Source organism: Phoxinus phoxinus (genome assembly GCF_949152265.1).
Source record: "Phoxinus phoxinus genome assembly, chromosome: 6".
In the NCBI taxonomy this organism is placed as follows: domain Eukaryota; kingdom Metazoa; phylum Chordata; class Actinopteri; order Cypriniformes; family Leuciscidae; genus Phoxinus; species Phoxinus phoxinus.
Window position 1 is genome coordinate 6,912,484 of NC_136881.1, and position 123,675 is coordinate 7,036,158.

Consider the following 123,675-nt stretch of genomic DNA (forward strand, 5'->3'; position numbering starts at 1 on the left):
TCTTCCTGGAAGGTGCAGGTGGCGTCGGAGCGGGCTGGGCCGCCCTCTTACGGCCCGACCTCCGTCCCCCAGGCTGAGGCTGCTGGCCTGGAGGGGGAGCGGCCGCAGGAGGACGACCTCGGCGACGAGCGGCCGGAGGCTGTGCGGCAACAGGAGTTGGGCCAGCAGCGGCCTTTCTCCTGTGCAGGACATGCCGCATAGCTTCCGACTGCTTCTGGGCGGCGGAAAACTCTTGGGCCAAGTTATCCACCGCCTCGCCGAAGAGGCCCCCTTGGGACACGGGGAAGTCGAGAAGTTTGTTCCTCTCGGCTTCCCGCATATCCGCAAGGGTAAGCCATAGGTGGCGCTCCTGGACCACAAGCGTGGACATCGCCCGACCCAGCGAACGTGCGGTAACCTTCGTCGCCCGTAGAGCGAAGTTGGTCGCCGCACGCAGCTCCTGCAGCAAGGCTGGGTCGGGACCACCCCCCTGCAGGTCATGGAGTGCTTTGGCCTGGTGGACCTGAAGCAGAGCCATGGCATGCAGGGCGGAGGCGGCGTCTCCACACGCCTTATAGGCCTCCCCGGTTAGACCCGAGGAGAACCTACAGGCGCGGGAGGGGAGTGAAGGGGCACCCCGCCAGGTGGAAGCGGTCTTCGGACACAGCTGCATCGCGATAGACCGCTCCACTGTGGGGATTCCCTCGTACCCGTGCGCCGCCCCGCCGTCAAGGGTGGTGAAGAGGGAAGGGCGAGGAGGCCCCCGCCGGTACGCCAGAGGCGCCGACCAGGACTTCCTCAACTCCTCATGCACTTCAGGGAAGAAAGGCACTGGAGCGGTACGCGGGGCATCCGCACGTACCGCAGCAGGCCAATCATCAAGCCGCGAATGCGAGGGCCCGGGCGGAGGGTTCCACTCGAGTCCCACATTCGCGGCCGCCCTTTCGAGCATAGCAACCACCTCGGGATCAGCGTCAGCTGCAGCCACCGCACCCGAAGGGGGTGGAGCCGCTGACTCCTCACCCGAAGATGATTGCACCTCTTCCGATGCCGCGATAGACATCTGGTCCTCCGGGGGCGCTCCAAAGGAAACAACCGGAACCGTGCGGGACGGCCCCGGAAGTTCCGCCGGAAGCGCCGCTGGCAGCGAGCTGCTAGAGGAGTGGGAAGCTCGCGAGGATGTTTCACCACACGAGACATTCCGCACTGTAACCCTCATACGCTCACCAACGGGAATGACCGAAGTAGCCGCCTGTCGAACTGAACCGACAGACGAACTAGATCGAGCATTATCCGAAGGGACTCCCCCATATTTCAGGGATCTCAGTCTCGAGCGGAGCGTCGCGATGGCCATGCTCCCACAGAGAGAGCATGACTCATCCAACAACGCTGCCTCAGCATGCCTTAAGCCCAAACATGCGAGACAGTGTTGATGGCCATCATCCGGAGGGAGAAGTCTACCGCATCCAGAAACGCACGGGTGAGTCGACATCCTGAAAAGGACGCGAAACACCCGCCAGCTCTTTTAGATAGAAAAGAGAGAGAGAAAACAAGAGAGAGAGAGAGAGAGAGAGAAAACGCCGAAGCGCCGAGGGACCACCGCAGCAGACAGACGGGGGAAAACTGCAACCCTTTGCTGCCGAAGGCGAAGATCGCTGCACCGCGCCGTCACACCAGCGATTCTGCTCTCCAGGTATTTCTTTATTTTCGTTCTCCAGAAGGCTTGCTTTGAAGTCAACAGGAACTGAGGCTCCGAAGCGAAAGGCGATGATGCAATGTTTACTTCCGGCTTTTATACCCGCGCTGACGGGCGGGTCCGCGGAATGCAAATGTTGCATGCCAATGTTCATTGGCTTTTTGTTTAGTTTCTCGAAGGTAATAGGCTCCCTAGCGTGATCCCAATTCGTCAGGGTAACCCGACGTACGTCGGAGTTCCCTGGACGAAAGGGAACCTTAGCTTGTAAAGCGGGAACTTCCAACTTGTAAAATGTCATAAATTTGGACGGTGAGGCCCAGCCTGCAGCCGCACAAATATCTTCAACGGAGACTCCACTAGACCATGCCCAAGAAGAGGCCATGCCTTTCGTGGAGTTCGCTCTAACCCCCAAAGGGCACTGCATGCCCTTTGATTCGTAAACCAGCATGATAGTGTCTACTATACAACGCGACAGACTATGCTTAGAGACAGCTAGCCCTTTTGAGCGGCCGCCAAAGCACACAAAGAGCTGTTCCGATCGTCTGAATGACGCGGAACGTTCCAGATAAGTTCTGAGTGCTCTGACAGGACAGAGCAGACTCACATCACTCTCTCCGTCCGGCGAAGGAAGGGCCGTTAAGGAAAAAATCTGTGCTCTGAACGGAGTGGAGAGCACTTTGGGAACATAGCCATGCCTCGGTCTAAGGACGACCCTGGAGTCATTAGGTCCGAACTCAAGGCAGGAAGCATTGGTAGATAATGATCGTAGGTCACCCACACGCTTCACTGACGCGATTGCCATAAGCAAAGCGGTTTTGATCGAAAGCGACTTTAAATCCACAGACTGAAGTGGCTCAAATAGAGGGCCTTTCAGGGCCTCTAGTACCAATGACAGGTCCCAACTAGGGACGGAGGAGTGCTGTGGAGGGTTCAATCTCCTAGCGCCCTTTAGAAATCGAACTACCAGGTCGTTCCTTCCCAGTGATTTACCACCTACCGCAGCATGAAAAGCCGTATACCGTATACACCTTGATTGTGGACGGGGTGCGACCCGCGTCCAGCAGCTCTTGTAGGAAGGCGAGCACCGATGGTACCTTGCATTACTGTGGGTCTAGCTCCCGTGCTGTGCACCAGCGAGAGAACGTAGCCCATTTCTGGGCATGTAGGTGACTGGTCGACGGCGCTCTCGCCTCAGTTAAGGTTCTCAACAAAAAAGAACCTTTCTCAACCTTCTTGGAAAGGTCCCCTGATATCAGTTCAGTGGCCATGCGTGCAGGGCCCACAAATCGGGACGAGGGTGCCAAATCGTGCCGTTCGCCTGAGAGAGGAGGTCCCTCCTCAGCGGAATCGGCCGGGGGTCTGAGGCCGCCATCTGGATCAGCTCGGGAAACCATGACTGATTTTTCCAGAGCGGAGCTATGAACAGCACCATACTCTGGTGTTCCCTGATTCGCTCGATGGCCTGTGGTATCATAGACAACGGCGGAAAAGCATAGAGCGGGCGTTCTGGCCATATGTGGGCGAACGCATCCTTGCCTTTCGTGAAGTACACTGGGCACTGAGCGTTGTCTTCTGAGGCGAAGAGGTCGACCTCCGCCCTGCCGAAGACGCTCCACAGCTGCTGAACCGTCTGCTGGGTAAGAGACCACTCCCCTGGGAGTACTTTGTCTCTGGACAGCATGTCCACGCCCTGGTTCAGGATGCCTGGTACGTGAGCAGGTTGCGCTGGGCCCAAAGGATGATGCTCTCCGCCACCGTGTGCAGGTTTCTGGACCTGACCCCACCTGGCGATTCAAGTACGACACCACAGCTCTGTTGTCCGTGCGGACCAATACGTGATGGTTCCGTAGGTATGGGAGAAAGGCGTCCAGTGCTAGAGCGACTGCCTTCATCTCCAAACAGTTTATGTGAAGGCTCCTTTCCGAATCTGACCAAAGACCGGATGCCGACTTGCCCTCGAAGAGAGCCCCCCAACCTAGGTTGGAGGCATCTGTCGAGATGGTCTGTCTGACTGACACGATACCCAGACTCACACCGGACCTTTTCCAGGGAGCCAGAGCTCTGACACAGCTGAGACTCGCTCTGATTCGTAAATGGCCAGATCGCCATGCATGAGTTGGAACGCGTTTTTTTAGCCAGTGTTGCAGTGGGCGCATGCGTAGCAAACCCAGCTGCAGGACCGGGGATGCAGAGGCCATCATGCCCAGCATCATCTGTAACCTCTTGAGAGGTGTCAATGCGCCCACGCTGAAAGAGGTGGCCAGGCGTTGTATAGAGAGAGCGCGCGCTGACGTCAGGCGCGCTTTCATGTCCAAAGAGTCCAACATTATGCCCAGGAAGGAAATTCTCTGTCTGGGCGATAATTCGCTCTTGGCAGCGTTGATCCTGAGGCCCAAAGAGACCAGGTGACTGAGAAGCCAGGATCTGTGAGTTAATTATATTATAACTCCTCCGATTGCGCTATGACTAGCCAATCGTCGAGGTAATTCAACAAGCGCACGCCCCGTTGTCTCAAAGGGGTAAGTGCCGCGTCCATACACTTCGTAAATGTACGAGGAGCCAGTGACAGGCCGAACGGGAGTACTGCGTACTGGTAAGCCTGATCCTCGAAGGCAAATCTTAGGAATGGCCTGTGACGGGGCGATATCTGGATGTAAAAATAAGCATCTTTCAGATCCACTGAGAAAAAACAATCTCCCAGGCGAATTTGCGCGAGAATCTGCTTGGTCGGCAGCATTCTGAATGGCCGTCTCATGAGCGACTCAGTCAGTTTTCTGAGATCCAGAATGGGTCTGAGATCGCCGTCCTTTTTGAAGACGAGGAAGTAACGGCTGTAAAAGCCTGACTTGCTCTGTGAGATGTAAACCGGCTGGATCGCTCCCTTTTCTAACAGTTTCAACACTTCTGTGCGTAGAATGTGTCTCTCTCACTGTTGTCTCGACCTTGGCTCGAAAGCGCGGCGGTCTGCAAGCAAATTGAAGCGAATAGCCTTGTTCTACTGTTCTCAGTACCCACTGTGAAATGCCTGGGATGGCCCGCCATGCACTGGTGTGCAGAATCAGGGGTTGAATGAGCTTTGAGCTTTGAGCTTGCTCTGCCCACTGTTTCGTGAACCCTGTCTGCTTCAGGCGGCGCGTGCTCCCTTTGCAGCATGTATGTGAAAAATCTGACCCGGGGCTGATATCATATGTAGGGGAGCGTGCGGTGACGCTGGCACCGAACCGACATTCATGTTTTCTATCAAACCTGATGGGCGACGCTGTGATAGTGTATTGACAGCACTTATTAGTGAGAGCACAGCGCCTCACTCGTGCAACACTCAGAGCCCGGCGCTGTACGGGCTAATAGCTTACCCCGTTGACAGCGCTTATGTGGGCATGTGCGGTGTTTGTAGCTGGCAGATGAACCTCTGCTGTATGTACAGCGTGGGCTAGTGATTTGGGACAAGTACTCATGTGTAGCTGTGCAGACTTTGTACTGGACAGTGGGACTACATCTACAACACTCACAGCGAGAGCTGGCGAGTTTATGAGAGTGGGGGGAGTGCTTGTGTGTAGATGTGCAGACTCTATGGTGGGCACTATATCAAAATTTTTCATGCTTGCAGCGTGGGATGGCAGGCTGCTTACAGTGGAAACAGTGTTTGTGAGTGAGGACTTGCGCTTTATGGTGGGCACGTGACCTAGACATGACACAGGCAGAAAATAGCTATTTTCTGGGTTTATTTGGGTCGCCGTGAAAACGGCGTTTGGGTGCAGGTGAGCGTGTATTGTGACTTCCAGCCACCAGTGCGAGGGGGACTGGAGAGAGCTTCGGCCTTTTTGGGGAGATTAACCCGTCCGCGGCGGGGTTTGAACTCACCCTTTTCGTCACGGCTAGGACGGCTTGTGAGGCTCGGGGTTCGACGTAGGCTTAGGTCGAGGACCCCTATTCTCTGGAAATGGCTGCCGCCTTGAGGAACGTGAGCGGCGGCGGACCTCAGTCGCAGGACGGGGCTTAGCCGTCGGCGGTGCTGGCTTCTCACGCTGGGAAAACGACGCTCTTCTCCTGCCGCTCGAGGTGAACTGGAGCATTTCGGGAGAAAATGGTGCATGGCCTGCGCGTCGGTTGGTCGGGCGAGGACCACTCGAGCCCGTGGTCTTGCACAGCCTTAGTGAGCATGCAGATTAGTTCGGCGTCGACACTAGTCTTTGTACAATCCTGTGTAGACGGGGCGTAAGCGGCCCACTCTTCACAGTCGGCAATAGAAAGGCTGTCTTTGTCGTCCTCCTCTTCCTCGTCCAAAGCTCCAAATGAGAGAAGACCCGCTGCGCATGAGGAGGGGGCGAGGACTCAGATGACGGAGAAGCACGCGGGGACTGGGCCGGCGTGGGTTCTCTGTCGACCGCAGGCTCAAGCTCTCTCTGCGAGCGGCGTTTCTTCTTACATGGCTCGAGCAAGAGAGGCGGAAGAGCAGGCTTGTCGTCGAAGGCCGCTAACTTCTGATGTAGCAAGGTTAGGTCCAGGACCTCACATTCAGGGCCGCCGCCCTTGGTCAGCGCAGCCTCCGCGTGGTCGCAACCCAGGCAAGAGGAGCACAGGATGTGACGATCCTCGGCAACAAGCGGGCCTCTATACGAGGCGCAGGTGGAGCAATTTGAAACAACACTTCAAATTTGCTCTTTTAGACAAAAAACAAATGTGAATGCGACAGTGAACACGCTTGTTGTGCGTTTCGAAAGGATATTTTAGCACGCCGGATGGCGCAGCTGCACTGCGTTTTAAAAGTTAGCTTTCAATATTCTCAAGAAAAGGATTTTTCCCATAGCGTATGCTACGCAAAAGGAGAGACCTCATTGAAAGGGAACTGTCCTAATTAGCACATCCAGGTGATTGGAACAAAATACTGAGGAGGACTTTTACTTTCTGAACCTGAACTTTACAGCACTGAGCACAACCTTATGATTTGTTTTAGTCTTTTTAAGTGGAATTTTCCCAAACCGAAGAAAATTCTGCATTAAATAAAAGTACTTGAAATATTCTCAATACTTCCATTAATATCATCACAGGTGTCTGTGTTTCAACACACAACAAGCCTGTGAATATGCGTGCATATGTCATGCTGCTCCGCAGGATGGGAGTGTTTTAAGATAATGCAAAAATAAATAAACTGAATTAATTTAGCAACAAAACTCACCTAATTCTGTTTCTGTTGATTTTTTATCTTCCTGTTTTTCCCTTGTATTCTCTTCGAATACCAAGAGGCAGGAATTACTAAAGAACTGCTCTGTGAGACTGAGTACAGGCGGCCCAGAGCTATTGGAAGACAGGGACAAAGCATTTCTGATGAGAAGATAACCCCATCACAGTTGACGACATTCAGTTCATTTAATTAATGTCGATCTATTAGTTAACTTTCCAAAGTGTACAGTTGTGGAGGTGACCATAAAAAAGTATATTTTAACTTTAACAGTGACAGTAGTTAAACACCTTACACTTAAATAGTGGCCGTAATGTGCCCAAAAGGAGGTTAAAAGAGGAATGTATGTCCCTTTCTTTTGAAACCCATCCAGAAAATTAGACATTGATAAAACAACTAGGTTGTAATACAATAAAGAAATGTTAGCATTATTATGCATGCAAAAACTGACCAGCTATAATAGCAACATTGGCTCAACCAATGGGATGTGTTTGGGGTGGGGCTATGTTTTTCCAACCAATGAAAGATGGGGCAGTGCCGAAATAGCACACTGCATGCAGCCACTTTTTGTGGTATATGGATCCACAGAGTCTAAAGTTTTAAGCAAGAGTAAAAAGTCTAAAAACTGATTCCAATAATTTTGAATATGAATTTTGGAAGACAATTGCATATTATTATGCATATTTTAAACTACCTCAAATAAAACCATAAAAAGTTTAATAACATTCCTTAATATGATTCAAACCAAAATATAATGTGATATAATATGCCCAATTATAAAATGCTTGACAAAACTCTCAGATGCCACTATGGTTATATTCATAACAATTTATTTATATTAATTCCACATATTCTCAATGCTTTTTACATGGAAGAGGTCTTTGATGATTTTTTTCACCAGGGTCAGACAAACACATTAGCCATCTGAAGGTTTACACAAAATAACAACTGATTATTACGCAGTTTTACACTGTAAAAGATTTTATACTCCAACATTTATTCCATTGACTTTGCAGGGTCATAATCAAAGACAAAATTGTCATGATTGTCGGAAAATACTCAGTTATGTTGTATCTCAGATGGCTGGTTTTAAAGTATTACTTATAAAGCTAAATTAATAACATGGTGCATGGATCAAAAATATTGCTCTGTAGTCTTATACATCTTGCAATGACAGTATTAAATTATCTAATTTTTGCCACTTGTATGGAATATGTAACTTCTTCTGTCAGCAAGTCTTTTTTGTTTGCATGACAAAACAGGAATAATTGCACTGTCCAAGAGATCAACACTCTCAGCCCTTACAAAAAGTACTGTGGTGGTACTGTGGTATCAGGTGGTAATACAACATTACTTGGTAATGTACCATGGTACTGTATGATCACCATATTCATGTAATGTAGAATATACAATACATGGTCATCCAAGATACTTCAAAAATACCATGGTACCATGTCCAAAAACATGGTACAGTTTTGTAAGAGAAGACAAACATACTGTCTCTTTCCTAGAACTATAAACACACACTTCCTTATTATCTCACTCTCAAACAGACCTCCCCTCCAAACACACAAACAAACACACACATAAACACGTATTAGAGCACATTAGGAATGAGCAGGTGTCTGTATCATTCCATATTGATGCATTCCATACTCTAGAATATCAATGATAACTATAATCACCTATATGACATATATACACTACTCTTTTCCAGCGTCTTATTCTGAATTCTGTCTATATCTATGTATTACACCTTGGGCAGGGTGGGATTTGTCAATGCAAAAACTACACTACACAGTCAAACATTCACACACACTGACAACAACAACAATAACAGCAACAACAATAATAACATACGTAAAGATTACAATATACCTCTTTAAGTCCAAAGCTTTTCTTCATTATACTTCAAGGGATCAAAGAAATAGTCCAAAAAAGACATAATATTTTCAGGGTCATAAATGGGACTGTGCTCTTCAAATTTTTTGTCCAAACTAAGTGTTTTTCAGTAACTTGTCCAGCTGAAGACCACAAGGTGAAATTCAAAGCTCCCCTTTACTTGTGGACAAGCTCTCAGCAGAGATTTGGAAAAGAGCAATACAGCTTCCTAACATCATCAAAGAGAATATGATGTACATTTACTGCTCTTAGCACTGCCTTAAAAATAAATATTCATCAAACTCTCACCCCACATGTTGTACACACATATACACACACTCACACATATTAGCATTTCTCTGCTTAATGATATTTAGAAAGCTTGTCACATAGTCTCTCTTAAAATTGTGCTTATCTCTGGAAGCATCAAGACAGCAGGCCGTATTTGCAGGTCAGGATATGTACTTGCAGTACCTATTCTGGCCACTAGAGTAAGACGAAAGGCTGGTGGAGAATGAAAAGGTGGAGAATGATGTTAGTCAAAATTTTGATCCTAGGCTTTTCTCAGAGATGCTCAATTGTAGACTTTTACACACGTTAGAATGGAAGAGCTTAATTTGCCCTATCGAGATTCCAATACTGCTGAGGCATCAAAGTTGGTTTCGGTTGTCCACACTGAGAAAGTGAAGCTTGAGTGTTTAATACTTCCTAAGGAATCTAATATATTTTTTCATTTTTAATCTAACATGGCATCCAACTGGTCCGCAAGGTCATCAAACATGCTGCCAATGTCATCGAGAATGTTAACTGTGCTCTTGTTGTCCACAATGGAGCTGAAGAGGAAAACAAACAGAAAGTAGAAGAAAAAGAATGGTGAGTTACAACAAGTAACATCATCATCATGCAATGAAGAGACTACTAAGTGCCAAGGAGGTAGAACATAATTTGTTTTAGTGTCTAGAAACATCTTATACCTGTCATCCTTCTTAATCTTCTCCTCCACTACCTCCAGAGCAGCAGCCAGGGACGCACTGGTCTCCTCCAGTCTGAGTTGCACCATGTTCCCTGAACCAGCTGTCAATAACCCTTGGCTTTCGACCTCTGTTTTTCCACCTCCATCTTGTGGTTCACCCTCTACTTGTGTCTGTCTGGCTACGCCTACCTTCCTTCTTCTCATTACCACCGGTTCTGCTCCCTCCCCTGTCTCTTTTAAATGACTCCCTGCTGAGGAACCTGAAATCAGGCCTTGTTCACCTTGAAATGTTGGATCAACCTGGATCAGACCTGTCCTTTCCATTCTAGCAATTCCGACTTCCTCTACTCTTTCTTGCTTACTCGAGTCATCTTCCTCTCTCTGCTTTTCTACTTCTCTAAGCCTCTTTTGCATGTCCACTCCAGGTAAATCCACTTCCAGAGGGCTTGGGATGTCCACTGAGAGACCAGCCATGGAGGACCTCGGGGGCTTCACTGGAGCTGAACCTGGTGTAGAGGGGGTTTGTGGGGTTTGGGGTGTCTGTGGGCTCTGAGCTGGAGAAGTTGCTGGACGTGGAGACAGAGTGCTTCCCTCCATTGGTTTTGGGGTGACCGGACTCAGTAGATTTTCCAGTTGTTCAATTGAAGCAGGGCTGAAGGAGGCACTGGATGGGCTGAGGACATCTGCCTGAGGAGAGCCAGGAGTTCCAGTGGTATGGATTGGCTTGATTTTTACAGGTTTGGGCAGTGTAGGAGGTGGACTTGGCTTGGGAGATACTGGAGGGGGGATTTTCTTAATCTCCACTATAAAGAGACAAAGAAACCATGTAATGTAAAACTTACTCAAATCCATTCAGAAAATATATTTTACTACATCAACCAGATATCAGGAAGGTCTCTGTGGATATCAAGCTAAGCAGAGGTCCTGGTTTCCTAGAACTGCTGTCTAAAAATACCCATGAATTTCATGCATGCATGAATTTCTATGTTGGCTTGCTAGGCTGATTTATGCTTGTTTGCCAGTTTGCAGGACAAAGGGTGAGATAATATGAGGAACACAATGACCTCATAGGTAAAATTCTTACCTGGGCTATGTTGACCTTCTGGTCCAGGTAATTGAACCCTCCTTGAAGGAGTTGGGGGATCGAATTTGCGAAGTGCCATTGCTGGTTTAGGTGAAACTGGGGGTTTCAGTATTTGTCTGGGAAGAGAGCCAAAGCTGTCGTGTTGCAGTTCTTCCTCCCTACCACCATCTCCAATGCAAGCTTCTGATACAGGTCTTCTCCGAAAGTTCTCTAGCCCATCTCCATCAGTGCCGTTACTCTGTGGTGGAGCCAATGCTTTGGGCCTTCGCTTTATCGTACTCGTTTCTGTCAGGTTAAAATGTTCACTATCTGAATAATGTGGTGGTCGTGGTCTTCTCAAAGTTGCAGTGGCATCCATCCGTGACCACTCCTCTTGTGGCAGAGAAGAAACAACTCCTTCCAGATGAGTGATCATAGAACGTGGACGTGGCTCAGGGGCCTGTTTATTTGGGTGGGATTCACAAGGTACTGGTTCATGATGTGCGAGGTCCTGCATGGCTCGGCTCATCTCAGCCTCTTGTACATCATTGTCAGGCTGCTTTTGAGAGTCGTAAAATTCACTGATTGTGCGGCGGCGACTATCTGCGTCAGAATTCAGAACTTCTCGGTTCTGCCGAAGGAGGTTTTGGCTTGCCTGAAGAACAGGTAAAACATCAAAACTCATTTAGGCATCAATACGTACCTAAGCATGTGTAAAACATTGGTATTTAACTAATGCAAATGAGTCCAGGAGCTTTTTAAGAAAGTAATTAGGGACAACTCTAATGTCAGGTAGATTGAAATATTTTGTTACAATATTTTATCAGCAATAATTGCTCTGAATCTTAAAGTTAATCACAGAATGATTGTTTTATTTTGAGAGTAACTGTTTAATTACCTGCAAATAACCACTTCCTTTACCACTGCTTCCAAGATTGGACATTTCAAGCATGGCAGCAATGTCTCTAACGCTGCCCCCAGATGAAGTTTTTTCAGAGGCAATTCCACAATCGCTACGTCTGCGCTCCCTGTATGTCACATTGAGTAGCAAATTGTTAGCCCTTCTTTCGCCAGATATTACATCATCAGCCACAGCCTCATCAGCCAGGTTACCAGTGGAAATGGAAGAGGACGAGCGTTTTGGTGGAGTTGGAGGACGAGTTCGTCTGCGAGGCCGAGCTGTGGCGAATGACTGACTGCGATTGACACTGTTGATGTCAAGGGTTTCACCAGAGGCTTTCGCTGAACTGCAAGCAGTGACCCTATGTCCACCTAGTGTTGCGTATTTAACAGAGGAGTCTGGCAAAGGTAAGTCATGCTCAGCATCAGTAACAATATACTGTCCACTTCTTGGCTGGGATGGAGTTTGACCGTTGCCCTCTTCGGTTTCTCCTTCAGGTGGTAGGCAAAGTAATGGAACGTTACGAGCGTGAGCATGCGAACGGGGAGAGTCACAAGGCCCTCTGGCCCTGCTCTGTGTTTTTAACGGGGAGGAGGGGATGTGTGAAGGAGAATTTGAAGCAGAAGATGAGGTTCTGCCTTTAGTAGGGGTGTGTGGAGGTGTTGGGGTGGGACTCTCAATTGAGTTAGGTTTTCTCAGAGGAGGAGGGGCATTAGCTCTTTGTATGCCTCGCCCATGGGTGCTGTGCCGGGGAGAGCCACGGCCTTCTGTTCTTTTGCGTATTCGAACAGAGGGGGTGGAGTTCACATCTGGTTCTGTGCTGGTTTCTGATGATTGTTTTGAGTCTGTGCTTTCTTCTATCTGGCTCTCCTGGGTGGGAATGTCTGATTCTGGAGATTCACTCAGTCGTTTGACAGCTAACATCAACTTCTTCTGGTGTCCTTAGTGGGAAAGAAAAAAAGAGGTGGACAGTAATTATTTTTGTTTGAGAAGTTAAACCTGTAATCTTTTCCCTGATGAAACCATCATAAATACTAATGGTGGATCAGTGTAGTCATATTGTTTATTTTGACCAAAAAACTTATTTTCATTGTTATTTTACCAGCATTAATGGCACATAATGACATTGGCATTGGGCACAAATGCATCATAAACATTAAAACAGATATATTTAAAATTAGACAAAAACAAAATGCAGAAAAGAAGACTCAAAGAAACCATATCCCTATTAACATTCAGCAGACACTATTATCATCCTTCTCACAAGTAAGAAACATTAACAGATTTAAAAAAAAAAAAAACTTTATGGCTAAAACCTGCATATGATATACATATAATATCCCGCTTGTTCCATTTCTGTGCTCCTGAGTGTTTAAATGTCCTCTCATGCTATTCAATATGGCCATGCTTGGCCTTACCAGCACATGCATCCCCCACTAGAGAACATCATCCAAAACACAATATAGTAGTGACCAAATATGCCAGTCTTTTTAGCAAGGATATCAAGAAAAAACTATTATTATAAATATAAACCTAATTATTTGTTGTATACATGCCTAGTTTAGTGATGCCGATCTCCTTTAGGTCCTCCAGAGTAATATCACTAATGAAGTCCATATTGTCGTAGCCGTTCTGAACCAGAGTCTGGTAATATTGATTCAGACCAATTGCAGACAGCCACTCAGCCAGACTGGCCTACAAAGTTACACAGATATTTATTAACGGATTTGAACAGCAAGTTTGTACATGTTTATATGTACAGTACATACAGTGGGGTCCAAAAGTAATGAAATAATAATTTTGCTTTTCAAAGAAAAAAATAATATTAGCAGCAATACACTTTTACTCATATTTGGTTTATCCTTCTATTGCTTAAATGACTTCACAAAACCTGAAAATCATGTTCTACAATAAACATTACAAATGTGCTTATTTGATATGAAACAAAAATAGTATACAGATACATATTTTATATTCATTTATTTTTAAAGAATAAAGCTTTATTTTTTTTATTATATGCTTAAATTATATTATGAGTTCCAGACTTCTGGAACCCGACTTTATTACTCTTACTGGTTTCTCTTGAGGTATCCAGTCTGGGATGTACATTTTGCTGATCTCTGAAAGCATTTTCTTCCTGTGCCCTGGTTTTGTCACCCCAATAGCAGTGAGGTCCTGTGGGGTACACGCACGCACGCACGCACGCACGCACACAAACCGAATTTAAATTTAAGTTAACTAGGCTATTCATTTAAGTTGAAGAACTATTTGCAAAAATGTGTAAAGTATCTGACTATTCTGACTATCATTATAATGTACAGTGACTCCAAAAACAATCTGGATATTTAAGTCACTCCAAAATATAATGATATAATTTAAGCGTTAAAATACTTTTTGAGGCCACTGTATTTTGAAAGATGGCAGCTGTTTATGGTGGTAAAGAGAAAGAAAGAAAGAAAGAAAGAAAGAAAGAAAGAAAGAAAGAAAGAAAGAAAGAAAGAAAGAAAGAAAGAAAGAAAGAAAGAAAGAAAGAAAGAAAGAAAGAAAGAAATGGATAACTAAATATAGAATGAAATGTTTATTCCATCTTTAATACAATAAAGAATTGATCACTTTGTTTATTTATGGAATGATGATTGACAGTGTTTATCTTAGCGTTGTGTTTGTTACCTCTGGTGTCATTCTGCTAATGGTCTGCAGGTCATAACCAGCAGTGATAAAGTTTGCTGTGTAGAACTGCAGCTGTGCACTAGTGAGCCATTCAACAACAGCCTCTGAGCTCTACAACACACACACACACACACACACACACACACACACATGCACACACAAACACAGTATGGCAGGGAAAGACGGAAACGCATCAATAATTCAGACATTGCTTTAACAGTATCATGATTCCAAGTCCTAGTATGAAAGTGTGTTATGTAGTACACACTACAACCACTGTGTGGCAGCAAAAAAATAGTATTGCTTCAAAATCATATATCACTAACCATAGTAATATTGTGGTTTTTGGATTCTTTGAAACACCTTAACGTAAACCCTGATATATCTGAATATAGTGACCCTTAAACAGGGACGTCATGCACAAGTGACCATAAAGACATGTATAATCATATAATTATGTATATTTCAAATAAGTGATGTTCTTTTGAACTTTCTATTCATCAAAGAACCCTAAAAAATGTATCACGGTTTCAGCAAAAAAAAAGTAGCATAACTTTTTTTTAACATTGATAATAATAAGAAATGTTGCTTGAGCAACATATCAGAATAGAATGATTTCTGAAGGATCATGTGACACTGAAGACAGGAGTAATGATGCTGTGCATCACATGAATATACAATAAGAATATATCCAATTAGAAAAAAGTTATTTTAAACTATTATAATAATTTGCAATATTACTGTATTGTGAACAAATAAATGCAGCCTGGTGAGAATAAAATATTTATTTGATATATATATAAAAAGAAATATAGTAGCCTATTTGTTTATAAGTGAATAATCAATTTTACTTTCATACTTGGACTTATTAGTATATATTTTGTTATTCGAAATAAAAATAAATAAATAATATTTATTCTCATTAAAACACTAACAAATATAGACACATTACGATTGACATAAACAAATCTGTGCCACCACACACACACTTGCCTTGCTCTCAGCCGAAACTTCATCTTTCCTCTGCAGCAATGGATCCACAAAGGGTTTCTTCTTTTGCTGGCGTGGGGCAGCAGATGCACTCTGAGTGCGCTGAGAAGACACTACAGCAGAAAAGTAAATAAAATGAAAACCAAATAACGTTTTATATATTTTTACTTACCAGGACTTTGAATATACGTATGGGCTTATTAAAACATTTGGAGGCATAGAACAATGGATATATGAGATGTGTACAAATGAGACATAATGAGACAAACCTGTATTCTAAGATCAGTCTAGTATTTGAATGTAAATAGGGGTTTTAAATGCAATGGCTCCCAAAAGTATTTACACACACTGAAAATTGATTGTATGGCATTTTATAGCAAAATATCGAAACCAGGCAAACAAAGCACAAACACACTCTTCAAAAAATGATTAATCATTAGATTGTTTTGCTATTTTACTGACTTCAAACATCCCCTAAAATTCACCTGGACACCAGTAATTGTACAAGAGAAGTGAAGTTAGGTCTGAGAATGTTGGTATACATATCGTAGTACCTGAATTAGGATCTAAAGACTGTGATTGGTCCATAAGATGCTCTTTTGCTTTGGCTGACTGGGACAGCACCGTGGCCAACAGCTAAAACACACACGCAAATGCACACATACATGATCAGTAATGTGAGAAATAGAGAGAAAGACAGACAAAAAGAGAATTTACACATCGGTCCCTGTGTGCATCTGTGGTCTTTGTGTGCGCCGCACCTTCACGCCCTCGGCCTGAGCATGCAGTCCCGGCACATTGAGGCCATGTGTGTTAACTCCGGGTGAGTGTGTGGGGGTGGTCGGCGCGGGCACTGGTGAGTTGGTGAGGTGAGCGTTGGCATTACTGCTTTGTCCGCTAGTAGATGAACGTCCACTGGTCAGACTGCCTGTGCTGCCCATGCTGCCAACACTGCCCCCTGCTGGCAGGTACAAGTTATCATGCAAGAAACCAGAAATAAAAAAAAACGTTGAGTATGTCCATGTTTGTGCATATGCTTTATTTCGATAGGCATTCTACTAACTGTAAGTAACCTTGCAACTACATGTCAACCAGCAGTCTTTACAGTATTAGTTGACTGTCACTCTGCAAGTACATGTCAACTTATTCTACTTACCCTAACCCTGACCTAACAGTCTTCTAATACTCTAAAAAGAGTTAGTTGACATGTAGTTGCAAAGTTACTTATAGTCAGTAGAATGTCTAAAGTGGAACATTGAAATAAAGTGTAACCGTATTTAGGTTGTTGGCAGATAACTTAAAACAAAATTCTTTGAATTTATATGACTGTATAAGGTAAAGTTTTTGGATCTTCTGTAATTTCAAAACATTTAAGCGTATTATGTCCCGACATGCATAAGAGCCACAAATAACATCACTGATGTCTGTTGAGACGGCTCTTGATGAGATTAGATGATAATTTCAGTGAATAACCACTTAAATGTCTTTTCATCGTACTATGGCATTGTATTGCTTCAGAAGACTTGGAATATTGTGCATTGTACTTAATGTGCTTTCTTCCTTTTAAGAGCTTGACCATGTGAATCACCGTTTTTTTTATTGTATGAAAAAGAGCAGGTCAATCATTCTGCAATATATTTCCTTTTATTTTCCATGGAAAAAATAAAATCTTAAAGTCCCCCTGTAGTCAATCACAGTATTCCTTAAAACTCACCTTTGATAACCAAAATGACATATTTACAATATTTTTCCTAGAAAAAAATGTCTTCATAGCTTGAATGTAACTCTACACCTATGGGGTTCTATGAATATGCAAATTAGCCCCGCCTCCACACACTCACACCAGCTCAGAGATCCACTCGTAAACGATCGCACTTTGACGTGATTGGTTACAAGGTAGTTTGTGAAGTCAGAAACACCCGCGATTTCAAACCACATTTTTGAGTCTGTCTTTGGTTCACTGCAGTTTTAAGGAGAAAATACTAGTGCTGTTGACTTATGAATTTGCACATGGTTTGTTATTAATAACACCACATAAACATATAAACAAAATTTTGATTTTCACCACAGGGGGACTTTAAAGGTTTGGAATCCAATTAAATAGTCGTTTTTATGTATATTTATTATTGACTACCGTTCAAAAGTTTGGGGTCAAATTTTAAAATGTATTCAAATACATAACAGTTATTTATAATTGTATTAATATTTCACAATATAACTGTATTACTGTTTATATAATCAAATAAATACTTTCTGGGTGACCATAAGAGACTTCTTTCCAAAACATTGAAAACATTTTACTGACTCCAAATGTTTGAACGGTAGTGTATATTTTTAAACGTGTAAATATCCCATGTATTTTCCCAATTAATATGAGACCATAAAAGCAGCAGACATAATAAACATAAATAAATATAAATAGTTTTAGATAGAGTATAGCATATCACGCTACAGGTCACTGTTTACGTCACATCAACTGTCCATTGAAAAACTGTATTTACCAGCTAAAGGTTTTCTCAGAACCCAAATCTCCTCATTTGCGCTGCTTTGCTGGCCGCTGAGGGTTGGAGAACCATGAGGGCTGGAAACGGATCCCCTTGAGCCTGAAAGATATCACACACACACACACACACATAAACACACAATCATAGTGAGGTAAGAATGAAATACTATGCTCTGCAAGCTCCTAATGTGCAAAACCAGATACACACCGAGGAAGCAGATAGTAAAGGGATCATTTGGGGGCAGTTCAAATGGACTGTGGCATATCCAACAGTAATCTGGGATCCTTGCTGATGAACATGATATATTTGTAAATACAGTACAAAACAAATATTCAGACCCCTTAATGAATTACAAAACTTTAGTTAGCTGTGAAATGTAATGTCTAGCACTGAAATTCTTGCACTTTATTTTACAGTAGCTATGTGTACTTACAGTGTACTTAAGAAAGTACTGGGTAATATAAGGTACAGTAACTACATGGGTTAAGGTCAGGTTTAAGTGGGTTCATGGTTATTACCCAGTTTTTGTAATTATAATAAGTACATATGTGAAACATGACTGTAAAATAAAGTGCTACCAAGATTTCTAATGACTGTAATATAGTCATTTCTGCAGTATTACAGAAAAAAAAGTACCGTAATACAATTTGTTTTATTTAAATATCCATAAAAAGGCAAATAATACACTACTGATTATACATGATCATCACTTGTCAAATATGCAGGTTAGGTGCTCAAGAAACATTTCTTATTATTAATGCTGAAAATGCTTAATATTTTTGTGGATAAAAATAATAAATATTTTTAACAATACTGTCACGTTTAATCAATTTAATTCATCATTGCTGAATAAATAAAAAAATATATAATATAGGCTATAATTATATCCTTTTTCAAACTATGATCATTTTTTTTTTGCACTACATGGTAAAGAGGATTGGGAGATAATATGCAAAATATACATTTAAAAAAGTCACAGCAGTAAAAAAAAAAAAAAAAAAAAGGATTTCTACCAGAAAACTTGGAAAACATTTTTTTTTTTTTTGTATGGCCAGGACATGTTCTTCACACAAATATCTCTGATACTGCTAATTTTGTATGTTACACATCCAACTTTCTCAAAGACATTCAGATTCACATCCTGTTTACTCCATATGGTCATGAAGTTAAAAAAAAAAGCCAGGTGAATGACATGATATGCTTATGACGGGTAAATGTGTATTTTTCTGACTGTATGTGTGTTTATACCTGTCTCTTTTTGCGGCTCCTCTGAGCAGGAGGAGGCTGGTTCATACCCAATTGTGCTGCAGGTAGGCATATTATAGCCAAATGAGGTGAAGAGGGGCTGATGGGTAAGGGGCTGGGTAGGAGGGGGTGGGGGAGTGAGGGGCAGAGAAAAAATGTGGGAGCAGTCACCGTTCACCATGACAACTGAACCAATTGCTGGCGGACGGATCTGTATCTTAAGATACTGTTGGGTTGAGGGACCTGGGTACAACAGAACAACAGGCGACACCAAAAAAACACAAACAACAACAACAAGAACAACAAAAAAACAGGAAAGGAAACACAAAACAAAACATGTTCAAGCAAAAATATCTAACTCTATAACTTACCCTGTAAGTTAACATGCAAGGTGAAAATTAACACTTTAGAAAACTAAAAAAAAAAAAGAACTATACTCATGCATACTATTTTCACAAAACATACTTGAAATGCATTCCCAAAAACACCAAATTTATAACTGATCTATGTGTTATGCATGCAGACTACATCTATGCACGAAAAGGGAGAAAATGGGGATTTGAAGTGTGTTGGAATGTGTACATCAATCAGTATATGTTACGTTTCACTATTGGCGCATTTCATTATTGCAGTGGTGTGAAGTATTTGAGTAAATGTAATTGTGTGCTTCAGTATCTTTTTGGCTACTTTGTACTTTGAGTATCAAATATATGAAAGCTTTAGCGTATAGGTTATACCAGAAAGACTCTAATGCCACGTCATTCATTCATAACTATGAGGTCTGGCCAATCACTGCTTGACACTTGAACTTTCTCTTTTCCGTTGGCAGTTGATGAGGCTGACGTTCCTCTCCATCCCTGTCCATCCGTCTGGGGCGGGCCTTCATCTTTCGGCAGGATTAGCTTCCCCTCAGGATCTGGATTAAGGACGGGGCCTAAGCCAAATAACTTTTTTATTATAATAATAACTATATATGAATCATTGTACCTCGCTACCATCTGTTAATACTTTATGGAATACATATTATGTAAACGTTCACTTGCCCTCTCAGTCTTTCTGGTAGAAATTAGCAACTTTTACTCTCTACTTGACTACATTTTTGAATAAGTATTCTAATGTGATGAGTAATGCAATTCCAAGCACCTGACTTTTTCTGCAGGAGTTTATTTATTTTACAAAATAAGCAATATCGTCATCTACAGGGCATTGAAGGTATTATATCTTGTGTGTTTTTCCCTTACTCGCAGCAACTTGTCAAAAAGGCTACTTTACGCAAATGCGAGTGCATTAGCAGGTAGTTACTGAATCATAGGTGTTTCATATGATGAGGATGAGGCTTTGACTATTTAATTTATTTATCCACTATATATCCTTTTTTAAGGATATTGGTTTTCTTATGCCCTTGTTAAGCACTTGAGCTGGGTTGAGTGTCTGTCGATGTTTAAGAGGCTGTTGCGTCCACCTTGATTTATTGCAATATTGAGGTGTTCAATTTAATTTCGATATTAGACAATAAACGTGATTCCTCTCCTCACATTTCAGCTGCTTCTTGTTTTTCACTGGACTAGTGCATCTTTAAGCCTACATTCAGTATGAATAAAATACTTGATACTCTTAAGACTTTTACACAGATGGTATTGGATGTGGGGACTTGTGTAACTTCTACTTTAAAGGGTAACTGTCTTTGTATGAGCCATATTCATTTCGTATTATTTGATGTAATTTTGTCCTGTGCCACTAGGGGGCTGTATGTGCTTTGTGTGCTCAGCTGATCTCGGGTCAGCCCGGGTAGATCATTTAACTTCGAGGAAACACAGACACAGGTGTTGCTGATTAAGGAAGCAAATAGTTTTCGACCTTATTGTACTGACTAAGTCCTAAACTAAGTCTAGTACTGGTTGCTAATACAGCGGATTAAGTTTAGACGTGTGCCCGTGCCGCCTCACATAAAACAAACGGAGAGTTCAGTAATGTTACTATTATCTAGTCAGTTTATTTTCCTCCATAAATCATACAGCGGCAATATCTTAACTCATAATACATAACCAGGACAACAAACCCTATTGCTCACTACAAAGGCAAGACACAAAGCACAGTCGAAAACTGTTTGCTTCCTGTTCAGCAACACCTGTCTGGGTTTCCTCTGATCTACCCGGGCTGACCCGAGATCAGCTGAGCCACAAAGCACATACAGCCCCCTAGTGGCACAGGACAAAATTACATCAAATAATACGAAATGAATATGGCTCATACAGTCACCAAAATTGATCCTAGGCTATTTTTGTTAATCTACCCGAGTCAAACATTCGTGTAAAAGCATAATTAGAATGGAAACTCCACTTTTAAGTTTGAAAAATGCCTCTTGAATGGGAGTGCATGGGGCACTACAATGAGAGCATCAAAATCGCTATTTTTAAAACACTAAAGTGGCTCGACACAACATGAAACTGTGCTCGAAGTATCACCAGGGGCTCTACACATGAACTCGAGCATTGACTACATGGTTTGTGTAGAAAATTAACAAAAATGACCTAGGATCAATTTTGGCGAGAGTTACCCTTTAACTTTGAGGTATGGGTTTCAGGTACTCTTTACACCAATGCAATATTAAAGTAAACATTCTTTTTTATTATAAAGTAATAATGTATTTCATGGACACATGGTCCATAGAGTCCCAATTATTACTGATTTTAAATTATGCGAATATTGATGTTCATCCAGCAAGAGGCTCTAAACACACTATTTTGGGTCTCAGACTTCAATGCAAGTTTATGAGAGAAGTTATGTGTGATTATATATAAATATAACTACAAAATAAAAATAATAATACAAATAACTGTTAAACAAATTAAGAAATAATATTATTACATTTATTATACACTAATATCTCACCGTAAAAATAGGGGTATTCAAGAAAAAGAAAGTAATTTCTGGCAGAAAACCTCAGGAACCCTTAAAGCTTCACTTTTGTTGGCATACGCTGGTTTATAAGCACTTCTAAAGTTTGAGAAGATTGTTGGCATATGCTGCGTTCCCAAACCCACATTAAGCGACCCAAACTCAGAGCAGACGTGGAGAAGAGTTCATGAGCAGCTTTCACTGTGAACTGAGCCACTCCGAGACACAAAAAACCCTGGATCATGAACTCCTTCCGTGTAACGCACTGCCGAACTTCACTCTGAAACATGCAGCCCATAACAAATCCCAAAATTTGTGATTTAATTATGTAAATATATAAGCATGCTATGCCACATCATAATTTAGTTTTTATTTCAATTAATCACGCAGCCCTAGTTTTAAATCACTGTCATTTTTGTCTTGACTAGAAGCTCGGCTTCTCTTGAATATCTTTTAAAAATAGCAAACTACAAGCACCAGAACAAAGTAAATCTGAGTACACATTCTGACATTGATAAGTGATGTTGTTTCTTCACTCTTGAGAAGCAGCAGTCGCCACTGATCTGCATGTATAAATGTGTGAAAGCCTGTTTGCATGTGTGCGAATGTGCAGAAGTGTGAATCCACTGATGTGAGTTGAAAGGAAATGAAGGGGGGGATGGAAACGATGGTACAGGTGGACGCAGAGATGACCGAACAGTGACAGATAGATGAGCCACTCTCATCTGCCCTCTTTCTCACTCCCTCTTCTTTCATGTCTTCGAGCTGACGCCTCTAATTAGAATCACTTGACTGGTGATAAAGGGCAGGGCAGTTGGATAGAGAGCAGTGTTGCCAAGTCCGTGGTTTTACACTGTTGCCGCGGGTTGTTTTTGTAGTCCGCGGGTTGAAGCGTCCCCCTCCCCGGAATGCAATTTTTACCCCCCGAAACGTGATATTTACTGGGAAATGCGATCGGGATAGTTTTGATTTAGCAGTTGTGCTAGTTGTTGTGCAGACCTGGCAACCCTGATATAGAGCGAATGAACAGCCACCCACACAACCACACACATACATTATTTACATACTCATGTATTTAAATACACAGAAGACACAGAAGACAGCCGCTCCATCAAACTTTATCTACTTCTAGGGAAACAATCATCTGATCACTTTGTTCAGCAAGCTTCATAATTTGAGGCATCATTTATGTATGTGGCACAAACAGTAGAGTGCAACAGCCGGTTTTCCGGAAGTAAAAGCTCCATTCTTTTTCTCCATAGGGAAATAGGGATAACTTATAAACTCTTAAAGACAGACCTACAGTGAGCTACGAGGTTATTCATCAATAGCATATGCTTCTACTGAAGATGTCAGCCTGCATTATTTCAGCCTATTTTTAAAATAATCGTGTTTAATAGAGGAATCCCAGGGGAAAAAGCAACATTACCCATGATGCTGTACAGAAAATTACACCAATCAAAAAAGCAATACGCACCAAAAGATCTTGTTAGTTCCGCCCACTCCCATGAAGCACTGCGAATGGCGTAATCGAGTCAATATATATACGCTCTCAAAATACTTTTTAATAAACTTAAAATATATTGTTTATATATATGATCAACAATTGTAAATTAGTAGTTTTATGTTTCTCCATAATTTTTAATTCGATTATGCTGTTCACAATGCTTGGAAAAGTACACAGTCTTATACCTTTGTATTTTTCCCCGATTTTCAAACACTTGTTTGCTTTAAATCAAAGTTTGTAGTGTTGTGATTCACCTCGTAGCTGATTGTCTTGGTTCATGGTTTATAATTCTTTTTTTTAAATCCCTATGGGAAAAATGAATGGAAAAAAGGTTGTGGGTGCTAATGCACTCTATACTTAAACTTAGAGGTTTGTTCCAATAGTAACAGTGATGTGTATTCCCTACGCGGTTGATGTATCAATTGAGTACTCAAGAAGACGAAATGAACAAAATGCTCATCCCTAATCTACACACACAACAATAAATACACAAACACTCATATAAATGCAGAAATGCATGCACTAAATACGAACTCACCAGAACCCACACACACATGAACATTTAAATGCCAGGTAGATGAGCTTCAGATTGACCTTGATTATAAAGTGGATTAAAATGTGCATATGTGTCACATGACATCCTAGAAGGCTCATGTGACGATGCGATGGCACACCTGCCCTTTTGATGACTTCCACCATGTTGGACGGAAAGTAACCCACGCGGTCATTTCCTGTGCGGTTATCATGGATACAGCCCTTCCATCGTCCGTCAGAATGCTGCTCCAAAACCTGAGGAGCAAACAGACATGTTGCAGAATGTGCCTGAAGTTGAAAACAAGCAATACATTGCACTGCACCATGCAAAAAAAACGAAAATAGTTTTGGTTTAAAAATGTTCTTTTGCCCATTATTATTGCATTAACTTATGTTGATATATACAGTAAAACCTTATTGTATAGTCTTACGAAAAGGATAAAGTTATGAAGACTATTAGATCGAACCCAGGTTTCCAAAAAGTATACTACTTATGTCTTACACACTACTGTACAAAAGTTTAGGGTTAGTACAATTTATTTAAAAATATTATTATATGCCCACAAAGGCTGCATTTATTTGGGGGGGGGGGGGGGGGGGGGACAGTAATATTATTACGATTGTTGCAACTATTTTATATTATTGTCACAAACACTTATAGTTTATCTTCTGACGTCCATGAAAAAGAATCAAAAATCAAAAATAACTGAGTGTTCGTGACAATTATAATATCATTTTAGAATGTAATTTATTCCTGTGATGTAAGGCTGAATTTTCAGCATCATTTTTCAGTCTTCACTTACTTGCTGGTATGCTGCTCAAGAAACATATTAATATCAATATCAGGATTCTTTGATGAATATAAAGTTGAAAAGAACAGGATTTATTTGAAATAGAGATCTTTTGTTACTTTAGAAATAGGGGTGTGCCAAAAAAAATCGATTCACAGAAGAATCTAGATTCTCATTTGCAACGATTCAGAATCGATCTGAAATGTCCAAGAATCGATTTAATAAATAAATAAAATCAGCTGGCTGTTCGCCTCCATTTTTGTAACCTATACGGGACGTGAGCGGCAAATCACTAAAACAAAAAGGAAGCAAATGGATGAGAGGGAGATCTTTCGTTCCTACCATTTGCATGTGTTTTAAGTCCTGTCAGTTTAACAGGGCGCGCTTGACAGGGCATAAGAACGAGCAGAGAGAGAGAGCCGGCCGCGCGCGCGCACTCACCCGAGCGCTGTCTGCTCTCTCTCTCGCTCTCTCTCTCTCTCTCTCTCTCTCTCTCTCTCTCTCTCTCCCTCGCGCATATTAATCAAAATCAATTAATACGATGGTGTCGGGAAAAAAAACTCTCCAGTGATGAAACGTTTTCTGTGTTGACAAATCTTGTGCGATATCCTAAACTGCCGAATGCATTGCTTGTTTTTTCTGTTTACATTTCATTGTGAATGCTGCTACGTCAGAGCGGCCAAAGCGTCAACAAGATTCCCCGTACTTTTTGACAAGCGTCCTTGACAGGGCGGCCATAGCTTTTTTGCAGATCAAGTCGGCGGCGGTGTGAACGTACAGTCAGCCGCCAGCTGCAGACCAACGCACACTGCTTCACGAAACTCCCTGCCAACTCCGAGAGGGCAAAAAAAAAAAAAAAAAAAAAACTCGGTCTATCGCTGCTTCATCGCCAGGTAGCTTAGGGATAGGACTATTATTCATTTTGAAAGAAGCACTTTATTTTCATAACTTGTTATTCTTTAAGTTACTGTGTCTGACTGAGAAATATAGATGTTTTTTTGTCTTCACCGGTTGTGTTCTACATGATAATCGAATCGAATCGTTTTGAATCGAAAATCTTTTTGAATCGAAAATCGATTTTGAATCGAATCGTGGCCTCAAGAATCGGAATCGAATTGAATCGTGAGATGGTAAAAGATTCCCACCCCTATTTAGAAATGTCTTCACTGTCACGTTTGATAAATTTAATGAATCCTTAAAAGTATAGATAAAAGTATTAATTTCTTTCAAAATAAATCATACTGACCCATACTTTTGAAAAGCATTGTATATAAAGAACCACTACTCCTGCATAAAAAAAACATGTGCATGACATGTGCATGTGCATAAAGTTTAGGGTGTAAAGTTTATTTTTTTTTAAATGCACAACTTGCTACTTTGTTAGAGTAAAATAATGGCTTCTTTACCGTGATGATGTCGCCTGTTTTAATGTTGAGGCTTGTAAGGTCATAGTTGTTGCAGTAATCCTTCAGAGCCCTCACTTGCATAGCAGCCGATGCATCTGTATGCAGGAACACACACACACACACACACACACACACACACACACACACACACACACACACACACACACACACACACACACACACACACACACACACACACACACAGAGAGAGAGAGATACCAGTGATTTCAGAAAGCCTTTGACTCAACGTTTCTGTGTGAATTTATGTTTTCTCCCATTGTACCTCTCAGCATCTGTTTGATCTCCTTGCCGGCTTGGGTAGTGGTGAACTGGTTAACAATATCCAGCGCTGTCTGACAGAATGTGTTCCTCACCCCAGCACTGATACCACTCTGAAGAGAAAAGTACATTGTGATTGCACTGACAATACAGACATGCACACATTCACAGACATGACGTTTATTAACATACCAGCAAACTCCCGAACACAACCAGTGTTCATATCAAACACACACAAGTCTAGAAGACATCGGTTTCAACTCTTCTATTCTTATAACACTTTTACCTCAGTGGAACAGTAAGATTAAAGGCTCATATTGCTGAAGTTTGCCTAACTCCATGTGACAACAGATTTGGAATATTTATCACAATAAGGTTCACAGAGAAATGGAGACTGACTTGTACAATGCATGATGATCTGAGTGACCTGCACTTTTTGTCACTACTATGCAAAGAGGAAAAGATCCATTGTGACAGTGACAGAATACACCACTGTTCAGAAGTTGGGGCTCAGAAAGATTTTTTTAAATTAATATTTTATTCAGCAAGGATGTATTAAAGGGGGCAGTGGAAAACATTTAGAATGTTACAAAAGATTTATATTTAAACTTTTTGTTTATCAAAAAATCCTGCGTGAATCAAGGTTCCCACAAAAATATTAAGCAGCTGTTTTCAGCATTGATTATATATATATATATATAAATATATATATTTCATATATATATATATATATATATACAGTGCTATGCATAAGTTTAGACACCCATGCTAAAGTTGCCTAAAAAGAGGAATAAAAAATCATCTTTTGGAAATTTATCTTAATGCCTTAATTTAAAAAATGAGGAAAACTCCAACCTTTAAGGACACCAATTTTCTTTGTGAATGAATAATGTATCGTTAAAAAATAAATGTTCTTCCTTAAAATACAGGGTGCATAAGTTTGGACACCCCTATGTTAAATTCCCATAGAGGCAGGCAGATTTTTATTTTTAAAGGCCAGTTACTTCATGGATCCAGGATACTCTGCATCCTGATAAAGTTCCCTTGGCCTTTGGGATTAAAATAGCCCCACATCATCACACACCCTTCACCATACCTGGACATTGACATGGTTTTATTTCAGTTAGCCTAACAGCTGGTTTGATTTGCATTGAAAGATGATCTTATGGAAAGTACCCCATGTCAATGTCCAGGTATGGTGAAGGGTGTGTGATGATGTGGGGCTATTTTAATCCCAAAGGCCAAGGGAACTTTATCAGGATGCAGAGTATCCTGGATCCATGAAGTAACTGGCCTTTAAAAATAAAAATCTGCCTGCCTCTATGGGAATTTAACATAGGGGTGTCCAAACTTATGCACCCTGTATTTTAAGGAAGAACATTTATTTTTTAACGATACATTATTCATTCACAAAGAAAATTGGTGTCCTTAAAGGTTGGAGTTTTCCTCATTTTTTAAATTAAGGCATTAAGATAAATTTCCAAAAGATGATTTTTTATTCCTCTTTTTAGGCAACTTTAGCATGGGTGTCTAAACTTATGCATAGCACTGTATATATAGTGCAACAAATCAGCATATATGAATGATTTCATCAGCTTTACCATCACCTGAATAAATAATTAAAAATATGACAAATAAAATAGTTATTTTAAATTGTAATAATATTAGAATAGTACTGTTTTTATTGTATTTTTGATCAAATAAGTGATCTGTGGTCTGTGGAAGAGGGAGTGCTTTGCAAGCGGTTGCAGGTGGAGAGCGAGAGCGAGTGCTGGGAACTGATGGTTAGGGAAACGCCTCTGGTTAATGAGAACTAACAGGTGTTTGCACTTTGCAGTGAGCCGAGAGATGGGTGAAAAGGAGTGGCGTGAGTGCAGAGAGTCCCTGCCTGGGAAGTGGGCTGTGCACATGAAAGCTGCGCTAAAGTGTTGTAAACAGAAGTCTGAGTTTCAGCTGAAAAGCTCTCCTGACAAATTTTTGTTTTTGAAGTGTCTGAATAAATTCCGTGCGCTCCACAGTCACTCTCCGTCCCCTGTCTCCTTCATCTCCACCTCAACAAGCTTTAGCTTTCCCACACAATCTTACTGACCCCCAAAAATTTGGATGGTAATATTTTATATATTGAGTATTTTTGCGTATATATTTTATATACAAGCATATTTAAAATAAAAATATGTCATTGGTGGCAAAAAGTAATTGTGGACACGACACCACACATAATATAATGCATATATATATAATGAAATACTCACATCCAGCAGCAGTCGTACAGCCTCGATTTTCCCGCAGAGAGCAGCTTCATGCAACGCTGTGCCTGATTTAGTCTGTCGGTTTATATCTATACCAGCCTGGATCAGTAACCTGAACACATACACACACACAAAACGCTTTATAAAAGCTTCTCTTTTTTTTTGTTAAACACATAACAAGGCTCTCTTTCACAACATCATTCTAACTAGTACAAAGTTTATCAATATGAACATAAAAAAGTAAGTCAGAGCCTAAGATAGACTTTTTGCACTCTTATTCCCAGGGAAAGATTATTAAAATAAAAAAATGTAAGGGGTCCAAACTCATCAAATGTAAGTATTAGTAAGTAAATGTAAGTATTAAAGGAGACCTATTCATTTTGTTTTTGGGGTCTACTAGAATAGGTTTTCATGCTTGAATGTTAAAAAAAGATTTTTGTGCATATTTGACATTGTTGCAGCACCTCCCTTCCCAGTCTGTCTGCCATTCTCTGTTTAGTTCCCGTCTCTACGAAGCCCCTCCTTCCAAAAGCGCAATGTGCTCTGATTGGTCGGCTGGATCAGTGTGTTGTGATTGATCAACCGCTTCAAGCCTGTTTTGGAAATGTTACGCCCCTTACTAACTGCGCACACTACACACTACTAACACCCAGGCTTTGTCCTTTTTTTTCCATATCCCTTAGGAGGGAATTATTTAAATGAGGAATATTGTGATGTGTTCGTTCCCGGAAGACTACAATCGGGGCATTTCAGGGAGTTCAGAAACAGTGCACACTGATAGAGAATAACTACTTTAGGAGAGACTTTGAGCTGTGTAACTTTGCAGACCTTTTTCAAGTTAAAACAGCAACATTACACACCAAATAAATTTGAAAATGTAAAAAAGCATAATAGGACATCTTGAAAATATAATAATTCCTGTATACAACTGTGGCCAGGACAAGTGCTTGCTTGCTTCAGATTTGTGCAGCGATTCAATCAATTGGAGGGCTGTACAAAAGTGATTTACGGGTCAGATTTGGCCTTTTAGTTGAGAAGCCGTGGTGTAGGAACTGATGTCAGGATGGGCATTTAAAATGTGTCTTTCATATCCGTCAAACCAAACACACATTCATACTGATCCACAAGCAGCCTAAAATGTGTGATGAATGATGAAATCACTAATTAACGATGTGCGTCACTAGGCAGTGACGGCACTGTCCATCAAAAGGAAAAACGAGGACACTCGGTTTGAATGTGTGTGTGTGTGCGAATCTAATGAATGAAGCCTCCAGGGACTGATCGGACAGCCCACAGTGCCTTTCATTTCTCCCATCATCCCCGATCCCTTTGCTCCTGACCTGTCTTGCCACATCAGTCGTGCAACAGAGACAGTTTTGTGTCACTGAGCTAAATGCTGTGTCAGGACTTTGCGCCGTCAATGTCTGTCCCCTTGTACAGAATTTATTACTGCTAAATGAAAGCAATATAAAACAATTTCTCGTAAACATCCTCACATAACCTCTTCATTTGCCAGAGTTCCGCAGACTTTGCATATATTCTAAGACGTATTCTTAAAATAAAGATTTTAACCTAATATATTAATGATATTCAAAAATATTGATGACAATGGTGTTCTCATCAACAAATCTAATCAGTGGATAGTTTGAGAAAGTTGTAATATAATCATGCCAAAGCCTTGATCTGACTATAGGACATGTGCAACATGTGAGCACTTTTATAATAATGCCCTCACTTGAATGATGTGGAAGTTATAAGCCATGCAAAGATAGGTTGACTACGACCTTTACAGCTGTTTTTACTTCAGCATACATGCTAAAATAAAGTGGTAAGAACCAAATAATCGTAGTTGCAAAGCCAGGAAGTCCAGTGAGCACCTACTTGATGATTTCGATATGTCCATTCTTGGCAGCCAAATGCAGCGGGCTGATGCCATTGGGATCGGAGGGCTTCGGTTCTAACATAGCAGCACACATGTTACTGCTCAGGAGCAATTGCACCACCTGTAGAACACACAGAAAACACGCATGCATTCACACACATCAGCTTAATAATAATAATAGATTTTATTTGTAATGCACTTTACATTTGGAGCAAATCTCAAAGTGCTACAGTTAAGAAGGATGGTAAAAAAAATCTATATAAAATACAAATAGACATGGTAGTTAAAAGTCATAAGTTCTCCTAAAAAGAAATGTTTAAACCGGTGTGTAGGCCTTATCCCAGAACAAGAAGCAGACTGTGGTAATACCGTGGTAAAGTTGTTATGTGTTTGAAAGACACTTTGATATATACCATGGTTACTGGATGATGCCACACTATACAGGTTTTTTTTTATTTTAAAGAAAGAAAGAAATTAATACTTTTATTCAGCAATAACACATTAAATCGATTAAAATGAGTGACAGTAAAGACATTTATAATGTTGCAAAATATTTCTACTTCAAATAAATGCTGTTCTTTTGAACTCTCTATTCATCAAAGAATCCAGATTTTTTTTATTGTGTCCACAAATATATTAAGCAGCACAACTGTTTTTAACATTGATAATAATAAGTAATGTTTTACAATATTACTGTAAATACTAGTAATACAATTTACAACAATTTACAACTAGTAATACAATATTGCTGTATGTACTGTATTTAAATCAAATTAATGAAGTCTTGGTGAACATTAGAAACTTATTTCAAAAATATAAAAAAATCGTACTGACCTCATACATTTGAACGGTAGAGTAAATAGTACTTCAGTGAATGAATCGCTTCAACTATAAAAGTGCATAAGGCGTTTAAGTGTTTTATTGTTTTATTGTATTAATAGCCTATGTATAACTAATAATAATGATTATTTTTACACTGTAAAAAAATACATCAGTTAAAAGTGCGGTAGATTGTTTTTTATAGAATAGCATGCAGTATATCACAGAAATAGGTATCATGAGACATGACACTTGTCTCTGTGACGGCTTTAAGCTCTGTGAACAGCGAAAGCGAATTTGATCGCTATTGTTTAGCCAATCAGAGAACTGTGAGGCGCTCACCGCCTGTCAGTCACTTTGAGCGTTCGGGTAAGCTGACAGGTTTGCTGACATGTTTTAGGAGCAAGATATTTTGGAGAGAGGGAGTGATCCAATTCAGATTCTGAGTCTGGCTGGAAGTTAGCGAAACAGAACATCACTTACAGCAACTCTAACATAAAATAAAATGTGATCCATGGCCTAAGAAATGATCTATTCCGACAAGTAAAACAACAGGTTAGCAAAACAATATGTAATGTGTCAAATAAAACAAAGATGAAAAGTAAAGAATAATTCTCTCAATGACTCACAATCATGTCGTTCTAAACCCATATCAATTTAAGTTCTTCCATAGAACACAAAAGAAGGATTTTAAACTTCAAAGGGATGCCAAATACCATAAAAGTATCAAACTCATAAATTCACCTATGAACTCATGTATAGTGCAAGACGGTTTAGGTTTATGTGAGGAACAGATAAGTCATTTTTCAATGGATCTACACAAGCTTTCCTTGGAGTGTTTATGAGCAAAGCAGTGATTCATGTGTGAATGAATCATTCTTTTGAGTGGAATCTCCTGAGTGAATTGGCTGCTCCACTTCCCAAATGTGGGTTGCGTCGGAAAACTTAGACAGCAGACCTGTTTCCTCGCTGCCTTTTTAGGTAGTGACTTTGTAGGCACACCACACGAAGACACCTCATGACTGTTTAATGATCTACAACAAAATAGAACAAGCTTTGGAAATAACTAAGCAAATATTTAATTACTACAATGAAGGTATCTCAGGAGACAGGAAGTGAAGCTGACATTGTATTTGGACGTGCCTTGATGCCTTCCTACCTTGAAATGCAGTCTCAGAAGGCAGCATTTTTAAGTTTTCGGACGCAGCCGTGGACTGAATGAGTCGTTGACCAATCAGACTGATTTAGTTCACTGAAGGATCTCAATGAACTGAATAACTCAGTTGCAATGGTTAACGTGAAGATTATCAGTGTATAATGATTACATTTCGCTCTGTTTCTCACACAAAACTATGGCTAATATGGCTTCATAAGATCTGAAGTAAAGTGTACATGGACATTTATAATACATTTATGGTTATTTTGCATGAAAGAGGAGATTTTAAATGATTAAGTGAACAAATAGATAATAATCAAATATACATAAAAACAAACAAACAAAGACATTCATGCATAAATAAATATATAAATAACAAGTGAACAAGGTGATTTGAAATTATTAAATAAATAATACATTTATTGTATAAGGCCGTGTGTCCACCAAAGCATTTTTTCACGCAGCTGGCGTGTTTTTTCAATTGTTTTCAATGGGAGCGCTGCGTTTTTAAAACGCCTGAAGCGATGAGCGTTCGCTGTTTTTTACAGGTCGCCGAGAGTTGAAGAATGTTCAACTTTGGGTAAAATGCCACGCTCATCACTGTCACTTTTTACCCAAGCGACCAATCACAGTGGAGGAGGGGCGGGACTAATACCACACCGACCAACGGATATTCTGTATCATAGCAACGAAGCGTCTCAACTGAAAAAAAACTGCGCTGCCAAAACGCTCTCAGGCGCCCGCAGCTAGGTGTTTTCAGCTGGCTAAAAACGCTTTATCATTGCCTAATAATACAATAATAAAAAAAATACATACATACTTCTAGTTTCATGAAAATAGCATCCAGTACAATTAAAGAAATTCTTCTTTTGTTCCACGGAAGAAAAAAAGTCATAAGGGTTTGGAGCAGCGTTTGTTTGTAAATAATGACAGAATATAAATTTTTGAGTGAACTGTACCTTTAACAAAACCCAAGTCTGAATAAACTGTTATGAAAGAGTCTCTTGTGCTCATTTGCAAACAGTGGATACCGGGGTGTGAGCGCATGTCGGGCTTCCTACTGTACATTTGGCTGAGAAACGTGAGAAGAGGTGTAGTTCCCTCATTCCCACTGGGGAGCACCGCTTCTCATCCATCTATCACAAACCCCTGCGTACACACAGAGAGAGACACACACACACACACACAAACACTGCGTAACTGACCGAGACACGTCCAAATTCGCAGGCCAAGTCTAGAGGGGTTTTCCCAGCGTGGTCTCTGAGGCAGGGGTTCGACTGATGTTGGAGCAGCATCTCACTCTGCAAACACACACAGTGCAGTGCAGTACAGTGAGTATGTGTGTGTGTACAGCATGTGTGCATGAGCATGCAAGTCTGACTGTGTTTATGTGCATTTACTCACTCCTTCATAATGGCCGTGTTGTGATGAGAGGTGTAAAGGGATCTGTCCCTCATCTGATTGGCTGTTGACTGATGACCCAGCCTTGAGCAGCATTTTCATGGGCTCACACTTGCCCTGCCAAGCAGCGTAATGTAAGGGCCGCATCCCTTCAGAAAACAGGAGGTAGTTTGAATGAGAAACATATTCACTACCATTCAAAGGTGTGGGGACAATGGAAGCTTGTTTCCTCCACGGAATAAAACAATTTAAAAGACAATTATAACTTTTTATCTCACAATTATGACTTTTTTCCTTACAATTGTGAGTTTACATATATCGCAATTCTAACTTATTTTCGATTGCGAGTTACAAAGTCCAATTCTGAGGAAAAAAAGACTGACCAACTTTATAACTTGCAATTGCATGTTATTAAGTCAGAATTGCAAGATATAAACAATGCAATTCTGAGGGAAAAAGTCGATTTTTTTTTATTTTATTTTTATTTTTTACAATTGCGAGAAATAAAGTCAGAAATGCGAGATTTAAACTCACAAGTTTACATCTCACAATTCTGGCTTCTTTGAACAAACCAAATTGAAAAAAACTGAACTTCTGAAACTGAAACTGAACTTCTGAACAAAATTCAGATGATTTGATTTGGTGATATGATTTTTATAATACGCAATTGAGTTTATCAGCAATTGTGAGTTTATATCTCGCAATTCTGATTTTATAACTCGCAATTGCAAAATGATATCACGCAATTCTGAGAAAAAAAAGTCATAATTGAGAGATAAAAGTCGCCTTTACCTTTTTTATTTTTTATTCATTTGTGGAAACAAGCTTCCATTGGGGACAGTATTTTTTTAGATAGAAAATAGAAAACAATTATTTTAAATTAAATAATATTTTACAGTTTTAACTGTATTTTTTATCAAATAAATACACCCTTGGTGAGTAAAAGAGACTTTCAAAAAAGATTTAAAACTCTTAGCGATTTTGATATGAGACAGTTAAAAGGTACTGTGTGTGTTTGTACCATTCTGGTCTTTGATGTCAACGACGGCTTGTGACTCGAGCAACAGCGCAATCAGCTCCACGTTACCATTAAGAGCAGCATGATGCAGGGCAGATAACCTATAAAACAAAAGCACACAAACACAATATGCATTAACCATTTCTAGAGACATATAGAATCTGAAAATAAAAATAAAAATCTGCACAGGTTTCTAAGAGAAACCTTTGGAATCGATTTATATATGGCAAAATGTTAAAGTAGGAGGGATCTTTTGGTATAAGAAACATTCATATGGCAAAAGTACTGAGCCAATAAATGACTGTTATTAAGTGTTATTGTTACAATAAGAGTGGTTGGGTTTAAATTAAAATAACCCGTTGGATCTCAAATAACATGGAAGCCAATTTCTGTCACATAAGAAATGAATGTTACTGAATTTTTTTTCACCTTTATGTGGTACTGAATCTTTTAGCATCTGCCATTCATGTAAACTTTCAACCAGCGACCTACTAGAGATTAGATAGATATTACTATTCAAAGACAGCAGAAGTTCAGGCATCAGAAGAAAAAAATCTCAAAAGCTGTTTTTGAATAAATTTCTCTCAAAGGCATTCATTTTCTCAGTTAGAGACAGAACTGTGCGTGTCCTGAAATTTGTAGAATTTTTTTTTTTTTTTTGCACCCTCAGATTCCAGATTTTCAAATAGTTGTATCCCTGCCAAATATTGTCATATCCTAACAAACCACACATCAATGGAAAGCGTATTTATTCAGCCTTCAGATGATGTATACATCTCCTTTTCAGAAAATTGACCCATGTGACTGGTTTTGTGGTCCAGGGTCAAATATCAGTTCTTATTTCCAATCCAAGTTCTCTAAAGTGCCCATATTTTACTATTTTACAGGTTGCCAATAAAATCACACAGTGTTTGGAATGGTTTGATCCAGTCTCTCTAAATCCCCCCTTTCCAAGAGCCTACTCTGCTCTGATTGGTCAAATGGCCCAGTCTTTTATGATTGGTCTGCCACTTACAGCGCGTGTAAGAAAACCAATTGCTCATTACCATATCTGATTTTTTTTTTTTTAAATCAAACCTACATTTGAGCAGGAAGTACAGTAAGACTGGAATTACTGACAACTAGTTTTCGGCAGTTCAGAATTGTTTTTTTCTTTTGGATGACAATAACGGCTTTTATCATGCACTTTGTTCATTGAAACTTTGAAGACCGTTTACATTCACAAACAGCTATATTACACACTATTATCCAAAAGAGCATAACGGGGCACTTTAAGGCCTATGTGTAACTTTTCAGAGAGTCCCTAATCTGACTTCATTGCAGCTCAACTCTGCCACTTTACTCCGATCCCTCACTGTCTAACTGAGCAGGAGGCTATGACCTACTTCCATGAGTAAGAGATTTCTCTCTGCCAGAGCCCTAAACCACGTGTACACACACACACACACACACACACACACACACACACACTATCTCTCTCTACTACTAGCACACTGCCGCATTCTAATAACAACACACCTCTGCTTTAGCTGTAATCTGCACTGTCCACTAGCTAACTTAACCGTGAACTCAAAATAGACTGCATGGTACTGATGTACATGATACTATAGGCACTGGCCACTGAATAGCCCATATCATCTGATCACTACTCAATATACTTGATGGACATCATGTGATGTCACTGTAGATGAAACTCACCCGTCTGTGTCCTGGAAGTTCACATTCACCTTCTTAGCAGCACCCAGGAGCTCTGCAGGAGAAAACAGAATATGTTTTAACTCTGAACAAACAATAATGATAAAGAATTAATGCAGTTTGTAATTGTCAAGAGAGATGTTCCGTTAATTTGGCCAAACACATTTGTTAAACTGACAAAAAACATTATTGGTCAGACATAAACATAATGCATGCAATGGTTACATAATGAAAAGATGGCATGGAAATATAGTCAATCATAATAGACATGCTTTGTGTTTACTTTTAATAAATAAAAAATAATTTCAAAACAATAATTGTATAGTATAATTAAATGTTTCAATGAGGTGTTAATTCCACAAGGTAATGACAAGGTTTAATTTCACCTGGTCATCTAAAATAAAATGTTTTAAATATAATTCTTCTAAATATGTAGTTTACATTTCAAAATTTGATAATTTTTAATGTTCCTGGAAATATGCACATGATGAAATGTTAATGGGTACTTCATACTGAAAAATGACAAAAATCACACAAACAATTGCACACTAAATTATGTGAATATATTCCCATTTAAAATGTATTCTTCTTAATCATTCCTATGATGTCATACTTTAGTAAGGCCTGCAATTTCATCAATCCTATAAGATCATTACAAATTGCACTGTACAACATGGATCTAATAAACTTAGGTAGGACATAATGTGGACTGTGCGATGATGACACCTATTGAATCGTAGGCTTCGACGCAAGTTATGCTGCATCCCAGACGAGGTTGGATGTGGGAATATCTCAAATTAAATGTCCCACTTCAGACCTCGGTGAGTTCCAGGGAATCAGTCGTCTGAGCTGTCTGGAATGCAGCATTAGTATATAGAAGAATAAAACATTATCAGCATACGCTCGTGATTAACAAATAGAGCCAGATGAACCAGATGAATCGCAATTTAGCAATTGTGGTTTTTAATGTGCGCTGAAAAGAGGAGGAGGAAGTGAAAGAGGAGAATATGGACCCGGTCATGCCTAGGGAAAAGAGGCCAACTTGGCAAGCCAATTTTGCAAATGGAGCTTGAGGTAATAGTTTTAAGTTTTAGCGCCATGTCGCGCTGATCAATACGCCATTTCATGATGCATTTTTATTGGCTAGTTAGTAGACGTAGGTCGTAGCAGCAAACACAATGTCAGATCGTCATGCTTAATTTCTGTGTAATTTAAAAAATTAAAAAATTCTAATGAATTTAGAAAAATGATTGCAGGCTATCTTTGGTCTCAAGACCGTGACAACAGCCGTCTTTGAACCTCTCTCACTGTACGATGTAGGACCACCTTTAGGATCCACGACCACAGAAATCGCCACGTTTGGTCATCTTTCATCTGGGACAGCCCAAAATCGTACAATGTATACAAGGCAAATGAGACTATCTGGGATTTGTGCCTGTTTGGGTGGGTTTTGCATGCGATTAGTTCTGTTTCCTGTGTTTTCAGTCGGTTACCTTGGTTATTCATTGTTTGATTATCAATGACACCTGTTGCTCATTCCGTTGATTGGTTTGTTGTGTATTTAAGCCATGTTTTTCTTTCTGTTCTTTGTCAGTTCTCGTCGTGGTATTACGGTTGTTCTGTTCCCATTGAGTATTTTGCGTTTTGTTTAATACATATAGGCCTGGTTTCACAGACATGCATTTTAGTCTGGGACTAGGCTCAAGCCTTGTCTGTGAAACTGGCATATATTGACACTGCTGCAAATAGATAATTTCCTCACATTTGTGCAACCATTTGTGACAATGTTAAAGCAGGATCCTAGTTAGCAGGTATACAATACTTTCCCAGCATGTTTATTATACTGAGGACAAAGGTCAAAGTGGATCCGTCACAGAGGGGATTCCTCTCAGCCAAAGCCAGCAGGTAGGGTTTCCATTCATTAAACTCAAACAAAACTGTTTAATCACAGCTGGTTATAAGCCACCCATTCGCACAATGACATATTACAGCAAAACACTGACAATCCTAATCAAAATCATGCATTAAATTCTGGGTGATATTTCCATCAAATGTCTATGGCTTGATGCATTAATCTCCAGATGTATGTGTGTGTGTGTGTGTGTGTGTGTGTGTGCTCTAAATGAAAGTGGTCCAGATGGCAGCCTTCTCAGAGGGTGAGACAGAGATGGGAGTGTAGAGACAGACAGAAAGCGACAGAAATTTGAAATGCAGAAAAAATATCACTAAATGGTGAAATAGACAACCTGTATGTGTGTGTGCTGCTCGTTTGACCTTAATAGCAGTCTTATTCTACTAAACATGCTTAAGAAGCTATTAATTATGTATGAATGACATTATTATTCATACTCGCTGATCACAGCCTAATCAATTATGCTTATACGGGGGTGGTGGTGGTGATAAATTAGTTCATTAATTTCCCTATTCAACTTTATCTCTAAATTAATAGATACGTAATTATTGCACGTTTAATATACAACTAATTAAGCATCTAATTTTCGACAAACACCTTCAGAAACACAACGGAATGGAATGAGAAAAACGCAAATGAACATTTCCATGACGACTCAATGTCACTGTAATGCTAATTAGAGAATGTGACAGAAATACCATGGCAACTCCTCACCTGAAGTTGCCATGCAATGTCTTTCTAGTAACGGTGGAGATGGCATCACGATGAAGGAAGAAGTTAAGGGCAGAAGCATACATTTTGCATACATACAAACAGGTGCACATACAGTCACACACCATGAGGTGTTTTGGAACTCAGTCATAATCCTTCCATGTGATAAATTATTCATACCATTATCACAGCAACCTCAATGGTGCCTGTTGCTATGGAAACCTTGACCTTAACCATGACAATAAAGATCAGTGATGCCCAGCCCCTGCTCACGAGCGCACAAAACCCCCTGTGTTTTAAACATTCTTTATTACTCATCTTCCCTTGGATCCTCTTTCAATATTGCATTCAGTTTATTCACAGCAGACCCAGCTGGAGTGTTGCAGAGTGTGCAAGACTTGGAAATATACAAAAGGTTAAAGGTTAAGATGATATAATCCATCATCTGTCATGGCAAAATGCTGAAATCATATTTTTTCCCCTGAAACCCAACAAGACTTCTCCCCAAGTAATTCCCAAAAAGAACTAAATCCCTGGCGTTATATTGCCATACAGTTTACGGCTCTTTAAAGGATTACATTACCCATGATCAAAAATCTTGATATAATTTACTCACCATCATGTCGTTCCAAACTCTTAGTTTCATGGAGCACAAAGTGAAATATTTAGAGGAATGTCCGAGTTGCTCTCTTACTTATAATGAGACAATGAATATCAAGCTCCAAAAAGCGGCGTAAATGCATTAAAAGGTAACTGTTGCCAAAATTAAACCTATGCTCTTTTTGTTTATCTACCCGAGTTAAACTTTCGTGTAAAAGCATAATTAGAATGGAAACGCCACTTTTAAGATTGACTGTATTTTCGTTTTAGGTAAAAATGCCTTTTGAATGGGAGTGCATGGGGCACTTTTATGATAGCATCAAAATCGCTGTTTTTAAAACACTCATGTGGCTCGACACAACATAAAACTGTGCTTGAAGTATCACCAGGGGCTCTACACATGAACTTGAGCATTGAATTAATTGTTTGTGTACACAACGTTTACTAAAAAGAAAGGTTTTGTACGACTCACTTTATCAGTTAGTGTTTCTGGTGGCTGGAATTTTGTCAGTCAAAAGTAGTCGATCTCTGAATGCAACGTAACAGGGAGGAGTGTAAAGATGGAAAGCTCCAAAAGCTTAGTTCCATATAAATTCACGGAAAATTTGTTGTTTTGTTGTTAGTAAAAATCAATATTGACCTTGTATTTGAAAAAGGATCCTCATATAATAATGAAATGATTCATTGATACAGATTGACTATTTTTGACTGACAAAATGCTGGCCAGGAAGAACAACAGCTACAGTGAGTTGTTCAAAACCTTACTTTTTAGTAAACTTTGTGTACACAAACAATGTTCTCAATGCTCGAGTTCATGTGTAGAGCCCCTGGTGATACTTCAAGCACAGTTTTATGTTGTGTTGAGCCTTCTTAGTGTTAAAAAAAAATAGCGATTTTGATGCTATCATAGAAGTGTTTTTACCTAAAACGAAAATACGGTCAATCTTAAAAGTGCCGTTTCCATTCTAATTATGCGCTTACACAAAAGTTTAACTGGGGTAGATAAACAAAAAGAGTCTAGGTTCAATTTTGGCAACAGTTACCTTTTAAAACTAGTTCATATGACTTGTGCACTATATTCCAAGTCCTCTGCATTCACAGAAAGCTGTGTGTGAGAAACAGACTGAAATTTAAGTCGTTATTACTGAAAATCCAGCTTTGCATCTGTGGTCACCATTCACTTTCATCGTAAGAAAAAGAGCCGCTTGGACAAGCTGGTTCCTGTTTTATGTTCTACACAATAAAGAAAGTCATCGCTTGGAAAGACATAAGGATGAGTAAATTATATCATCTTCATATTTGGGTGAAATGTTCCTTGAATGAGGTTTAAATGCTAAAAGGATATTATCTGACAATTAATGCTATAGTATGCGGATACCTTCATTGCCCTCTATTAATGGTGAAGAAGCTGTATTGTTTATTTTGAATAAATTCCTCGATGCGCACATGACTTTGCCTGAACAGTGGATGTGATTGATTGAATAACTGGACTAACCAGCGGACCGTTCTCATCGCACAGCATCTCAAATGTTGGTTTGATCATTCTGAAATGCCTGAGCCAAAGTCTGTCATCAGAATGATTTGGTTTAATTCCCTTCCAGAAGTGTCTCACATGATTGAGTTCCCAAACACCAGGAATCCAAACACAAGATAACATGACAGTGTTTATTGCGTTTCGTCTGAGAGCTCTGACATGATGCAGGAAAAAAGAGCCACAGTGGCTTCCCTGATTTTAGCGCCAAATTACTTTGAACACAACGCTGCTTTAAGTTAAAGTTTCAATGTACTTAAGTTTAAAGGATAATTCCGGTATTTAACACCTTGGAATTATAACACCTATTTAACATATTGTAGTTTGTTTTGGATGAACAAGAGTGGTGGACAACATTTTTTTGACAATGGTTCCTCTCTCGAGTTTTTGACTATAATAGAATTGGCCATGGACCCATTTAACATTGGAGTCAATGGGCATGTCCGAAAATGTCATTAAAACAGCCAATAATGTTCGTTTACAAAACTGTTAAACTCACCGAGTGGTTAGTGGTGTTCGTTGATGATTATAAACAATATATCGATTCGTCGCAATATATGATTCCAATCTGTTTATTTTGCTATAGTGGAACTATTTTTTCAGACACTTCACAACTGTGTAACTTCCGCTCAATATTTGAATCTGAAGCGTTAGCACACTCCCGACCACTTGATGGCGATAACCGATGTTTATGTCTCGCGGGACACTCACGGTCACAGTCGAGTTCAACTTCATATTGCACTGGTCAGTGGTCACGTCTTTCAATATGGTTAGAATTTGTTTTTGTTTGTTTATTTCGCTTACTCTCCCGGAGCACAGTTGCTCTGCTCACTAGCCTTATGAGAAACGGAAGCGAGCAAAAAGACTACATCGACCAAATGTAAACAGCCCCCTTTCCGTTTCCGGTAGCGCATTTATATTAACGAGCACTCAGTCCTTCAATAGAATTCAATGGGATTTTACAAAATGACGAATAAAACACGACAGAAACTGTATTTCGCAACACTTTTTGTTTCTGGAACATCAACTAACATCACTAATCACTCGGTGAGTTGCACAGTTTTGAAAACTAATGTTAAAGGTTTTTTTAATTACATTTTCGGACATGCCCATTGACTCCAATGTTAAATGGGTCCATGGCCAATTCTATTATAGTCAAAAACTCGAGAGAGGAACCATTGTCAAAAAAATGTTGTCCACCACTCTTGTTCATCCAAAACAAACTACAATATAGACTCAAGGTGTTAAATACCGGAATTATCCTTTAAGTTAACGCAAAAGTTAAATTCACAACTTTGGATGGAAACATAGCTATTGTGGGTATAAAGCAATGTTTTTGGACTTACAGCCAGACTGAGCCATCATGACATGAACCAGTTAAGTTCATTAGCTATGCAGCGCACTGATAAATTTAGAAAGTCACAGCTGGGAAACATAAAAAAAATTGCTCTAATAGTTCCTAATAAACTTGCGGTCTCTCACTGCAGAGATTCAAATAGCACCCGGACCCTCTGATAGCCGTGACTGTAGGTTCTGTACCTTCTCTGGCTTTTGAATACCAGTCTCTTCACCACATGAAATCAAGACAGTTGTTGAAACATCCAGCCAATGGGAGGCCACCTGTAGCATGGCGACTTCATGCTACATATGGTGGATAAAATGTAGATGCCCTCATTGCCCTCTATTAATGGTGAAGAAGCGGTACTGCTTTTTTTATTATTAAATTAGGCAAAGTTAGGCTGTGGGCCAGATTAACCATATGGGTAATTGGGCACATGCCCACACAACATCCACAGGACAGTCATTATTTTTGCATTTACAGTTGGTGCTGCTAGTTGAACAGAAATGACACACTTTACTTTCAAAACACACAGTTTTTGTCTAGCCTGTTCTGCACTTTCTAGTCCGACTCTAGTGCTGCATGAAAGCCTACAAATTACCTAGGCTCTCACACCTTGTTAACACTATTGAATTGCTTAATGTGGTCCCTAGTTCTCAAAAGGGGTTTTAAAGCCCCTACATTGTACTTCATTTTGTTAGTAATTATGTAATCAATTCATTGACAGCCTACGACTAGACAAGCATGTGACTGACTGACATCAGATTCACAATCACAGATCAATTCTAGAGCAAATGCTCAGCCCGCAGGGTCTATCTAGATCCAAGTAATGTATCAGTATATTGATACTTCACTGTAATTTACCCGATGTGGCTTACAATAGGAACAGTATGGATAAATACTAAAATAACACTGGTAAAGAACAGATTTAAGAGATAAAAGAGTGGGGAAGAAGCTTTGAATTATGTGAAGAAGCATTTTATAGGTATATTTATATTTCTGGATTTGGCAGCTTTTATCCAAAGAGACTTGCATTGCATTTCAATGTACACATTTACATTCTAATAATTTCTTCAAGGAAAATCGCAATAGTAAAAAAAATATCTTACCCAACTTGAACAAATATATTATAATGTTGATAACCAAACTGTTTTAGTTCCCATTAACTTTAATTTAATTAAAACATTTTCTCAAGTCAATAGAACAGTGTATAAGTCAATAGAACATAAACTGTTTAGTTACCAACATTCTTTAAAATGTTTTCTTTTGTTTTCCACAGAAGAAAGTTATAGGGGTTTAGAAAGACATGAGGGTGAGTAAATGAAGACAGAATTTAAATTTTTTGGGTGAACTATCTTTTAAAATTTAAAGTGCCCCCATTATGTTATTTTAAAGGTTTTTAATTTTGTTTTGGAGGTCTCCTACAACAGGTTTACATGCATCCAAGGTATATATAAAAACAAAAACGCTTTAATGCACATACTTCTGAAAAAGTTCCAATTACAGCGCATGTCAGAAATGAAACGGCTATTACCATGTCTGACTTTCAGCTCCAGAGGCTTCCTCAGCGCTTGATTCACAGTGATACGAACAGTAATGTTGGCGGCGTTTAAAAAAAAAATTCCAGCGTGAGTTCTCATCCTTGTGAAGTGCATGCAAAGTGGATTCACACTACAGAAAAGTCTTCTCGACATGCCGACAACATGAACTAAACTCTTCCAGTCTCAGCTACAACGTGTTTTAGGGCGGGTCAAAGTAGTGTTTTTAGTGATATGCAACCAAAATGCAACATTGTAAAAAAAAAAAACTTAATAACTTGCTCATAACTTGCTTGTCTAATGGTATAAATCAGCTGTTTTATGTAGAGCTGAGATAACCTCATAGTTAGTGTCAAGAAATGTTACATTTAATACTCAAGGACCTCGGAATGTTTAACATTCCAATCAGATGCAACATTAATCTGTCAAGCTGCATGATATTGATGCTATACGCGCGATAGGGTGAACACAGAACATGACTTACTGAGCTTCAAATCCCCTGCAGGGACGAGCTAAGACTTATCCAGCCTTATCACTGGTTATGGAGATAGTGAAGGATACAACACAAGTTCAATACAAGAGAGGTGTCGAGAGCTGCAAACCTTTCATGGAACTGACATTGAGGTTAATATTCACAATTCAGGAATTAGATTAAGGTTACCCAAGTGTACTCCCACAAGAGGAAATGGAAAGCGAGTATAATTTATAGTAGAGGATAAGGTTCGCTCTGGAGGCGTAATATGCTTTATGGGTGAATCTCACCAAACCTGTCAAGAACATGCCCAGGTCATAATTCAAAACAAAATCAAAAAGAAGGGGGGTTGGGGCGGGGAGTGCTGATATTTTGCTTAAAGAAATTAAATTGTGGCATTATTTTCATTGCAATGAATGAAGCCTCAATTGTCAATAATGTACACAATGGCGCAGTGAGAAAATTATTTGAGTAACCAAATATATAATTCAGAAATAAAAAATGCATATAACAGTGGCATTCCTCCATGCTTGTTTTCTTTTTTTTAAAAGGAAGTAATTTAATCTCTCAGCTGTGGAGCATAATCTGGGACAAGCACAGTAATCTGAACAACACACACACACACACACACACACACACACACACACACACACACACACACACACACACACACACACACACACACATTGTCTCCCCCCATTCTTAGGCTTTAACCCATAGCTATAATTATATTTAATGATTATCATTTTAAAATGACCCGAAAGCATGAGCACTATATATAGGATGAATTGCGAAGCACATGCTGAACATATACTGCCACATTTACCACTTTACTCCCTTTGAATTCTGCGAGTTATATTTGGTTCTTTGTGTCAAAGTAAATGTACCACGGTCTCTTCAATACCACCAAAAAAAAAGGACTAGTGTGCACTGCATATTTACACACACTCTCACAAAACACACACACAAACCCTCAGCATCCCTCAGCATCATCTAACTGTGTTCAGTTTAAAGCAGCCATGGCCTGAAGCTGAAGCAAGCTGACTGTGAAAAGAAAATGAGAGAGAGAGAAACATGGAGAGAACAACCATTTTCTTCCACTAGTTTGGCCTCACATGCCGTACACGTGACTGTCAGTTTCACACTAGACTCTAAAAATACATATGAGGGAACCCATAGAAAAGTTCCTCCTAGACAGCAAGGAGATTAAATAGACGTGTTTAAAAAGTTCTCCAGAGAACAATACATTGATTATCAAAAAGATAGCTTAATACTTTTACTGTATGTCTCGTTTAAGTCTAATCTTGGACAAAGCTATATCTCATCAATGTAAATCCAAAAGTTGTTGTCCAAACTAGTTCAGGATGTTTTGTCAATCGCTTGGATTCTATTTCCGAATGTGTTGTGCTACATAGCCCCGCCCACCATGAAATCTCATTGGTCCAAAATTCCTCTCCACTCTATAGACCTCATGTAGCCCCACCCCTTTTCAGCGCTGCGCTCATTGTGTTCGGTCTTCCGGTTTGTATTTCCACAGCATTAAGGTAAGATCTTAGGTATTTATGAATGAACAGCTCGTTTTAAAATCTTCCCGGTCTACTGACATTTGTTATAACACCCGCTTCAAACATTATGCTCATGTTAACTCTCATTAACTCTACACTTCACCAGTAATTACTCTTCAACAGCGATTCTATAGAAATATTCCGAGCTACCGCAAGAACCAAAGTTCAAACGCCATATTGATTCTCCGGCGCATGAGGTCTGCTGTATATTGTAACTCTTTTGCCTCTGACCCCTGCCTGTTTTGTTTGTTTGGACTGCCTACCTGTGTTTTGACCTATAGCCTGTATATTGGATTACGTGTCTTTACATTTTTGCTACAAATCATTGTTGTGGTTCACTTTATATCTAGTTGGTTTGGCTCACGACTAACAAAGACGTGTTAGTCTTTTTTTTTTTTTACCTTATGGGAAAAATTAATTGGAACAATACAATACTGGAAAAGTGGGCATTGTTGCACTCTATTAAATGTTAAATATATGCTGATTGGCAGACTTGCTTCTTGATGGTGTATAGTAATGAGATAAGTAATTTAATATTAATGATATCCGATGTAAAAAAAAAAAAAAAAAAAAAGCAGCTTCAGAACTCAAGTTCTAGCAGGAACAGTGTTGTTTTTGTTCCTCTGGTCATTTCTCGTCACCTCAAGGATTAGCCTACCCCACCAAAACACACACACACACCAACACAGAGCCTTAAGAGGATAAAAACGGATGTGCAATATGCCGAATAGTCTGAGCCAATACAGATGCTCAGCATTGCCATGGTCACTCAATTGACAAATAGTTGTATGCATAACAGCACTTAAGCATCCATGTACAATGTCTCCACATACACAAACACCAGTTGTTCATCTCAGGAGTGAGAAAAACAACATAAAGCATGGAAGTGAAAAACAATGAGCAAATTATTTCCTATATAGCCTTAGACCACAAATACTATTTCACAAGCAATTTCACAATACTTTGAGTATAAAATATATTTGAAATATGATATATCATATGAAATATATTTACTGGAAGAACTGTTGGAAGAGCGAATCGGCTGCTTATACTCCCTTTGTGTGGAGAATTATTTAAACATGCTCCCTATTATTTGAGTCAGATTGATAATATCCTCATTAAAGCCACTGAGTTATTTAAGAGACAATCCCAACTGAGGACAAAATCACAAACGAGTTGAAATTATGTTTGTAGGAGATTATGAAGTACTTTCATGCTGTGTTATTGTTGCCGTTTCTCCATAGCAGAATCATCTACCACATTGTGAAGCTTCCTTTGAAGTCAGCATCAAATTGAAAGTCTCACCCAAACAAGAAATTCTGTTATCATTTACTCACCCTCATGTTGTTCCAAAACTGTTTGACTTTGTTTCTTACATTAAAGACAAAATGAGAAGCAGAACGCTGACACAGCTATTTTCCATTCAGATAAAGCATATAGCAACCAGGAGCCGGTTGCACCAGCTTTGCGTACAGTAAGTTACTTAACTTAGCCTAGCTGTGACCTAATGCACTACTAAATATTTTAGTTTAGTAGTGATATAACAATTGGCTATTTAAAAAAAGGGGAGGGGATGTTCGATATGTCCCGCCCTGTGGGATTAGAGTTAGTTACAAACCAGCTAGTATTAATGTGTACCTATGAGGACTTTACGTTCCAATTTAAGTAAAAACTTACGAAAGTCAGGTGCAATCCAGGCAATGACAATTTCCAAAAAAGCAACATTAAAAGTATATGCTTAATTACAAGTATTCTGGAGATAATATTTTCTGTGAGTAGCGACTTGAATGCTCACATATGGAACAACATGAGGGTGAGTAAATGATGGCAGAATGTTTATTTTGGTGTGATTTTTCAGATCCCAGAATGAACCCACAACAGCTTTACAAAATGACACAAGCGGAACAAGCACAACTAGTCATTTTACTGAAGGCCTGCCTTGTTCTGTTTTCATCTCTACGACAAGACCTGTCAAGCTCAGCTCACTGCAGCAAAAACCTGTGCTGTCCAGACTCCAGCTGACCTACCATAACCTCTGAAATATCTTACACATTAACATCAACAGCGTCAGGTGCTAGATAACACACATACCACGCTGCTGCTGCCTGTTGTGCAAGGGCATGTGTGTGTTGTTTTCCTATACTTCTGCCAACATGTGGACGGAGGGGGTTTTCAATGGCACTCGTGAGTAAATAAATAAAAAAAGAATGTATGTTACTCTTTTGAAGAAGCAACTTTAGACCAATATTATTGCCTAATTTAATACGTATGTCATCTGAATACTTAAAACAAGCTAGTTTGTTATACAGGGCTCTTTAATTAAAATACAGGGTTAATTAAAATAAAGCTGAAATAAAACAAAAGATAAATATTAGTTGAAAATCTAAAACTAGACAAAAATTTGAAATGTTGTCTTGGCAATACTCCAATAAGTTGAAGTTGAAGCACCATAATTGTTAACTAGAAAGTAAACTAACTAAAAATACAAATGAAATAGAAATAAATGACACCTGAATAGCAATATTTTCAAATAATAAAAGCAGGTAATGAAATTGCTGACAGCTAACTAAAACTAACATGAAAAATTTAATAATAAAAGCTCATTCAAAATATGAATGAAACTATAATTAAACTATAATAAAACTGCTGTTATCCCATAATTACCTTTATTTTTTTATACCCAGTATAGTATTTGTTTGGAAGGTGAGGAAGGTAAGTAAGTAAGTAAGTAAGTAAGTAAGTAAGTAAGTAAGGAAGGAAGGAAGGAAGGAAGGAAGGAAGGAAGGAAGGAAGGAAGGAAGGAAGGAAGGAAGGAAGGAAGGAAGGAAGGAAGGAAGGAAGGAAGGAAGGAAGGAAGGAAGGAAGGAAGGAAGGAAGGAAGGAAGGAAGGAAGGAAGGAAGGAAGGAAGGAAGGAAGGAAGGAAGGAAGGAAGGAAGGAACCAATCACATACACTTTACCAAGTAAATACTGGGATGTTGTTAAAGTCTACTGCCTTCACATACCAGCGGTGACTCTAAAATGCCACAGTGAAGTGGACAACTAAAGTCAACAGAAAAAGAAAAAAACTACTTTGATAGGGGGGACATTATTTTTGACATTTTAAATGTATGGAACATTTCATGCTCTGACTGCTTGCAAGCAGAAAACAAATAAATAAAATACATCTGCCACCAAATGTTTCATATAGGCCATGAAAAGGACCAGCTTATGAATCTGCAATTTAGACGAGGAGGTTGCCAAATTAAATTTGTACTGAATGATCTTTTGCCGTTTTCACCTGTATGATTTGGATAGATACTGAATACAGGAGTTGTTGTTTTTTTAGACTCTAACAGGAACATTGATACACAGAATGGAGCCAAAGCAAAAGGTTAAGTGCCCTTCTCAAGGACACAAGGGCTCTGGTCAAGGTAAGCGGCCCGTGCAGGAATCTGTGGCACCCTGTTGAGAGTGCAGGTTCGTCCTGCAGCACCGCACACACTTGGCCTTGTACATACAGATGAATCTTCAGCGTTCACATTCTCAACCCCACATTTGGCCTCAAGTCCAATGAAACCTCCTTGTCTGGGAAAATTACGGCCCAACCAATCAGTGTCAGCTTCAACAGCGGACGGATCAGTTTGAGTTTACAATGCGAAGCTCTGACAATGACGACGACAAAACCAGCACAGGGGAAGCCATCGTAAAACCCACTTTAAAGATTCGACAGTTATGGATGCATGAAAGGAGATGGATTAAACCTTTAATAATTCTAGCTGGATGCAAGTAATTAAGCTGCTACTCAACACACTCACTCCATCTTCTGATTTGATCTACTAAGGTCAGACAGCATTCAAGGAACCAAAAACGTAAAAAAATACACAAGAAATGTTTGACTGAACAAAGCTAAATCATAACCTGTGGCCTTAACTACAATTTTGGCTGCATAACCAAGCTAATAAAACATCAATTGGGAATGTCAGTGCTTTAAGGAAAAGTCCCAAGATGGCAGAATTAACCCTGTGATGCAGGAATTTTTAAAACACAAATCAAAAAAAAATTCATCATTGTGTTATTTTGGTTTTATATACTATTGTATTTTTTATTTACTATAAATTTACTATAAATATAATTGTAACTAACTTTTATTCATAATTTAATTTTTGTTTAAGTTTTAATCATTTTATTATGTGGTTTTGTCATTTTTATTAGTTTGTATTTATTATTTCAGTTTTAGTTTTAGCAATTTTAGTACTTCAACTTCAACATATTTTGTTTTGTTGTCAAAGACAACATTTAAAATTTTCATTTTAACTTATTTAAGTTCAAGCTTTTCAGATAATATTTATATTTTATTTTATTTCACCTTTATTTAAACTTCAATAAAAACACTTGTGTTTATTTAAACGTCTAAACACAAACATAATGATTCCATATCTTAATAATATGGAAATAATAATAAAAAAATTAACAGATCTGTAGTGTTCATGCATCAGAGAGTTTAATGCAAAAGATGTAATGCACCAGTCTCAATCGAGGTGAATATCTGTAGTGTAGTGATATATATATTCCCTGGATGTAAGATACGCATACAAAAATGTCTGTCTATGAAGTCCTGCGTGTTCTCATCATGTGTTCTCCTTTAGGGTGAGATAAATGGTATTTCCTTCTCTGTCTCTCACTCCCTCTTTCTTTTTCTGAGAGTGCATTGATGTTCATGGCTGGTTGAGCTGATGTGTTCTGGCATTTTCTTTTCGCTGGTTTGGGAATGTCCTGCTCACACCGTACACTGTGGCTATAATGCACACGCGCACACACACACACACACACACACACACACACACACACACACACGCACACACACACGCACACACACACGCACACACACACACACACACACACACACACACACACACACACAGTGCAAAGATGAGGCCCTGTGAAGAGGCACCGTTGCAGAAAAACAGTTACACATGAATATGAATGAAGTAAGTTCATGTTAAGAAATGTAACTGTAGTCCAAAAACATCACTCAAGTTTGTGAATCTGCAAACACAATGCCTGTTTCCACCTCGAAAAGGATTTATCTGATACAGGGGACGCATTTCCAATTGTCAAGCATGTGTTTCATTTTGTTTGTGTTTGCGATAATGAATGAGTCAGTGCTGGGATTTGTTATTTTTAATATTTTGCTGACTGCTCAATGAGGTTTGTTATCAGTCGCAGAAAGCATCAGCGTTTTTTCTCCGACTAGCTATCCGTTGTACTGAAATCACAAAACAAATGTGCCGCCACTCCCGATAAACATCCACAGATGCAAGTTTGGTTCATTAAAATAGAAAGATTAGAAAACAAAATACCTCATACACAAAGTGATAACACTTTCCCAAAGGAGGCCAACATTTTCCAACTCAGGAACCTCTTCCTAATAACTTCTATTAAAGAGGTTTTATGCTACATTTTCAACTTTCTTTACTGTCTGCAATGTTACAAAGCACAAAGTCATTCAAAAAAGGATTTCTTCTCTATATCAGTGCGCACTGTTTCTGAACTCTCTGAAAAGCCTGTACTCTTGAGTTTTCTTCCAGGAATGAACATATATTCCTCATTTAAATAATTCCCATCCAACGCATACGCAAAAAAAGGACAAGGCCTGGGTGAGTTGAAACTCGCAGTTATGGTGAGGGGCGTGACATTTCCCAAACACGCTTGAAGCGGACCTTGACCAATCACAACAGACTGGTCCAGCCAACCAATCAGAGCACATTACACTTTTCGGAAGTAGACTGGAACTAAACAGAGCGTTACTGAGGTGCTGCCGTAATGTAAAATATCTGAAAATAAATAGTGTTTTTTGAAGATTCAAGCATGAAAACCAATTCTAGCAGACCCCAAAAACAAAATCGAGACTTTGTAAAATGGCATAATATGCCCCTATTTATAACATTAGCAAACCGTACATGTCATAGCTTCTTTCAATCAAAAAACAATAAAGAAATGAACTGCATTTAGAAATAAACAATGATAAAATATAAAAATGTTTCACATTTTAGTCCACTGACCCAAAGCAGTACTTTCAAGAACCCTCACACGACCCCCAATTGAAAAATGTCACGTTAGACAGATTATAAATGCTTGACATTCAATCCTCATATTCAAGTCCACTGTCCCCATCACTTCTTAAAGTGACACTCAAGCATATAACCTGTCAGAAAATTCACATTTGCAGAAAACTAATAATCCGGCCAAGAAAACTATAGCCTCAAGCTAGTTTTCTGCAGTCATATCTGATGCAACAATCCATCTTTTATTTTATGGCTATATTATAACATACTAATCGTTAAATGCAACCACAAACCAGCATATATTAAAAAAAATACCATTTAAAACTATTACAAATGATGTTAGCTGGTAAATTATCAAACATCTGGTCCGCTTGGATTTCCTTTTATCTCTTAAGACCTTTTGGGAAACTTGAAAATGAAATCACTAACAGAAATATACTAAAAATAGATCACATTACTAGTTACAATTCATATAAGGTCAATTATACGCAAATCTACATGTTCATTCTTTTTTTTAAATACAAAACTATTACAAATGCTGTTAGCTTATAAATTATCAAATATCTAGTCCACTTGGGTTTTCTTTTTTCTCTTAAGACCTTTGGGAACCGTGTGAAAATGAAATCGGTGACAGAAATATACTAAAAATAGGTCAAATGTGCTACTTTGTGCATGGATTTTTGAGAACCATTTATGCTGCGAACAAACATTTCTGAAATGCTTTGATTTTTCCCTGCTTTCCATCTGTTCTGCTGCTTGAATGAATCCGCACGCGTGGCTTGTCATTCATAAAAGATTTGGAATAACATGAGAAGTAATTAATTATTTCACAATCTCCAAATCAAAGAAGACTTTGTATTACACACACAAAAAGTGAAACTATGTATACTTACTGAAGCTATTTTTTCTTAAATTACATTAATTGATGAATCTGATTCAATATTAAACAGGAATATTATTGGAAATGCTCAAACAGAACTGGAATATTACTGCTCTATGCTAATCGCAGTAGCAGGTGTTTTAAGTGCCCTGGTGTCAATGATCAGTGGTTAACTGCCCATGTAAGAACAACATTTAACTGCTCTAGAACAAGAAGGAGTTTCTCGAAGCAACACTGTCAAATCAACCTGCGTAAGATATATGAATCTTTTACAGGCACTAATTTAATATATTGGGAGGTTAATGGACATCTGCTCTACTCAATTTGAATCAATTTGTTCAGATAATGGTGAGCAACACATGTTGTTTAAAAAAGATCTAGGACAGAAAAAATACTTTTTGATTTTAAAGGTATGTGGAAGCACAAAAGCGATTTATCTACAAAGAAATTACTAGTTAAACGTACTTTATATCAGGTCAGTTATACGCAAATCTACACTTTCATTTATAAAAATTACAATATTTACACAAAAGCAGACAATGCTTCAAAAAAAATGTTGGGAATGTACCCAGTATCGCCAACAAATTTAAGGTTAGAAGCGCTAACCTCCATAATGGTGGCTTCAAATAAAACAGCATAATTTAGCACACAACCGCATTAGTAACACTAAACTGAACTTTAAAAGCAACAATAGCATTATTTATTACAGCATCAACTATTTACAATCCTTATTTTTTGCCCTGCCTACCTAATTAAATATCCATATTCATATCCATATCCAGAAATGGCCACTCCCTCAAACACCGCCGTTGAAACAACTCATACATATATGTAAAGATATACAAGATATTATATACTGTAATTAGCAGAGCAAAATTTGTGCTAAACTCACTTTTTTTCTGATGTAGTTTCAGGGGAAGCATAAGGGAGATGGTATCAAAGGTCAAGGGAAAGAGAGTTCAAGGAGATCATGTAATAACCCTTTAGCTGTAGGTTTCTGCACCCCATGAGAACATCTACACCCCAACAGCAGAACATATTGGACATTGACATAAAGGTGTTAGCAAGGGTTTAGCAACTATCGGGATGTATGCAGTCTGGCATACAGACACACCAACTGATACTCACTTTTACTATGCCTTCAGAGGAAAACAAGAACTACTCTCTTAAAAGAATATCTACAAATGTAAATATGTCTTCATTCATGTCTTCATTCAGCACACACACTACAGGTATACATAAAAAAAACTGTGCTCTTTTCTCTAGATGATGGTGTCTAAAAATGCACCAGAAAAAAAAGTTTATTTTTCTGTACCAATACAAGGGAAAGAAGGGCATCTTCAGTTTAGCTATTATTGTAATACTGTCTCTCTCTCTCACACACACACACACACACAGAGAGAGAGTGGCCTGCTTTCATTTCAGGCCGCCCCTCCTACCATAGCAGGAGATGCATCTCTGACCACCTGGGATGTTACCCAGCACTGGAAGTGGTAATTGCATTTCAATTATAGGCATGTGTGCACGTATGTTTGTGTGGCGTGTGCCTGATCTTGTGCAACAGTCACTGTGTGTATAGTATAGGACTGTATAGGATTCATCGCATAAGAGGAAAAGCTATTCCAAACGAGCATGATTTGTGACCCACCAAAACAGTACAATACTATCTGCATCCTCAATATGGATTCAGATAAAACTGTCTGTTTTAAGGCCCGTTCACACCAAGATAACTATAGAGTGCCGAAGTTATGACGTCACTTTGTAGGCCGAAACGCGGAAGTGAGTTAGCATTTTAGCACTTCCGGTTCCCTCGCCCTAAAGTCTATGGGTTTTTTGAATGGGTTTTTGCTAAATCGCCTGAAATAAGGTCTGTGGTTAACAAAGCCTCTAAATATTTTCACGTTTTGATCTATGACATAAAACACACCAGTTATAACATGCTTGTGATTTTTTAAAACTTTATTGTGACTTAAAAACAGTGGTTGCTAACAAGTTGCTAAAAGGGACTACATCCTTTGGCGGGGACTTTAGACGTCATCATGACAAACAGGAAATCTCTCACTACTAACCCTATGCTACTAACCCGCGTTTCAGCCTCACGGTCTTTATTTCTGTGGAGAGACTGTTCGACAATGGTGTTTTGTTTTGTCCCGAGATGCAACCACAAGTAAACCAGCATCTAAGCTGCACTGTACATGTCCAGATTTATAGTGGTTCTCTCCTCGATCTATGGTTTTTCTATCGTCTAAGAAAAAGGACATAAGATTGGAAATTGATACGGCCATAGCTAACGTTAGTACTTCTGAGATGGTAAAAGCCATAGACAGGTAAAAGCGCGTTTTTTTCTGGCAAATTAGCAAATGGTATGCAAACATACAATCAAACATAATACAGTGAAAGATAATCTTTATTAAAGTTTATTTGGGGCACAATGATCAGGCATAATCATAATCACAAAGAAAATAATATTAAGGTTTATATAAACTAACAAAATAATAAACGAATAAATAAAACATTAACAAAAGATAACAAAAATCTCAGAGAGGCACGCATAAACAAAATTAGTTTCTAACATTTTTTGGGGGAAAACGAATGGGCAATATTTATCATGAAAAGGTGGATAAGTGTTCATACCATTCATTCACAGCGCAGATCATAATGAGCGAGCATGTTTTTTAAATAAAGTTTGAGGAAGCTTGATGATGACGTTGATCCGCGACTATGGTCAGAGTGGTGTGCTGTAGTCCGTTTATAGCCTACCGTTAGCATTTTATATCTGACGGCTTTATTTAGGCTTCAAAATGTATACATTTTGGATTAACTTGTAAAGATTGTCTTGATAGACAAAACGTGTAAGGGTCACAACTCTTTGTTGAACACAGATCTTATTTTTGGCGATTTTCCAAAAGTCTATGGGGAAAATGCATAGCTTTTCGATCGAGGGAACCCATGCGCCGCTAACTTCCGGGTTGGCCTACAAAGTGACGTCATAACTTCGGCACTCTATAATGATAACAATAACATTTTAAGGGAAGATTCAAGGATGATAACTAATGTATATTATAGGTTGTTATTATACAACCGTAATAAAATCATTCAAATGTAAAGGAATAGCAGAGTTCACACCACAACTATAATGATAACGCCACAGAGGAATTGTATCATGGAATCACTTTCAAAACAATTTTTCCAGCTGATGAAAGATAAAAACACTGACAGCCAATCAGAATTCATCCTACTTTAAAGACCTTGAACATTTAAAGTGACAGACCACTTGCAGGACCTGGCGACCTCCAATGATAAAATCGCTGTCAGCGTGAACGCCCCTTTACACGTCATAATGGACAGACGCCCAAACAGCTGAGTGAGTGGCCTCTCTCTCTCTCTCTCATGTACTCACACACTTTATTACTCTGACATCTGGCGCTTTTCACTAATATAATCCCTCTTCCCTTCCCAAGCCTCATGCTTCCCAACAAGGACAAACAAGATGCTATCTATCTATCTATCTATCTATCTATCTATCTATCTATCTATCTATCTATCTATCTATCTATCTATCTATCTATCTACAGCAGGTAAATAAAATAAGGACAACGTTTCTAGCTATCTGATAGGAATAACAGCTACTTTGCTATAAAATAAAGATGGTATATCGACATTATAAATCTATATAATATGAAGAATAGTCAGGTACTTAATGAGGCACAACTGTAAAATGCCAACATCCATCTGCACATGTTTCCTTCAATACTCCATCTCTTTAATCTTTGGCGATCTTGAGCCACCTGCCATCTCTGAGCGCGCGCTCATCTGGACATCAAAGCGGATTTGGCGCGGCCCGCCACAGCGAGCATCAAGTATTGACGATCCATCTACACACTGAGCGACGCGACAAATGTGGAACGCTTCCGTTATAATCAGCGAATGTAGATGTCTGCGCTGATAATAACTAAAAAGAACCGACTCACTCCAGAGTCATTTGGATGACCCTGCCGCGCTGTATGATTTTGAGTCACTAAAAGGAACGTTTCGTTTAGAAATCGAACTGGACGTAAAGGGTGTAATTAATTAATAAAAAAAAACTAATAATTTAGTTTCGGTACGTTTTAAAAATGTAAGCGGTCCTTAACCAGAAACGATTATCGGTTCCCAATCCTACCCATAGACGCGTATAGCTATACGACACTAACATACAGAAGGCCTACAAAGTCATTTTTCTACATGCTCTTAAGAGGGAATTGATTGAAAATGCAAGAAATTGTTCGCCACACATTTATTTATTTCGCTAAAGGAAAGTGTTTTGCCATATAATATCACATATTCAAAAACCGCGTCGGTTTAAGTGTTCATTGAGGCAATAGCAAGGGGGTGTGTGGAGGGTGTGATGAGACATTTAAGATCGGTGGGTGTGATACTCACTCGCTTTGCCCTGTTTGGGTCTCTGGAGGAGCCGTTGGACGGTAATCAGATCCTCCGTCTTCACCGCCTGCAAGAGTTCCTGTTCCTTCCCCATCCTGTTCAATCACACACTCAAGCACCCTCTCTCACACATGCAGTCATCATGGCTATACTTTTACATCCAGCGCATCTTCAGGGGACCAGGCGACCATAACGGTGCCGTTAACGCCAGCACATCCTCGCCGTTCATCGTTAAAAGGTCGAGTGCGCAGAGACGTGCAAGACGCGTTTACATGCCCAGTGAAGTGACCAGTGGCGTCCACGCAGTCGCTAACGACGAAAAAAGGTCTTATTGCGTACTGAGGTGACAGAATCCAATCGTTTTCAGGTTAAAGGGACGGCGCGGAAACCTTGCGCGTATTTACGCACGGTGACATGGCTCGTTACAAAAATATCAGATGTTGTGTAAATCAAAACGGAAGCCGTCTCTTTGACCCGAAGCTCGTAGAGAGACCGTATATATTACGTAAACATCCAGGCAGATGTGCGCGCGGGCGCTGGAGGTTGTAATCCGCTGTCGCTTTCTCATGTGCGCATGTATGTGTGTGTGTGTGTGTGTGTGTCTCTGTGTACTATCTGTGTATGAATGGCAAGCTGATTTAACATTAATCTATAAAAAACTGACTAGAATAAAAAAAAAATCAGTTAGTACTATAAAAAACTAGAATAGTTTATAGTAAAAACACAACCAGTTACCAAAAAAATATAAATAAATAAATAAATGATGCATGCTTTCTGGAAGTGAACATGTGGGATCTGAAACGAAGAACTGCAACTAATCTAACGGCAATTAAACCATCAATCTTTTTGAGCTATGGCAATTTCCAATAAAATTGTGTTCATCCAACAAATAACTGTGAGTTAGGGGCACTTAATAATTTGTAGCATTAAACGCAAGATTTTGATATCATTAAGGGCCTGATATACTCGCGGTGGAGTTATTTTTCGTTCTTCACTTAGGGGCAAAACGAAGTTCGAAATACATGACCAGCGATACTGTATTATACTGTTAGCGAACATCTGATGCCGCCCACTCTGCTGAGAGTGACCTTTAGATGAATATGTGTAAATATGTGCTTTCCTCTCAATAACAAAATAAATAACAAAAATGAAAAAAAGCATTTTTTTTAATATAAAGTATAATAAAAGCATCTAATCATAGCAACGTGGATATGTTTGCACCAGCTCTGCAATTCGGCACTATAGTAAAGTCATGTCACATTTATTATTATTATCAAGTTAAAATAAACAACTAACATATCACATACTAACTTATTTCACATATAAATCTAATGAACAAATCAAACATTACTTGTCAATGTCATTAACGCAGTCATTGCTCATAGAGTCATTGTAGTGTATACCATCATGTAGCCACCCACAAAATGCACATGCACAACTCTTCAGCACAATGGTGGTAACCACAACACTTCAACCTTACAGAAAGGTGAAGTAAATCAATAGGCCTACATTCAAATGTTTAACTTGCAAGTAACAGTGCATTTATTTATGTTGCAGAAATGGGAGGATTTCTTTTAGTGAATTAAAAAAGGGATGCTAGTCTGGATGACACACTAATAAAGTAAGTACTATTAACCTTAAAACACATTAAACTAATTAATATTAAAGCAGCTTGCCACAGTGTGTGTGTGTGTGTGTGTGTGTGTGAGAGAGAGAGAGAGAGAGAGAGAGAGAGAGAGAGAGAGAGAGAGAGAGAGAGAGAGAGAGAGAGAGAGAGAGAGAGAGAGAGCTTGGTTAAATTGATGGTGCTGCATCAATCAGGGGGCGTGACTAAATAGACCCTTTCCCATGAGCTGACAGATTAAAAGGGAGGGAAGCAGTGTGTGTTGTTTTTGTGTGTGAGCAAGCGAGTGTGTTTTTGAGGAGAAAGGTCACAGGACACATTTTAGTGGGGTAGGTACTGACCGTGTACACTGAGCCAAAGGCACCTCCTCCCTTTAAAGAAGGAGGGAAGACGCACACTATTAAATTAACATGTCATCCAACATTTTTTTTACAAAAATACAAATGGGCTACTCACCCATATATAGCTATTCCAAATCTGACCTTCTTTCTTCCAGCTGAACACAAAAGGGAATATTTTACAATAAGTTCACACAATATAACAAAAGCATGACCAGAACCTGGCAAGGTTAAAAAACAGAAAAAGCAACAGCATGTGAGCAACAGATGAACAGATGAAAATGTAAGTTTTTAGGCCTAGTTAAAAAAATCTTGTCCACCACACTGTCAGTTATGCTTAATAAGCAAATTATGTTCTAGTATGGTGAAACATGAAAACATCTATTCCACAGTAAAAGAAACACAACTCTTCTTCTTTTTTTATTTTTAAGTGAGCTGTTCCTTTAAATCTCATTGGTGGCCCTCAGACACTGATAGCCATACTGCTCTGATTATTATCATATAATTTAATCGCTCTCTTACTCCTTATCTCTGTCATTTCAGACATCATTTTTGGTGACAATCTTACAATTAAAAGTGTGTGATACGATACATTGCTCCCTAAGGGTGTCAGCAGAACCAGAGCAGATGTCTAATTTGGGCTCGTTCTAACCCACATCAGTCAGTGCGTAATTAGCCGTTCTTCACTTATTTTGCACTGTCAGTGTTAAGGACTGCAATAACTAAATCAATACCCAGTTATTTGTGAGGTAAAACTTATTATCCAAATTACCTGCAGGGAGATTCCCCTCCTACCAGTTCCTGGCTCTGTCCAACCTGGAATCTGCCACGTTTGTGTTTGCCAACCTTAATCACTAGTTCACCAACCGATTCCTCCTGCAGTGTTTAGTTCCAACTGTAATTAAACAACAACGAAACAACTAATTCCACAGGTGTGTTGACTGGGGCTGGGACTAAACCCTTCCAGAAGGTACAGTAAATATCCAGGAAAAGATTGAGCTATACAGTAAGAGCGCACTTATTTTTTTCAGCATGAAAGTGTAATGTAGCGTAATGCATCCAGATGTGGCTTTTCTTTCCTATTTCTATTATGTGGATTCTCATTAGATTCTCATTACTGTAATACAATGACTTTTTTTTATTAAGACAGCGCAATAAATACTACTATACTATTATTATTTTTATTTTATTTTATTTGCATTGCAGTAATGAGGGTAATAATTATTATTTTGCATTACATTACAAATCTTCATCAAAAAAGTATTAGGTTTAGATAGATTCTTATACTTTTTCAGCAAGGATGCAGTAAACTGATCTGTAGTAACGGTAAAGACTTTTACCTGTTATTTCTTTCAAATAAATGCTGTTCTTTTGAAGTTTCTATCAAAAATTGTATCACATTTTCCACAAAATATTACTGTTTTCAACAACAATAATAAGACATTTTTCCTGGGCATCAAATTAGTAAATTAGAATGATTTCTGAAGGATCATGTGACATGAATACTGGAGTAATAATGCTGAAAATTCAGCTTTGCCATCATGAAAATAGAAAACATGTATTTTAAATTGTAATAACATTTTACAATATCACTGTTTTACTGTATTTTTGATCAAATGAATACGGCCTTGGTGAGCATAAGAGCAAAATCTTATCCGCCATACACTTTTCAAAGCATTAAAGATACTTTGAAAAAAATAGTATCAATATAATAAATAACTCAATGAGAGACATAAAGTCACCGGAACCATTGACACTGCCATCATTTAAAACTGCCAAGGCCAAAATAAAATGTTTTTTAGTTTTTTTTTTTTGTAATCAACTTTATCATGGGTCAATTGTGGTACATTTTCAAAGAAATTAGATTGCAAATACTCCTGCCACACTGTCAAATAAAGTACTGCTAATGTGAACAGTGACCCCAAACACTAAAGGTATACTTATGTCCATGTGTAAGATTGATGCTGACGGTTAGTGCATGTGTGTGTGTTAATGGCTAGCACCAGTGGGTGCTTAAGTAAATGATTCACTTTGTTAAGTGTGTCTAGGGATGTTTTTTAGACTCTGACAGTCACATTAGGTTAGTTAGATCACACGTCTAAATGCTCTGATTATACGTCTAAGCATGTGTGTGTGTGTGTGTGGCCATTGGTGTTTGTCTCTATGTGCAGGTGCATGTGTAAGTCTCTGAAACCCAAACAAGCAGCAGGGTTTGTGTGTCCTCGCGGATGTGTTTCATCTGCCTTGTTGTTTTCATGTAGGTGCAAGTTTGCTTCATTAAACTGATGTGTTTAATGATCAATTCACACACAGAGCTGGCTGACCGGAACGCCTTGTGTCATCCTAGCCTCTTTGCCTTGTGGTCTTAGTCTGTGTGTAGTGTGTGTGAAGGCAGGACATGGCGTCTAACTCTACCACTAAATTTTTCGCCCTTTCCCAGTCTTTCAGCGTGTCTGATATCATTGTAATTGGAGCTTATTTTTTATTGAACGTCGCAGTTGGAATATGGGTGAGACATATTTGTGTATTGCATGTGTGTGTGTGTATTAGCTGTATCAAACATTATATATTTTTTCTGTTGTCACAGTGTTTTTACACTCTTAGAAAAAAAGGTTCAATCGGGTTGCATGTACTTTTTGCAGAAAAAGGTTAAACATACGGAGAAATGTATTAAATTATTGCATAATACTTTCATGTTTAAGGGATTATTCCATTTTTTTTATTCTAGTGATAAAGTATGTTGTTTCATTCATAAAGTTTTATTGAAATAAAAAAAAAATAGTTTAAAATGATTAATTAATTAAACTAAATCCATAAAATGATCCTATGATGGGAACACCCAAAAGGTTCTATGAAGCACATGACAGAATCCTTTAAGCTTCTATATAGAACCTTTTTTCTAAGAGTGATTATTATTATTTTTTCATAGATCACAAGATTTAAGAACATGTGTAAACTGTGGATTTAGAAAGGAATCTTTTTTTTTAAATAGATCACAAGATTTAAGAACATGTGGATGTAAACTGTGGCTTTAGAAAGGAATCTTTTTTTTAAATGTTACTTTTTTCTAATATCTAAGATATTAGAGTGGGAAATACAACCCCGTTTAAATTGCGTATAAACTATCGTGTTTTTCAGTCATCTTGCAGAGTGAGTCGAAACACACTCAGTGGATATTTTCTGGCTGGCAGAGACATGGCTTGGTGGCCGGTGAGTGATAATTCATGTAAACTGACCAATTGAAGCAATGCCTACATTTACTTTAATGTATATGGTTCAAGCCTTATAATGAAGAGATAAATTACAAATAATCCTTTTTGTTTCGTTTTTTTTTTTTACTTTATATAAAAACTTTACTTTTAAGTATAGTTGAGTAATAAACTACAAAGGTTGATGTGATAAAAGTGATCTCAAGGCAAACGTTTGATAGACATTGTTGGATAAAGTTGCTTCTTTTTTAATAGGTAATTGAAAAATGACATGGACATGAAACTACTTATTTTCAACATCCAGATTTCCAGTGTGTCCAAAAGTCAAACCGCAAAGCCGAATTTAAATTTATAAATAAGCCCCAAAAATACCAAATTAAAATAGTATGGAAGTAAAATAATGCCAAATGGTTTTGAAATAAAAAAAAGCCTGTTGAATTGCAATACTTAAAAAAATATGCATTGCATTAACCATGCTTGCATTTCAATGCATTGTATTTTTAGGGCTTGCATTTTTATGGGCTGAAATTCAACATGGTTGTATATTTGAGCTGTGAATATTTCAATTCAAAACATTTCAAACACATTTTCATTCATAAAAATTCAATAATCCATATTCACCTTTCATATTTCACTTCCAAAATATTCAAACTGTTTAAAAATACAACCTATAATATTCAACAGGCAATTTTCGGTCCATTTTATTTCGCTTTATAAATTCGCTTCCACAAATTCAGTGGTTCAAATTCGACAGTAAATTCAACATTGACATCCAGGAACTGCAGGAAAAGCAGTAAATTACCGAGCATAATCTCCATCTACTGCTAGTCGACCTCACCAGCAGGGGGTGCAAGCGCGTGATGTTGACGAAGACCAGAGAAACAGTTAGCAAGCCATTCATTCATAAAAACTGATTTATAGAAATGTAAGTGTATTTGTGATTATTATGAGGGCTGTTTTTATGTTTAATTCAGTGTCTTCACAGTCCCTGTGTAGCCTACATGCATCTTTCTCTACCGTGAACGAGATTATAATGTTATTCCCCCAATGCTGATGTACAGAACAAATGTTACATTTGATGTAGACATTTCTCTTGGTTGTTCAGTTGCCTTAACTTTATATCCCTTTATATTACAGGGACTGTGGAGACACTGCATTAAACATAAAAACAGCCCTCATAATAATCACAAATAGGCCTACACTTACATTTCTATAAATCAGTTTTTATGACTGAAACATATATAACATATCGATATACTGTACCTTTATTTTGACACTCTCCGCATCCTCATGTAACTTTTCTCAGCTGCAATAGACGCCTGACAAGATTGACTGAACCCAGTCACAAAAGAACTAAAGAATGCGATAAGGCATCGCGACTCTCGTTTATGTTTCACAGCAGAAACGACAAGACACGAAAAGTCTGTTTTAGCGAATCAGTGCGCAGTATTCAGGTCAGGTGACAGCTTCTAGTCACTTTGAAAAGACGCGCCTGAGAGGAGTTTCGTCAAAAGTGATTGAGGATGGATTTCAACGAACTTGATGAACCCGTGATATCTTCTTCGGGTCGTAAAAAGAAAATAAAACCTGAAACTTTTTCACGGTAGGCTATTGGTAAATATCGTATCGCTGGCTGGCTGAGATAATCGATATCGTATCTGTAACGGGGTATGTTGTTATGGGAAGAAGGAGGCGGGAACCGGCGAACGTTCAAAGACTTATACTAACGTTAAATCATAAATAAATAATCATAATCTAATCATAAATAAATAAACAAATACAAAAATGAAAGTACAAGCCAGCAGCCCCTCGCGGAAGACTGCTGGCCACACAAAACACAACATAAAATCAGGCCTGTCCTCTCTCGATCTTCACTGTCGTGGCTCCGAGTCCTCCGTGAGAGATACGAGATCCTCTCACGTCCCTCGACCTCGTCCTGCTCGCCACAGTATCGTATCGTATCGTGATGAACAAAAACACATTCAAAGTTTTCCGTTTTTAGTTGAAATTGGTGTTGTGTAAATAGCCCCTAATATGCTGATTTACATGACACCGTTTTCAACTAAAAACAGAAAACTTTTTTTAGGCCGTTTATTTACACGACGGCGGCTTTTTGGGGACCGGAAAACGCAAACTTTTGAAAACTGGTTTAAAAGTGCAAGTTTTTGAAAACGATAGGCCTACTGTTGTGAAAACAGTGACATCATTCACACGCATGATGTGTTCAGTCGTGTTTCTTTACAAAGTGACATCGCCAACTACTGGCCTGACAGCATAATACAGTGTGAATGTGAATGTGAATGTGAAAACGCAACTTAAAAACTTTTCAGTTTTTAGGACAACGTTGTTGTGTAAACGTGCCCTTATTATTATCAATGCTGCTTGATATTTTTGTGGAAACCGTGATACACTACCATTCAAAAATGTAAAGAAAAATGTAGGGCAAGAAATTAATTAATACTTTAATTCAGCAAGGACACATTAAATTGATCAAAAATCATTATAAAGTTCCATTTAATACATTTATAAGGCTAAGTTCATGCAGCTGGAGAGTCAAGCAAAAGATGGACACACCAAATACACTATATTAAAATTAATTAAACCTTTTGCTCATATTATTATGTATAATTTATAATAAAAAAGACCCCAAATAAACCATTTTAACTGGTTTGAGATATTTGTACCCCTCTTTAATAAAGGCATATATTTTAGGTGCTCCGTTTCATTTTCATCGCATTCTTTTTCTTTTGAAGTGGCTTTAATTAGTCCTGCATATGTAGTGACAAATACATTTTACAATTCAATGTACTATCGCAATTAAAATTAGGTCACAAAAAAATGAGGTCATACAAATATATCCCTGTACATAATTAATATACATATGACATTTGTAGGCTATAATAATTATACATATATATATAATTATAATATATAGCTTCACATGTCTTCATTACAATTTATAGTGATCTGTTATCAGAGGTGACTGTCCAAGTTATGTATTTCAGAAATGTATACATGTACAAATCACACAGTTAGCTAATAATGTATTCATTTAAACCATTTATTAATTTAAGGCAGAAACAATGAGCTCATTCAAGTAATGAATACATGTTTGTTAACAATTAATAATAATTTAAAAAGAAATGTAGGCTATATGTCACACAGCATGACACTGCCTAACTGCCTTGTCAACGATCTTGCAAATACTGAGTGTGAAGCTGACTGTAGTAAATGGAGTTGTTTTCCGCCGTCCGTCCTGAGAATGCCACTAATATGCGGTATGAATGTGTGCAGATTGGTGCATCTCTGTTTGCCAGCAGTGAGGGCTCAGGACTGTTCATCGGTCTGGCTGGGACAGGAGCAGCAGGAGGGATCGCTGTTGCTGGATTTGAATGGAATGTGAGAGACATCAAGTTTTAACGCCTCATTCTCTAAACAAATGCGAAATATGTATTGGTCATAATTCGTTATTGATCATTAGCCTACTTTAACACGAAAACATCTAGCAGTTCATATAAATGCACCAGCACTCGATCAGCACTAGGGGGAGAAAAAGACCAGCTTCTGTCTTAAAACTACATTATTAATGGACGCTGAAAATCCAGTTGCACTTTATTTTACAGTGTGTGTGCTTACAGTGTACTTACCTAAGAACATACTGGGTAATAAGGTAACTATAGGGGTTAAGGTTAGGTTTAGGGGTAGGTTCAGGGTTACCGAGAATTAATTGTAATAAGTAGCCTACATCGTATGCATGGGTAACAGGGCTGTAAAATAAAGTGCTACCGAATTCTTGTTTTTGTCCAGAATGTCAGTAAAAAATGAATTAGTATATTAAGACTTAAGTAGTTTGTCTTTTTACTTGTATATGTTGTCTAAATTTATAGCGGTGTATGTGAGATGTGAAATAAATAAAACCTCATGCTTCAGACTTAAATTGCACAAAGTTAGTTCACCCAAAAATGAAATATCTGTCATTATTTATTCACCTTCATGTGGTTTCAAACCTGTATAACTTACTCTCTTCTGCATGTGGACCACAAAAGAAGATATTTTAAAATATGTCTGTTTTGTTTTTGTTTTTCTCCATACATTGAAAGACAATGATGTCCAATGTCATATTGGACCCCATTAACTTCTCATGTTCTGCATGTAAACAGTTTAAATATTATTCAGTATATCTTCTTTTGTGTTTTGTGGAAGAAAGAAAGTCATACATGTTTTGGAATGACATGAGGGTGAATAAACGATTACATTTTTGAGTGAACTATTCCTTTAAGCAGTTTGAATGTCATTAGATTCAATGCGTCTTAATTTTTAGGGCCACTGTATATTCAATGCAAACCCATCTCATAAAGTTTTTCTCCTCAAGTAAAATGATCTTGTTGTAAAATGAGATGTTTAAATGTGTTTTACTGGAAAATAAATTGATACTGATGAAGAAATAGATTTTTCACAGTGCACTAACCATTTCTTTCTTTATTAGGCAACTTATGTCCTGTTGGCTCTAGCCTGGGTCTTTGTCCCAGTTTATGTGTCTTCTGGGGTGAGTTTTAGACGCACACTGACTCACTGTTCATACTGATGTTCTAGCTGAGCTATACAGTCCTATGTGAATTAATAATTCAGAACTTATGTTTAATACTGCCACGTGTTACAGACTCACAATCTCTTTCTCTCACACACAAACTCACATGTTCTACTTTCCCAGATTTGCTTATTAATTTGCTTAGATCATGCCATTGCCTTCTGCACTTCCTCTCACTACCCCCCCCCCCCCCCCCCTCCTCCTCCTCCCTCCTCCTCCTCTCTCTCTCTCTCTCTCTCTCTCTCTCTCAGATTGTCACAATGCCAGAGTATCTGGGTCGGCGGTTTGGAGGAGAGCGAATTCGAACGTACTTGTCAGTTCTCAGTTTGATGCTGTCTGTGTTTACCAAGATCTCAGTGAGCATGGAAACACACATACATTCACTCATGTTTTTTGCTGTCTCATTCACACAAAGCTAAAAGTCAAACATTCATCTACAAAGGCTTAATTTACTGAGTCCTGTATTGCTGTGCTGGCATGTTTCTGCACCCAAGGAATTTAAAGTTGTGAAAGAGAATGTAGTTTAGCTGTTTCAACATCTGTTTTTCACTGCAGGCATATAAAAACACTCACACCCAAATGCCCGTGCTTCCTTGTTGGCTTACTAATAAACCATTAATGCTATTTATCAAACTTTGACACAACAGTTTACCCAATAATATACCGCTTCATTTACAAAATATTAATCTCCAACACGCATTCAACAACGTCTGCTCTCGCATGCGCCGCGGTGCTCTCGTGAATGTGCTGTTTTTTTGGCGCAAACACAGCTCTCGTGTTGCTTCATAACACTGAGGTTAAACCACTGGGTGACAGCTGGCAAGGTAGTGACAAGGTAGTTGTGTAGGCTGTCAATAGACGGACAGAAATGGTCTCAGAATTAATAAAAAATATATTAATTTGTGTTCTGAAGATGGACGAATGTCTTGAGGGTTTGAAACAACACGAGTCCGAGTAATTAATGCCAGAATTTTCCTTTTTGGGTGAACTAACCCTTTAATGTATGTCAACAACTGTCTTTACTTTATTAACAAGAGTAAACAGAGTTGATACTCAAATGCAGTATAACTGTAAAAAAAAAAAAGTTTGCTGCCTTACATTTTTAAGTAATCAACCTGGATGTTTTAGTAATTTCAACTTAAATTGCATTAAACTTTTTTTAAATGAGTTGAATCTTATACTTAGTTAAAAATTGCCTGACTTATTTTGATGAGTTAAAGCAATGTAAAAACCTATGTTGTTGTAATATCTTATTGATCATATCATTTTTTTAAGTGATGACAACACTTCACAATTAAGTCTCCTATATCTACGAGCAACCTAAAATCTTCAAATCCTGTATGGTTTGCAGACGGATCTGTACTCTGGAGCTCTGTTTGTCCAGGTTTGTTTGGGCTGGAATCTCTACCTCTCCACTGTCCTCATGCTGGTCGTCACTGCCCTCTACACTATTGCAGGTTTGTATTTCCGTTCAAACGTTTGGGGTCATTAAGATTGTTTTGTGCGTTTTGAAAGAAGTCTCCTATGCCTACCAAAGCTGCATTATTTGATAAACATGAATTAAAAACAATCGTATTGTGAAATATTATTAAAATGACTGTTTTCTATTTGAATATATTTTAAAATGTAATGTATTCCTGTGATGTCAAATTTCCAGCATCATCAGTCTTCAGTCACATGATCCTTCAGAAATCATTCTAAAATGCTGATTTACTGCTGAAGATTCGTATCATTATCAGTGTTGGAAATAGTTGAGCTTAAATACAGTCTGAATATGCTTAATATTTTCGTGGAGACGGTGATACTTTTTTCAGGATTTTTTGACAGAGAGTTCAAAAGAAATGCGTTTATTTGGAATATAATTTTTTTGGGGGGCAAACTTGAAAATGCTAGTCTATTTGTGTATTAGGCATCACAAACTAACAATGAATAATACTCCAAGAGCATTTATTAATCTAGGTTAATGTTAATTTCTACATTACATTTTGTATACCACTCAAGTGTAAATCAACTTTTTTTCATAATACATGAATCAACAATGAACAATAGTATATTTATATGTTTGCATCAACCTAGATTGATGAATTATCATAGTTCATGATGCTTATTGTATAAAGCGGTACCACTACGTTTCAGTAGTGAGCAGTTTAGCTATTCCCAACAAATCAGCAGTGTAGCGTGACAAAACAGCTTATGATGTCACTCCGTTGTTGCAGAATTAAAGAAGATTCCTCTTCAACTGCAATGTTGTAAAACTGGATAGAGTGGCATAATGGTTAAAACTCAGGGTTGGTAACAGGAATGTTGCTGGTTTGAGTAGTTAACAGAGCAAACGTCGAGTGCGGTCAAACCACAGGTTTGAGTATTACTGTCAATTGTTTGGATAAAAGCTTCTACTAAATGATTACTTGTTTGAACTTTCTCACAGAAGCCCAGTGGCTCAGTAACAGTTCATTTCTGCAGTAATTACAGTCCGCATGACTGATTCCAGCATAATTGCATAATGACTTTAATCCGCTGCTCTGCTGTCACTGTATTTACTCCTCTGTCTACAAGTGCTGATTCAGACTTGACCCCGATGACTCATATCATATTAAACCATCATGAGAGAATTGAGCAATACCCGCTTAGTCCTCTGTTTCTCCAGGTGGCTTGGCTGCTGTAATCTACACCGACACTCTTCAGACCTTTGTCATGATCATTGGAGCAGTCATCCTCACCATTACAGGTCAGTCAGTCTCAGGCTTCTTCTTTTATTCCCGTCTGGCAGTGATCTAATGTCAGCTGTCACTAGGGAAGTAAGAACATCTTGTGAAAGTGCCACTGCTGAAAACAGATGGCAGCTGTAAGAAAACAGCTATGGCAGACACGTTTTCAGGGTTATATGTGGTTTTCAACCAAGCATCCATGTAAAATTGCCTATTGATTATGAAAATAATAAAAAATGAATTGAGATATAGTGAAATGTGGTTCAATTATGTATCTATTTTTCAAATAAATAGATAAATATTGCTCAAATAAATAAATAGTTAATAAATAATCAATAATAGCATAAATACCTCTAAACAAATACCACGGACTGTTATAACTTTTTTTTTAATTAATTATCCAGATAGCCTAAAATAATTTAATTTGCATTAATGCATACAATATAGCACCATTAAATATTCTTAAAATGCATACAATTTAGAATATTCACCAAATGTGAATATTCAGTGCAAACAAGCCTTAATCAAAAACAACATTCCAACACTCTTAAAAATAAAGGTTCGAAAAGAGTGTTTCTGCAGTGATGCCATAGAATATACATGTCGGGTTCCCTGAAGAACCTTTCACTGAACAGTTCTTAAAAGAACCACTTTTTTTTGTGTGTGAAGAACATTTTATGATCTAAAGATCTCCTTTTTCCACAAACGGAACCATCGATGCCAATACAGAACCTTTATTTTTGAGAGTGTATGCTGCTATTGAGGTAACGTTCAACTATCTTATCATGGAATTTCCCCTTTCTCAGTAAAAGTGGAAACACTACACGATGCTGCACAGAAACAAGCAAAAATATCAACATATTTGGTGTAATGTGAAGCAGATTTCACTCTGGCTGTCACAGGCAACAAACGAAATGTCACATAACTCGACACAGCTGTTCAGTATGAACAAAAACACACCTCACATTTTTGTCAAAGAGAGAGGTTTTATCGCATCATGTCCGGTTAGGACACATTGAAACTTTAAAACCTGCATAGCTGGTTTGCATGGGGATGTGGTAAATCCCATGTCTTTAGACACTTACAGAAAACAATCTGTAAAGGTTTTAAAGAACCAAAAATTAAATGAAAAATGAACACACACACAAGTCTAAACAAGTTAAATAAATTTAAATAATATTTTTAATTGTATTCAATTCAAAATATACATTGTGTTTTGACGCCATGTATTTTTGACAATACTACAAAGATACATTTTTATGCCAAATCTCTACATTTTACCCAAAACAGTAGTAGATTTAGCTGATATGTATTTATACGTTACAGCATTCAATAAAATTGGAGGCTACAATAACCTGGAGAGCGTTTATTTGAAAGCGGTGCCATCCAAGATCATCCCAAACACAACATGTCACCTGCCCAGGCCTGATGCCATGCACCTGTTCAGAGACCCTGTTCACGGAGACCTACCCTGGCCAGGCATGACACTGGGATTAACCATTCTTGCAACATGGTACTGGTGCACTGATCAGGTATGCGTAAACACACACTTACTCTCAAAAATAGACAATAAGTCTACCCTGGTTCTCACACAATGTAAAAGGCCTCATGTAGAGGACAGTATTGCAAATGTAATTTGCATTGTGACTTGCATTCTGTATTTGATGTATCACTTGTTTGCCACAAAGACTGCAGTTTTAGAGAGAGAAAAAAATCTACCAAGCCTGAAATGGACCCAAGTCAGGGTAGGGTAAACCCATCTAATTTGACGCAATGAAAACGAGACTGTGAGGGATTCGCGCCAAATTAAGTACAACTACCCTGACTAAAGCCTACGTTGGCTCCTGTGTCACTGAAAACATCACCAAGTGATTCAAGTATATCCTTACAGAAACTGTAGGAATCAGTGTGTGCTGACTAGCATCTTTAAAACACCTTGCTTTTTAAGCTTTATTTATTTAAAAACATATGCACAATGGTTGAGACAATTTAGAAGACTGTCTTTGTAATAATTAAGGTTATAACACTTTCCTTCTTTAAAGTATAGTGCACATAACATCTTTATAAAGCATTTTATTTCCAAACCTCCTTGGAAGGCAAACAAACATCATCAGAAGACAAATGATAAAATTCCTAAAAATACTGTCAAGAGTTGGAATCCCTTCAAGGCCCAATAAATGTTGTTTTGGTCTGAGTCTTATTACAGTGGGTCCTCTGGTTGGGGGCTCAAATCTTAAGTCTTGTTTTGGTCATAAATAAGGTCCTTAGCCATGACCACTGATCAACACCTCGCAAAGTGGCTCAGTATCTGAAATTAATGCTGCAATAAATTCAGCAATTCTCTGAATAAGAAATGGACAGGTCTTGGTCTGGATGTTGGAGGGTTTGGCCTTGACTTTAACTCAAAAGCTGAAGGCTTGTTCACACCAACACAAATGTTTGGCATGAAAATGTGGTAAAACATTTGTATGCATTTTTTTTTATTTCAGACGAAATGTAAAAAACTGTAGATGGGCTGAAAGAAAATACAAACTTACTTCTGAAAGTAGGTGGTGCTTATAGAGAAAAAAAAAGGAAATACCCAGGTTTATACACGGTTTCTAAGCAAAGTAGTCTTTTAGATTTGTGCGTACCACAAAGTCATAGATTTATGTAACAGCAGCAACTCTGGACATGTGACCCAATGCGCAAACCTTTTAACCTTATTTTTTTTAAATTGGATTGACAGCAAGCAAATGTTAATATCGATGTGAAAAGATGCATTAAAAGCCGTTAACTAAAATGAAAATGTTTATCACAGCTAATTTTTTGCACAAAACATCTGTCCTGGTGTGAACAGGCCTTGATCTCCTCTGATAAAACCAGGGACAACTGCAGACTCAGAATATTAGTGTGTGCGTTTTAAAAGATAACCCACTTTCAGTCTGTACTGTAACAAACTTTTCAACATCCTTTGCCCACAATCTGAGACACCAATTAGCCAACAATAGAGGTGCATGTGAAAGTGCCATCACCATGGTCATAAGTCCACCACCAAATTCCCTTGCACTAGTACATATTACTCAAAGGCACGTCAATAAAGAGTAAGGCTTTATGCAACAAGTGCTCCTTGCCACGGTCCAGAAAATGTCAGTGTTTGTGTGCCACTGTAACACTCGTGTCAGTTTAGATCCAGTTGAACTCCAGTTGAAAAGCCTTTATCAGTGGAGACTGGTGGCTACATCAATACACATTCATGCCTTTGTACTCAATACAAAGTAGTTTTTTACGGGAAGAAAGCCACTACAAATCAGTTACTTTTCACTTTGACTATGTGTCAACATTTTATCCCCCAAAGCAAAAGCAGACGTGTTCACTGGAACCTTCCCCCTGAGGTGTTTGAAACTGGCGAGTTTAGATAAAGAGATTCCTAATGGCGTGCGAGTCTCGACCCGTCTACGAGGAGATGGAGACTTTGTTTGAGAGGCCCGTTGAGCGGGGGAGAGAGATTGAGAGTGCATGAGCCGCTGAGCGGGTGATTGGCTTGTTCGCAGTCCTTCTATCGTATAGGCGGGGCTTTGTCTCCTGGGGGACCGACCTGAACGGTTTAGGTTTTGCTGGCCTGATCCACTTGAGGAGAGTTCATGGCCATACGTCTTCCCCTGCCAGTACCTGTGGCCCCCGATCACATGGCCGCTGCTTTTAGGGGGTCTATGGAACACTCCAGGTTTTGCAATCACCACTTTGGCCCGGCCATAACCGTCTCGAAGAGGTGACCTGGTGACCATCTGGTAAAGCTGAAAGGGAGGAAGGTATACGTGAAAAAGAAAAATGATAAACAGCCTTCAGGCATAATTTCAAATGGTTAGACAAACTATAAACTGTTCTGATTAATTTTTTTAAAACAAAATAATAATGTTGGTTGATCATTGGCAGGTAATCGTGCAGAGATCTCTGTCAGCAAAGAATATGAGTCACGCCAAAGGGGCGTCCATCTTTGCCAGCTATCTCAAGATGCTTCCCATGATCTTCATCATCCTACCTGGCATGATCAGCAGGGCGCTCTACCCAGGTACTACACACACGCTCCAGCTGTTGTATCCGCTAGTGCTGCAAAAATTCAGTTCTATGTCATCTTCTGTTCAAGCTTTGTCACCTTTTAAGACTACCTAAAGATCAGGTAATACCAGCTTATGGTGGTCAAGTTGGTTTTTGGGACATGGTAGCTGGTTTGTTGCTGCTCCAAGGTGGACTACTAGACCTAACCAAGCTTGTCCAAGTTGTACTACACTATTCTAAACCAGCTAGAAACCATATAAAAACCAGCTACAACCTTAAGCAGGATAGTTTTATGCCCCCAAAATGCTTTTGGTTTCAAAATATTTTTAAATCATACTTAAAGGAAGAATTTTACTAGAAACATTAGAATATTATTGGAAATAGTTTTGGATAGAATCAATGGCATTAGGCAAATATTTGTAAGAACTATGTGATAAAAATAGGGATGTCCATTTATTGGGAAAATATTACTATCATGTTCTGGCTGATAAACAATAAGTAAAGTTAATTTAATAAACTTTCCAACAAGTTTATTAAGGCGTCACTAAGTTAAAAAAATACAGTATGAAAAATGGATATTCATTTGAGATTTGCTAAATAATTCCAGTACAATTACTTGAGTTTTTAAAGATTACCTTTAAGTGAGCAGAATCTAAATGTATATAATTTTGCAATGAAGGAAAAAAGAACCATGCACAAGTGTACCCAATTATGACCTAAATTGTGTGTATATATACATATATATATATATATATATATATATAAAAACTACTATTCTTTCATAGGGAAATCCCACCAAAATGAGGATCTGACAAACCCTAATAACATGCTTTTTTCCTGTTCTCATCTGATATGCAACTTCATTTACATTTACTCTCCTCCTCTACTACATGTGTTTTAGCACTTATAGCATGTTAAGGCATGCAGGAAATATCAACATCGGCACACCCTTATGCGTTCCATAACGCACATGCCTGGCTTCTTTTCATCTATTTGAGACACTCCCAGATTTAATGACTGGTAGAGTGGAGTGCCAAATCTGATAAAAAGCACTTTCACATTCAGACACACTAAATCAAAGTCCTACCTACCTTTGTTTTGTTTCTGTTCTTCGTGTTCAGTAGATTCCTCTCGGCAGTGCTTTGCAGATCCAGCTCAACGTCATCCGATCTCAAGTCCAGCATGGATTGAGAGAAGCGGGCCATCACGTTAAGCGCATTAGGGCTGTGTTCTCCAACACGACTGGAACCCGTTATCCTTCCGTTAGGGAGTTTGTCACTGCTATCGGAATCAGTACATTCAAAGTATTCATCTGACATTGTGGAATTTTCATCTTTATCCTTTAATGAATGTGCACAGGTCACAGCGGTGCTGATGGCGTCGTTGTCTTGAACATCCGTGTGTGCATCCATCGTCTGGTTTTCCTCCCTTCTGACTAAAGTGACCTCTGCGTCTCCAGAGCCTTCAGGCATATTAACCACCAACTGAATGGTGCGTGGCTTGGGAACAGGCAGATTTGGAGCCTGTTGGACCTCTGGTGGGTCATGGTTGGGCTCCTGCTCTTTTGGAGGAAGGTTGGGTTTGGGGTCTTGTTGCTGGATTGGAGAGCTTGGCGAATCAGGTGTATTGGCTGGTGTATCTTGAAGGGCATTACTAGAATCAGTCTCCGGCTGAAGTTGGGCGCTAGATTGACCTTTTGCATGTAAAGCATCCATTTTAGACAACTGTGCTGTTGTAGGACGAAGAGTTGCCTTATCTGGTAGCGGTTCCACAGGTGGGCCAGTGAAAGGGTCTTTAAAGCGGATCGCTTGAGATGTTTCAAACATTTGCGAGCGCATTAAATGCACTGGTGCTGGCTTGTTTGTGTCACGAATATTAATATACCCAATAACATCACTGGATGGGTCTGGCTCAGGCCAGATGGGCAAGTAGAGAATGAGATCTGCCTTTGGCAAGCCTACAAGTCCTGGGTGCAATTGCAACTCCTTTTGAGGCTTGGGAATCTGGACCAGAGGATTGATCTTGGCACTCGCTTTGTCTGAAGAGGTTTTGCTTGTTGTATCTACATTGACCAAAGCATATTTGGGGTTAATTAGTTTTCTTGCAACAGCTGCAGAAACAGGGGGAGGAACGACTACTGGGATAGGTTCAAGCTCTGGAGGTTCCGCCAAAGGAATCTTGGTGAGGTTGACCCCAAGAGAGTTCAGGTACAGTTCGCGGAACTCCTTGTCAAAAGTTTCAACGGACTGCCCAGTCATGACTGTAATGATGTTGCGGTCCAAACGAGAAGCTGTCCATGTAAAACTGAAATATGAAAATGCCAGAAGTAATACAAAGAAATAATACATGCACAGAATAGAAGCACATAAATTGACATTCATTCTCTAGTTCGATTGTTTTGTTACCCCATTGTACATTTATACCCTCTAATTTGCCATTGTGTATTAAATATTTTTCAACTGGAAACTTCCCTAATCTCACCCAAACACTCGATATTGAGATTAGTGAAGATTCCATTTTAAAGTTAAGACCTTTCCTGCTTTGAGTTTGGTTTGGCTTTAAACAAAACTACTAAACCTGATTCAATAGTGTTGGAACTTTTTCAAAGTAGTTGCTGTTTAACACTAAACAGTATAAACAGTATCAGAGGTGGTCTTCATCATTAAAAACATTAACAAAACATTTTTTTTCTTTTTCCATAGCCAATTGGACTTGCAATTTTCAAAGCATACAGTTTTTACTAGCATGCTTGCTATATATCTGTACTTAATCCTACAGGCACACAGACCAGTTTATGACACATTCTGACACAATGTGATTGTCTTGTTTTTAGGAAACACGGCTTCATGTATATGCAGGGCTTGACATTAACACCCACCTACTAGCCACTTTGGCAGGTTGAATTTTATAATATATACATTGTTCAACTGTAGTCTTTTAAAAAAGACATCTGAAATTATAAACTAAGTACAATGTAGTGTTAAATAGCAATTTTTCAATACATATCGATTCTAAAAAAAAAAATGATTTTACTCATTCCCGCAGATTTTGTGCTCACACTTAAAGTGCTCGCACAAAGTATATTGGCTATATAAAACAGTGTAATGGGTCCGTGCATCAGGTGTTAAAGTGACAGCAGCCTAATTAATACATCGGCTATTAAATTATGAGATAATATAATATATTAAAAATATCTCAATGGTGGTTTTTCCCATGGTATTGATGTCAAAATCACTAGCCATAGTGGCTGGTGAACAAAAAAGTTAATGTCAAGCCCTGTGTATATGTACATACACACATTAAAATTCACACATACAGTACAAACCTGTATGATCCGGACACAGCACGGTCTCCATCCACAAACATGAATTTCTGACTCAATGAGCCACGCACCTTCTGAGCTGAGCGCGTGTAGAATTCGCAACCACCGATGCATCGCACCCTCAGATTCTAAAAAAACAAAACAAATTGTTATTCATACACAAACTACATCTTTTCTGATATTAAAGGACTTAAAACAGTCTACAAAACAGACATAAGTAAATGTGTTCAACTCACATTGAGGTGCCCTTTGTGCATGTTGGCTCTCTCACACATAAATAGGAAGTCCTGTACAGCAGCATGATCGATAATAATGTATATAGCCACTTTCTTTCTAAATCCAATCTCTATTAGATCCTTAAAAATGTCAACGTCTGTGAAAACATCCATTACCACAGCTATCATCTGCAAACACACACAGTAAATGTATAGATGTTAGTGTTAGACAGTTTAATCCAGGCAACATAAAAATAATTTTGTATTTTTTCTCAGTGTGCATACTATATAGGCCATATTCCAATTACAGTTCTATTGTTAGTAAGGAGTATGTTCTCTTTATTAAGAATACAACATGATGATGTAGGCTAGACACAAAACAACTCTCCTACACACCCCATGTCGGTTGTACTCTACCTACATCTCATTATAAGCACTCATTGTGACAAATGTCTTTGGATAAAGGGATCTATTTGAATGAACATTTCAGTGTGTGTGCGGTAAAGAGGGGAAGGAAGAGAATTTGTGCCGGTATGTGTCATGGGCCGAAGCTCTGGGTTCAAGCTGTTAGCAAGTTCTAACAAGAAAAATGAGTCAGTTGGAAACCAGTAGTGAATGTGATTGTGAAACATGATGGATATTTGGACATTCAACATTTTTAGTTGTATTGCTGAACTCAATTAATTACGGACAATTACATTTAAAAAAAAGAATGAGCTTGAAGGAGAAGAGTTGTGTTGAATAGTGTGTTGACAAAAAAATATTAAACCTTATACAATAGTTTATTATATAGACTCATTACATGCAAAGTGAGATATTTCAAGCCTTTATTTGTTATAATTTGGATGATTATGGCGTACAGCTATGAAAACCTTTTCACAATATTCTAATTTAAAATTTGGGATTTTCATAAACTGTAAGCCATAATCATCAAAATTATAACAAATAAACAAAAACAAAAAATCTCACATTGCATGTAATGAGTCTATATAATATATTAGTTTCACCTTTTAAGTTGAATTGCTGAAATAAATGTAACGAAATAAATGAAATAAATGTTTGCACGATATTCAAATTTTTCGAGTTAGCTTTATAGCTTTTAAATGCAGGATGAGTATTTGGAATTATAGACAAATAATGAAAGATATTATTAATGAGACTTGGGGGGGGGGGTGCATTATGGCTTAAATGTTACCATATGAAACCACTATGTAACCATAGCAACGTATGCATAGCATGCTTGCTTAAACATTTTCCTTTATTATCAAAATAGGACGAGATATCGATAAATTAAGTGAACACTGTAATGATTTTACACATCACAAAGGCATTACATAAATCTCTTGAAGTGGACACTGGACAATTCGTGAAATATGTTGCGTAGCCTACACGATTCTGCTGAATTGCTGACAAAAAAAAAGTGTTTTTTTTAAGTCACTGACTAATCTAGACAAAGGGTCTGCAGTGTTTCTGAGGCGGACTGACCATACAATCGTGCTTTTCAAGTTTCTCTAGTTAACCCACCTTCTGTGCTTGCGCGATGGCTTTCCTCACAACCTCTTTTATATGAGTCTGTCCGTCCAACGGCGGTTGCGTGTACACATTGACGCGCGTCACTCCGCGGTAAGAAGAGCATTCGGGCCATCCGAGATCCAGATTCGGTATGGAGATATCGGAGCGGTCCGGCCAATACTGCAAAGACACCGCAACGTCCTCTCCCTCCGTCGTACCATTTGGTTTTTGATGCTCAGAACCGGGCTTATAATCTTCTATTTTCCGACGGAGCAACTCGAGCTCGGGTTCCGACAGGAAAGAGCGCAGCTCGTGCTCTTTCACGTATGCGTCAAAAGCGTCGCGTCCTTTCGTAGCAAGCGCCTCGAGCGCCAGCCGCTGATCCTCACTGTAGAAAAACTCTGGTTTAGATTCATTTAGACGCCAGTTCACATGATTGTTATCAAGACACTGAACTTGAGAGAGCGCCATCGTTTCCACACACAATCCGAGTTAAAAACCGGTTCCTTTTTTCTTCTCCTCCTTAAGGATTTTAATAAGTTAGGTCCCACTATAATCCTCTTACTCTTCTCAAAGTTTTTCTTCCTCGGTTAACGGCTAGAAAAATTCCGTTCGTGATCGTGGTAAAGCGTTTCCATTGTAAAGTGGCGATTCAATCGATTTTTTTGGTGTCAAATAAAGCAGATAAAAGCTATAACTTAAGCACCAAAAAAAAAAACTAGTTTTTCATTCAAATAAAGGCTATGTTGTTTCTTAAAGATAAACGATTCCTCAGATGTTATTTGATCATATTTCCCCGAGCAGAGTAATGTTAGTTCAGTAGCCTAGTAGGCTACAGGACGCAGCTGACCGCTGAGCCGGAGATAGTCTTTCAGTTTTACCGACAGGTAGACTAGAACAAAGCATCTCCAGAGGCTCTGGTGATTAGACACACCTCAGTCACCTGATCGGGAGGGGCACAAACACACACACACATATATGCACACTCAAGCGCAATAAACTTCAGCCAAACCGGCGAGATCCGCGTTTATCTTCCACTAAAGCATACACCTTGGATATCGCCGACGATAAAACAAACGTTTCACAGTTTCTTCCACGTTCCGTCTCCTGGTTTAAATAATGTCCTGAGTTTGTTGTCCATTAAAGTCCTGTGGGGCTTTTGTGTGACTTTGCCCTACTTCTGTGGAGCTAGAAAGAGGAAGAGGCCAGACGCCGGGTAGCATGAGCACCGATGACGCGGCGTGCTCGTGCTGGCCGAATAGACTGTCGAGTCAACAGTTACGCGGGTTTTGGGCGGGGTGTCCGGGAAAAAAAAGGACAGGAAACAGAGGAAAGTGAAACAGACAGTTCCTATTTTGCCCTGACTTTGTAACAAAGTAGTGGTTGTAGGCAGACACTTAAATGGACATCCGGGGCTAGGCTAGTTGTCACACGGGGAAGCTGCCTCAATAAATGTATCTTAGTAACTAAAGTTTTGAGTAAAAAGTTCCACAAATGTGCGTTTTGTCTAGAACAAAATCTAGACAAAAAATTCTCTCTCTCTCTCTCTCTCTCTCTCTCTCTCTCTCTATATATATATATATATATATATATATATATATATATATATATATATATATATTATAGCCTATAGTTTGCAAATTTACATTTTCCCTTATTTGCGGTTCCATGAATGTTTTTTTTTTTCGTAATTGTACCAGAACATTTAGGAATAGGCTACTGTTAATTTATATGTACATGTTGTTTCTTTTATTTTTTTCAGACACAGTGGCTTGTGTGGACCCTGAAGAGTGTGTAAAGGTGTGTGGTGCAGAGGTGGGATGTTCCAACCTTGCTTTTCCAAAACTAGTCATCGAACTCATGCCCAGCGGTGATCAGGATTTTATGTTTTTCAAATTGTGTATATTATATGTTTAAAAACTGATAATATAATTTTAGCAATGTGAATAAAGCCCTTCACGATCTCTTTAGCCCTAAAAATCAAGTAATTGTGTGTGTGTGTGTGTGTGTGTGTGTGTGTTCCAGGCCTCCGGGGGTTAATGATAGCTGTAATGATGGCTGCTTTGATGTCATCACTGACCTCCATCTTTAACAGTAGCAGTACCCTCTTCACCATGGACATCTGGAAGAAGTATCGAAGAGGGGCTAGCGAGAAGGAGCTGCTGCTGGTTGGCAGGTGTCTATGAGTGCTTTCATTCGTAGAATTGTGTCACCCATTTAAAACCATCGATCATTACAACATGTGTAAAGGTTGCATGTCTTCTAAGATCAAAAGCAATTACACAGAAGAATGTAAGAATGATTTATATCTTCAGAAATGCAATGCATAACCGCAGGATGAACTAGAAATCAAGGAGTGGATTAATAATTTAGATCAGCTAACATTTATGCCCTGTCATTAGGTTGAGATCATTGTAAATGAAAATAAAACCGCAATATCTTATTTAGATAACTAGAAGATGGAAGATAACTACTAGTAGCTGAACAATAAAAATTAATTAGCAAATATTACTTATGGGGTCCCATAGGATTTGGATGTTGCAGGACTCAACTTTATCATATAAACTGAAGATGATCATAAAATGTATGCCAATTTGTTTTCTCAGGATAGTGACGGTTATTCTGGTGGTGATTAGTGTGGTTTGGATCCCAATTCTTCAGAGCGCTAACAGCGGTCAGCTGTACGTTTACATCCAGTCAGTGACCAGCTATCTGGCCCCTCCTGTTACTGCCATTTTTGTAATGGCTATATTCTGGAAAAGAACCAATGAAGCGGTAACGCACACACAAAATATTACAATAAACACTGTCCGAGGCCTCACTTGGACTATGTACATATTGACATACTGACATTACCAGTCACATGCATTCGAAGAAACCACTTCTCTCTCGTGAAGAAGGAATGTCTGGCTATTTTGTTGTATCAGATTAGCAGGGTGTGTGTTTTTGTCTGTTCCAAGAACACACAAAGAGTGTGTACATGTCTGAATGACAGCAAACGAGAGCTTTCACTTCTAAGTGATTTCTAACTTTCACTTGTGAGTGATTGAGATGATAGATATCCGTATTTTCCACAAGTCACACCTTAATATAAGTCATTATATTGTAGTGTTGTTGACTCATTGTAAAGTGTGCTTTTGAGAAGCAAAAATCATTGAAAATTCCCACATGTATAAGCTGCATATCACATGATAGATAGATAGATAGATAGATAGATAGATAGATAGATAGATAGATAGATAGATAGATAGATAGATAGATAGATAGATAGATTGTTTACAAACCAGCGTGTCGTGTTTTCTTGAGGTCTTTACCAGTGATAAACAAGGATATATTCATAGAACAGGAGTAACATTGTGTCAGAGTACATATGATACAAAAAAAAGAAAAAAAGGCCTCGTGATTCTTTCATTTGATTCTATGAAAAACGCCTTATCCCAATGTGTTTTGACAAATATGCTTAGAATAAATGTTTTGCGGTGTACTAGGCTGATTATCTTGGATGTTTCACAAAGTAGAACAAAATGCTGTTTTTCATATTAGAATGACCGTATCTGCTCAAATTCAGTGCTCACATCACACTGTCTTAGCAAAATACTAGCTGTAAACTGGGCAGTTTAGCAAAGTAATGAAAACCTGTTTAACACGTCATTTCAGGGCTTTAAAACGGTGGGGGCGGGGGGGGGGGGGGATTTCAGAATTCCTGTGTTTTTACCCTGGAGGATCTTTTACTGGAAAGTTATCCCCATCCCCCACAGCAAAAAGGAAATACCCATTTTGCTAGTGAGATTTGAGATAAGTATAATTGCTCTGAAAATATTTTTCAGCATTGAGAACATTAGTTTAACATTCGTTTTTTTGAAAGCTAAAGTTCCCCCGAGAAGATTGCCTTAAGAAACCAAAACTGGCCTGATGACATTCATAGGGGTAAGAAATAAGTGGTTACAGTGGAACATTTTGTGTAAGCGCATCCGTGCAAGTCAAGGATACAAAATGTACAAGAATAAAATCAGTTTAATGACATAATTATAAAATCTACTGTCTTTACACTCAAGGCGTCTTTGTCTAAACACATACATAAATATCAGACACCCCTCACTGAAATATAGATAGATAGATAGATAGATAGATAGATAGATAGATAGATAGATAGATAGATAGATAGATAGATAGATAGATAGATAGATAGATAGATAGATAGATAGATAGATAGATAGATAGATAGAAATCAGACACCTCTCACTGAATGACAACATTTCACTGGAATTTTCGCACTTGTCAAGGGATCTTCACACTGCACTCCACCCTTAAGTAGCCTTAATAAGCAAATAAGAGCCTGTCATGTCAGGAATCTCAGCTCAGAGTTCATTCAGTGCTTTTTTTTTCCAGATACCTGAAGTAAACAGTTAGTTTAGCAGTCTCCCACGCTCATAAAACAAAATAAAAGGAACACCGATGTTTGTCCGCAGAGCTGAGTGTGTGTTTGTTTGGTATTGTGTTCGCAGGGAGCATTCTGGGGCCTGATGGTGGGTCTGGTGGTGGGCTTGACACGGATGATCCTTGAGTTTGTGTTCCCTCTACCCCGCTGTGGAGTGTTTGACCCTGCTCCCTCTGTCCTAAGGAGTGTACACTACCTACACTTTGCCATCATACTGTGCGCCCTCACTGCTATTGTTGTGGCTGTGATCAGTCTGCTGACCCCTCCACCCAACGAGGAACAGGTGATATTATCTCTTGAAAAAAGTTTTTATAGATTTTTACACCCATAATAAAATCAGAATTCCTATTAGAACCAAAACTTGAAGCCAGTCCAAATGAATCCAACTGGAAAAGTTCTTAAAAGATTCCAAAACAGAACACATACAGTAGTTAGTTCATAGTTCATATAATTGGGACAGAATTTGAAGAAATTAATGAATATTAAAATAATTAAAGGATTTGTATTCCTTGTCTGGTTTCCTTTAACTGTCCAGTCTCAAGACGTTGGCTTTGTTCACAATGGCATACCGTTCACATTTTGGGGTTGGAAAGATTTTTTTTAATGTTTTTGAAAAAAGTCTCATATGCTCACCATTGCTGCATTTATTTGACACTTTACCATGAGTAATACTGTGAAATATTAATACAATTTCAAATAACTGTTTTCTATTTTAATAGATTTTAAAATGTAAGATATTTCTGTGATGTGTATTAGTGTCACATGACCCTTCAGAAATCATCCTAATATGCCGATTTGCTTCTCAAGAAACATTTCTTAATACTATCAATGTTGAAAACAGTTGTGCTGTTTAATATATTTGTTGAAACCATAATACATTTCTTTTCATTTTCAACATTCTTTGATGAATAGAAAGTTCAAAAGAGCCTCACTCATTTAAAATATACTTCATAAATGTCTTTCTGTCACTTCACTCCGACGCCAAACTTTTGAAAGGTAGTGTACTTTCTGCAGTATGTGAAACAGCATTATGCAAACAGTAGTATGCTACTACATTCATTGTTGTCACGTGGCCTCATAACATGCATGCTTATTTCTGAAATTGGCATACCAGTACAGATATAAAACTGGTTCTTTTGCACATTTATTACAATTTTGTGGAAAATGTGTCCCAATTTGGAAAGTCTAATCAAATAATCTGTAAAGAAAAGATCTTAAAATCACAACTGATATTACTTTCAGTTCCTTTGTCATTCTGGAAAGTGCATTCCATGACAGGATTCCTGCATTACAGGAAACAGTATTATATATACATGAACTGTACTGTGCCTAATATACTGCAGAAATAATAAGACGTATGGTAGTATTCTGTTCTCTAAACATAGCTTATACAAGATACATTTTGATGCCTTTTACCAAGTAATTTAATAAAATTAATTTGGATTCTTGCAGCATGTCATATAGATTGGCTTGTGTTTGATTTTGTTTCAGATACATAATCTTACCTGGTGGACTATCCACAACAGCACTGAGAGAGAAATACCTCTACAGAAGGTATCTACACTCAGCCGCAGGACAGATGGTACGACACACACACACACACACACACACACACACACATATACACACACACACACACACACACACATATACACACACACACTGGGTTTTCATGTTTTATGGGGACATTCGATTGACATAATGATTTTTGTACAAAGTGTATATTCTATCCCCTTACACTAACCCTACCCCTGAACCTACCCATCACAGAAAACTTTCTGCATTTTTACATTTTCAAAAAACACCACTTAGTATGATTTATAAAAAAAATGGAAATGGATTTTGGACATTGCCATCTTTGAGGCGAAATTTTGACTCCATACTGTAGGGTTTACCAGGACCACACACACACACACGCACGCGCACACACACACACACACACACATTTGTTTTGACAAAAAAATGGAAATGGATTTTGGACATTGCCATCTTTGAGGGGAAATTTTTAACCCATACTGTAGAGTTTACCAGGACCACACACACACACACACACTGTACGTTTGTTTTGACATTAGTGAGGACATCTCATAGACTTCAATTGTTTTTATATATAATTTCTGATATAAACCCGAACCCCTCAGAAATCTGTGCAAGATATTAGATTAGAATATAAACATGATTTGTCAAATTTATACGCCTTTTAAACTAGTGAGGTCCATTTTTGAGTAGTGAGGAGATTTTTTAGATAAACCTGAACACACACAAACTAATCCTGCTTCCTGAGACAGAATGGAGGTGTGAGAGGAGTTTACAGCATGATCGATCTCATGAGGTTTGTTGCGGTGTATTCATCAGGGTGTGGTGGTGTTCTACATTTATGTATCAGTTGACAAAACAAAAGAGTCTTATATGCGTGAGAACACACACAAGGAACTGAGAAAAATACCAATTGTCATTTTCTTGGTTTGGAATGCAAGTAAGCTTACTGCACAAGGTGGATTATGTTACCAAGCATAACATTTGAAAACTGTAAGGCAGATTAAGGTTATATGCAATCATGCAATATGTCATTTCATTCAGTTATAAAGCTTTTTAAGCATCAAAATGTCCATGGATTTTTGAATTGTACCATGATAATACCTTGGTATTCTTTCAAGAACCTTAGAATATCATGTCAAGTCCCCTTTATTTATAGCACTTTATACAATATAGATTCTTTCAAAGCAGCGTCACAGTAATAAACAGGAAAAAAGTAATCAAAAATGCACACTCACATCAAATATGAGACAAATTCAAATTCTGTTCAATAAAGTTAATCAATTTTGAAATGCAGCTACAAGCAGCTCTACAGCAGAAGAAGAGTATCATTTTACAGCTCGAGTCAGTTCAATGTTAATTCAGTGTTAATTCGTCAATTATGAAACAAAGTCCATTCAGCCATAAAGTAAACTCTTTAAAGCTGCCATGTTAATCTCAGTTTATGAACATGGTAATCATTAAACATCAAGCACCATGGTATTACCATCTGAAACAATCACTGTGCCGCTCCTTTGCTTGTTAATTTCACAGCCAACATTTTTGTTTCAATCTAGGCTGTGAGTCTGTGCGCAGGGGTAAGTGTGTGCGCACCGCTGGCTTCTGTAGTCCCCGACCTGGACGAATTGTGTCCGAGAATCCATCTCCCATCATCCACAGCATCAGAGAAGATCCCTTCTGGTCTCGCTTCTGCTGCGTCAACGCCATCATCCTCGTGTGCGTTAACATCTTCCTCTATGCGTACTATGCGTAACACACTCAAGCTAACAGTCACGCTTTTTTGTCATTATAATATAAGTGCATCACCTAGATGACTGACAAAACCTTTGGGATTTTATTTGTTACACATCCATGTTAAAATTACAATTACATTTAGATCAGAATGACTGCAAAACAACGCAATAGCTGAATTAAGATCATCATCACAAAGAACAGTTTTATATATTTATACAAATTACTTATTAATAGTTGTTCAGTTACCTTTTCATATAATGCATATATGTTAAACAATTGTACATTTAACTTTGAGACTAGGGGGAAAAAAGAAGTTACCATGAGTTTTCTCACAGTGCATGTTGCAAGGCAATATGCTATGCATAAAGTAAGATCTTGTGTTTGATAAATATGTTCACATTAACTGGGACAAAAAAAACTCATTACTAGATACTCCCAAAGAACTGGGTGTAAGTTTAAATAAATGAGCAGTGATTAACTGTAATGTTCTGTACAGCACATCAATGACTGTAATTTGTGTCTAAATAATTATTTCAACAATAGCGTGAGGATAGGATAGCCATATATTATATGGTGGTAAGAACAGAAAATCAGGGTGGGTTACATGAAACATTAACGTGAATATTTGTGACTGTCAATATTTAACTTTTCTGTTTTCTCTTAATTTATATTGTTTTATTGTTAATGTGCAAATTAAAAATTGATACATTAAAATCATGAAGCAATGTGTAAACTAAGTGTGTTGGGTTTGGAGTGTTTGTGTGGGAATGAACCATAGACGTATGGAAGGATGATCTAATTTAAGGGTTTAATGCTCCTTTATAGAATATAAATGTGAACGGCAAGAACAAATAATACATTTAGTAGATAAAAGTTTATTTTTTCCCTTGAGTTGAAAGGTCATAGAGACGATATCTGCTCATGAAATACATCCTTACATTGTGTACGCAATATTAAACCTGATTGCTGTATTACTACAAAACTTATAGTTAAAATGTCTATCATGTATTAAATGCGTGCAGGCAATTTATAGGTGTAAATATGAGTCAGCGGTTTGGCTGACTCTTATTCATCACAGTACATCACCGTTAACATCGCTGCAAAGCTTGCTAATACTATTTTGCATATCAATGAACAGCAGTTGCAGCTTATTTATTATTTGTAATAAATAAACTGATCAGTAGAGAAAGAATGACTTAAATTATGGTCACTCCGAAAATAATATTATCTTATTATTGCTTATTTTTATGGTCATCAGGTTAACAGCATAGAATCCCAAATGTTTTCACATGGCATGGGTGGATCCAACGTTTGTTTTCCATTGGAACATCAGTCAGAGGTCTTCCTGAACAGACATATGACTGAAAACAATCAAATAACTCTCTCTTCTCTAATAAGTACAGAAATACTTAAATTAATTTCATGTAAAAAATACATATAATTTCCGCATATCCAATAGTTTTATCCACGATTTGTTAAATTATGGTATTGGAAATTATTATTATAATTTTTTTTAATAGTTACTAGTGGTCTAAATATTTTAAATATTTCAGCACTACAGTAAAAAAAAAAATGTATTTATTTATTTTATTTTTGAAGGTAAAGTGTAATTTCCGTGGCACTAAACAGAACTGTAAAAATAAATGTAACAGGGATCCCAGAAACTCCCACAATCTGCCATTGGCTGAACAAAACGATAGCCCTACCCTAGACTCACGCCATTGGTTGAGCAAATGTTTTTATAGCACCACAAAGACAGTGTTTACAAAGAATTCAATGTGCAAATGATTTAACGTTGTCTTTGAATATCAATCTAGGATTGGATTTTTTAAATCACAAAAAAATACCATTAAAGTTTGTTTCTAAGAAAAAGAGAAAGAACATTTTCCAAGTATGTACAACTTTAATATGATTGTTCACTTTAAAAGAGGGAATATATACGGTAGTAGGTGTGAAAAAAATGACAATGACAATGTGTTTTTTTATGTCTGTTAATTACGAGCAATAAAACTCCCTCCTTTTGAAAGGACTTGAAAGTATTTAAAAGAAGAATACACAGGAAGCTCAGATGATGGCTGATCAGCGAGTAAATGTCACTCAATAGTCAACTGTTAATCCTTAAGGGTGTTACAAAACGGGTTTGTTGACAAGTTAGAACTGCTTCCTGATTTGCTAAAAATCATTTACAAAGAGATTGATGGGCAAATGCTGACCATGACACATAAGGTTTAATTCAAACCTTAATCACCTGATAGACCAAACATGAATGCATTAGGCTTAGTTCACCTTTAGATTGATGGAAAGTGTGTGTAATGGATGAAGAAGTCTCAGGCTCTTATTCAGGCGAGTTTAGCCGTACAGGACAGCGACACGTATAGCTAAAGTTCAGTGGTAAATTGGCTGCACATACTCTGGTGGGAAAACGCCCACTCTTCCCCGGCACCGCCCCCTCCAGCACTGAGCGTCCGAACAGTCCAGCACGTCAATGACGTCACCGCGCAGGAAACGTAGATGAGTCGCATGATGAGATGTGAAGTCGAAGAGGGCATGGGCATGACGTGGCCTCTGAAACACAAACACACACACAAAAAACTAAGGGAAATGCATTGCAAATACGAGGAAAAAAAAGTCACAATTATGAGATATTAAGTCACAAATGTGAGAAACAAAGTCGCAATTAGAAGAAAAAATATCAACATTTTGGAGGAATAAAGTTGCAATTATGAGAAAGAGGTCTCACAATTGTGAAAAAAACATGCCTAAACCGTTAGATATAAAGTTACGACTCAGAAATCGTCTCACATGTGAGAACGTCACAATTACAAGAAATACAATCACAATTTAAGAGAAATAAATGTTGCAATAGTCACACTCACAACTATGAGAGAAAAAAAATTGTAATTACGAAAAGTCTCAAAATGATGAGAAAGTGTGAGATATAATTGTGAGATATAAAGTCACGACTGTGAAAAATAAAGTTGCAAATGTAAGAAACAAAGTAGTGATTACAATAAATTAAATTAAAATGTATGAGAAAGTTGCAATTGTGTCAATAGTTATTGTCAGAATGATGAGGGAAAAAGTCTCACGATTATGAGAGAAAGTTGCCACAGTTGTGAGACAAAGTCATATTAGAAATAGTCACAAATGTGATAAAGTCACAATTGGAAGAAATAAAAGTTTAATTTATGACAGTCACAATTACATAAAAAATGTATTACGACTGTAAGAAATAACTGCCACAATTGTGACATAATGTTGCAATTTCTGAGAAATAAAAACAAATAAAATACCTCTGAAGTTCAAAGGGACTTCCATAGAAAATCAGCAATGATATAGATAAAGGAGGGGTCACATTTGGCTCTACGCATGCCTCGTGAGAGCTTGTAACAGGATATGATGTCACGCTCAAGCTATAGAGGTTTGCATTGAGCCAAGAGATCAAAGTTTGACTTTACGTCCTCTATTGGTCAAACATCCTTTCGCTTTGCAAATGTGCAGATCAGAGTTCACCAGAGTTGAACTTTGGCTCTTACAGCTAATGATCCCTCGGGCTCTTGCAGGAAGACGGTCCTCTCTTTGGCAATGCTGTTGATCCTGTAGAAGTCCACCAGCTGGTTGAGGGAGCTGAAGACTTCATCCCATATGAAGTACTGCCCTAATCCATCCTTCAAAACCCTAAAGTGCTGCACATGGTCCCCGTAACTAGAGAGAGAGAGAGAGAGAGAAAGAGAGAGGGTTATTTACCTTCTAGATTAAGGGGGTAGATCTTGCCTGGACTTACCAGTTTATTAAATCTGAACATAAGAGTGTTTGATTAAAGGTTTTGCCCAATAAATCACAGATTGACATTTCAGCGCTCAGCAAGTTTTTGAATCACAATGATGTAGAAGCAGTGTTAATAACTGTAATAATCAAATTAGGCTCTGAACAAGTCTGTGCTTATTCTCCTGCAGATGCATGACAGTATTCCTCTCAGGTCAAATGCTCATCACAGTGCATTCAACAGCGTACTAATATACACTATCCCCCAGTTTCACAGACCAGGCTTGAGCCTAGTCCTGGACTAAAATGCATGTTGGAGCCGTTTTAACTGAACACAACTTGTCAGTGCCATTGTTTTGTCTCAAGATGCCCACCAGTAATTAATTTTTTCTAAAGCATGTTTATAAAAGCAACTTAAATGTATTAATTAACTAAAGCCTAATCCTGGCTTAAAGGCAGGATAGGTGATTTGTTCCAGATTTTTTTTTATATATGGTGGATTGCAAGTCTCTTCACATCCTGATAGCAATCACAGAGTTAAGTGGTATAAAGATATTTATATATATGTGTGACCAGACATAAGTCGCACGGGTATATTTGTGGCAAAAGCCAACAAAACACTGTATGGGTCAAAATGATTGATTTTTCTTTTATTCCAAAAATCATTAGGATATTAAGTAAAGATCATGATCCATGAAGATATTTTGTAAATTTCCTACCTTTTGTGAGTGAATGCAGCACAATCGCCAACAGAAATGGAAACCTTTAAAGGCGATTTCCGCAATATTTCTATTTTTTTGCACCCTTAGATTCCCGATTTCCAAATAGTTGTATCTCGGCCAAATATTGTCCTATCCTAACAAACCATACATCAATGGAAATCTTATTTATTCAGTACTTAAATTAATTTATTTTATATGTATAAATCTAACATTTGTATCATCTATGGCGCAGGACCTATCATATATGATATCCTACCTGCCTGTCAATTTATGTATTTCCATAGCTCCGCGCACCTGCTCGAGCAGCGCAACCGATACAGCAGCCGCCTTTTACAGTTCCTCCTGATCCAAAACAACCAGCTTATGCTGCGTTCACACTATAACTACTGTCATTTAGAGGAGATGGAAACCTGTGACGTTATACTCGGAGTGGTTCGTGACTCGAATTTATGCACTTCAGGGGCAGCGCTATCAACACCGAAATGAACCTGCAGCAGTCAGGTGGTACAGGTCAGTGCTCTTTAAGTTGTTTATGTTCATTATTATTGTAATGTTATGTGCTTTGAGACATGAGGTAGTTTAACGCCGTCCCTCGTGACGCATTTGTTTGCTCCCTGCTGTACGTGTTCATGTGTTTTGGAGGCGTGGCTTTGGAGACGCTCTGAAGGGAGGGTGGGATATTAAGCTTTTAAAGCTAGCTCACTATTGCTAGCCACTCCAAAAATTGCCTACGCTACCTTTAATCTAAGCCTTGTCTGTGAAACCAGGCCTAAAAATCAAACAATAATCCACTCAAAATGCAGCAATACAATATCAATATCCTTATGCATCTACATTTAAGATGCAATAATACAGTGGATGTCCAGTAAGTATGTGAAAAAAAGTATATTTTTCAACTGTACATGTGTTAAGTGTTTTTCAAAAACATATTTATCATCAATAATTCTTCCTCAATTACTCTTCAGTGCAAATGGAATTTAATTGCTGAAATTGACTTATTGACCAATTGAGGAAGAATTGTTGATGATAAATATGTTTTTGAAAAACACTTAACACATGTACAGTTGCAAAATATACTTTTTTTCACATAAAACTATCAACTCTATCTTTTAGTCTATATTCTAAAATATATATTATTTTTTTCATTTTAGAATGTATCATTTTTATAATTATTTAATTATGCATTTGAATTTATTTTAAATATATATTTTTTTGTCTTTTACAACCCCCGTAAATTGGTAAATCTTAAAAAAAATATATAAATGTTTTTGTTTTTTTACTAGTGATTAATCTTATTTTTAATACATTTGTTGTAAATAATTCTTATTTGAACACATGCTATTAATTGTTTCTGGTTTACTGAGAAACATGCAGATATTGACTCACACCCTGCCCTGTGGCATGTGTCTTTAATCACCTGGTGGCTCCACCCTACCACACCTGCTCTTAACATGTGTGGGTGTTACTCACACACACATACACAGATCCATATCAGTCCACGCAATCCTGCATGGATCACTCTGCTTGTTCAGACAGAATCGATGACAGAATGCCTCTGGGTGTGTGTGTGTGTGTGTGCTTGTTTATGTTATTTATGAGGACACAAAGTTGTCTAATGACATGCGTATTACTGGTATTACAACTTAAACGTGGTTTATGGGGACATTTCATGAGTACTTGTAATTCAAATAGCTTAAAAAACATAAAAAACAATGTTTTATTAAAAATGCAGAATGTCTCCTGTGATGGGTGTGTTTAGGGATAGGGGCAGTGTAAGGGGAGAGAATATACAGTTTGTACAGTATAAAAACCATTATGCCTATGGAGGAATGTAGTTGCACAAACTGTAATGTAGTTACACACGTGTGTGTGTGTGTGTGTGTGTGTGTGTGTGTGTGTGTGTGTGTGTGTGTGTGTGTGTGTGTGTGTGTGTGTGTGTGTGTGTGTTTAGGGAGAGTAAGACATTATAATGCATTCATTACATATGACCCAACATTAAAACAGGCACACATTAATAATTCTTAGACACAAGCTCCAGCATAAACGATCTCACGTTAATTTTCTGTTTTTTGTGTAGCAAAGTTGTCATCTCCTCCGACCATGTGACTAACACCTAGGTGTAAGATATTCAAACTGACCAATCAGACCATCACCATTTCCCCCATTGTCCAAAAGCTCTGGCCTAATAGGCCCACATCAGTCTTAGCATTGCTGTACTGGAAATGTCTGAGAGAAAAGCAAGTGTCTTTGTTGCGTTGAAATAATCTTGGATTATTTCCAACCTTACATTAGCATTGTGCTTTCTGTTTACATTAAGCTTTTATTGTGATTGGCCCAAAACAATACAACTAACCCTTTTTGTCATTCTCTAACTGCCTAAATACGCACCGTTCAAAAGTTTGGAGTCGTGAGATTTTTTTTTACAGTTTTACAAGTCTCTTATGCTCACCAAGGCTGCATTTATTTGATCAAAGATACATTTGAAATATTAATAAAATTTTAAATAACTATATTCTATTGTAATACATTTTTAAATTATTATTTTTCCTGTGATGACAAACCTGAATTTTCAGCATCATTACTCCAGTCTTCAGTGTCACATGATCCTTCAGAAATCATTCTAATATGCTGATTTATTATCAATGTTGGAAACATTGCGCTGCTTAATATTTTTTTAGAACCTGTCATACTTTTTTTCATACTTAAGCAGCACAACTTTTTCCAACTGATAATAACCGAGTATCAAATCAGCATATTATAATGATTTCTAATGATGAAAATTCAACTTTGCATCACAGAAATAATTTATATTTTTAATAATAATTTATATTTTTAATAATAATTCATATTTTTAATAAGTATATTAAAATAGAAAAGCATTATTTAAAATTGTAATCATATTTTCCCCCTGTATTTTTTTTTATCAAATAAGACTTAAAGATCATAAGAGACTTCTTTCAAAAACATAAAAAATAGTAATGTGTCTAAACTTCTGACCGATACTGTATGTATGCATGTATGTATGTATAGTTCAGTTCATTACTGAATGATGACTAGTCAATACAGCATTCCAGCAGTGCTAATTTACACAACTATACAGCTGCTCATCAGCTACTGAGCACATTCCCTGGGGGTCCATGAGGTAGTCCAGGAGGTCTGGCAACATATATGAACATTTTCTTAAATTTCATGACTTTTCTGACTATTTGAACGAACATTTGCAAATGATATGCTTGCACTCTAAGAGAAACATGGTACAAAAGCTGTCACTGGGGCGAAACCTTTTAAAAAAGGTTCTAAAATTGACCATTTAGGCACTAATATAATCACTTCTGGTACCGATGTGTACTATTAGGTACAAAGGTGTACCTTTTGAAAGGGTCCTCACCCAGTGGCAGCTTTTGTACCTTTTTTTCTGAGAGTGTGTTAAGCATTCATGTTAGTTAGAGTTCCTAAACTAAAGGTTACTAAATGTCACTGTATAGGTCTGTAAAGGTTGATTTACCTAAAAATATAAATGATTATTATAACAATATCCTTCTGTCTTTCCCTCTCTTTTCTTCCTTGCTTTCTCCCTCCCTCTCCATCACACACATGTAAAAACACACAGAAACATCTGTGCTGGCCTCAGGTCCTCAAGCTTGTTAAGAGGCACTATGCTAATAATATGTGACTAGATTGGATTCATTGTGCTGAAATTGTGTTGCAACTATCCCTCGATTTCTCTTTCAATTTTCCTTCTCTTTGTCTCAGTAGGATTTGACGTTTTGGGTCAGGCCTTTAGAGGTGTAAAGCAAAGTGATCTAAAAATAATCCATGCATGTCCACCTTCCCAACGCATGCCAACTTATTCAATAAAATTCTACCATGAGCTGCGAGCTGTAAATAAAAGAAGAAAAGAAAAGGTGTTGATGCAAAGACAAACGTTACTATTTTTGATATGAACAACCCTCCAACAATGAATGATATCTGAAATCATGCAGCCTATTACTTTTAAGCAGAACTAGTGAGCAATAAAATGTGTGAGATGTCCGTTTACATGATACTGATTTCAACTAAAAACTGAAAGAATTGTATGCGGTTTGGTTGTTCGTTTACACGCCAATGGCGTTTTGGATGCCAGAAAACGCTAACTTTTTGAAAACGGGTTTCAAAGTGCAAGTTACCATACTGTTATTGATTGTCTCCATGTAAACTACAAAAATGTGAATTTGTGAAAACGGTGAAGTCATGCGTATTACGTGTTCAGTCTATTTTTCTTTACAAAGTGACAGCGTCAACTACTGGCCTGGCAGCATAATGCTACCCTGGAAATCTAGAGTTCTCACGAGAGCACAATTTGAATTTGCTCAGCGAGTCACTGGCATTGAGTAACGATGCTCATTAACTATGCCCTTGTAGCCGAGCTGCACCAATCACATCGGTGTATCTGATATAGGCGGGTCAGAGGCGAGCTAAACAGAAGACGACAGCGCTGCGACATCGAAGTCATTAGTAAACATTGCAAGATGGCTGTGGTTGAACACCAGTTGTTTGAAACGGCTTTGGCCGCTACAATGAACGAGTTAGACTTGGCTTTTTATCTAAAAGAGGAACAGAAGACGGCGCTCGAATCGTTCCTTTGTAAGAAGGAACGATTTGATCATTTTTCTTTTTAAATTCATGTGCCCTCATAATCTTTAATGAAAATAACTTCCCCTTCCCTGCAGCAACAATCTCTTCTCTTCTCTGGTGACGTGTGTACTGGCGAGAAGTTAGGGCAACATGTCACTCACATGAGATCGACCAATAGCAAACCACGACCATTTAAAGATCCAATCAATTCCCCATGGAAAAAATCAGGCCCCGCCCTACATTATTTTTTCTTGTTCATGAAGCCGTTTCTCTCAGATATACGTCACAATAGGGAAGAAAAGACTCTAAACTTCTGTTTCATGCTGACTTTAATAGGCTCTTTTGAATTGGGCAAGAAACCACCAGAACATCCAAGCAATAATCTAGTAATCTGAACTGTGTATACATGCAGTACATACATCACTTGTATGCGTTATGTATGCATGTATAACACAAAGTGTTATAAAAAGTACTTTTTTGCTTGGCATATTTAAAAGGTTTCCGTTTCCACCAAGAGAACTCTGAACTGTTTAAATAGGTTCTGGAGTGCTGGGAGCAAAAGGATTACATCACGGCAAAACGCTACCATGCACTCCACTCTAATTAGAGTGTATTAATGAAGAGCCAGATAGGGTAACAGGGACACACATTAACACACACGCATATGCAAGCACACTCATGTCGGCTGTAGACATCAGCACATGCAGGGAATAATAATATCAAGCTTTTATATGACGTGTACATGTGTGTGGCAGAGGCGAGCAGTGAATGTAGGGTTCATTTGTAGGGTGCATCTGACCTGACAGACACAGAGAACTCTCCTGGTGTGCTCTCGCTCTCCCTAATGAGAAACGCTCCACACTCCAGCGGTCTCAGGCGGTTTTCTGCAGCCTGCCGTGATATTCCACCCACAAACCACCTGCAAAATACAAGCTCATCTGTCACAATACAGTGTATCGTGCATTTATAAACTGAAAGGGGACTACTGTATAGTAGTGTACTTAAAAAAGGGGGTTCTTTGATCATGTAAAAAAAAAAAAAAAAGATTTACTTGTTTATTGTTGTACAGCTTTGTAGAAGAGAACAAAGCAATTTAAGTTCTTTAAAATTTAAGTTTTAAGTCAAGCCAGGTTTTTTTTTAGCTCAAAAAATGGCCTACAATGAAAAATGTACAGTCTCAATCTACCTCTTCCCAGCATGCACCAGGCTATGAATAATTAATATGGTCATACTGTTGGACCATTTGCAAGTTTTTATTTTTTATTTTGTTGTCACGTTTAGTATGCTATTGTCTTGTGATGTCAGGTTGTGTTTATTCCTTACAATGATCAGTTGATTTTGTGAGTGTTTTTTTTTCTCAAGCACTTTGCTCTCCATGTACATTTCATAAAAAATACATTAGATGAAGCATATAATTTTGAATAATTAAAAAATGTAATAATCTGCACCGAACTCAAGTAACTTTCAAGTAAGACTTGATCTAAATAGGCAATTAATACATTTACATTTATGCAATTTGCTTTTTTTTTGCTTTTTTTTAAATTGCGTTTAAGAAGTAAATTTTTTTACAACTTTTTTTGCTTTTTCTTATCACAAAAAATTTATTCAGAAAACAATATTTCAGATTTTTTTTATTTACAGAACAATTTGTTCACAAAATTTCTTCAGTGTTAAGAAGTATATGCATTGTTTTCATCATGTTTTTAGATTTTTAGAAATGGGAGTGTTTGCATGATATAGGGTCGGGTGAAACAACATGTTTCACTGTGCGAAAGTGTTCGGCCGTCTTGAGCTGCATTGACCGTAAGCCAATGTTTGATCTCATTTAGTCCTCTTTTTCATTACGATCATGAATATTAACTGACTCATCCTTTCAGTTCAAAATGACTGGTAAGTTCTCAGTCATAAAACTGCTTTGTTCAGGTCTAGCCACAGCATGTTTGAAGGGCTTTGGTCTGGTCTTTGATTTTTGCTAATCCTCACCGTCTCATAAAAATCTCAACCATCCACATCATGGTAAAACTGCAGGTTAAGGAAGTCCTTATCTAGCAGATGTCCTTACCTAGCAGTTTCAATAATATCGGGAAGGCCACACCCACTGCGATTTGTAAATCGTATGACATCAAAGTGAGGTGTAATGCTGGGAAATCCCTACATTCATACAGAGGACGCTACTTCTTTGAAAATATTTTTTTTCTAGTCTGGATGAATCACATTAATTGTAAAATACATATAATCCTACACCCAAGCCTAAAGCTCTGGCTGTGCATCCAACAGCACCATTACAAGGTCGGGACTGATGCAATTGTCACAAATACAACATTCAGAACCACAGAGACACAACACCTATCAAATACCTTCTGGAGCGCAAACTACTAGCGATAACAGGACTAAAAGAAATGACCCTTACTTATGGTGCATCTCAATCAGCTTTATATTCAGAAGTCAGTGCATTGAACAGAAAGTCTGTCATTTTAAGGGCTGTCTCAATCGCAAAATCTTCCAGGGCATAGAAATGTTCACTCCCACAATACACCTTGAAAACCAAGGAGCATCACTGCTCACTAACGGACATTAACTGAAGTGTGAAACATAAACCACTGGAAACTCTTCTAAATGTCAAACATAACTGAAACTAAACACTAACATGGTTTTCCCTTTACTGAATAACACATAAAATATCACTTTTTCCCATAGATTTACTCTCCTAGTGCAGTCCATTGCAAAGCATGCTGGGAACTACGGATCCACAGTCCAGTTTCTAATTATGTCACCAAAAATGACTCATGCGGATTAAGTAAACTTCAGTTTTAAAAATAGGCCTATTAGGTGGATTGAATTAAGTTGTGACAAATCGTGTTACTTTAGCTCATTTTAATTAATTAAACTGAACAAGACTATAACTACATCCTTTATTTATATTAATTATGAGTTACAAGAACAGAACAAAAGATGACTGCAAAGGTTTCCCCAAAACATCTTGATGAACTTTGTCATTCACAGATAAAGTCACATGCTAAGTTAGATCGACTTTGGTCACGTGATACTTACGTGTGAGGTCTTACATTGATATAGTTCTTCGGTACATAGCCCCGCCTACCCAACAGCTCAGCTGTGTACCAGTTTGGATCGTCGTCCATGTTTGTAACCTAAAATATGCATAAGTTCAATGTTCAGATGTCCATTATCAGCTTAGGTTAGACTAGAGAACAACTATTTGCTTAGTGGAAGTTGAAACGACTTTTCAAGTATCATGTAACTATGTAACAGCCCCAGATACAAATTCGGTAATAAAAAAAATAATGCAAATGACCCATTTTCCGCTTAAGTTCAAATAACGCATAAACAAATGACTGGCTGGTCTGGTGTAGTATTTTACTGACTAGTTAACATACAGTCTACCCTGAGAAATATTTACAATTTTCCCTAATAGATTTCTAATTATAAAGTAGACCATGTTTGTCTACCTGGTTTCACAGACAGGGCTTAGATTAAGCCAGGATTAGGCCTTAGTTCAAATAGGACATTTAAGTATAGCTTTTATTAACATGCCTTAGAAAATAAAAAAAGACTGGTGTGTATCTTGAGACAAAACAATGCCAGTGCAAGTTGTTCAGTTAAAACAGCTCAAATATGCATTTTAGTCTGAGACTAGACTTAAGCCTTGCCTGTGAACCCGGGGGAAAGAATTATCTTGCACTGTACCCTCCCACAATCTGCCCAGCTACATAAACCACCACTATTCATTCAGATATTCAATCTGCAACACTGATGCACACACTGATCAAGTCTTTTCTGCAAAGGATCAGCATGCGGACTATAATCCTTGTAGTATCATATAGTGTTCACAGTGAACTATTGCATGCACACACACGCACACATATACACTCAGACTCACCTTCAGGATGTCACCCTTCTGGAAACTGAGTTCATCACATTCACTCGCTCTGAAACTGTAAAGAGCCTCAGCCTCCATTGAAGAAAGAACAGAAGAGAAAATAACAGGCAGTGAAGTGGAGATGAGACCAGGATGAAGACAAGAAAGAGGGAAGAGGAAAAAAAGGATGGGAAAGGATGAGCACAAATGGAAAAAGATGAAAAAAATTATTAAAAAGGATGGAGTATGGAGATGTAGAATGGAGAGGGTGAATGAGAAGAATAATCTGTAGAAGGACGATAAGTACAGCCTTCAGCGCAGAAAAACTGGAGCGACAAAAACATTGAGTGAAAAACTGAGGAAGCACTATGTTGATAGAGAAACGGAGAGAATATGTGTGTCTGCCAGTACAGCTGTGCAGCGGAGGGGGAAGGAGAGAGAGAGAGAGAGAAAGCGAGTGAGAGAAAAGAAAAAAGAGAAAATTAAAGAGAGCAGAAAAGCAGTGACCAGATCAGAACATTACATGCTTTTGATTCAATTTTTCAAATGGCCGAGATATAAGGAAATATAATGCACTACAAAAAATGTATAGTAACAAATTAAGACACACTTGAGTGAATGTATATATGTTCTTATGTTGGCTTGGCAATACTGAAATCCTATTTAGGCTTATCACCATCTTCTTCCTTTCTTCTTCTGAGAATAAATTTAGTCAGTATCTCCTCCTATAGCTTTAAACTCAGGTCAGACCTTCAGACTGTTCTGACCCGGGTTGCTATATCTTTTCTAACTGATTGGGCTTAGGCTATCAAAACTATGAAAAATCCCATTGAATTTCATTGAGGGGATCAAAATGTTTATACTCCAATAGAGTAGCTTCACATCCACCAAGTATCTAGCAAGCCTAGCAAATAGGACATGCTAAAACATGCCAGCAACATGCTAATTCATGCTAACAACATGTTAAAACATACTTGCAACATGCTAATGCATGTAAGCAATGCAAAACATGCTGGCAGCATGCTAAATCATTCAAGCAATGTGCTAAAACGTGTTAGCAACATGCTAGTTCTAACAGTATGATAAATAATGTTAGCAACATGCTAAAACTTGTCAGCAACATGTTAATTCATACTAGCAATGTGTCAAGACACGCAAAACATGTTAAACCATGCTAGTAACGTGCTATGTTTAAAGTCGTCATGAAAACGAAATTTACCCTATTTACTTTGTTAGCGCACATTACTAGTCACATTACTAGTTAATACACAGAAATAATTTGCTTGTCATGGTAATCTTTAAGCAAAATCTGAACATTTGCTTCCGCTCTGGAATGGCGTTCCTTCTCTGATGATGTCAGTTTGACGGCATGGGTTGAATATCCTTAACCACTCCTCTCCGACTGTCAGTTTTCTATGAGTAAGGGATGGACAGGAGGTGCACAGTAGTAAAACCCGCCCTCTATTCAATAATCCGTTTTACTAGGAAATACGTCACAACACTGAAGAAAAGTCGGTTGCAACTTCCAGTTCACTTGGACTTTAAATTTATGAATACGAATCACATGAACTAAATGTTCCCTCTTTCCATGAAGATTTATACAAAATGTTTTATTAAACTCTAGAGTCTATTGTTTTACTCATTTAAAATAATAATATTTTATTATATGTTAATATCTTAAGATTATTCAATTCAATTTGATGGAATTTTACTATACAATTACTTACTTACAATTACATAATTTCCACATACTTCCATTTGTGTTACTAAAATAGTCTACAAAGAGTATTTAGCATAACAATTTATGAAGTATATTTAATCATAAATCTTGTTGGGCACATGTTTTTTATCCTATGGCCGTGTGTGTGAAACTAAAAACACGGCCCTTATTAAGAGCACTTGCTGCAGCTGTGCATGTGTTCGATTGTTGTGCATGTTGGTCACGTCCGCTCTGATTCAGATGACACGACATTTAATAAACGCACATGGTCACATAATATCTCTGCCTCTTGACTTGGTGCAGCTTGATTCATTCATTTTAAAGAGAGCGTTTCAGAACTGAATAGCTTACACATGAGACTGCACTGAATATTTAATTGTTTGCATGGAGATGATTTCAGTTCTCTATATCTGACAGATGACAGTCAGATGGCATTTAGTTTAGTTCTCTTTTTAGTTTCAGTTCAAATTTTATAAGTTAAACCTCTTTCCCACACATCTCGCCCAATTTCATGTCTTAGACAGAATTATATTGCATAATGAAGGCATTTTTAGCACATATACTCAATTTAAACGCATAGTTAATTCAGATATAAATTTTTTAGGTCATTCATACAAACAACCATTATATTTCATGAACCTTGCATTGTTTTGAGATGGACATCGCTGAAAGTAACTATAGCTTGCCATTCATAATATGATTCAATTTTTCAGACTGATTAAATCCGGTAACATAATCAGGAGCCTTTTTGAAAGAATCCTCTCACAGTACATTCTCATTACATTCATTTCAGACTGCAAACTCATATGCAAATTAAACTATATTCAAATATATTTTAATTTACTGTGGCACTGTATAAATCGGTTTATTGGAATATTTAAAGTTCACAATTTTTACCTTTACATTAAATCATTTAGAATTTAGAGATTGCATTTGACCTCTTGAAAGAATTTGAATAAACGTTATTATTGATTCAAGGGTCATACTGACAAGAAACCCATTCAAACGATCATATCTCAAAGATTGTGTACTCACTGATGCTTGATGTATTTCAGCTCACTGGAGACGATTTGCATGCAAATCAGTTTCTGTAATATATCTCTCTTATTAGAGACAACCCGGCTTGTCCTCGGAGGAAGCTCTATCTCAGCTTCATCCTCAGCTGTCCTCTGCAACAACACAGAGATGCAGATGGCCAATGGAAGGCAAGGGGGCTAAAATTAAAGATTCCCAAAGAGCTTTTACAACCTGAGACCATCAGAGGTGGTCTTTTGTTAGAAGGTTACCTTTTGTTATTATGTTGTTCAGGTGTTTTCTTCATCACTCAGTCAGTACGTTGGTCCAGTCTTCACTGGTCAGGGGTTTTACTGTCCAGCCCTGTGTGCAACAAGTCTAATCACAAGTCATGTAATTGAACCAAACAGGTAAGACATTTACATAAATGCATATATTAATATAATTCGTTACATTTATATAGCGCTTTATCTGAGACCTCAAAGCGCTTTACATAGAAGGGGGGAATCTCCTCAACCACCACCAATGTGCAGCATCCACTTGGATGATGCGACGGCAGCCATATTGCGCCAGAACGCCCACCACACACCAGCTTACTGGTGGAGAGGAGACAGTGATGAAGCCAATCAGTGTATGGGGATGATTAGGAGGCCATGAAAGACAGAGGCCAAGGGGCAAATTTGGCCAGGATGCCGGGGTTACACCCCTACTCTTTTTTGAAGGACATCCTGGGATTTTTAATGACCACAGAGAGTCAGGACCTCGGTTTAACGTCTCATCCGAAGGACGGCGCTCTTTTGGCAGTATAGTGTCCCCGTCACTACACTGGGGCATTAGGACCCACACAGACCACAGGGTGAGCGCCCCCTGCTGGCCTAACTAACACCTCTACCTAATATTAACTAAGTGGATTTATTTATTTGTTTCCACTTAAAGGTTGGTGTGTGCCAAATACACATTCGGAAAATACAAAACCACTGTTTCAGCCAAAAAATACTTTGCATCTTAAACACTGATTCATCTTTCATTTGCATATAGTCTGCAATGTTACACAAGTTATCTTGTTGTATGGTTGTCATAGTGACAGCACAGCTTTGACACAGTGTTGCTTCTCCTTCTGGCTGGGCTGGTTGCCATGACCGTCTTCCAGTGGCTGAAGAGAGAGAGGAGATGCCCCGCAGAGTGAACACTTTACAGGGTTATTCGCATGTACCCTATTGAGCACGCATCCTGATTACGTCATTCATTTGAATATACTCTCCAGTTCTAGTTTGACACATTACAAAGAGTGTATAGTCGAGGCATGTTCATCTACGTTTCTTGCCAGGAGAACATTTTATTGCCCAGGGGTTGCTCTTTCATAGTTTGGGAGACTTATATCGGGCTGCATACCTCTCTGGTGATTAAGTGTATGCATAAAAACTGAAATAGGCAGGCTATACTGTGGGCTTTAATGGTGAACTTGCTACTTGGTCATAGTTATGTGATGTTTTTTTTTTTGTTTTTTTTTACATCATGTCATTTACTCACCCTCATGTTTGTTCCAAACTGCAAAAAAAAAGAAGCAGGGCACTAAGCCAGTCCATTTGCTTGCCATTCTAGTCTCGCCATTAAGTCTAGTCTAAGATAATTGACATTAAAAAGACATTGGAAATTAAATGCGTGTTAGAGCATGGTACTATTGGAAGCTCTGCTGCAGGAAAGTAAGAGGAACACTCCCTGATCAAGCCTATACAGTGTAACATTTTATGTGACATTGTTCTCCAGCTGTTTTATTGACCTCTTATCGTGGTTGAAAAACACTGATTGATCCGAGGCATATACATTTCGGTAAGTTGTACGATATCTTTCAACATAGCCTACCTATTGTTCATTCCGGGTTATTTACTTGTAGTAAAGAAGAGTAAAACATGATCGGTTCACGTGCCATGAACTGAGGCGCTACAGCGATCTATCACGTCACGTTTATAAGCGCCAAAACGGTATTATTTTAAAGAATTTCGTAATAAAATGGACAGAATCTGAGAGCTGATCATTTGTTTTATCAAAAGTAACCTGCTCTGTCTTGTCTGTCGGTGTCCTCTTTGCTTAGCGATTTTTCTCTGCGTGAGGAAATATAGTGTGTGGCGTGAGAGCGTGTGTAGTGTCCTGCTATCTATCAGTGTCGTGTCAAGCAGTGCTGAAAATAGCAGATCGTTTAGTGATATAATTGCTAAATAGTTAGCATCTAATTTTTAAATAAGTTTTACAGTGTTACTTCGTCCGTGACAATATTTCAGCCATCATATTGGTGGTATTTTCTGTCGGCTGTTAATTAGAATCAGAGCAACGATGGTAGGCCAACTTGCCGTTCTCGCGGTTACGTTACTTCTGCGGTCACTCATTGATCGTTCCGCGTAGCGCCGCTTCACGCCGAACACGGTCGTTTGGAGCTGTTTGTTCATTAGTATTATAGTATTTTTATCATCGAGAGAAAGAGAGCTCCGAGACAGAGAGAACAAGAAACGCGCTTAATAAATTGGATATTTACCGACCAAGAACGAATTCAGCCACATGCACAACATTTTCCTAACAAAATTATTTTCTTCTACCGCGCCATTTCTGTTCTGTTCTTCTTCTCTTTTTTTTTTGGTCATGTAGGCTACCATGGCAAAACCGAGGTGTAAGTAGGCTGTCTTTACTTTACAAATTGCATTGTAGCCTATACTATAGGTTATCAGCAGACCTAAACACATAGCAGCCTATCTCGTGTAGGCTAACGTTAGTTTTTTCTGTTTTATTTATTTTGGAAATATTTTAACACATATTAGGTCAAATTACAGCTGATTATTTTTAATGATTTACATTTATAAATAAATAAAAAAGTTAGTTTTGTGAGCTGGTAATGCAATTAGCTAACTTTAAGAGTTCTTTATATTTTAGTTTATGGCTATTTTTGTAGCTTAAGCTAGCTACATTGTTTTAATACCTTGCAAAGAAAAATAAAGTCAGCATGAAACAGAAGTTGTAAGGCTACTCTATTTTTCCCTAATGTGACATATATCTGTCTTCTCAAACAAGAAAAAATGTAGGTTGGGATTTTGTCCATCAGTAACTGATTGGATGGTTGTGGTTTACTATTGCTGTGATGTCATGTGAGTGACAGGTTGTCCCGCTCTCGTGCCAGTAAACATGTCATCAGATAAGAGATGTCGCCGGAAGATGGAGGGGAAGTTATTTTGATTAAAGATTACAAGGGTAGGCTACATGAATTATTTTAAAAAGTCATACACAGATTAATCATTTATAATAAACACTGCAATATTCCATGAAAAAAGAATTGTCAATTTTGTTTTCATGGTCACTTTAAACTCTTTGGATGCATCCAGAGTTCTTTGAACATCCTTCCTCTGCTTGGCTAAGAGGCACAGAGGACTCGTTCACCCAACCCTCCCCTGTGGTGTCGGTAGTGGACGTGATGGGAAACTTGCCAATCTACCTGTCAGTCTGCTGGTGGAGCAGGGTGACATTATCTCTCTACGCCCTGGCAGTGAACCACCAACTGAACTAAGAGGAATTCAGGTTAGAGAGCATACATGTCACACTCAAAAGAAATAGTTCACCTAAAAGTGAAAAGACGTATGATTGTATTTTCTTCTGTAGAACACAAAAAGGAGAGATTTTAAAGTATATATTCACAATGCTCTTTCCCATACAAAAACATACAGTGACCAGAGGCTGCAAAAAGGACAAAAAAGCAGCATAAAAATAGTCCATATGACTCATGCAAAATATTCTTAGTTCTCTGAAGCAAAAAATAGTTTTGTGTGACAAACAGACCAGTATTTAGGGAACTTGACATATGCTTTATGTAAAAGAGCAGTGTGTTATTTTTTGTGTGAAGCATTATAATGAATAAATAAGGCTATGTAAATACAGTTTGTTTCCAATGTGCCCAAGGCAGCACCTTGCATATTTGTATGCTGTTTTCAACAGATGGATTCCATTCTTTTCCATTACTGATTGGAACTAAAATATTTGTTTTTGCACAAGAGCATAAAATGAGAGCTCTGACTCTGTCATGAAACTATTTTCTTTTCTCTGGTTGGTCTATGAGGAATGGAAGAGGATCATGTTGTCTTATCCTGCAGTGATGTGTTTAGTCACCTCTCCTCTCCTCCATCCCCATTGGATAGTGGAAGGCCCCGTCCACATTGTTTGCTCCAACCACAGTAATGAAGACTCCAGCAGCTGAAGTGGTTCAGTAAGTTTGTTTTCATTTTTAAATAGTCCTTCTTTTATTAATTCACATTTATTTGCTCAATGATAAAATAAAATAAAAAGTGAACAAATCTAATACTTCAGAAAACAAGTGCTTCCCAGAGGAAAATGTTATTGCTTTTTCATAGCTCAGGAGAGTTAATGTAGTCCTCAGTTATATTTTATTGACACATCAACATATTTATAGAAGTAAAAAACAAAGGGTTTCAGATAGCAAGCACTATTGTGTCCCAGTGGTGTTCTAGTACTCTCTTTTGAATAAGAGTCTTTTAATGTTAGCTCATCTGTGCCAGACACAAAACACAGATCCTAGTGGAGGACTTAAGAGCTTAAGGACTGTATTCAATATGATATTCCACTATTAGAGCACCATCACTGGATCAGCTTGTAACAACATGACAGAAATGATCATTGACAATGGCAAAGCATATCCAATACACTTGAACTCCTAAACTACAGCCCCAGGATGTTCACCGGAGCAGGATTTATGGGAAAGAGCCCAGAGCACAGCATCACTTTTGTAGGCCTATGGATCTTTTTATGTAGGGTTTGTTTGGAGCTCTCACATCAAAGACCTGTGTCAGTTCTGGATAATGAACGTTTCACTGTACAATGTTTACTAGAGAGAGGCTCAGCACCTTTTGTCCTGGTGAGACTCATTTTTTTATATTTTTTATGTTATTCATTTGACAGATGTATTTTTATAAGAAGTAACTAGCATTACTTTTAAAGTATATGTTTTTTCTAATTAGTATTTGTTAATTTTCAAGCTACTTGCCCTTTTGGTGTTTATTTTGTTAGTGTTGAACTGTATGAACTGTTTATGAAATGGAAAAATGTCCCTTTTCCAGGATTGGTTGTAACATCTATCTGACCTTTATTTTCCAGGTGCTCTTCCTGGCTTTTGTTTGGCGTTCCTGGTGTGGGACCATGGCCTGTCACACTCCTGCAGCTGTATATCCAAAAAAACGGATATCCAAAAAAGGATATCCAAAAACAAGCATACACACATCTATACACTAACATACTCTGAAACACACAAAATGCAAATACTTGTAATGTCTGAAATATTATAGTCCAAATCAACCATAAGGAGTGTTTTGTTACAAAATGCTCATCATATTTTGTGAGAACATGTGATGTAGTAGAGCAAAACATGCACAATGTTTTATATTTAAAGGTACACTATGTAACTTTTGACACTTAAGCAGTGAAAAAACAAAACTGCATGCATTTTGCAAAAATAATATTTTTTATAATAATAAAAAAATAAAGATTATCCTTCTGCTCTCACATTTTAGGCTTAAGAGATATAACCAGTTTAGATGGAAATGGTCTCAAGCGGACTAGCTGAAGACGTTACTGTAGCTTTGCCCATTAATAGACAAGGTTATTCCTTGAAAATAAATTCATTGACCCTTCACAATAGATAATGCTTTACAATGAACTCTGTTAGAGAGTGACATATGGCAATTTATCTGTTCAATTAAATACCTTACTCACCTGTTCAGTAATAAAACACCATCTTTGCGTCACTTTTACAATAATTCAGATCCCTCAGTTCTCCCATCTCCGCAAAACCAAGCCAATGTTAATTCTTGTTTTATTACGAGCTCTGTCACGTTCTCTTTTTGCCAGCACTCTCCTCTCCAGGTTTGAGATGTAGTGTTCTCCATGTCAACCTTTCTCGCTCGTTGTGACAACTAACCTATCATTACCACACCATACAGTACATGCGTCAAAGTAGCCAGAGCAACTTTTTTCTCTATTTACGGATATGACGAGACACGCACTGGCGAGTGACGTACAGTATGTACACAATTTCCCACGAAACCCATGCCGTCAGGTCTAAAATATAAACAATTTTAACAGGCTTACCATAGTGAATCAGTGTAAGATAACACATTTTGGAAGAAGAACTGTTGAAGTATTGATTCATTATTTACATTTTGTTCATTTTAAACAAGAAAAGTTGCATAGTGTTTCTTTAAAATATTGACCATAAAATAAAAACGCATCTCTTGCGAATACATCAAATGTTGTGTTGCAGGTGAATGGTGTTTTACCCCCTGCTTTGGGTTCTGGTGTGCATGTACAGAGAGGCCCGTGTTCATTTACAGATGGGCTCACGGCCAGCGGACTGGTGGGTATGTTCAATAAAGAGGAAACCACACAATAGCTGGCTGTATTTTTATTGCTCACAACTGTAGCCATGTGAATGAATATATTGTTGGTAATAATTTGGAATGTGAAACTGTTTTTTCCATTTCATTGAATAGGAAATGTGGACGTTGACCCTCAAGAAATGTTCCTCAGTGTTCTGTGGGTCAAACATCGACACTGCCACTCCGCTAGTTTGCTGCACAGTCTGGGATCTGGAACTGTAAGTGCAACCAAGCAAAAAAGACTTGCATGTCAGAATTAGGACATACAGACATCCTTAAAAATGTATGCATGTCATTGCATTCAATAATCAAGTGGCACCTGAAAACTAATGACGTTTTGTCTTTGAAATACCGTAAATGCCACTTGTTTTGATGTTGAAAAAAAAAATCTAATATGCAATGGTATTCATATATTTTTAAGTTAATGAATGTCAAAACACTTTTGGGGGCTGTGTATATTGCCTAGAGTTTCTGCACTACAATGATAACATCTCTCACGTAAGGTGACGTTGGGGCATTGAATGCTATTCTATCTCTCTCAAAGTAATGCAATACTGAAATGAGAGCTTTGAGTGTGTACCAGAATGCACTTGGTCACAGTATCAGCATGCAGGGATATCTGTGAACAAATCCCATGTGATCTTAGTGTACTCTATACTTAAATGTACTTATAAATATTACAACAACGTCCTTGGTGGTTTTTGATGGTCCAGAAATGGTTTATAAATGGATCTAATAATGTCTTAAATTAATATGTATTATTATATATAAAAAATCCATAGAAAACTGGAAAAGGAACTGGTAATTAATGGCACTTTATCCATTTAGATTACTGACATTTCCTTTGACCCTAAAACACAACACAATGGAACATTCCATCATATTAATGGAGTACATTAGGCCCTATTTTTTACATTAGGACTTTTCCTAGAGTGTAGGGTTGCACAATATATCGGGATCATAGTGGTTATTGGCCAATATAATAGCATTTTTAATTAATCATATTGGACGTTATTGGTGCGCATGCTTATTTCCAATATTTGAACATTTAGATTATCTTTGGTGTAATTAAATTATATGTACCGGTAAGCACTAAGCGAATTTTAAAATGATAACCTATTTTTCATATATTATAATATAATTCACTTTTAGCATTTAAAACTATTGATGTTAATTTTTAGTGTTTAATTTTTAATTACACAATCATTACAAAAAAATATTGAATTCATCAGCATCTTGGAAATATTACAGAAAAAAACGTATTGGTTTTGCAGTATTGGCCGTAATACCATACATTCTTTATTTATATGATATTTGTAGAGTACATTAAAGAATACCATAGTATATTATGTTGTACTTTATTGTACATGTAGTATTTGGGTTTAGGAGTAGCACTTACAGTTATCTTAATTTTTATGTCCTCACAAATTGAGCATGTGATTGTATGTGTGTATTGCAGGTCCTGTTGTGCTGATAAGCAGGACATTCTCTCATGGCCCAATCCAAACCCTGAAAAGATTCTGTTCTTTAGCAAGTCCACCTCGTCACAAGAGACAGACAGACTGAAGCAAGAAGAGGCAAAGAAAGAAAAAGATATGGATGAGGTTGGCTTGAAGAAAGGATCAAAATGAGTCTGCACTTGTGACTCACTAGGTCTCATCTGTTGTCTTTATCCTCCAGATTTGTTCACTCTGCAGTCTAGAGATGTTGAGTTTGTCAGTGAGTCAGGCTCAGAGTGATGACACATGGGTGCAGTTTGATGACACGTGCTGGAAACTCCATGCCCCCTCACTTCGGCCTCTGGGATTGGCTGTGCAATTAGTCCTCTGCGACACTGGAGTTGCCACCCGCATGTTACACCTCTCTGACCACCTGACCCATGCTGCGCTGGTGTGCACGCGACCCCCTTGTCCAGTCCGCCCACCCTGGGGCCTCTGCCATCTAACAAGGATTCTGGGTAAAGCCAGATGAGAGAAATTGTGTTTTCTAATGCTCCATTGAAACAGATAAAATTTTTGTCATGTAGATTCACAACAGTGAGAAATTAAAAGTAGCAACAACATTTCAGAGGTAGACAGTGAAGACATTTATAATGTTACAAAATATTTTTATTTGAAATAAATGCTGTTCTTTTGAGCTCTATGCTTCAAAGAATTCAGTTTTTTTTATCATGGTTCACAAAAATATTACGCAGCACAACATTGACAGTAAGAAATGTTTCTTAGCAAATCAGGATCATGTGACACTGAAGACTGAAGTAATGATGCTGGAAATTCAGCTTTGCATCGCAGGAATACATTACATTTTAAAATATATTAAAATTGTTATTTTATATTGTAATAACATTTCACAATATTACTGTTTAACTGTATTTTTCAAATCAAATAAATACAGCCTTGTTGAGCCTTATTACAAAAACATTAAAAACATTATTCCGACCCTAAGCTTTTGAACGGTTTTCTAAATAATTAATTTCAATACCATGGTATATTGTGGTGATTTCACATGGTAATGCCATGGTAGTTTAGTATTAACCATGGTGTTTATTTAGTATTGTACGGTTATTCTAAAAATATCGTAATATTACGGTTACTGATTCATCAGTGTCTTGTATCCTGAAATCTTTCATTTTTTTCAAATTCCATCAAACAAATTTCCAGAAAAACTGCAATTGTATTCCTAACAGTGCATGCGTTCATATCTACAGGCTTCTCCACCTCCGCAAATGATCTTTTGGAACGGAGAACGAGTGCGGCAGCCTACACTCTGCCCTCCATCTCCTGCCCTGGACACCCGGGGATTACAGCTCCACCCTCTGTGTCAATGAGACGGCTTCCTTTCTCACATCTCACAAACCGGTGAACATACGCACATGTTTACATGCATGAACATCCTTGGACGCGCGTGACCTGTGACACTACAACATGCACCGCCAATAGTAAGCAGTTACTATGTTTATGCCTACTGCATAATGTGCACTGTATACAGAAATAGTATGTGAAAAAATGCATTATGTAAGGAAGGGGAATTTGTAGATTATACATTATCCCACTCTTTGCATGTCTGCTTACCAAATAAATAAAAGGCCATTCAATATTTATAAAAAAAATTGTATTTATTTTAATTGTTTCTCATAAATTCATAAATCATTATTATGCTAAAGAAAAGAGACCATGAGTGATACAAGACACATGAAAATGCACTGATACTATATGTTGAATGCACTGATACTATATGTTGGAGAGTGTTGTTTTAGTTTTTTTTTCTCTCTCCTCCCATAAAATTTGCTTCTGAAAGGGAAACTCCTGCAAATGCATAAGTAATAAGGTCAGCCGCAAAAATAACCCTGCCCATGCCTTTCCAGCGCTAATTTTTCACTGTGTCTTTAGTCAATCCTGACACTATTTTTTAACGCCAAAAGAGGGTTTGCGCTTTAGTTTTCATAATTTTGTTGTGCTTTTGTCATTTTTTTATTAGTTTTTATTTTTATTTAGCTTTAATTTCATTGTATTACAGTTTTTAGTAATTTCAGTACTTCAACTTAAAATATTTTTTTAAATGGTCATTTAGGTGTTTTATTTTTATTTTATTAGAACTTTATTTCCATTAATGAAAGCGATTTTTAATAGTTTTAGTTTTACTCAACAATAACATCCTTTATGTATTGTATAGGAAATAAAAAGGGTTATTTTTGCATATTTAATCTGATTTTGTGTTAAACAAGCATCTTAACAGATCAAATAACCAAGAAGCAGATGTTAAAAATTGCATCTGTTATTACTTTCAGTTCATTCTTCACACTTCACAGTGTAAAGCTGAGTACTTTGCATTATGGGACATTTTAATGTCCTCTAATGCCTCTAAAATGAGTAGTATCGTTATTCGGCAGTGTCTCAGTGGTTCATGTAGGTTGTCTACAAACCAGAAGGTTGGTCGTTCTGTCCCCGGTTCCACCAAGTGTCGAGGTGTCCATGAGCAAGACACCTAACCCCAGCTGCTCCCGACGAGCTGCATGGCTGACACCGCCGTCGGTGTATGAATGGGTGAATGTGAGGCAATTTGTAAAGCACTTTGGTGGTCATGGGTCTGTTAAAGCGCTATATAAATGCAGTTGCAGTCCATTTACCATTTATTCCAAACATAGCTTTAAGGCTCTTGTAATAATTGCTTTAATGAGCTCATTGTTTCTGCCTAAAACGATTACATGATGTTAGCTAAGTGCATGATTTGTATTTTATTGAACTGTACATTTCTGAAATATGGAGATTACTTGGACACAGTCACCTCTGATAACAAATTACTCTAAATTGTAATGTAGAAACATGCGTTTTCTGTAAAGCTGCTTTGAAAAGAAGTGTATTGTGAAAAGCGCAATACAAATAAATGTGAATTGAACTGAATTGAAGTAAATTTGCTTGAGATTAACAGTTTCATAATATCACAAACTGTGTATTTTATAAATTACACTGAGAACAATGTTGTTTTTGTCCTAAGGAGATCTTCAATTGTTCTCATATGGCTCAGCTGATGTAATTGTGGGTTCATGCACTGAATTCTGGCATGGTGAGGATATTCAACACCTCACCGACTCTGACAGGTCTTCCATCTACTGTAGATTCATGCTGTGAACTCAGTATGTGTGAGTGTTAGAGCACTAGATGCAATGCAGTGACCTGCTGTGAGTCTGAGTTCATTCACAATTGGGAGTCCAAGTACCCCAACTCTAGTACATTTACTGCTGGCACACCCTAGAGTATCTACTGTTGGCTTAAAGGCACGGTAGGCAATTTGTTCCAGATTTTTTTTTTGTTATGCTGGTTGAAAGTCTCTTCACATCCTGATAGCAATCACTAAGTTAAATTTTATATAATATTATTTTATTGTAAGGGCTTTGTTAAATTGTGGATTCTTTTTTATAGTGTGTGTGTGTGTGTGTGTGTGTGTGTGTGTGTGTGTGTGTGTGTGTGTGTGTGTGTGTGTGTGTGTGTGTGTGTGTGTGTGTGTGTGTGTGTGTGTGTGTGTGTGTGTGTGTGTGTGTGTGTGTGTGTGTCATCTATATCACCCCCCTCAGGGAGCAGATCTTACTTGGTCTGGTCTGGTGTCATCACAGTATCAAGCTCGTCCTGGTGTGGTTAGACTTATTTCAGGGCTGGACAGTGCTTGCATTCGTTTAGTCTATTTTTCCGTTAAAGAGGAAGTTCGAAGTAAGGTCAGCAGACACAAACACTCCTACACACAATAGTAATAGCCTGAGGCATTTCGTCCCCCTGCTTAATGTTAACCAATAGCCTGAACAGATCAGATGAAAAAGGGGAGTCATTTTAGAGGCATTAGAGGAAAGTTTCTATAGTTGTATGAAATTTAATACATTTAAATATAAATGTAAATACATTTAGTATACACTACAATTTAAACGTTTGGGGTCAGTAAGATTGTGTCATAAGAATCTCTTATGCTCACCGAGGCTGTGTTTATTGGATCATAAACAGTAACAGTAATATTCTGAAATATTATTACAATTTAAAATAACTGTTTTCTATGCTAATATATTTTAAAATGTAATGTATTCCTGTGATAGCAAATCTTCAGTGTCACATGATCCTTCAGAAATCATTCTAATATGCTGATTTGATGCTCAAGTAACATTTATTTTTATTATTATTGTTGAAAATGGTTATGCTGCTTAATATTATTTTAAAAATCGTGATAAAAATTTTTTTCACGATTCTTTGATGAATAGAAAGTTCAAATGAATGTGTGTATATATATATATATATATATATTTAGAAATTCATTATCTTTGGAATTATCTGCAGTTGTACACTGACAAAACATGCACTTTATAATGTTTATAAAAATGATTATAAAAAGTAAATGGGGTCTTTGTTGACTTCAGGTTATGATTGTTGGATAGGAATGTTTTTCCTCTGCTTCAAAGGATGTTGATCCAGGAACATGTCCTAAATGATGTCGCGTACTCCTCAGCTGCTGTTTAACACTTTCATTATTCAAGCTATGTCAGATGATTGACTGTACAAATGTTATTCATGTTATTTACATTTTGAATCACTCCATGAGTAGGTGTTTGCTGAGAAAATGGGACTGGAGACAGGATGGAACTGTCACATCTCCGTCCAATCAGAGAGCTTCCCTCTCGACCCAGATAACGTGCCAGAGACAGAGACAGAGGACGGTGAGAGACAGACACATGCTGGCCAGTCTATGACCAATTGTTGAATTTTACTCTTCATTGATTTCAGAGGAGGAAATTCTGCTAAGAGACAGTGTCAGAGAGAGGACAGAGTCAAGAGCCACGGAGCATGTCTTATCGAGGACTTCAACAGGGTGCCACTCATTTACATTGTTTACACTTCAGATATCTACAAAGGAATGATGTAGACCTTCTAAGAAGCTGTGTTCTTTGTTGGGACCAAAAGGTAGGATTCCAAACTGATAGACAAGCTGTACGCACACACACACACACACACACTTTGACATAAATAGAGATAACCTGATTCTTGTTTTTCCAGGCCAAACTTCCAAAAGGAATAGAGAATGTGAGGCCATCTGGAGAACATTGATAATGTTCCATTGCTGGTGCCTTTATTTACAGACTGCACTTCCCAGAGTGAGACACACACACACACACACACACACACAACAATCCGTTATTTATTTATTTGTATTTATTTTTAATGAAAATTAATTGCATACATTAATGTTGACAGCACTAATATATATATATATATTATATATAATATATATATATATACCGGTATATATTATATATATATATATACTTCCTATTAATCGATCCATTTCCCATGTGTTGTTGGTCACATTTGACACATTTAGTGCCAGTTTACATTATTTTGTATATAAATATATAAATAAAATATGCAATGCGTAAAATATCTCTTTATCAGATAAATGAAATGAAGTAATCCTTGATAAACACCTCCCAGAGGAAGAGCAATAAGCTGCAGTTGCTTGTTTTAAGCTTGTTTTATCAGAGCTGATTGCTTGTTTTTCTAGTGAGATCTGGCAATCCTGCTCAGAATTATTTATATCAGCATCAACAAAGCAACCATTATAAACTGTGCTTGTGTTTATTTGTGCGTGTGTAGCTGAATGTGAGATGGTGTGTATCATGCAGGAGTATGGAGAGGTCGTGTGCTGCCTCGGGAGCAGTTAAAACATCAACAACAATGAAATCTTCCTATAAAGTGATAGATCACCTGATCCCTCTATTCTACAGCTCACCTCCGCTCATTCCCTTCATCTCAACGACCTGCCAAGAATGGATTAGCTCATGATATGACATTACTCATTTTCATATTTGAACACCATAATCCCCTAATCTGTGGAGACAAGACATACCTTAAAATCTTGCCTAATTTTAATTCTCTTGTCATAACCGCTTTAAACATGTTGACCTTTTGTGATCTATTAGCAGGCCTTGTTGTTGTACTATATGGGACATAGTTGTCACAATGGCACAAATCCTGGTTTCACTAATAAAGTCAGGTCTTTGTAAGTAGAATCACTTGCCGTTTTATCTGCATTATTGTATTATATGCATTTTTATTTATTATATGTATGTATTTACAAAATAGTTGTATTATATTATATTATATTATATTATATTAATCAGCTGTACATTATCCATTGTTTCTGATCTATTAATCGACAGCATTGCTTTATATCCTCTGGTTCCCGGCCCGCATGTGGTTGGTCCACTTCTGATGCTGGATGGAACTGAACACATCAGACTCTTTGAGCGTAATTCAGCTCTCTAGCGCCATCTGTGGGCTGGCCTGCACCGTACAGTTTAACCAACAAGACAACGACACAGTCATCAGGCTCATCATCAAACAGGTAAATGAGGATGCACATACACGTATACATGGATGAATGTATCATATATTATGAATTTTTATATATCAGTGTGGTGAATGCACTTTATAATGTTGTTTTCCTTGGCAGGCATCAGAAAGTGCTTTCTGTTCTTGCTCCAGTGTCAGCTGTCCCCTGTCCTCTTTCAGGTATAAGAGAGGACTAGGAGGGCCACATAAAACATATGAATTTAATTTAATTTTAAAAAGTGACACAAAATAAAAATGTGAAAATAAATAAATAAAGACACATCCTTCTGCCAAAAATCACATGCCTGACAAATGTATCAGATACAGAGTCTAGGACAATTCAAATATGACACAGTAATATGCAATATTGCAATGAATTTCATAAGATTCCCTCATGTTAGGAGGTACATCTAGGACTCCATAACATCGGACTCTTTTGCCCTGTCCCACATGCTCTCCTTTTCTTTGACTTTGCTATTTCTGTCAGAAGTAATGAGTAACACATCATAAGCTCAGGGTTTGACAGGCGCAGCTGAGTAAGCCTGTGTGTGTTTGTTTATTTCCACAGATTCTGGCATGAGTGTGTCAACTTCCTCCTCCACTGGGCACAAGTGATGTCCTCTTTCTGTCCTGTTTCTATTTTCCCTAACTCAAGTGTGAACGAATGTTCTGAACAATAACCCAAAATTTCAGATACACACTAAAAGTGTCCAAAAACATCAATAATAAATTATAGGATGGCCCCTAAACTTTCAGATAAGTGCTTGGTCATCTTTGATTCCTAAAATTGAAGTTGCTTCAATCATGAATGTTACTATGATAGATAAAATTCTTGCATATAAACATGTATTGTAACAGTCCCATATGTTTCATATATAAGCTAGAGGCATCATTATATTATGATTTACTCTTATTTTTCTCTCTCGGTGTGTCCATTCTGGGAAAGCCATCGAGTCATTCCCTCACGAAAGAAAAATCTCAGATTCCTACCAAAAAAGGTAAAGAAAGGGGGGGAGCTTTTAAAATAGGGGTGTCATGCATTTTCTGAACATTTTAATTCATCGTTCATTGGCTTGGAAGAGCATTATCTGCTTATTGTTTAATACACTTATTTATGTTGAATAAAAGATCAGCTAAAGTGATGTGCAGTAGTTTTGTGTACTTCTCCACAGACATTGCGGTTGTGTGTGCTGTTTCCTGGTGAAGTTTGGTCTCACTGTCTGCTCCTTCCTCACATGCTTTGGTCTCCTGCTGCACAGCTTCTGCCTTAATATTAACCACCAAGATGAAGAACTGTCACCCAGTAGCACTAGTACTCATATATGTGATACATGTAGACTGTGTAATAGCGTTCTAACATACCGTACTACTCTTTCTACTGTATTTCTGCAGTATACACCATAGATATGTATACACGTAGATGCCACATTCAACCCCTCTAGACACTTTGACATAACGCTGTCCATCACTTTCACTAACAAATCAATACATTTCATCAAATTTTCATACAGCCTAGGGCTATTAAGACAACGAGCTATAAAATTCCACATGAAATGGGATAAACTTTCAGAGATGGGAATGTGCTGGTTTGTGTTTTTATGTAAAACTCAATATGCAATATCAATATGGCGAATTATCACATTAATGATAAACTATAGATGCTGTGAAAATCATCTACAAATTTCTGTCAGGACCACTATCGTCAAATAGGATTGACAATTAGCATGTAGTTTGGATTGGCGGTATGGTTCTGTTCTGGGAAAGAACTCCCTGTGCATCCATGCAGCCTAGCATGGATAATATCAGGGAGAGCAGCCATAACCCCCCTTAGGGTAAACAGAACAGAACCAACAAAAATGCATTGCAGATATCATTAATGTCAATATTTTAATGCACAACAATTCGAGAATTTAGTACCAATACCAAATCCTGACTGGGCGAGGGGTGGAGCTGGGGATGGAGGAGGGTAGTTTGCTCCTGAGAACGCGATAGCTGTTGATAATCCTGAAGGAGCTTATATATATGTATACAGTGATAGACGTCGTATTCCTATTGGTGGATGTGGATCAGCTGAGAGTCAGCTGATGCGAGCTTGACTAACATGACTGGCCAGACCTATACGCTTGATTTGTATTGCAGTGCAGATATAGATATTTATATGTCATGTGAATAACTAGGTTGCAGATGCACAGTTAACTTGCTCTCGAGTGTTCCCAGACTGGATTTGACCTTTCCAATATGGCGGATAGCTTACGTATAGCAGCCTATAGAAACAGACACTAATGAGTCATCTATGTAAACTGTATAAATCTATGATAAACACTATGGGCCCTATTTAAACGATCTGAAACTCAAGTATCAAACGCGAAAACGCAAGTAACTTTGTGGGCGGATCCCGGGCGCTGTTGCTATTATACCGGCGGGATAAATTACTCTTGCGCCCGACGCTAATCTAAAATGGGTTGGTCTGAAGTAGCTACATTACTCATAGGTGTGGTTTGGGCGTAACGTGAAATAAACCAATCAGAGCGTCATCTCACATTTCCTTTAAGAGCAGGCGCGCTTGTTCCATGGCGGATTGCTATTATCATGGCGGATTTGACAGGCGCTCACAACTTACATGATGGTAAAGGTGATTTTGCAGTCTTTAGAATTTTGTTTCCTGATTCTTGATGGACAACCCACTTTGTCAGATGTCCTTATATACATGTGTCTTGCCACTATTAATCAAACCGGTTTGATCCGTCATTACTACAATTAGCCTGAATAATTTGGGTAAATGTGTAAGTTATATTTATGCCTATTTTTTCACATCTTCATGGACACCACAATGATTTCCCTCGTGTGGTAATATTTTTCCTTGTAATTATGTATGGTTTGCAAAAATGGGAACTGCTGCATCTGTCTAGATGAGAGAAGCAAAGCACACGTATAGCAGAAATAGGAGAAATAACCCGCCACTGTCTTTAGACTAGGTTTTTCCTGGTCTGTGGCGGAATTGTTTTTTCAAACTGCAAAATAGCACCAGGGAACGTTTGCACCGGAACTGTTCCTTTAAGCACATCAAGCTTGCAGAATCATGTTTTAAAGATGAATCATTTAGCATGCTGAAAGTGAAGATGTGTCTTGAGTATGAACCTGGTGTTTCCTGTGTGTGTGTGTGTGTGTGTGTGTGTGTGTGTGTGTGTGTGTGTGTGTGTGTGTGTGTGTGTGTGTGTGTGTGTGTGTGTGTGTGTGTGTGTGTGTGTGTGTGTGTGTGTGTGTGTGTGTGTGTGTGTGTGTGTGTCCATCAGTCATGTGCATCGCTCTGCTCTCATGTGGAAAGAGAGTCGGCTGAACAACTGCTACTGGTGCGACGTTATCTGCGTTGTGTTAGTAGCTTTTTATCATTACATATTTATACATTTCATGTACTGTACACGTAGATGAACATTAAAGCATAATTAATAACTTCAGAAGAATAAGGCATGCTATGACTTTTGTTTGCAGTTACAGAAAATTAGAATTATGGCATGTTCATTTAAATACCAGGCTTTCTGGCCATAATTAGGTGCTTAGGTATTGTAGTGCCCCATGCACTCCCGTTCAAAAGGCATTTTTACCGAAAACGAAAATACGGTCAAACTTAAAAGTGGAGTTTCCATTCTAATTATGGTTTTAGATAATTATGCTAATTATGTGAATATGCCTTTTCTAATTATTGGAATATAGATTAAATAATAATAGCATGATATAGTGTGGTCATGTTTATTCATTTTAAATGTACCAATTGATTATTGAAAATACATAAAATGCATAATTGTTCTTATGTATTGTGCATGTTTTAATTTGAATAACTGTATTGTTGTGTCACACATGTTAAATGACTGTGGGTCTGTGATTGTTTGCTACAGGGTGAGGGTGAGGTATCAGAAACGACAGAAGCTTCAATTTGACACCAAACTCTGCATGAACTCCCCTTTTGACACATCTGCCAAAAACAAGTCACAAACTTACATGTGAATCCTTTCATACTGACATATCATACTGCATTACAATACAATAAAATACAGAGTTGACCTCTAGGTGGCAGTACTGCAGTGAGATGAGAACAACATCAGCAACCCCAAAGAGAGACACACTCCAGTCTGCAGACGTTTTCTCTCTTGACCAACATGACGTTATATCAGTTTTTTGTTTTAAGTTATTTTATTGCATATAACTCCTCATCCACCTTTCTGATTTTCAGGTAATTTCAGATAATCAGGCTTGAACTACATTTATGGTATTACTTTTTGTAATTGCACAATTATAAGCACAGACTTGAATTAGTATTATACTTTTCAATATTAAGTTTTAATGTTGTCATAAGTTCGTAACACAAACATGGCACTTCATATTTCTTTCAGAAACACAATTCTCAGTATCCTCTTGGTTCTATTGCTTTCAACCACTGACTGACATTTGATCATAAAAACCCTTAGCCAGGTGTATATATTATCATCCAGTGAACAGATGTTAAGTGCTTTTAATAAAATGTCATTTATGAGATGCTGGGTCAGCAGATTTGAGAGTGATTGACTTGTCATTCTATACTGTCAGCTACCTAAATGTAGGGAAATGATGTGAGTATATAAACAGCTTTATGTTTCTGCACACTAGGGAAGATCTCTGCAGTCAGTGTATGATATATCTCGTTCGCCCATCTCCCCTTTGCTGTCTCGGTTAAAACAATGAAAGTCGCTGATTCTGCACTGTGTGTTTGCCATAAAACTCTCTTATCAGCTTCCTCTACCTACGGCACAAGCTTCCTCCATCCTCATTAATCTTTTGCTGATAAAACGAAGGTTAACAAACTCTTAATTCATCTAAGGAATATCACCCGCTTTTTGAATTTGCTGGCCTCCCTCAATGTATGTGTAGTCTACCTGTGATTGCTTATGGTGACTTCAATTTCCTCTTATCAAGGCCAAAGGTTGCTAAGCAACTCATCCGCAGTTACCGTCCATTTGGAAGATGATGCTTTGAATACAAGTGTATTTATATTTTTAAATTCATAGACTAAGTGAATATGCTCTTTGCATGTGATTATCACTGCTGGGACTTGCTGTATTTAAAAATGCCCATTTGCAGTCCATGTCCATTTTGTGTGCATTTGAACAGATATGAAGGTCAGGTAGATCACATGATCACACCAGCTTATTCAAGTGACCATTTGTGTCACATAGATCATTTAAGCTTGTTATATACTTTAGTTCAGAATAATTAATGTGTTCTAGTGTTGATTAAACAGTATTCAGTTATCATGTAAGCAAACATAATCACTGCATGTTCCAGTTGCGCAGAGAGCAACTGACATTCTTGCGCCTTATAGCTCCAGGTCAAAATATAATGAGCTGTGAGATGTTTCTACAAAGAGAGCCATTCATCAGTAGACCTCTAGTTTTAGTGTATTTTAGTTAGCTGAATTAATCGCTATAAAAGGAAACTAATCATGTAAATTTATGTAAAGTATGTAACTGCCAGCTATTTCATCATTACCTGGCACTTTGCACAAATAGGGTACAAATTGGTTTCCTATTCATTTTAAGGCCCAAATCACATATGTAAGGAATAATTGTCAATGGACTGTTGAAATATTACAAAAAGAATGCACACTTAAGGTGGTAATGTGGTCACGCCGTGAAGCTGGAGGGACCTTCGAAATAACTAAAATCATTTGGCAAAGTGATATGGAACTGTAATGGGGATGCGGTCAAGACCTGTAACTACTTCAGCCTAATTCAACTACTTCAGTTTCCCTGAAAATAATTGCACACCTTAGAATGTTCGTCAGCCAATCAGAATCAAGCATTCAACAGCCCCGAATCTCCAATAGATGTCTATATAAAGAATGTGTGTGTGTGTGTGTGTGTGTGTGCGTATGTCTGTGTTTATTTTAAACATTTTAAACTCTACGCTTTTCCAAACATTGGTTCTCATTCATTTTAAGGCCCAAATCACACATACACACACATATTCTAAGTAACTAAAAATTGTATCATATTTATTTGTTAAACAATCATTTTCAAACAAATAAATCTAAAATAAAATAGTTTATATAGTTTGCCCTTCTGAGTTGGAACAACACGCTCAAAAAGAAATAAGCCTTTTAATGAAAGCGTTTTATTCACATTTAAACATTGATCAGCGAACATAAACAGAAGCTCAACCGAACCTGCTTGACGGGTGAGAACAAACCTCATTAGATCTTGCGGAGACTCAAACGTGCTGCGTAACACGAGAAGGAACCTCATTTGTTCTCGCAGAAGCTCAAACGTGATGCGTAATGGAGAATGAACCTCATTGGTTCTTGCTGAAGCTCAAGCGTGATGCGTAACACGAGAATTAACCTCATTGGTTCTTGCTGAAGCTCAAACGTGATGCGTAACACGAGAATGAACCTCATTGGTTCTTGCAGAAGCTCAAGCGTGATGCGTAACACGAGAATTAACCTCATTGGTTCTTGCTGAAGCTCAAACGTGATGCGTAACACGAGAATGAACCTCATTGGTTCTTGCTGAAGCTCAAACGTGATGCGTAACACGAGAATGAACCTCATTGGTTCTTGCAGAAGCTCAAACGTGATGCGTAACACGAGAATGAACCTCATTGGTTCTTGCAGAAGCTCAAACGTGATGCGTAACGGAGAATTAACCTC

General features: G+C 38.1%; 4 protein-coding genes and 1 pseudogene across 17 annotated transcripts; 2 read left to right on the forward strand and 3 right to left on the reverse strand.

Moving 5' to 3' along the window:
* Positions 1-7,665: 7,665 nt before the first annotated feature.
* On the reverse strand, positions 7,666-58,342 carry LOC307000904 (caskin-1). 2 transcript variants are annotated; one of them, XM_079616847.1, is made up of 22 exons: positions 57,733-58,342; positions 36,720-36,771; positions 35,025-35,122; positions 34,007-34,152; positions 33,808-33,903; positions 30,627-30,748; positions 28,749-28,857; positions 26,501-26,609; positions 26,218-26,312; positions 24,161-24,275; positions 19,085-19,324; positions 17,834-17,935; positions 16,094-16,293; positions 15,887-15,968; positions 15,336-15,445; positions 14,343-14,453; positions 13,746-13,847; positions 13,229-13,367; positions 11,670-12,613; positions 10,793-11,426; positions 9,710-10,511; positions 7,666-9,568 (listed from the first exon to the last, which is right to left on the reverse strand). In XM_079616847.1, the coding sequence occupies exons 1-22, from the start codon at positions 57,824-57,826 to the stop codon at positions 9,472-9,474; spliced, it is 4,599 nt and encodes a 1,532-aa protein (XP_079472973.1). In that variant the 5' UTR covers positions 57,827-58,342; the 3' UTR covers positions 7,666-9,471. The 2 variants fall into 2 exon arrangements, with proteins under 2 accessions (XP_079472973.1, XP_079472974.1); XM_079616848.1 differs by lacking the exon at positions 19,085-19,324.
* A 4,512-nt stretch (positions 58,343-62,854) lies between these two features.
* Positions 62,855-88,924, forward strand: slc5a10 (solute carrier family 5 member 10). 2 transcript variants are annotated; one of them, XM_079616857.1, is made up of 14 exons: positions 62,855-62,904; positions 66,198-66,302; positions 67,390-67,449; positions 67,743-67,847; positions 68,843-68,948; positions 70,139-70,219; positions 71,526-71,731; positions 74,115-74,250; positions 81,049-81,156; positions 81,312-81,462; positions 81,893-82,061; positions 83,792-84,007; positions 85,216-85,306; positions 86,817-88,924. In XM_079616857.1, the coding sequence occupies exons 1-14, from the start codon at positions 62,890-62,892 to the stop codon at positions 87,011-87,013; spliced, it is 1,746 nt and encodes a 581-aa protein (XP_079472983.1). In that variant the 5' UTR covers positions 62,855-62,889; the 3' UTR covers positions 87,014-88,924. The 2 variants fall into 2 exon arrangements, with proteins under 2 accessions (XP_079472983.1, XP_079472984.1); XM_079616858.1 differs by lacking the exon at positions 62,855-62,904 and adding an exon at positions 64,361-64,506.
* Positions 72,258-80,659, reverse strand: fam83gb (family with sequence similarity 83 member Gb). Of its 4 annotated transcripts, none has more exons than XM_079616856.1 (6): positions 80,337-80,570; positions 79,299-79,674; positions 77,796-77,963; positions 77,563-77,687; positions 75,329-76,541; positions 72,258-73,975 (listed from the first exon to the last, which is right to left on the reverse strand). In XM_079616856.1, exons 3-6 carry the CDS (start codon positions 77,961-77,963, stop codon positions 73,493-73,495), a joined length of 1,989 nt encoding a protein of 662 aa, XP_079472982.1. In that variant the 5' UTR covers positions 79,299-79,674; positions 80,337-80,570; the 3' UTR covers positions 72,258-73,492. The 4 variants fall into 4 exon arrangements, 3 of the variants coding, with proteins under 3 accessions (XP_079472982.1, XP_079472981.1, XP_079472980.1); XM_079616855.1 differs by having other exon boundaries at positions 80,221-80,570; XR_013798129.1 differs by adding an exon at positions 74,221-74,288 and having other exon boundaries at positions 73,903-73,975; positions 79,299-80,517.
* On the reverse strand, positions 88,882-105,404 carry grapb (GRB2 related adaptor protein b). Of its 8 annotated transcripts, none has more exons than XM_079616859.1 (8): positions 105,237-105,344; positions 102,979-103,069; positions 102,728-102,861; positions 99,994-100,385; positions 99,147-99,244; positions 96,895-97,014; positions 90,531-90,699; positions 88,882-89,559 (listed from the first exon to the last, which is right to left on the reverse strand). In XM_079616859.1, exons 4-8 carry the CDS (start codon positions 100,069-100,071, stop codon positions 89,380-89,382), a joined length of 645 nt encoding a protein of 214 aa, XP_079472985.1. In that variant the 5' UTR covers positions 100,072-100,385; positions 102,728-102,861; positions 102,979-103,069; positions 105,237-105,344; the 3' UTR covers positions 88,882-89,379. The 8 variants fall into 8 exon arrangements, with proteins under 8 accessions (XP_079472985.1, XP_079472990.1, XP_079472989.1 ...); XM_079616864.1 differs by having other exon boundaries at positions 99,994-100,065; positions 105,237-105,303; XM_079616863.1 differs by lacking the exon at positions 105,237-105,344 and adding an exon at positions 105,055-105,140 and having other exon boundaries at positions 99,994-100,065.
* On the forward strand, positions 104,379-120,998 carry LOC307000244 (transmembrane protein 94-like; annotated as a pseudogene). The gene is made up of 22 exons: positions 104,379-104,409; positions 106,086-106,267; positions 106,808-106,949; positions 107,513-107,615; positions 108,987-109,113; positions 109,246-109,353; positions 110,591-110,735; positions 110,812-111,088; positions 111,839-111,989; positions 113,041-113,096; positions 113,626-113,742; positions 114,210-114,340; positions 115,213-115,324; positions 115,392-115,417; positions 115,662-115,759; positions 116,259-116,354; positions 117,118-117,176; positions 117,565-117,623; positions 117,943-117,994; positions 118,169-118,308; positions 120,547-120,554; positions 120,890-120,998. The product of its transcript is annotated as a transmembrane protein 94-like (transcript).
* Positions 120,999-123,675: the final 2,677 nt, after the last annotated feature.

Excerpts from the sequence above, each read along its gene's own strand:
- fam83gb (XM_079616854.1), bottom strand. The coding sequence starts at position 79,757 with ATGGCGCTCTCTCAAGTTCAGTGTCTTGATAACAATCATGTGAACTGG. Across the intron at positions 77,964-79,298 it reads CCATCGCGCAAGCACAGAAG|ATGATAGCTGTGGTAATGGA; the intron begins GTGGGTTAACTA and ends GTGTGTTTGCAG. Across the intron at positions 77,688-77,795 it reads TGCACAAAGGGCACCTCAAT|AATCTGAGGGTGCGATGCAT; the intron begins GTGAGTTGAACA and ends TTGTTTTTTTAG.
- slc5a10 (XM_079616857.1), top strand. Across the intron at positions 66,303-67,389 it reads TTGCTGGATTTGAATGGAAT|GCAACTTATGTCCTGTTGGC; the intron begins GTGAGAGACATC and ends TTTCTTTATTAG. Across the intron at positions 71,732-74,114 it reads GGTACTGGTGCACTGATCAG|GTAATCGTGCAGAGATCTCT; the intron begins GTATGCGTAAAC and ends GATCATTGGCAG.
- LOC307000904 (XM_079616847.1), bottom strand. The coding sequence starts at position 57,826 with ATGGGGAAGGAACAGGAACTCTTGCAGGCGGTGAAGACGGAGGATCTG. Across the intron at positions 34,153-35,024 it reads TGACATCAAAGACCAGAATG|GGATGCGGCCCTTACATTAC; the intron begins GTACAAACACAC and ends TGTTTTCTGAAG. Across the intron at positions 17,936-19,084 it reads GGAGCCGCAAAAAGAGACAG|GCTCAAGGGGATCCGTTTCC; the intron begins GTATAAACACAC and ends GATATCTTTCAG.
- grapb (XM_079616859.1), bottom strand. The coding sequence starts at position 100,071 with ATGGAGGCTGAGGCTCTTTACAGTTTCAGAGCGAGTGAATGTGATGAA. Across the intron at positions 99,245-99,993 it reads AGAAGGGTGACATCCTGAAG|GTTACAAACATGGACGACGA; the intron begins GTGAGTCTGAGT and ends TGCATATTTTAG. Across the intron at positions 89,560-90,530 it reads AGCCCGAGGGATCATTAGCT|AGGCCACGTCATGCCCATGC; the intron begins GTAAGAGCCAAA and ends TTTGTGTTTCAG.